The following is a 134363-nucleotide window of genomic DNA, read 5'->3' as shown; positions in this document are numbered from 1 at the left end:
GGAGTCCCCTGCAGGCGACCCGGGGCTGTCTCAGTGCAGCGTGGACAGACTCCTGAGGTCCGTGGAGTGCAAAGGAGCAAATCCGGCAGCCCGGCTTTGCCCTCGCCCTCTAAAAGCAGAGGTCAAATTGCCAAATTGCCTACCTGCTCCCACGCTTCTCGGAGTTTACTGCCTCAGGGTCTCTAAAGAAACGCTGTCGGGCAGGGATTCTGCACCGTTTGGGGGTCTTTTGACCTCTGTGAAAAGCTGGTGACAACTCAGGACCCTCTTCCCAGAATTACATACGTTTTCAAGTGCTCTCCTGGGGCATTCCCAGTGACCCGCCAGTTTGACCTCAGACTTCCCTTAAATGGCTTAAGTGAACTTTGTTTTCTACCTGACTATTAAAATTGTTCAAGTGACAAGGAACTTATTTGTCAACTTCCCCTCAAAGAAGTCTTATGAAACCGTTTTATAAACAATATGCTAGAAAACATAGAAAACTCAGGCCCAGGCTTCAGTGCATGTTCGGTTTTTTAGGGTATTTGCTTTCAGGCTGGCTCTCACCCTCTGGATGACACCGCCTATCCCTGCAAACTGATCCCCGAAGGCCAGGCAGGGACCCTAAGAACCTCAACCTTGAGACAATCAGCTGTGACATTCTGAGAGAACTCTCCTTCCTCACACCCTGGAAATGTAGAGCCTGTGATTTCTGCTCCCACTACTGTGGTCTTGTACATAATTCTACCCTTCAAAAATCTGGTCTGTTAGACACTGAAAATTTGGAGCCTTTAAAACTTGACAGCAAGTTAAGCAAGTGTGCACATACATACGGAAATTGACTTGGATGCAGGGCGCGGTGGCTCACGCTGGTAATCCTAGCACTTTGGGAGGCGGAGGCAAGGAGGATCACTTGAGGCCAAGAGTTGAAACCAGCCTGGGCAACATGGCAAGACCCTGTCTCTACAAAAATAAAAATAAAAAAATTAACTGGGTATGGTAGGGCCAGCCTGTGGTCCCAGCTACTCGGGAGGCTGAGGCAGGAGGATCACTTGAACCCAGGAGTTTGAGATTGCAGTGAGCTATGATGACGCCACTGCACTCCAGACGGGGCAACAGAGTGAAACTCTGTCTCAAAATGAAAAAAGAAAATTTATTTGGAGATGATTCTTTACCTCATTGAAAGATTCTCTATGGTCTGTCTTTAAATATAAATATTTAAATAGGATATAGGAATTAATATGACAAATTTCACTAAATAATAGCTCTTCAGAAATATATATCTTACAGGCTGTAGGACCCTGAACAAGTTACTTAATTTCCCATGCCTTAGTTTCCTTATCTGTAAATTGAGGATAATAGCAGTCAGTACCTCGTTGGCTTGTTAAGAGGATTAAATAAGTTAAGAGGGTAAAGTGCTTGAAACACTGCCTGGCACAGACAGCACACTATGTTAAGTAGCTGTTAAGTGAGTAAAGTGAGGTCAAAGCCAGCCTTAGGCAACACTCCACCCCCTCAGACCAGTGCCCCCTCCCCAGGTGGTTTTCAGGTGAATAGAGAACAAATTTTTCAGCTCCAGGGATGGGGCAGTGTATCTAACAGACATCTGGAGAATGCACTCTCTATAAACTTTCTTTGCAGAAGCAGTATGCGCAAAATGTTTGGATAGCAAGAGAGCGATGCTGGAAGGGAACAACACACCTGGAGCTGGGCTGGTAGCCCACACAGTACCTGCCAGCAGCCAACATCACAGGGAGCTCAGGGAGAGCCTTCCCTAGCTGCCCAGAGGAGGCCAAAGCTGCTGGCTTTGGGGTCCATCCACTGCGGTGCTTCTTTGAGCATCAGTATACTCTGTGAGCAGCACTCCAGCCTTCCTTATGGTCATCCCACTGACCACATGAGGACAAGTGCACCCCTTGGCAGCTGAGCCAATGCGTATTCTACACAATATGTGTGCCTCTGTGCTTTTGTCATGAGACACAATTCTTAACCCCTGAAAGTCATGCTGAAGACCCTGAAAACTCACAAAAATTCACAAGGTTGCATCTGCTAGAAATTGAAGCTAACTATAATTAACATACAATTTTGAGATGCTTATATTTAATGCTATTAAAATTACATCCCGCAGCAGGACATTGTGAAGGTGTTTTTAAGAAACCACCTACAGGCACTTAATTTGGACGTGCGTCATGTCCTGTATTCACAGGCCAAGCATGAGCCCTGTGGACACGCCATTTAAAAAGCAGCGTATGCAGCTTGCAAACATAAGGATTTCTGACCCGGAAGCTCATTACTGAAAGGAAGGGAAGGGGCAGGGAGAGCTTTGGTAAGGGAATGTTTAGTTAGTATTATGTTGGTAACAAGTAGGAAATATCAAATGTGACAAAGTAAAAAATAAAGAATGTAGATAAAGATACAGATGTGTCTCTCAGAGTTCCAGGCAGGGCATCAAAAGCAAACTGCCAGTTGAACCAGCGACCCCAAGAGGACTGCTTTCCATCTGTGCCCCTGCTTCATTCTTTTCTCACTTCAGATCTCCTTCTACATGGCTGTAGGATAAGCAGTGACAGCACCAGTCTCCAACCCAGATTCTTTTGTTTTTTTCTCTCTCTTTCTAGAAGACCACAATAAAAATGGAAACCAACCCGAATTCTTAAGGAAGGGATTCTGGTCTACCCAACTTTGGGCAGATGTTGGGCACTGAACCACCATCTAGACCCAGGAAGTGGGGCTGAGGAAAGCAGGGTCACATTGTACAACCATGGCTACTCCTAATGCAAGGTGCAGATGTCCAAGAGAGGAGGGGAGTCCCCAGAAACATGGACTAGATCAGCACCCCAGGAAGTGAAGGTGGAATTCAGGCTTCATTCAGGAATGGAGACAAGGGAGGATTTCTGTTTTGCCTCTGAAAGTACTCAAAATTGCCAATTTGATTTATTTTCATTGCTCTTAATGTGTCCTATTAGCACTGTGTGTGTGTGTGTGTGTGTGTGTGTGTGCCAACGTAATAAACTACTGAAATATTTCAGTACCTAAATATTCTATTTAGGAAATAGAATAATGGTAACTGCAATGAGAGGTAAAATTAAAGACTAATATAAATTCTATAAAGGTCAGGCACGGTGGCTCATGCCTGTAATCCTAGCACTCTGGGAAGCTGAGGTAGGAGGATCGTTTGAGTTCAAGACCAGCCTGAGCAAGAGCGAGACACCATCTCTACAAAAAAAAAAAAAAAGAAAGAAAGAAAAATTAGCCAGGAGCAGTGGTACATGCCTGTAGTCCCAACTACTCAGGCAGCTGAGATAGGAGGATTGCTTGAGCCCAGGAGTTTGAGGTTGCTGTGAGCTATGATGACGCCACTGCACTCTTCCTGGGGGGACAGAGCAAGACTCTGTCTCAAAAAAAATCTAATATAAACTCTGTTGCCCTATAGAGACATATAAGATTTCAGGAGTTTTGCAGGGCTTTGCCCTGAAGGAATATGTGAACGTGCTAGTCTCGCCTCAGGAGGGCACTCACAGATCCAGAGCGTTTGCATGGCAACGCTGTCTCAGACCTGTTGGCTTGCACCTGACGCCTCTGTAGGACAAGGCTTGGTATGAGGTCACGGGTTGAGAACTGATCAAAGAATGCCAGCCCGACAGACACCTACAGCTAGACACAATTGGCCTAAGGGACAGTTCCTGCTTCACTTCTGACTACTTATCTCAATCAACAAAAAACTAGATAAAGAAATATAGAGCTTCTACATTTCTGTTTAGCCTTTCTGCTAAGTGATAATTTTATCTTAGGACTTAGAAATTTATCTTAGAAAGATTTTGTAACCGTTTGCTCACATAGATAGAGTTAATTAAGGGATCTCTAGAAGCTTTTGGGGAGACTTTAAACCTAAATGAACTACCTGTTATTATGTAAATCTGTTACCACTGGCAACTGATCACTGCACCAATAAATACTGATGTGGGACTTCACTCAGGGCTTCACAGCTCACAAGAATGCTGGAGGACCCCCTGACTCCCCCATCTTTAAAAACTATACTTTTCTCTCTGTGTCTTCTTTTATTTCTATATTCTCTATTATCTGTTTCTATTATTTCCATATCCCTTGCAATGACCCCTGCCAAAGGGACCCAATTTTGTTGGGAGCATAGCTAACTCCCCGCAAAACTCATTAGTTTATCAGCCCAATGCTATAGTATGTTCAATGAGAAAGGGCCTCCTGTGAAAATAAATGTGAGAAGTGTTCTTGCTGGGAGAGGAGGCATTCTGAGATTTAGGAGAATCACCAGTTTATTATTATCTTCAAATTACATCATTGGCATTGCTTCTTTTTGGTTCTGTTGTTTCTACTTTGATCACATTGATGATGCTTTGAAATTCTTGTGAATAATTAGAGTGCAGTGCTTTGATATCTATACATGCAAGAATTTACAATAAAATATGGAAAATAAGCACATAAAAGGAAGTTATGACAAATTCTTGATATTTTTTTAAAATTTTTAAGAAATATCACAAATCTTCTGAATCATAAACATAAATTTTCTGAGGCGATATCAGTAATAAACTTCAACACAGGAATCTTCTGATACAATGCAAAAGTAACAGCAGGGAGCATCTTTTTATGTAATGCAAGAATCAGTATAAAGTTTGCATTTCTAAAACGAAAAACACTTTGATTACTTTAGCCAAAATTATGATTGGCTTATTTTTGCTATTGCCATAACTGTTGGATCAATATGGTGCTCAAAACTTGTATCATTAAAAGTTAACTATGCTATCTACGTATTCCAGAGGAATGGTAATAATGTTCTGTTAATGCTACTGGTTGAAATAAAGAATATTTACAAACACCACTGAAATAAAGTTCAAAGACCATCATGAGTCTATTTCCCACATAAAATATCTTAAATATTAAAATATTTTAAGAATATTTTATTGAAGAGACAATAAAGAAAATGAAAAATGTTTTCAATTGTATTAATTCAGCAAATATACATTAAACACCTTGAATATATCAGGCTCTCTGTTAGGGATATGGCAGTGGTTCTCAACCTGGGACAATTTTGTCCCCTAGGAGGCATTGAGCAATGTCTGGAGACTTTTGTTAGGGACAGGGTCTCTGTCGCCCAGGCTGGAGTGTAGTGGCATGATCATAGCTAACTGCAGCCTGGAACTCCTGGGCTCAGGTGATCCTCCTGTCTCAGCCTCCCAAGTAGCAAGGGCTATAGGCATGGGACACCATGCCCAGATAATTTCTTTATTTTATTTTTGTAGAGATGGGATCTTGCTATGTTGCCCGGGTTGGTCTCCAACTCCCAGATTTAAGCGATCCTCCCAAAGTGCTGGGATTACAGATATGAGCCACTGTACCCAGGCTGAAGACATTTTTATTATTTTCCTTTTCTGAAAAGCAGAACTATAGCTTAAAAAAGACATTTTTAAATTGTTACACTGGGGGCAGGTTGCTACTGGCATTTAGTGGGTAGAGACTAGGGATGCTGCTAAACATTCTGTACTGCACAGAATAATCCTCCACGATGAGGAATTTTCCAGCCCAATATGTCAATATTGTTGCTATTGAGAATTCTTGGACTGGAGGGTACAAGTATCTGAGATGAAGTCCTTGCCCTCTCTGGGATACTAGGGAGAGTGAGAGCATAAACTAATAATTCCAGTCTGCTAAATTCCATAGTCGAAGCAGGTACTGGGTACTACGGAAGAGCAGAATATGCAACTAACTTGGCTTAGGGTTGGAAAGTTTTCCAGAAGAAGATCACTTTGAAGAGGAATCTTGAAGGATGAATCAGAACTTGCCAGGTAAGGAAGGTGGGTGGAAAGAGTGGGTTCAAAAACATGGCGTATTTGGGAACCAGTGGGCAGTTGGGTTGGGATGGAATGTGGGAGATGGTGCTGGGAAGTTAAGTTGGGATCTTATCCCGGAAGGTGCCATAGGCCCTGCCAACCCTATTCTCAGCCCTTCTGATAAGGTCACTGTCCAAAAAGGTAATGGAAGGGAATCAAGAAATGGCTGGGTTCCACAAATCTGTTCACTGCACTCTTGTCCACACCTTACTTCCTCATCTGGGCTCTGCTAAGCATGTGTCTCAGAAGGTGAGACACATAGGGCGAGGTGTATGGGAAGGGGCACAGGGCTTCCCTGCCCTCTCCAGGTGGGCCACTCTTCAGGATCCCTTCACATGTTCCACTACCGGGAAGCTCCTCAAACATTTAAACAGGGCTGGGCTTGGTGGCTCACACCTGTAATCCTAGCACTCTGGGAGGCTGAGGCGGGGGATCGCTTGAGGTCAGGAGTTCAAGACCAGCCAGAGCAAGAGTGAGACCCTGTCTCTACTAAAACTAGAAAAAATAGCCGGGCGTGATGGCATGTGCCTGAAGTCCCAGCTACCTGGGAGGCTGAGGCGGTAGAATCGACTGAGCCCATGAGTTTGAGGTTGCAGTGAGCTACGATGACGCCACTGCGCTCTACCCGGGCGACCGAGCAAGACTGTCTCAAAAAAAAAAAAAAAAAAAAGAAAAGTTTAAATAGAATCAACTATATGGTTTAAAATGAATAGAGCATTTTTCAGTCATGATCAAGTTATTAGAACTTCAAAAAAGAGTAAGACCAATATAGAGGTATCATTGCAACCTAGCTTTGTGCTTCCTGGCATAAAACAAAGACCTACTGAAATGACAAAACCTCTGACCCAGGTTGGGTTCTCTGGAAACAGATGCTGTCCTGGAATTGGGGTACAAGATGATTATTAGAGATTAACACCAGGGAAAAAAAGCAGGGAGGATGGGAGCAGAATTGGACAGAAGAAGAACTGGGAGCAGGCTTGGCCAAGCCTGGGCCTCCCCAGCGGAAGGCTCTGGGACAAAACGTAAGAGTTGTCCCACATTGAGCCAAAATGTCCCTCCTCACTCAGCCACCTGATGGGGGCCGTGAGGCTGCTCTTTGCTGCTGAGGCCCTGAGGAGCGACCGCTGCAAGACCACTGTCCTTCCCCAACTGGGGCGGCAGGCGGCATCTGGGCAGCACGTCTCCAGGGTGACTACAGCTTTTGGGACAACTGCAAGTATATATTAAATTTGATTGTCAGTGCTCAAGAAACTTGGGTTTCCATAGGAAATATGCATGTGAAAACTTTACCGGATTTTTTACAGATGGTGTCAGTGTTGAATGCTAAGGAGAAAGTCTAGCATTTTGGCCAAATATTTAGAGACTTTTTGAACTTTTAGATTTGGTACTTAGTCGCTATGTTCAATTATCTCTCAAAGATGCAAGAAATTGTAAATCAAGTAAATTACTTTAAATCTTTCTTTGATAAATTTTATCTTCTTTTTTTTTTTTTTGAGACAGAGTCTCACTTTTTTGCCCAGGCTAGAGTGAGTGCCGTGGCGACAGCCTAGCTCACAGCAACCTCAAACTCCTGGGCTCAAGCGATCCTACTGCCTCAGCCTCCCGAGTAGCTGGGACTACAGGCATGCACCACCATGCCCAGCTAATTAAATTTTATATTCACTACCATATATCAAATAAACTGAAGGGAGAATGAAATAAAATATCTGAAAGCTGGGATTGAAATAATGACAATTGAATGATGACTTGGGCCTTGATAGTCAGCTGCTGTCCTAGAATGACAAAGCAGCCAAAAAATTCAATCACCCCTGATTTATAGAGTTCAATGAAAAGTGTAAAATGGGAAGTGGCTAAATAAATAATAAATTACAATTTTTTTAAGAGTTTGGATTTAGGGCCCAGACAGAGGAGAGGAAGAGTAGTGGGGCCCTGAATAAGCTTCCAAAATGATGCCCACACCAGTCATTCTGTTAAAAGAGGGGACTGATAGCTCCCGAGGCATTCCCCAGCTCTTGAGTAACATCAGTGCCTGCCAGCTGATTGCTGAGGCTGTAAGAGCTACCCTGGGTCCCCGTGGCATGGAAAAGCTTATTGTGGATGGCTGAGGCAAAGCAACAATTTCTAATGATGGGGCCACAATTCTGAAACTCCTCAATGTTGTCCATCCTGTACCAAGATGTTGAGGTGGGTGACGGCACCACCTCAGTGACCTTGCTGGCTGCGGAGTTTCTGAAGCAGGTGAAACCATACGTGGAGGAAGGTTTGCATCCCCAGATCATCATTCGAGCTCTCCGCACAGCCACCCAGCTGGCAGTTAACAAGATCAAAGAGATCGCTGTGACTGTGAAGAAGGCAGATAAAGTGGAGCAGAGGAAGCTGCTGGAAAGTGTGCCATGACTGCTCTGAGTTCCAAGCTTATCTCCCAGCAGAAAGCCTTCTTTGCTAAGATGGTGGTTGATGCAGTGACGATGCTCGATGATTTGCTGCAGCTTAAAATGATTGGAATCAAGAAGATATAGGGTGGTGCCCTAGAGGATTCTCAGCTGGTGGCTGGTGTTGCATTCAAGAAGACTTTCTCTTATGCTGGGTTTGAAATGCAACCCAAAAAGTACGATAATCCCATGATTGCCCTTTTAAATGTTGAGCTTGACTTGAAAGCTGAGAAAGACAATGCCGAGATCAGAATCCACACAGTTGAGGATTGTCAGGCAATTGTTGATGCTGAGTGGAACATTCTCTATGACAAGTTAGAGAGGATCCATCATCCTGGAGCCGAAGTCGTCTTGTCCAAATTCCCCATTGGAGATGTGGCCACCCAGTACTTTGCTGACCGGTACATGTTCTGTGCTGGCCGAGTACCTGCGGAGGATCTGAAGAGGACAACGATGGCCTGTGGAGGCTCAATCCAGACCAGTGTGAATGCTCTGTCAGCAGATGTGCTGGGTCGCTGCCAGGTGTTTGAAGAGACCCAGATTGGCGGCTAGAGGTACAATTTTTTCACTGGCTGCCCCAAGGTCAAGACATGCACCTTCATCCTCCGTGGTGGTGCTGAGCAGTTCATGCAGGAAACGGAGTAGTCCCTGCACGATGCCATCCTGATCGTCAGGAGGGCCATCAAGAAGGATTCGGTGGTGGCTGGTGGCAGAGTACCTGCGGGGTTACTCAAGGACTATTCCTGGAAAGCAGCAGCTGTTGATTGGGGCGTATGCCAAGGCCCTGGTGATTATCCCATGCCAGCTGTGTGGTAATGCTGGCTTTGATGCCACAAACATCCTCAACAAGCTGCCGGCTCAGCATGCCCAGGGGGGCACATGGTATGGGGTGGACATCAACAACGAGGACATTGCTGACAACTTCCAGGCCTTGGTGTGGGAGCCAGCTACGGTGCGGATCAATGCCCTGACAGCAGCCTTGCCGTGTCCGTAGATGAAACCATCAAGAACCCCCGCTCGACTGTGGATGCTCCCCCAGCAGCGGGCCGGGGCTGAGGTCGTGGCCATTCCCTTTGGGAGGCATCCCACCCATCACATGACTGGCTGGCTACAGGGTGCACTTAGTCTCCCTGGCTTGGCTAATTGGTGTTACAAGGAAAGGGTAGTAATTGGCCCATTCTATTCTCATTGGAGGTTATTTAAATAAAACTTAACACTTAGGAAAAAAAAAAGAGTTTGGATTTAATAAATGATATCATAATAGAAAAGTCAACACTTCCTTTACCTTTTTAAGAATATTGTCAGAGCTGATAGATGAATTCACCGTTTCTCACAGTGTGGACTAGGAGGACTCCTGAAGTTCTCCAAGACACTTTCAGGATTCTGTGAGGTCCAAACTGCTTTCGTAATGGCACTAAGATGTGGATTGCCTTTGCCACCGTGTGAAGATTTGCACTGATGATGTAAAACCTATAGTGGGTGAAACTTCTGGCACCTCAGCAGGAATCGGGCAGTGACACTGAACTGTGCCACTCACTACTGTATTCTTCACCACCACACGCTCACCATTAAAAAAAAAAAAAAGCCAGTTTCCCATAAGAATGTCCTTGGTGGAGCAGTAATAATGTATTAAATGTCAGCCCTCAGCTACATATTATTTAATGTCATGTGACAAACGGGAAGTCCCCATAAAACACTTCTGCATAGCGAAGTACAATGGTGTCTCCTGAAGCACTTGTGCAGCTGTGCAGGTTGTGGGCAGACTCAGCCACAGCTTGCATGGAGCCCCATTTCCACTTGAAAGGACAACTGACCAACTGGCTATTCAGCCTTCAGTATTGAAAGGCATTTTCTTGAATTTGAATGAAGTGAGTCTGTCATGTCAAGAAAAACAATACTGTCTATTGCTAAGGATAAAAATTGAGTTTTCAAACAAAAATTATAATTTTGGAGAACTGGTATTCATTACTGTGGGGTTGATAGCTTCCCAACACTTAAAGACATTTCTGATGAGATTTGGTTAACAAATGTGGTTTTTTAATATTGTACAGTATAATAAAATGTGTTAACATTTGGAAGATCTGCATACTCCAGTGAATCAATATTTTCCAGATGACCAATGCATGATGCACAAAACCATGTGTAGGTAAAAGACCCATTCAAAGTGCAGGATCCACCTATAGATTTGATAGAACATGAAAAGTTCATTGATATACTTCAGATTCTACATTGTAACCAACCTTTAGGAAACAACCACTTGTCAGATTTGTACATCATTGAAGAATAAGACTATTAAAACACTCCTTCCTTTTCCAACTACGTATCTGTGAGACCATATTTTCTTCATGTACTTCAACCGAAACGACATATCAAAACAGACTGAGCGCAAAACCAGAGATGAGAATCCAGCTGTCTTCTATTAGCCAGACACTGAAAAGATTTGCAAAAATGTAAAAACGACACTCGCCAATTTTTTTTTGTTTTGAAGAACATAGTTATTTTTCATAATGTCATTCATGTTACTATTACTGGGTTTATTATTCCTCTAAAATGAATTGTAAAATAAATATTTAAAACTATTACTCTGTTTTAATTTCTGATACAGTATCTGTCAGTAGACAGGGCCCACATAAACCAAAGCTCTTTGACGTTCTCAAAACTTGTTTATCACGTGGAGGGTTTCCAAGGCGACGCAGTTAGAGCGCCGCTTCCGCAGCGCGAGCTCGCAGGGGGGGTCCGTGCCACGCTGCGTCCTCGCCGGGCACCTTCGGCCTTTCCCTCCGCTCCCTGGGCCTCTGTGTCACCCACAGAAGCGGAGATGACGGCGCTCAGCCCCTGTGGGGCGCTCTGGCGGCACAGGAGACACGCACGTGGCAGTCAGCCCGGAGGTCACCGCGAAGAAGAGAGAAAGAGGCGGTTTTCCTGGGTCGCTTTAAAGACCCTCTCGAACGGCGTTACCTCGAGGCTGCCGGGCGGAGCGGGTCCCGTGGCCGCCGCTTCCTCGTCGGAGGAGCCTCTAACGTGAGGTTTTATTTCCCCGGTGTAACTGCCGACACTGGGCAACAGATTTCCCCTTTTCTCCTCACTGTGGGCGCCGCTGATCCCATGTCCGCACCGAGCGAGGGGAAGTGAACACCCTGTGCCGCCCGCGGGGCCCGGATCGCCGCCCGGGGCGGCCACGTGGCCCGAACGGCCGCCGCGCCCCAGGGAGGCGCTCACGGAGGCCGCGGAAGGAAGGAAGGAAGAAGCAACACCCGCCGGGAAGGAGAACGAGACCGAGCGAGCTCTCGGGGCAGAAACGGGCGGAGATCAGTGGGGCGGACGGGACGCCCGAGGGACTCTCCGGGGCCAGGCCGCGCGCGGCGTGGACAGGGACGGGCCCCGGGACAGGCCGAGCCCCGCGGTCCTCCCCGGGGCTCCGCCGTGGGCCACCGCCCTGGACACGCCGCGGCAGCTGGCGTGCGGAGCCGGCCTGGCAGGTCCGGAACCTGATTTCTCGAGCCCCGGGAGGTCGGGGTGCGAGGTCCCCTGTCAGGAGGAGTCCACGTTAGTCACCTTCCCAAAGGCCCCATGTATTCATCTACGAGGAAAATTTCGACTGCTAAAAAGTAAGCCAGAAAAAGCATTTGGCAAAGTCCCACACCCTTTCGTGATAAAGACTCAGCAAACTAGGAATAGAGGGAACTTCTCTCGACTTTGACACTTGCCCGAACCCGCAGAATGTGCAGCAGCAAGAGTGAACCCCGATGCACACGGTGGGCCTCAGGTGGTCAGGGTGTGTTGGTGCAGGTCCCCGCCTGTCGCCGCTCTGGCGGGGGTGCCGAGGGCGGGGCTGTGCGGCGTGAGCGGGGACTGCATGGGAACGGCAGCTTTAAAAAATAAAGTCTCTTTTTAAAAAAGCAACCCAGATTATGTTGTTCCTTTCCTAAAAACCCTACAAAAGCTTTGTGTCTGACCCAGAGAAAAAGCCAGAATCCGTATAATGACCTATGAGACCCTACAGTGTCTGGCCTCCTTTCTCTGCGATGACATATCCGGTCACGGCTCCAGCCACACTGCGCTCCACGCAGGCTGCTGTCTCAGGGCTCTGCCCTTGCTAGTCCTCCTTCTTGGGACGCTCCCACTCTATCTGATGGGTCACCCGCACTGCCTCAGGGCTTCACCCAGATGTCACCTCCTCAGTGAGGCTATCTCTGGTCACCGTTTCTAAAATTGTATCCCCCCCTGTATACTTCCTACCTCCCTTCCAGGTTTAGTTTTCTCCTTAGTACCTATCACTGGCTACTATCCTGTCTATTTGATTCGTTTTTCCTGTTTGTGGTCTGCTTCCTCCACTAGGGAAGGCACTCTCCTTCGAGAACAGGCACTTGGTCAGTTTTGTTCACTCCTAAATGCTTGTTGAGTGGATGAACTATCTGGTGGGCTAGCATGCTTGTGACAGCAGCTCGGCACACACCCTCAGCACTGCGAGGCCACCTGAAAGGCCAAGGCTTCTGGGGTACCGAGCGAGCCAGAATCAGAGCCCAGGGTGTCTGCTGATCACCTGTGGCAACGCAACTAAAATCTTAACCGATCCTTGCTCTCCCCAGACTGTCTCCTTGACTCTGCCTTTTCATCCCTCCAAGGTTCCCAGCCTCTCTCTGATTAGCACACTCTTTCTTAAGACATGCTCCACTTAAAGGTCTTGCTGATTTGGGAGTCGTATTATTTCTCCAAGACATCTCACATAACCTCTGCTGTGAGCTGCTTTGTGCTGATTTTGAACTTTGACTCTCAGTGTCAACCTTCCATCTGTGTGGCCCTCCCGGGAAACACCTGTCATCCGTGCCTCCATCGTGACGGTCCCAGTGCCTGACAGAGCGCCCAGCACCACTGCTCTGTGTTGAAGGAACGAATGAGATGTCACAAAACAAAGGCGCCCCACTTAATAAATTATCCTAGGAAAACTAGAGAGAAAACTTTCAAAGTAGGTTTTCATTTTTATACCTTAGGAAAAGCTAAATTTCAGATGGATTTAAAAACTAAATGTATACTTTGGGAGGTCAGGGTTGGAGGATCACTTTGAGGCCAAGAGTTTGAGACCAGCCTGGGCAACATAGCAAGACCCCATCTCAACAAAAAACTTAAAAATTAGCCAGACATGGTGGCACAAGCCTGTAGTTCTAGCTACTGGGGAGGCTGAGGTGGGAGGATGGCTTCAGCCCAGGAGTCCAAAGTTACAGTGAACTACGACTGCACCACCACACTCCAGCCTGGGTGACAGAGCAAGATTTTGTCTCAAAAAAAAAAAAAAAATGTAAAACAAGAAAGAGAGAGGAAAAAAACAACTTCTCGGCTCAGACAGGAAACCCAGAAGATAGAAAACAAAACAAAACGAAACAGAAAGACATGTTTGCAAATTAAAAATGTGTTGTGAAAGCCAAAAGGGAAATCTTAGATTTGGAAAAACAATATTTTATTTTCTTTTTTCTAGTTGAAAAATGTATTTAAAGAGGTAAACTACTAATTACAAGTGGAATTAACATCTGGAACCTTGAAGAAATAAATAAATTCATTATTTTAAAGAAGAGAATGAAGAATACTTTTGGGAATTACTATGTAGACTACTCAAGGCAAATCGTTTTCTTGAAACTGCTTACAGCATGTGGAAAATGTGTTTGTGTTTTAAAATCCTATTCAAAATGTCAAAAGCTTCTGTGATACTTCTTTAATGTGGCCCTGTTGCTCCAAAATGAAAATCTAGAGCCCTGAAAGTGGCATCCGAATAGACAGCATCAATTGCTCATGATTCCTCACTAATTTTTAATATTGCACTAATGCTTTAGAAAAACAATATTTTCAAGCCCAATGACAAAGTGTGTGTGTGAATGTGTATGTATGTGTGTGTACATGTATAAACTATATTTCTACAACGAGCTCTGACACATTGCCAAATATTCAAACAGGCAGATCACAAAAGAGTAAATCCAAATGGCTTGCAAATGTATGAAATGATACGCATACTCCTTACTTTCTAGGGAAAAGCACATGAAAGAAAAGTGAAATATCATTTCACTGCCATTAGATTGGTAAAAATTAAAGAGATAGAAATGGAGACTGGCAGCATTTTAGGAAGGTAATCTGGAAAAATCTATCACACTGAAAAAGTCATGTACTTGTAGACCTAGCATCCCACACCTGAGAGTCTATCCCAAGAACTAAAAGCACCAATACATACAGGATAAATGTAATGTAGCACAGATCACCGTGGCAGACACCCCCCCACGCACACGCATGCACACACAAGGCAACGATTAATGGCAACGATAGAGAACTGTTGAACACATTCTAGTGCCTCCACACCAGGAAATACCAGACAGTCATTGGAAAGGGTTAACTGGATTTGCTTCAGTTAACTTGAACGCATCTTACCAGGTAATAAGGGAGAATAACAAAATGCAGGAAAGTGTGTACCATATGATTCTATGTTTGTAAAACTCTGACATATCTGGAAAGGGTATTGTCTGCATATATGTTTATAAGCATCTGTTTACATGTGTCTCTATGTTTTTATTTTTCATTTAAAAAATTGTTTGTTTATTTTAGAGACAGAGTCTCACTCTGTCACCCAGGCTGGAGTACAGTGGCGTGATCACAGCTCACTGTAACCTCCAACCCTGGGCTCAAGTGATCCTCCTGCCTCAGCCTCCAAAGTAGCTGGGACTATGGGCACACGCCACCACGCCTCGCTATTCGTATGTCTCTGTATGATTGTATTTGCATGGGGAAAATCCATAATAGGTTGTTAACGTGTCTCTTGGTAGAGGAGGAAGAGGGAGGTGAGCAAAAATAGAAGAAAAATAAACAAAAAAGAGAGTATGAAAACACAACCCCAGCATGTATCCTATAAACCATTTACACTTTTTTTGAAAATCTACACAAATGTATACACAAATAAATTTTAAAATAGTAAAACCTACAGAAAAACCACCACAGGCACTCAGACACACTACCAGTTTCCCTCTCATTTGCTAAACTTGCAAGCAGATTGTGCAAAAAAAACTATGAGTCTCTATGCCAAGAATATATGGTCCCTTGTATTTTCAAAATGTTCTACAATGAGTTGCTATTGCTTTTGTTATAAGTAAAGATAATATTATAAATTTAAAAAATCAGGGAAGTTCCTGATGCCTCCCCGGCAGATGCTTGCCTGGCTCCGCTTTCTTACGAGATCTATTTTGTGTTCCCGAGGTCCGTCTTCCTCTCCTCGTCTCCACTGTCCCAACCCCCTCTCTGTTCTGTCTCCTAAACGTTCATGGATGACGACCAAGCTTCTCTGGTTTTTTACAAAAATTTCTGGTGTAAGAAACAGAGGACCAAGAAACAGACAAAGCATGTGGATGGGGCAAGTTAGCACTGACTCAGCGCAATTTTGGTTAACAAAGCTGTGGAGAATCGCTGTGGGTTCATGTGCAGCCCGCTGAAGGACCAGGCAGCAACACGAGGCAGGGGATCGCTTGAGGTCAGGAGTTCGGGACCAGCCTGAGCAAGAGCCAGACCCGGTTTCTACTAAAAATAGAATTAGCCGGGCATGGTGGCGCATGCCTGTAGTCCTAGCTACTCGGGAGGCTGAGGCAGGAGGATCGCTTGAGCCCAGGAGTTTGAGGTTGCTGTGAGCTAGGCTGACGGCATGTCACTCTAGGCCGGGTGACTCTGTCTCAAAAAATAAAAATAAATAAAATAAAACAGCAACAAAAATTAAACAATAACAAAAACCGGTACACCAACCCTGCATGATGGGAAAGCAACAGAAGGCCACCCCCCCACATTGCTGAGGATACCCCCAACCCAAAATAGATACAGGAAAGGCCCAAGTCCAAACGCAATGATCCTTGGGGGAGAATGTGAGAGTACAACAGTTCAGCCAAACCACCTGTCACGTCACCTGTGGCATATGCCATCCCCATGCCGTGCCAGGATCTCGTTCTGCTCTGGACAGATCGCCCTGGCCAGCGGGAGGCTCCAGCACTGTGTGACAGGCCTGGCTGGGTGCTGAGAGCACGTGATCCTCGAGACCAGAGTGTTTTGTCATTTCCTGGGGAAAGAGAAGAGGGAGTAGCTGCTACCACAGGGCCTCGTGACCAGGTAATCAGGAGATGAAATTTATTCCTTCAACAAACTGAGCCTTTACTATGTATGAGGTGCTTTTCTAGGCATGGGGCTGAAACAATAAACAGCAGGCACAAATCCTTGCCCTCACGGAGCTTCTCTTCCAGTGGGAGGAGACAGGTGCTAACAAGAGAGGGGTGAAAAGGATGAGGAGGGCAGGGAGCAAGGCCTGCGGGAGGAAAGGGTTCCAGGTAGACGGGCCGGCGGGTGCAAAGGCCCTGATGCCAGATGCAAGCAACTTGCTTCGAGGAGATACGGGGAGGACTGGAGAATTAGGGAGACCCTTCCAGAGAAGGTGACATCTGAGTTGGGCCTTTGAGAATGAGAAGGGTTTGGCGGAGAACAGCCAGGCAGGATGACAACGGCAGCAAACTCTCAGAGCTGTGAAGGGGCTGGTGTATTTGGGAAGTGACTGGTACACTGAGAGCAGGGTCTGAATTCAGCTCATTGGAAGAGGACCTGGGGAAGAAACAAAGCCGGGAGGACTCAGCCATCAGGGTGGGGATCTGTATCTCCTGATTCAGGGGCCAGTGATGCCACAAGACTCCAGGGGAACCAAGGGAACAAAACCACCACCCACTTCCCCCAATTAACTTTGACTGATTTTGTTTTGTTTTATTTTTGCATTTCCTCCTTCACAGAATGACTGATTTTCAAATCACCTTCTGACCATCCAATTTCCAGGAAGTTGCAATTCCTGAGTGCTGCTCCTCTTAGCCCCAGAGGTGAGGTGGCTGCTCACCCTAACACCAGCCCTTTGGGAGGGTCCCTGGGCCATATAATGCCCCGTCCAACCTCCCAGGAGAAGGTCAAAACTGTACCATGACATCCACTAAATGGATAAAGAGACCGACGATACCAAGTGTTGATGAGAATGTGGAGCAACTAGAACGCTCATGCTCTGCCACTGGGCGTGTAAATTGGTAGAAACACTTGGGAAATACTTTATTAGTATCTGTCAGTGTTGATGATATGCATTGTCTATGACCCCACAATTCCATTGCTAGGTATATACCAAACAGAAATGTAAACGTATGCTCACCAAAATCCATGTCCTAGAGTGTTCATAGCAGTGCTATTTGCAGTAGGTATAAACTTGGCTTTACCTAAATTCTTACCCACAGTGGACTGGTTCAGCAAATTGTGGTTTATACACACCACGTGATACTGAATAACAAGGAGAATGAGTGAAGGGCACCACGGGCAACCATGTGGATGACTCTCACATCCGTAACGCTGAGTAAAAGAAGCCAGGCACAAACCAGATGCAGCTAAATCTAGAAGTTGGGGTAGTTTACCCTTTGGGATGTCTGACTGGATGGGGGTGAGGGGTTCTGTGAGTGGGGAACTGAGTTTCCAGATATATACGAGTGACTCTAGCCTGCCCCATAAGAAGAGATCTGGCACTCACAGCCAGCCCCAGTGACCTGGGAGAGGCATCAAATATTTCAATGGGGCTCTTGGGTCCTCCAGCCCCAGGTGGGCCACCACAAGCAATGCCATGTGGGGCACAGATGAGCCATCCCTGATGGCCCTGCCCAAATTCCTGACCTACAGAATTGTGAACAAGTTTTAAAAAATGGTTCTTGTTTTAAATAACCAAGTTTTGCAATACAGAAATAGATTACTGAAACAATTTTCATCCTTGAGGACAGGGACCTAATCTTTCTTTTATTTGGGATGTTAAAAACATTTAATATAAACAGTGTAGGACACATTTAACATATGTGCTAACATATAAATACATTTTGACATTCTATTTTATTCTTTGAATGAATAAAAACATACCATAAAGCTTCCTACCAATTCATATAAGATGTAAGACAAGCTATTTATTCAATTAATTTGATAATTCCTAAATAATTGATTAACATTTTGAAATTGTTGGGTGATCGTTAGTCTAATGTGGCTCTCACTAGTTAAATGAGGGCTCTCGCTGAACGTTGATTTAATAATAGGGAGCTAGATCACCGTCTTTTTAGGACTTTTTTAAACTTAAAGTCATGAGATGACTAGTATTCTTAATACATAAACAATGTTTCAATATTAACAATATTGTTCATGGTTCTGAGTCTTCTCTTAATCTTTGTAATAATGTCAGAGATTTTTAAAAATACTCAACATCATTATCAAGAATATATAAAATAATTTATTGGAATGACCATCATTTAATTAGTTGGCATAATTTTATTAATTTTTGTTCATCTTCAATCCATAGGGCTTCCGTTTTGGACAAGCTTCAGAATATTTGTTTGTTTGAGACAGGGTCTCTCTCTGTTGCTTGGGCCAGAGTGCAGTGGGGTCCTCATAGCTCACTGCAGCCTCTAGCTCCTGGGCTGATGCAATCCTCCTGCCTCAGCCTCCAGAGTAGCTGGGATTACAGGTGCACATCATAACACCTGGCTAATTGTTTTATACTTTTAGTAGAGACAAAGTCTCGCTCTTGCGCAGGCTGGTCTCGAACTCCTGAGCTCAAGCAATCCTCCTGCCTCGGCCTCCCAGAGTGCTACGATTACAGGCATGAGCCACCGCGCCTATCCTGAAAACTCAAATGTTATCCTTGGCAATAAACAGTATTGTTTTTCTTGACATGACAGACTCACTTCATTCAAATTCAAGAAAATGCCTTTCAATACTGAAGGCTGAATAGCCAGTTGGTCAGTTGTCCTTTTAAGTGGAAATGGGGCTCCATGCAAGCGGTGGCTGAGTCTGCCCACAACCTGCACAGCTGCACAAGTGCTTTTCCAGGAGACGCCATCGTGCTTCGCTATGCAGAAGTGCTTTATGGGGACGTCCCATGTTGTCACATGACATTAAATAACATTGTACCTAAGGGTTGATATTTAATACATTATTACTGCTCCACCAAGGACATTCTTATGGGAAACTGGCTTTTTTTTTTTTTTAATGGTGAGCGTGTGGTGGTGAAGAATACAGTAGTGAGTGGCACAGTTCAGTGTCACTGCCCGATTTCTGCCGAGGTGCCAGAAGTTTCACCCACTATAGGTTTTACATCATCAGTGCAAATAAATCTTCACACGGTGGCAAAGGCAATCCACATCTCAGTGCCATTACGAAAGCAGTTTGGCCTTGCAGACCTCCAGAAAGCATCTCAGGGACACGGGCACCAGGGCATGATGCCTTGTGAACTGCTGGACCAGTACAAGACAAGGACATCTCAGTGTCAGCCTCTTTCTATTTAGTAGAAGTGAATAGGGCGTCTGTCAGGCTCTAAGGCATAGGAAGGCTTAGTTCAGAGCCTGGGCAGATGGGCCCAGGAAAGCCATTAGCTGGGCCTGGTTCATTTACAGCAAACATTTTTCTTCCCCCAGCATCTCCTGGGTCATGCTCCCTGGGGTCAAACCCAGGCCTTTCCTGGGAAGCTCAGTGACATCTGGTGGGAGCAGACATGCCCAGAACTGCTCTCAAGGATGCCAGACTGGACACCGTGTGAGGACAGCTCAGGGGGAATCAGCTAGACTGGACATTGAGGAAGGCTCTGGGAGGAGGGAGTGGAGGAGAAAGAGAGCCAGTCTGCGAGGATGTCTTTAGGCAGAGTGCAGGGCAGCACATTTTAAATTGCGGGCATTGCTTGAGCAAAGGCACCCGCTCTGAGATCCGAAGCCCACTGAGGAAGGAGTGGGAGCCGTGTAGTTTAAGGTCTGGGAGGCTAGGTCAGTCAGGGCCACAGATGCTAACTACAGAATTTGGACTTCATTCAGCAGACAATGGGGGGTTCATTAGACATACAGGAGATCCTATATCTAAGGCAAATCCCTATTTTCCTAATGAAAAAAATTTTTAAATTAAAGTATCAGAGTATTTAAACTTCTAATAATATCAATGAAAGAGTCAGATGTCTAGTTATAATATGTAATTTATTACTTTAGTTACACATGCATATTTAAAATAACATTATATATTACACATTAATACAAAATATTGTTTTTTTCCCATTCTCATATTTCAAGTAACAATTTTATTCACTCTCTACATGCATCAGTGTCTTCCCGATGTCTGGCACCAGTTTCTTGAAGTGTATTTCCTTCCCCTGTGTGTAAGTTGTCTGTGACACAGCACTTTTCAAATACATGTCTGACAGACACCTTCACTGGGAAGTTTGACCCCACGTTAACAAGTCACCATGGTAAAACCATCTTCTCCCACCCCCAATTTATCATGTAGGTGAATGTTTGTAATCCTCACAACAAAACAACTTACTTAGGCTTTTGAAATCGCTCTTTGAAAGGCGGATTTCCAAAACCTAATTCTCGTAACCGCGAGGGAGCATGTTCCTGGAAGGGTGACGACGTTTCTTCCCTCCCCACTTTAACCCGCTCCAGTGGGCGGAGTCTCTAACCATACAAAACTTGCATCGTTTGGGGTTGCTGTGGGCTACGACCCGTGAGGAGAAACCAGAGGTAGTGCAGTGGCAGGAGATGACAAAATTTGGGTATGGGTGTGACTGAGGAGCGAAATACCATTCTTGGGAACAGAACAGGCCAGAGGGTTGCAGGCCGAGTTGTTGGGCTGATCATCATCACGAACAGTGACGTTTCCTGGGGTGGGAATCACAGAGTGCAGACAGTCGCAGACTTGGAGAAATAGCCAGGAGCAGAGGCTGACGGACAGCAGAGGACAGTCTCCCAGGTGTCAAGGGTGAATGAGGACAAGGAGCAAGGCCATGGAAGCAGCACTGGCCAGGAGAGGGCGCTCGGGGACCACGGTGATGGGGGAGGGGAGTCAGGAGTCTGGACTGCAAGGAGGGCAGGCAGCATGTTCGTCCTGGGTACTGCCGCATCCCCAGCAACTAGAACGGGTACGGAACAGGCCCTCAGGAAGTATATGCCCGATGAAGAAACAAAGAGGAGGGTGGAGAAGATGAAGACAGTGAGGTACCAGCGTCCTATGGGAGGAACTTGAAAAAGAGGTCAGCAGGGGAAGCTGCACCAAGGACTTGGGGATAAACTGAAAGGAAATGGACCAGACAGGATTTGTGCAAAAGGGCCCACCAGGACCTTGGGTGCGATTCCAACAGTCTCATCCCTGGAGGACTATGTCTGGGTCACTGTCCCCAGCAAAGGCGCTGGGGCTGAGGAGCTGATGACTGAGGTGCTGTGACTGGTCTGTAGCCTCTTCTAAGCCTCTCCCAGTAAGAGAGTCACCTTGATGGCCTCACACCTGCCAGGCTCCCAGGGACTGAGAAAGTGGGGTGGTGCTTGAGTGTTCTCGGCTTTGAATGAACATCTGAATACTAATAAAGGATTTATGTGGTTGTTTGAGTCATGAGTAATAGGTTTCAAATTACATTTTTGTGTAGCATGGGCATTCCCAATAAATGGGAATGAAAATACTCATTTCCCAATTCACAGGAAAGATTTTAAGGCAGTGATTTTCAAAAGTGGTCTCCAGAGCAGCAGCATCTGGAAATTCGTTAAAATGCAAATTCTTGGGCTCCACTCAGACCTATTAAATGAGAAATTCGGGAGGTTAGGCCCAAAGACCTATGTTTTCCTAAGTCCTCCAGGGGATCCCGATGGATCTGAAAGCTGAAGGATCACTGCTTTAAGGTCATGGATGAGACATTTTCAGTTTTAAAGCCACAACTCTCTAAGTCTTTCTGAAGCCTCTGATATCTGCAGTATTTGCCTGCAGTGAGTATCATTAGCAGCAAACGGGAGAAGGAAGCGCAGACGACTGTTTGAGGTACAGCAGAGCAGTGGGCAAGAGGGCAGCCTTCCCTGGCCATGAGGCCCTAGAAACATTCCTTTACTTCTTAAGCCTCAGTCTCTTCATTTATAAGAGAAAAAATAAGTACTTATAAAATTATCATAAGGATCAAGTGGAATAGTGCCTGGCACATGGTAAGTTTACCAATGTAAACTGGTCATTGGTATCATTAAAGTAGAGCTCAGAAGGAGCTGATCACTTTGTGGAATTAGCTCAATAGCTAGCTAGATTTTTCCAAGGTCATGATCTTATATCACATGCATGTATTATAATTCTACACTAGTCTTCTTGTTTCTAAGAATTCCCGTGTCCCAAAGCTCTGCAGAGGGGCTGAGACTGGTCTTGTAACCTCTTCTATGCCGTACCCTGTTCAAAGAGACTTGCCCTGATGGCCTCAGATACCACGATGCTGGCACCTTGTTGTCAACTGGGTGCTCAACACCTAAGTGCTCAACTTCTAGTCTTGCAGCAAGTAAATGGAATGACACAACAACTTGGGGAAGGGCGACCCCTCTTCAGGCTTCCCTCAAGCTGCAGCTCTCTCTGTAGGTCCAGCAGGAGTCTGATGACTTCTAGTAGGACTTTGGGGGGCAAGGGAATTAAATCATGGGCTTTTAAAGGCCATCTTGAGTCAAATATGCCAGGACACGTTTCAGATGCTATTCCAACCTCCACCTCCTCCTCAGCAGAATGCAAGCTGCAAGGGGCCTGGAAATTTGTCTTACTCTTTCCTGTGTCCCCCTGCATTGTAAACAGTGACTGGCACGAACAGGTGAACATTTACTAAACCAAAAGTGCTGTAATTAGAAGGAACAAATGCTGTTCTTTGCCAAAATGAGAAGAACTGAGGTCTGGGTGGAGCCTGTGGGCTTCGGCAAGCACGTGGGGCTGGGCCTACTACCCAGAGCCGTGCTTTGTCAGGCCCAAGCTGCGCGGTCTGTGGGATTCCTACCGTGGCGCGGGAGAGGCCACTCACTTCCCGAAGTCTGAATGAGTCCAAAGGCACATTCGAGGCAGGGGACTCGGATATCTCACGCTGGGGGAACTGCCACAGTTGTCACAGTCCTCATCTCTCATTTGCTCCTTGGCAAATCCCAGCTCCCTTCAAGCTGCAATTAAACCCCTTTCTAGGCTCCCAGTCCACAGGCAGACTGGATGCAATCCCACAGGTGTCCCGGTGGTGCTCGGGTGCGGGTGCACTGGGCACGGGTTTAATATGTCCAGGTGAGTTCTGACACTCTAAATGTGCCAGAGCAGATGGTGTGAAAGGGGCAGACCGAGGAACACTTGTTTACATAGAATTACTAAAGCACAAATACTCACTCCCCTGTGTGCCAGGCGAGCAGACGGGCAGAACTGCCCCCGCGACACGAATGCCCTTGGGGCCTTTGCTCACACTGTTCCTTCAGTGCCCTCGCAGCCACCTCTGGCTGCACAGAATCCACAGTACCCCCCCTACTCTGCGCCATTCCCAATCCTGCCCCAGCAGAGGGGTTTCCTCAGTGCCCAGTGTTCACCTGTAAGGGGACTCCCATAGGCTAACTATGAGCGTGGACCACCCAAGTTGTACCCTTGAAGGGTTTTTTTTTTTTTTTTTTTGAGACAGATCTCGCTCTGTTGCCCGGGCTAGAGTGCCGTGGCGTCAGCCTAGCTCACAGCAACCTCAAACTCCCGGGCTCAAGCAATCCTCCTGCCTCAGCCTCCCGAGTAGCTGGGACTACAGGCATGCACCACCATGCCCGGCTAATTTTTTCTATATATATTTTTAGTTGTCCAGATAATTTACTTCTACTTTTAGTAGAGACGGGGTCTCGCTCAGACTGGTCTCCAACTCCTGACCTTGAGTGATCCACCCGCCTCGGCCTCCCAAAGTGCTAGGATTACAGGCGTGAGCCACCGCGCCCGGCCCCTTGAAGGGTTTTACTCCTCACTTTATGGCTCCAGCCAAAGTCCAGAGACCTTGCCTACTACATATAAGTGGTCAGTATTTACAAATTTTGTAAAAATTATCCCTCCTACCCATTTTAAGCTTGTCTCAGTTACTCATTGGCTAAAATGCCTTCCATTTCTGGTTTATTATAATTGCTAAAAGTGGGGATTGTAACTTATTCTTTGGAAGGATGGTGGTTAGCATGAAAAGGTCCTGGCCCTGAGTAACTCTGAGGCGTTAGATAAAAACAAACAGGTGTCTTTTAGCTCCATGAGGTTAGGATTCCATTTGGAGAGAATACACAAGAGGGCCAAGGAAGGTTTACTAAAGAAAAATTCTCCAGAACTCAGCAGTACTTTGCAGACATGGTGAGCACACATGCTTATTAGGAATTAGAGTACTACTAATACTCTCTGGCAGTATTTTAGTCAAGGTTGCATGTAATACTTTTGGTTGCATGTAATACTCACTTCAGACTGATTTTTAAAAATCAAAATTCATTCTAAGGATACCTGAGAGATCAATGAAGCCCAAAGCAAGGATGCAAGACTGGACCCAGAAACCAGGGAAGCCCTCAGGGTTATCAGCAAGGCAGCTGCTCCTTCAGGCCCACACGCCTCTGCTTGGCCTTGCAGTGCTGTCTCCTGACTGTGTAAGTATGCCCTCTAAGCCACCACCACAGATGGGGACTCATATCTCTCCTTCCCCGTGCAAAATTCTTAAGATAAAGATTTATCTTAGGCCTGTCTGGATCAGGAGTTCAACCCTGGTCCAATCAACTGGTATGTGGGGAAGGGGGAGGGGAGACAGAGAGAAAAAAGGTCATTGTGAGCAGACATGGCCCTCACACCTGTAGGAGTGAGGGGAGAGGTGTCACTGTGAGTCAGGTAGGTACCCAGTGTCACTGGAGAAAGGTCAGGTGCTTATTATCTCTTAGGACTTGACCAAAACTGCAAATTAGTTTGTAATTTTCTACAATCCAGAATGACCTTCCCTTCCAAATTCCTATGAGTAGTCAAAGTTCCAGTACTGTAAACTATTTATATAAAGTTTTCAATAAAGCTCTACTGAATATTGAAACCCAAGTAGAGGAAGTTACAAAAAGTTGCTATTTTATTGCTCTTCACTGGACTGGGTTGACATCTACTTTTTACTTTCATCAAATCTTACAGGAATGATAGAGACATATGCTATTCCAAAAGGAATCACTTTCTCACTAACACCTTTGCTTTTTAAACAATTTGTGTTGATGTCAACAACATAATAAAGAGAAAAGGTGTTCAACTGATTCCTTAAACCTATAAAAACCCTGCCAGGGAATATTTTGTGGGTACATTGCATAGAGCTTGGAACACTGTGGGTGCTCAATGTTAGATGAATCCAATTCCAATTTTAAAGTAAATACAAGGATCTGTTTTAGATCAAATATTAAATCTGGCTAATAATTTCAGGCCACACTGCTTCTGTGTCTCATAGCAGGTGGGGGAGAAAAAACGAGCTGAGACTCAAACTTGCTATTCTTTTCTTTACAAGAGGTTTATAATTATTGGCATCTCTAGCTCAGAAGCACAAAATTTATACAAAGAAATGATTAGAAATTATCTTAATTGAAAGCATTAGTTTAAATAGCCTATAGTCTTACAGAAATTGTCATTGCAAAACATGCAGAGGCAGCAAGAGTCACCCAAAACCACATTTTATTCTATAACTTTTATATTGCTTTTCTGTTATTTAAAGATTGAAACAATGTGAAATGGATGGAAATATTTTGTTAAAAGAACAGAATCAATCAATCACAGCATATACACCTAATAAAAACCTCGGGTCTACACCACACATTCCAAACACAAGGCTAAGTCCAGCAGTGGCTTATGTTCGGGGTTTTTGTAAAGCAAATGGAAACATTTGGAAGGATCAATATATTTCAACAAAAGAGCCATAAATGCCCTGAAAGCAGAAAGTTGACACAACTTTAAATATAATTCATATATATATTTTTAAATCAAACACAATTAAATAGAATATGGTTTAAGTACATGAATACTTCAGCTTTAGAAGAATAAGAGGTGGTACATAGTACCAAAAACTTATACACAGCCTTTTTGCTTCTGTTGATGAAACAGCGTGCCTACAATCAAATATTGCAATGGAATAAATTTCTATTCATTCAAGACTTTCTCAAGGACAAAGGTGATTAATAATTCTATATTTTTATATATATATATAGCTTTTTTTTTGCAAAGTCTGAGCAAAAGCAGTAACACCTAAGAGAACTTCCTTTCCTCTCAAATAGTCACGTGCGTCGAGGAAACATTAGCACCACGTGGCCAGTGGAGTGTGCTTGCCAACTGGGCATCCCTGCTGACAGCCGTGTGGTCCCCACGCAGCAGAAGTGCAGTGAGTGAGTCTCTTACTGCCCTAAAGACAAGAAAGAAGGCCACCCACTGCACACTTCCCAGGTCACAGCAAAGGACAGGGGGAGGCAGTCAAACAAAGTTGAGAGCTTCTCTCCCCCCACCCACCCTGCCCACTTCATTAAAAACAAAACAAAACAAAACAGCACAATCTGGGAAGAACCATCTTGTTCAAGAGAAAAACTGGAGTGATCGTTATTTCTTTCTTTCCATGTATATTCTAAAGGGAAAGTTAAGTAACCGGAGCACAGAATTCCAGGGAGCAAATTCTAATGCTCAAAAGTAAACTAGATTCACCTTTTTGTTAGCAGGGAGAGACTAGTTTTAAATATACTGCATCTCAGGAACAATTAAAATGCAAAAAGTGTACACTGCCATCAAAGGAAGGACAATGTCACTGAGACTTGACCCATGACCTGTCAGCTTCCTTCCCAAATTAATGCCTCTGTGAAGGAAGACTGCACAATGAACTGTCACCCTGTTCTATTGAAAAACAAGCTGCTAGCACCACACTGCCATTCGGAGCTTCCTGGCTGTCAGTGGTGCCGCCTCACCTGTTTGTTTTGGGAGGAAAAGCAAAGCACCTAAGCACCTGCTCTGTGATGCCGTCAGGGACGCATGACCACTGCAAGAATGTGCATCAGCATCAGCTCTACGCTAATATGCCTCCCACAGGACGTGGTCCCCGTCTATTCCAGTGGGCTAAAACGCTCTCATGAATGGGTTATTGCCATTGGAGAACTAATAATTTTCTAATAATGTAAACAATACCACTTTGTATCTTCATGGCAGTCACTGTGTGAACATCATGTGCGTCAATCATGTCTACACATAACTCTGCACTATGGTGGAAGTCTAGGATTGTCTCTCATTTTTTCTTGGAAACAACAGTGATATATCAGTGAAAAGAAATACAGTGCTCTATTTTCATTGGCTGTGTTGAAGAATCCAACCAAGGGGAAAAGTTCTCTTATGTTTCAAAAGTAGATTTCCTTTATCTCATGTCGAGTCATAGCTGAAAAAGAGAAAAGAAAAAGAAAATGCTAAGTACACTTCTGTAACGGTGATCTACTGTCATAATAGATTAAGGAAGAAGTCAAACAACAGTTCGTAAGTGTTTACTATATACCAGAGCTTACAACAGCCAGAGCTGACTACAATCGCATGAGGTAAAACAGTATATTTTTCTCATTTACATATGAGTGAACAGAGGCCTAAAGAGGTTAAGTAACTTACCCAAAGGTCACATAACAAGGACTGGCATCCAGACTTGCTTTCCATTTTGCCAAAATCTTTACATTTTGGCAATAGATATCAGAATACAAAATATATACATTTTTTAAGAGACAGGGTCTGCCTTGTCGCCCAGGCTGAAGTACAGTGGTCCAATCATAGCTCACTGCAGCCTGAAACTCCTGGGCTCAAGCGATCCTCCTGCCTCAGCCTCCCTAGTAGCTGGGCCTGCAGGCACGTGCTGCCACATCAGGCTAATTTTAAAAATTTCTTTGTAGAGATGGGATCTCGCTATTTTGCCCATACTGGTCTTGAACTCCTGTCCTCAAGTGATCTTCCCGCCTTAGCCTCCCAAAAATGCTAGGAGTATGGGCATGAGCCACTGGGCCCAGACTATTCCCACTTTTTGACAGTAATTCTACTTCTAGGGATTAACCCTACAGCATATTCATAAGAGAGAGTAAATACATATATGCAGACATTCATTAAAATATTGTTCCTAACAGGGCAAAACCTGAAACATCCTAAATCATCATCCATAGGGGATTCACTAAGTGGTGACTGAGGCTGGACTTGATGGCTCATGCCTGTATTCCCAGCGCTCTGAGAGGCTAGGAGTTTAAGACCAGCCTGGGCAACATAGCAAGATCCTGTCTCTACAGAAAATAAAAAAGTCGCTGGGCGTGGCAGCCTGCACCTGTAGTCCCAGCTACTTGGGAGGCTGAGGCAGGAGGATCACTTAAGCCCAGGAATTGGAGGTTGCAGTGAGCTGTGATCATGCCACTGCACTCTGGCCTGGGTGATAGAAAGGGACCCTGTTTTAAAAAACATATATGACAATAGAGCCATAATGTGGAATATCCTGTAGTCTTTACGAAGAAAAACTGATCTGCTAGACTCCCAAGGCCAAGCTCCTGAGGCTGAGTCCTTCCTTGACTCACAGCACCTGGGAGGAACCAAACATCAGAGAAGATAGCATCCCTGCTATTTGGGGGATGGGACATTTGTACATGAAGCAATTCAGTAATGACATGAGTTAGTTTATGTTGAATGTCCAAGTACATTCCATAGGCAAACACAGAGTTGGAAGGTTCAAAGCAGAGAGGCATCAACACAGGATAAAGAGAATGAGTATTCCTTTGTGGGTCTAGGACTTCTCACATTCATAAAATCATGGAATGAGAATTACAAGGGGATATTTTGAGGTTTTCTTGTCCAATCTCTCTGACCTACTGATGAGGATATGAAGGACTGGAGAAGGAAAATCACTTAAAAAAGGTCACACATGTTGCCTAAAAATGGACTTAGCTAGTTCTGCTAGTAGAGTGCTTTTTCCACACCAATACACTGATTCCTGAGGGACTGGCAGGACAGACACCCCAACAAAGAAGCAGAAGGCCTAGCAAGCTCAAAAAACAAAATATAGCAAAATATATCTGTACATTCTAAGAACAAAAAACACATGCTAATAAAATTTGAACATACAATTCAAAAGGAAAAGTCTGAATTTTAAGCATCTATTTTCTAAAATGGTTTTTAAAGAACTTTTTCTTATTGTCAAACATTTGATCATCAACATGATAATGAGGAAATCACAAAAATAACTATCTTGGGCCGGGCACGGTGGCTCACGCCTGTAATCCTAGCCCTCTGGGAGGCCGAGGCGGGTGGATCGCTTGAGGTCAGGAGTTGGAGACCAGCCTGAGCGAGACCCTGTTTCTACTAAAAATAGAAAGAAATTATATGGACAACTAAAAATATATACAGAAAAAATTAGCCGGGCATGGTGGCGCATGCCTGTAGTCCCAGCTACTGGGGAGGCTGAGGCAGTAGGATCGCTTGAGCCCAGGAGTCTGAGGTTGCTGTGAGCTAGGCTGACGCCATGGCACTCACTCTAGCCCGGGCAACAAAGTGAGACTCTGTCTCAAAAAAAATAAAAAAGTAAAAAAAAAAATAACTATCTTGCACTTTATACACCTTTAGTTGTTCTTTGCTATTCTAGGTTTGACTGAGCCAGAAGATAAATATAGACAAAAATTATCACCCTTGCACAGAAAAGAGGATAGAGTCTGCAAGAGTGAACAGCGCTTTGATATGAATCAGCTCAGTGAAAAGTTCACAATTAAACCAGGCTCTGGGAATGACGGTTCTCAGAGTAAAAAGTTGGCCAGAAAGTTAGAAAAGGTGATGATGGACCTAAGCCAAGTTTAGCCCTCCTAACTACTGAGGGTTACACAGGATGCCATCTGATTTTTCTCTGTCATATTTCTCTCTGATTCCTAAGTGCTGCTTGATATAAATGACAGAGGAGGAGGAGGTGAATGCCTTCACAGATATGAGCAGAAATTCTCCTATCAGATTAAGTCTCCATGAATGAAGTTAGAGAAAGTAAAGCTGCTGAAGAAACTGGGAATGTCTGGCTTGTGGAAAAGACTGAGTGGGGGACTAAGTGGCTGCCTTCAACTTTCTAAAGGTTATTGTGCGTCTCTCATGGGCAAGACTAGAACCAGCTGGTGAAGCCACAGAGAAAGAGAGCTTTGGGGAAGTCAGAATTTCCTAACCATTATAGCTGTCTGACCTCCAGGAAAAGATGGTGAATTAATTACACCCATTTAATTCACTCCTTCGGCAGCACTTTTTTTTTTTTTTAACATAAACTCATTGAATGGGAAAAAGAGAGAGGTGGCAACAACAAAATTTTGGAATCTGGAGGCAAATGGATCAGTGGTAAATGACTGAGACCTAAAAATCTCAATCCTAAGACTAAAGTGGAGAAAGCTGAGCAGCAACCCGGTTTATGCTGAAGAATCCCTTGAAGACTGGGGAATCAGTGGCACTGGTACCTCTGGTAAAAGGAATGGAGGTGGGGCAAACACAACGACTTGTTGAAAACTTGCTTTAGAAGTAGTCAGATCTACAGTGATTGTTCTGCAACTAATCAGTCAGGTACCTGGTCCTGTCTGAAACCCAGACCCAGAAGAGAAATTGGAGCTCTCTTCTCTGAGCAGAATAAAAGTGTCTCTAAGCTAAGGGACATAACTAGGCATGACCGAGGGCAAGGATGCTGTACTGCAACAGCGGATTAAGGAGGGTTGAATATAAGGAATACTGAGCCCCCTCTAGCTTTGTCCTACTTGGCTCCTGGAAAACTCACTGCCTGCCCTTTATCTTCTAGGCAGGAGACTGGTTGAGTTTTCTCTGGGGAATATGATTAGGCCAAGAAGAAAGAACTTAAAAAAAAAAAATTCTGACATCAGATTCGCCAAGGAAATGCCTGGCTTGTTTATGTTTAAATTTATAAGAAATTGTCAAACTATTTTTCAAAGTGGCTGTATGATTTTGCATTCTCATCAGCTATGTATTAAGAGTTCAAACTGCTCCACATCCTTGCCAACACATGGTAGTATCAGTCCTTTTAATTTTAGCTGTTCTTTTGGGTACGTAGTGGAATATCACTGTGACTTTAATTTGCATTTCCCTAATAACTAATGATGCTGGGCATCTCTGCATACAAATATCTGTATGTCTTCTTTGGTATAGTGTCTGCTCATCTCTTTTGGTCATAAAAAAAAATCAGATTGTCAGTCTTACTGACTTCAACAGTTCTTTGGATATTCTGGATACAACTCTTTTATGAGATGTTTTGTAAATACTTTCTCTCCATCTGTAACTTGCCTTTTCATTTTCTTAACTGTGTCTTTGGAAGGGCCGAAGTTTTCACTTTTGAAGTTCAATTGATCAATTTTCCTTTTATGGCTCAGGCTTTGTGTGATCTAAGAAATCTTTACCTAAGCCAAAAATCCCCCAAATTTTCTCCTATGAGTTTTATAGTCTGAGTTCTTACATTTAAGTCTATGATCCATTTTGAGTTAATTCTGTATATGGTGTAAGGGCCACGGTTCATTTTTTCCCCATATGTAGAACCAGTTGTTCTAGTACCATAAATTGAAAAAAGATGGTTTTTTTCCCTATTGAATTATCTTGGCACATGTCAGAAATCAATTGCCTACATGTATGTGGGTCTACTTCCACAATCTCCATTTGTTCTAACAATCTGTATGTTTACCCTTATGCTAATTCCACACTGCCTTGACCATGTGGCTTTACGGTCAATGTGAAGCCAGGCAGAGTTTATTAGTCTTCCAATTTTGTGCCTCCCCCTCCCCCCGCCGAACAATAGAGTTCATTTACATTTCCCAAGAAATTTTAGATCATCTTTTCAGTTTCTACAAAATCAGCTGCTTGAATTTTGATTACAATCATACTAAATCGATCAACTTGGGGAGAAATGGCATTTTAACCACACTGAGTCTTTTCATTCACAAACAGGATTTATTTTTGCTTTTATTTCAATATTCTCTAAATCTGCTCAGTTGTTTTGTAGTTTACATTGTACAGATCTTGCACAGATTTGGTTAAATATATTTTTAAGTACTTTAAGTTTCTGGATGCTAGTGTAAAAATTGTTTTTTAATTTTTTTAGAGATAGGGTCTGGCACTGTCACCCAGGCTGGAGTGCAGTGGCGCGATCACAGCTCACTGCAACCTTGAATTTCTGGGCTTAAGTGATCCTCCTGCTTCAGCCTCCTAGGTAACTGGGACTATAGTGTGAGCCACCATGCCCAGCTAATTTTTTTTTTTTTTCTTTTTTTTCATTTTTGTAGAGATGGGGTCTTGCTTATGTTGACCAGGCTGGTCTCAAACTCCTGGCCTCAACCCTGTCTTCGCCTACCAAAGTGCTAGGATTATAAGCGTAAGCCACCAAGCCAAGATGTACTGTTTTTTAAAATTTCCAATTAACAACTGTTAATTGCTAGTACACAGAAATGCAATTCATTTTTTAAAAAATTAACCTTGCATCCTGTAACATTGCTAAACCTATCAGTTCTAATAGCTTTTTGGTATACTCCCCAAGATACTGCCATCCAGTAGAACTTTCTGCCATGAAGGAAATGTTCTGCATCTGCATATATCGCTAATTGCTACAACATAGGATTTTCACATAAATGATCATGTTTTCTGCCAAAAAAAAAAAAAGTAACATTTTACTCCTTCCTTTACAATCTATATGCCTTTTGTACCCCTTGCCTCATTTGTACTAGCTAGGACCTCCATGACAAGTGTTTTAGAGTGGACATCCTTGCCTTGTTCCCACTTAGGAGGAAGCATTGTCTTTGCTCATTAAACATGGTATTTTGTGTCTCTTTTTTTTTTTTTGGAGACAGACTCTTGCTCTGTCACCCTGGAAGAGTACGGTGGTGTCATCATAGCTCACTGCAACCTCAAACTCCTGGGCTCAAGTGATCCTCTTGCCTGATCCTCCCAAGTGGCTGGTCCTACAGGTGTGTGCCTTGATGCCCGGCTAATTTTTGTATTTTTTTAGTACAGATGGGGTCTTGCTATGTTGCTCAGGCTGGTCTCAAACTCCTGACCTCAAGTGATCCTCCCATACTGGCCTCCCAAAGTGCTGGGATTACACACCTGAGTTGGTTTAAATCTATCATCTTGCTATTTGTCTTCTACTTATTCCATTTGTTCTTTCTTCCTTTTTTCTTCTTTTCTTGCATCTTGTGAATTCAGTATTTTTTATGGTTTGATTTTTCTCTCTCACTATTGGCTTGTTAGCTATTCCTGTTTTTAGTATTTGCTCTTAAGGTTTACAATGTACACCTTTAACTTATCACACTATACCTTCAAATAACATTATACCACTTCACACTTAGTGTAAGAACCTTACAACACTTTACTTCCACTTCTCCCTTCCTGTCCTTTGTGTCATTATTGTCATACATTTAACTTCTATGTCTGTTATGTAATGCACAACACATTGGTATTACTTTGCTTTAAATAATTATCTCTAATATATATTTAAAAACGAGAAAAGAATCATTTACATTTACTCATCTATTTACCACTTATTTTTTATAGATGAAATTTCCACCTGTATTATTCCCTCCTTGCTGAAGAAAACTTGAAGATTTAATTGTAGATCCGCTGGTAATGAATTCTCTAAACTTTTGTTTGACTGATAAAAGCCTTCATTTTAACTTCATTTTTACAAGGTATTTTCACTTTTGGGTTGAGTGTTTCTTTTTGGGTACTTTAAAAAGCGTTGGCTCAGCTCTCTTCTGGCCTGCCTAGATTCTAACGAGAAGATTTATCACTCTTATTTTTGTAGGTAATACATCTCTTTCTCTGGCTATTTATAAAAAATTTTTCTCTTTATTACTGGCTTTCAGCAACTTGAATTATGATGTGTCTTGGTGTGTTTATGTTTATTTTGCTTGTGGTCTGGTGAGCCTTCTGGATAAATGGGTTTATAGTTTTCATCAAACTTGGAAAATTTTTGATCATTATTTCATGCATTTTTCTGCATAATTTTTTTCTGCATAATTTTGTCCAGAACTGAAATTATATATGTTAGATGGTTTGGTAATACTCCATAGTTCATAGAGGATCTGTTCTTTTCCCCCCAGTATTTTTTGTTTGTGCTTCATTTTGGATAGTTTCTGCTGTTTTTCACTGATCTTTTCTTCCATGGTTTATAATCAGCTATTAATCCCATACAATGTATTTTTCATTTCATTTCTTTCTTTTTTTAAAATTTATTTTTATTTATTTATTTATTTCTTTTTCCAGAAGTTCTCCACACACACACGTATTTTTCATTCTGGTATTTTTTATTCCAAGGAATCCCATTTGGGTTAAACTATCTTCTATTTCTCTCATTATATTCATGTTTTCCTTGACATTCTTGAATACACTATTAATATTTAAAACAATCATTTTATGGTCTTTGCTAAATTCACCATCTTTCTCACTTCTGGGTCTGCTTCTAGAGATTGAGTTTTCCCCTGGTTACGGGTCAAGTTTTTTTGCTTCCTTGCATGGTTGGTAATTTTTGATTGGATGTCAGACATCGTAACTATACCGTGGAGTGCTGAATTTTGTTGTGTTCCTTATGTTCCTTTAAAGAGGGTTAGCTTTTGTTTTGGCATGTGCTTGTTACTTACAGAGAGAGCAGTTTGATCCTTTCAAAACTTGCTTTTAAACTTGGTTTAGGTGCTTTACTCTAGGACTAATTTAGCTCCAGAAGTAAGGCATAATCTTTGTGAGGACATTATCCAATGCCTGTGTATTACAAAGTCTGTCCACTCTGGCCAGATCCTTCTGGTCACAAACTTTCCTACCTCCATGTTCCAGGTATTCTGCCTACGAATTTCTGGGGGTTCTTTCTCTAGACATGTGCATTTTCAGCTCACATATATACAGATCAGTACTTGGCCAAGGACTCGAGGGGATCTCTCTAAATATCCCTGCCCCTCTGTTTCTGGGCAGCTCCCTCTTTTCTGGTACCTTGTCCTATAACTTCTAGTCATAAGTCTTTCCAAACTTTGGGCTGTGTTTGGTTTCCCCTTCTCTACACTTTGGAAACTACTTTTAGGCAGTAAGCTAGGGATCACCTCAGTGTTACTCTTCTTTCAAGATTATGGTTATTTCATTTAGTTTGTCAGTTTTCTAGTTGCTTATGATGAAAAGGCAATCCCACAGCAGTTAATCTTTCAAAGGGAGACACAGAAGTCCCTTATATCCTTTTTTATTTCTATATACCTGGAAAATAATACTTTTCAGTTTTACACAAACTAGTTTAGAACACAAGTCATCCTTACCTTTGTAGATTTCTCTAATGGTTGATCATACTGTGCCTGCTGCATAACATCACTGACTATCATTTTAGCAATCTTCCAAGCTAGCTCTTCTTGGGCCTAAAGGAAGTAATTTAAACTGTTGATAATGGTTATTCATTAGAAGGATCAAGATGCATACATAATTAGTGCTCTAAATACAACTGTATGTGCATATCATTTCTATTTATTTGGATAAAGAAGTACATTCCCATTCATGAAAGAATCTGGGCCACACTGTGGCTATGCTATATAAACATGTCATTCACTGTCTTCCAGAGTCAGCTACTGGGTACCCAACATGACTACTTTTATGTTAGGTGGTCAAAATAAAACATTTTCCTTTTTCAACCCCCACCTCTCAATGCAGTTAACTATTAAAAAAAAAAAAAAAAAAAGCAAGCATCTACTTTTTTTTTCTTTTCTTTTATCTTTTTCAGCCATCATCTACTTCTAAAAGTAAAACTGACAGTGGGGAACGAAACATTTGTGCTTCTGTTCTGCACTGATTACTGAAGCCTGCTGGTTGATGAAGGAAACCTGAATGCATAGATATCCTTCAGTGGCCATAGTCTCTGGACTGAAGATACCTTCACTGCCATCACCAGACAATTGTTAGATGCTAAGAAGGACCCACATTTTATTGTTACATCATGGATAAGGGAGCACTGCTGTGCCATACTGCTTAAACATGGGAACTAAAGAAAGAGGAAACTTAAAACCTTACTTAGACAAGGGTGGCAATTATAAACAGAAATCTCTTTATACTAAAAGTAGAATTTACCTCATCAGTATTTCCTTGCACCCATTTCTTCATAGCTTGTGAGAACATAGATCCTAGTAAACAAAGCCAAAATTGAATGTGTATTTCATGCATAATTTTACATTTAAAAGTGCTCTTTTTTAAAAGCTGTTACTTCCAGACATAGATATTCTTTTCTTGTGTGATCCCATACAAAATATTAAGGAATATTACCACAAATAAAAGCTGATGATATTGCTTCCATAACAGAGTATTTAATTTGCAAACATCATGGTTTGAAAAACTGTTTTAGAGTTCTGGATTTTTCTTCTATTCTCACTTGATGAAAGAAACAATTACCTAGTGTTAGATTTGTGGCAAGGATTAAAAACAAAACAAAACCCTAACTAAGATGGTGGTCTTGGTAAGACTCTAGCAATCCACTGGAAAACATCAACCCACTTGTTATGTTTTCAAACCTTCTGGACCAGCTTCCATTTGAAAGGGTTTCTAGTACAGATTATGCTGCTACAAGCTGGATCTCTGGTCTGTAGGGATCAACTGGGTGAGAGCAGAGTTTTTGTAAATAGCCATACTCTTAAGCTAGGTGCAGTGGCGCATGCCTGTAGTCCCAGCTATTCAGGAGGCTGAGGTAGGAGGATTGTTTGAGGTCAGGAGTTTCTGAATTTAGCCTAGGCAACATAGCGAGACCCTGTCTCAAAAAAAAAGTGGTCATACTCTACCCAAGCCATAGTACACCTCAACTTCCCAGGACATAAAAGCCTACATCTGTAACCACACGCTGAGAAGTTACCAAGGAAGTAGGCTAGCCTCTATTTCTATGAATGAAATACATAGCTTATCCTTTTATTTAATAATTTGAATAGGCTCACTTCCTAACTTTGCCTTAAACCAAGTGCATTATTGTCAGGACATTATTTCTTAAGGCAAGGTCCTGATTAACAACTGGGATAGGACTATGCATAGCATTCATGAAAAATATAAAATCTTGATTCATTTTCCTCAATAGAGTTAACAGAGGTAATAATGTAGTCATGAAAAAGAAACAGACTATAGGCCGGGCGCAGTGGCTCACACCTGTAATCCTAGAACTCTGAGAGGCCAAGGCGGGAGGATTGCTTGAGCTCAGGAGTTCGAGACCAGCCTGAGAAAGAGTGAGACCCCCCGTCTCTACTAAAAATAGAAAAAATTAGCCGGGCATGGTGGCACATGCCTGCAGTCCCAGCTACTTGGGAGGCTGAGGCAGTAGGATTGCTTGAGCCCAGGAGTTTGAGGTTGCTGTGAGCTAGGCTGATGCCACTGCACTCTAGTCCAGGCAACAGAGCGAGACTTTGTCTCCAAAAAAAAAAGGAAAAAAAGAAAAAAAAAAAGGAAACAGTATAAATTAGTATGCAAATATATGAACAATATAATTTCAGACAGTGAATAAGAAAATAAAGAAGTAGTAGTGGCACAGATGCTTTTAGATCATGTGGGCTGGGCAGGTCTCTCTGAATAGATAACAGTGAGATAAGGAGGAGGAGACAGTCATTGCACCAAAGCCATGGCAGGGGAAACAGCAACTGTAGAGGCCCTAAGAGGGAAGAAACCTCAGAAAAAGAATAAAAGAATAGGGATAGTCCAACTAGAGCTTGGTCTGTGAAACGAAGAGTGGTTCAAGGTAAGGTCATGGCAAAGGGGCTAGATTTTATTCCACTGCAATAGGAAGACATGGAGAAGGGATGGGGTGGATGATTAAGCAGTAAAGTGTACACAGGATAAGAATATTCAAACAGTAAAGGAAAAGGGTATAATGAAAAGTAAAAGGTACCTCCTCCTTCTTATCCTTAAAGTAACTGCTGTTGAATTTTGGGGTATTCTTTCAGGCAGTATTTTAATGTATACACCAATAAAAGAGAGCCTTTAAAAACACCATACACAACATCATCTATGATATATTCTAACCAAAAGTGTGTAACATGAATCATCAAGACTTTCGGTCTAACTCCAGTTTACAAGATATGCAGGGCAGAGAGGAATAAGCTAAATTAAGTAACACAACCTGGAAAATCTAGAAGGTTGAGCATTATGTAATGCTTAACAAGTGAGGGTCATGCTTGAGTAAAACAGACTAAAATGACACCCTCTTGTTTGTATCCTTGGCATTTAGCATTGTGCCTAGCACATATGAATCAAATGCTTTCTGGAGGGAATGAATTCAATCTCTGGGCTCCTACACTAACAAAAAATACTTGTCTTGAAGAGAAGTCTAGACAACTAAAGGAAGCGCCAGCATGTACGGATATGTTCAACCAAATTGTAGAAATTCCTATTCATTACTTTATATAGGCATGTCTCAATTAAATTAATAATGTAATTATTATTAAATAAATTATTAATTAATTAATTATTAATTATTTATTATTAAATAAATTATTATCAAATAAATTAATAAAGTAACTTGATGGACAGGCTTGCCGGCAGAGATACAATCCTGTCACTTCTACCTTCAAATATAAGCCAAATCGAACTGTTCTACTACCAGCTTAACCCACAACCACCATCATCCCTTACTTAGACTATGGCAAGAATGTTGTTTCCCTGCTTCTCCTCTTGACCCTCTACATTCTATTTTCCAAACAGCTGCCAGGGCAATCCCTTGAAAACATAAGTCACATCACATCACTCCCCTGCTCCAACTTCCAGTGTGTCCTCAACACTTTCAATTCCTTGCCACGGTCTCTGGGCATCTCCCAGCTTACTCACCTTCCACTATCACTCATCCCTTTGCTCGCTCCACTCCAGCCACACTGGGCTTTCTGCCCCTCGATCATGCTGAGCCCTCTGGCTTCAGGTCTCTATCCTGTTCCTTCCGCCAAGAACACTCTTCCTCCAGGTATCACCCAGGCTCACCCTTGCACTGCGCTCAGGTCTGTACTCAAAATGCTACCTCCTCAGTGACGCCTTTCCTGACAAGCACCTCTAAAACAGAACTCCCCACTACTCTTGCAGCACCCTCCCCTACATATATAAACACAAGTATACACATCGTATTTGCTTATCTGTCTACTGTCTCCTCCATTATAATGTTAAGTTCCATGAGAACAGGAACTTTGTTTTCTTCCCAGCATCTAGAATAGATGCATATAGTAGGCACGCCATTATTGTTTAGAATGAATAAATGAAGGAACAACATGAAGAGACTGAATGAATAGATTTAGTACAGATAGTGGTTTGGGAAAGTTTCTTGCATATCTTTACTCATAATACACCTGCAAACACCTAACACTTATGACTATACCTAACACCTATCTGTAGCACTTCTTCATAAGCTACCAAACGTACAAGACCAGATTTTTAAAAAAACCAAACAGCTCAGAGATTTAGTTAATACTGGAGAGGAGACCCCATTATCCGCATTGACAGAAGCTACCTAATGACACTGTATACAGTCAGCCCTTCCTGGCAAATCCCTCACAGAGCTCATCTGGCACTTCCTCTGTCCCAACACCGCCACTGACCCCTCTTCCCAGTATTCCTCTTTTGCCCAAAATAAGACACATAACTACTAGACTGTAAGTTTCTTGATGGCAAGATCTGTATCTTCTAACCTGCCGAGTGAATACAAGTATGCAGAGAGGCACGCAAAAATTATTTACTGAATGAACTGTGTAGACTTCCCTTTAGTCTTTACATTCTTCCCAACTGTGCACCTGAGACTTCTCTGGCAAAACAGGAAAGAAAATCAATTATTTGGATAAACAAGGTCATCTAGGTAACAGACCCTTTTTGAGTCTAAATCACTTCAACAATTGCTACATTTTTTGCTTACTCTATCAATGTATATCTGACCAAAAAGTAGATCTTTAATCAAAATAAAGTGGTACAATTTATTACCCAAACAATAGTTGCATTAAAAAATAAGATAAGTATAATAAGAATGTAGTCCTATTAAATCAACAGAAAGATTGACAATAGCTCTTAATTTTAAACACACTTACCAAAATGGAGGGCTTTCTTCCTACAAAAGTCAATATATTTTATTCAAGATATTACTGTCAATCCAACCATACCGAAAAGGTCTAGGTATCATCTGATTGGATTTGCATTTACTTCCAAAATTTTCCTGTGTAAATCAATTGTTTGGAAGCCGAAATTGGTCACAAAAAATTTCTTGTATTTTAACAAGCTGTCTAGGAGATTTAAAGATTAAATATAAGAAAAAAAAAAAGGTTTCTGTGTCTCATTCTTGGACTTGCCCAAACCAGTCTTCTGCTGATTAAACAAAGTAATAAGCATTTGAATTTCAATCTATTAATATTTTCCACATATATTTCACTTTCAGCAACTTTGAGGAAATTTAGTAACATAAAGGACCTCAAGATAAACCTCCAGTCCAACCTGGATTGGGCATTTTGTCATTAAATAAAAAGATAACAAATATTTTTTCATATTGATGTGTCTTCTGTAGTGGTGAGGCAAGTTCAATGACTTCTGATTTAGAGGAAGAGATTTTATAGAGCTACAATTACAGGAAGGCTGTATTGTACTCACTCATGACTATAAACACAGGCCAAAAGGTATAGTGGTTAGCTGACAAAATGAACAGTCTGAACCTTAAATGGTCCTTTACTACAGTTGATGAATAATGTGAGTAAAGACTTAATATGGAATATAAAAACACCACAAACCTTTTGATTTCTTTACATCAGGTTCAGGCTCAGATTCTCGGATGAATTGCCCCAAGTCACTGACTCTTCCAAATGTCATCTTCCTAAATAAGAATGAAAAGAAGAATATAATTTCTAACAACCAGTTTTAAATTTAGAAGAAAAAATAATCAGTTTTAAGCATCTCTAAACCTAGAAAGCTAGAAACACAATTTATAGCTATCCCATGTTATTCAAAGTGGGGCTTATTTGAAATGAAACCTTCTTCCACAGAAAGCAAACTAATCTTTAATTCAAAGCAATTCCATTCAAAATCCCCAAAAAGTTTATGAAACATGGTGAGTTAATAGGTAATTCAAAATTTTAAAATTCACACAGAAAGGGCAAAAAAACAGCCATGATAATTTTATAAAAGAAGAAACAAAAAGGCAGAACTTGTTTTAATAATGATCAAAATATATCATAAACCTATAGTTTTATATATATACAAATACACACACACCCTAGTAACATAAAGGAAAGCTAAAAGGGAGAAAATACAGTGAGATGTCTTTTACTTTTAAGTTATCTTATTCTTAAGATATTAAGATATTTTACCAAGGATTAATATCCAAAAACAAACAGAACTCCAGTAAGTCACTAATAAATCACCCAGCAGAAAAATGGGAAAAGGAGATGAATAGACAATCCATGAATAAAAAAAATAACAATAACCAAAAAACATTCTAAGAAGCTCAATTTTATTGGCAATAATCCAAGATTGGAAAAAAAATGAAAAGTTTGATTTTTTTTTTTTTTTTTTTGAGAAAGGGTCTCACACTATCATTCAGGCTGGACTACAGTGGCCTGATCATAGCTCACTGCAGCATCAAATTCCTGGGCTCAAGTGATCCTCCTGCCTCAGCCTCCCTAGTAGCTGGGACTACACACTCATGACACCATGCCTGGCTAATTTTTAAATTTTCTGTAGAGATGGGGTCTCACTATGTTGCCCAAGCTGGTCTTGAACTCCTTGCCTCAAGTGATCCTCCTCCCTCGGCCTTCCAAAGTGCTGGGATTACAGGCATGAGCCACTAGGCCTGGCCCATAAATTTGGTATTATTCAGTGTTGACAAGGATGTAGGGAAAATTAGCATCCTTATTAATGACTAGCAAGAACGTAAAATGATACAGATACCTTTTAAAGTAAATTGGTAAGATCTATCAAAATTAAATCTGCTTCTTGGTATAAGAAAGCATATAGGGCGGGCATGGTGGCTCACACCTGTAATCCTAGCACTCTGGGAGGCCGAGATGGGAGGACTGCTTGAGGCCAGGAGTTCAAAAACAACCTAAGCAAGAGCAAGACCTTGTCTCCATAAAAAAAAAAAAGAGAGAGAGAAAGAGAAGAAAAATCAGGCATGGTGTCATGTCAAGCCCAGGAGTGTGAGGTTGCAGAGAGCTATAATGATGCTGCTGCACTCTAGCCTACGTGACAGAGCAAGACCAGGTGTCTCAAAAAAAAAAAAAAAAAAAAAAAAAAAAGAAAGCATATAGAAGGAAGTCCTTTGCAATACTGTGTGTAACAGGGAAAAACTGCAAATAACTCAAACACTCATCAATATCAAGATGGCTAAACAGTAACACAACACACTATGGAATACTTTGCTATATTTATGAGTTATAATTAATATTCTATATGAATACTACAGCATAGTTAAAATGAGATGTTTGTATAGACAACTTACTATGAATGAAAGCACAAGATATAGAATAGGGTATAATATCAGTTATAGAAAAACAAACAACGAAAAATGCATAACGTAACAATGATTACCCTGAAGAGAAAGGGGAGAAAATATGCATTGGTATATATATGCTCAAAAAGAACATTAAACTTATCTGTAAATTTAATTTTTATAAGAATAATGTATTTGCAATTAAAAGTTAAAAGAAAAAAATTTGTGGCATCTATAGATTATTTAATTTCAGGTAAAATAGATCTTATTTTACAGATATCCTTCCTAATAAGTTCCCATTTCATATATGGGTGCCAATACACCAACTGATACAAATTTATTTGCCTTGTGAAAAATTTTGGGAAGATGCCAAAACCATAAAACTAAAACAAACACTGAAAACCATCTTTAAAGACAATGAAGAAAAATCACTTCTCTTTTCTGACCAATTCTATAAATTAAAAAAAATATACATTTACTTTGTACAAAAAAATTCTATAGAAGTTTAACATCATCTCACAACTGATAGACTTTCTCATGTAAGGTTTTAAATAAATGAACCACTCCTTAAGAATAAATATCACCTTTTAGGCTTATTGTCTACCATTTTCTAAAAGAAGAATAAAGATTACCATAAAGCTGATATGGCTTAAGTGTGCTTTCCAAAGACACCATGGTCAAACCACCTTTCATTTCCTTCCAAGGACTTTCCCCTTTTTCATGGTACTGCCAGGAATGGGATAGGGGACGGGGTGGGGTAATCAAGCCTTTGCACAGGTTTATGTGCTAATAACCAAGGCATCTTTAGGGAAGCAGAAGTGATTTTATGATTTGATCTGTGGTGAATTTCAGTAAGTAGCATATCCTATTTATCACTGTCTTTTTGGTACAGGCTAAAATGAACAACCAAGTTAATTCTTAACTACAAAAGAATAATTTTATTCCATTTTCCAAGTATTAGTTATGCAGCCCACAATAAATGATGTTGGTATCTTTTTACTTTATTTTTAAGATTAAGACTTTGAAATAGCTAACAGGTGAATCAAATGAAATGTGCAAGAGACAGCCTAAAACATAACAATACTACTGATCAATCTTATATACGGTGGTGGAATAATGATGGTAATGAAATTCATGGAGTGCTTACAGGTATCAGGTCATGTTTTAAATGCTTTGTGTGTATTATCTCATCTAATTACCTCAATAACCTAATGAAGTAGTAATATTCTCACAGATGAAAAAACTGAGACACCAAGAAGTTAAGCAGCTTGCCATAAATGGTGGAGCCAAAATTACAACTCAAAAAGTCACTCCAGAGCCTTCACTATTAACCACCGCTTTATACTGCACACTATTAATAAGTCAAAGTGCTGGGCATTTAAGAATAGATTAGAAAAAATATAAAATTTAGTTAAAAATTTAAAAAGATGCAAAATTGTTTACACTTGTAAAAATTCTAGACATGAGCTAAGCTTACCCTGCGTATGTCCGTTGATATAAAGATTCTGGATCCAAACTTGCAGCATCCACAATTATCGCTTCATCAAAATTTTTCAATATTTTAATACTGGCTTTTTTCACACTGGACTACAGAAAGAATTATAAAATTAGTAGCATATGATTCAGGAAACAAATCAGTCCTGGGTTTGGAATACGATAGATTTGGACAAAATTCTTTTCGGTGTTTGAAATATATGTAATTTTCACTCAACTCTATTACTACTGAGATGCTTAACAGAAATGATTCTGAAATGTAACTTCAAACTATAACCACAAGAGGAAAGCACAATATTAAAATGTATGACATAGGCATTTGAATGCCAAATATGTTCTCTTAATGACCCAAGTTCCAACAAATGCTCTGTCCTCACAGGCATTATTTCCCCAGTGTGCAAAACTCTCATCCATCCACATGTATCTTGTCTAAAAAATGTAAAGTCCAACTTTTAGAGGGTAAATATGAATGTTTTTGATTCTCAATGAGACAGTGGGACAGTAAAGAAGCTAAAGAAATCTTTCTAAAATGACTAGCTAGCTGAGTAGAGTAAGTTCCCCTCCGTGTATTCCCCAACCCCAAGAAAAGCAAGTCAGAAATGGTACTTTTATGAAATATATAGCCATGAATTTCAGAAATTCCATTTCTAAAAATTCAATTACAGACAGACTCACACTTACGTAAAATGCTTATATACAAGATTATTCACTGCAGCATTTTTTAAAATAGCAAAAGACAGGAACAAGCTTAATGTCCACAACTATGGGATAGGTTAAATATTAATAAATAAAATACGTGAACAGATACTTATAGAACACACTACAGACATACAGATCAATGGAATAGAATTGAGAATCCATAAACACACCCTTCACATTTATGGTCAATTTATTTTTTGATGGAGTTAAAGTATTATCTTATGAGTACAGATACAAAATCCTGAACAAAATACTAATAAACTGAATCCAGCAGCATACAGAAAGGATTATATACCATGACCAAAATCTGAAAATCAATTAACACATTTTATCAACAGAATAAAACCCAAAACCCACATGATCATCTTGACACAGAAAGAACATCTGACAAAATCCAATACTGTTTTGTGATTAAAAAAAACACACTAAAAAAATTATGATTAGTAGAGAATTTCTTCAACCTGATAAAGAGCATTTATTAAAAACCCACACCTAACATCATATTAAATGATGAAAACTGAAAGCTTTCCCTGTGAGATCAGGAGTAAGACAAAAATGTCTACTTTTGCCACTTCTATTCAACCTTGTACTGGAAGTTCTAGCCACAGTAATTAGGCAAGAAAAGGAAATAAAAGGCATCCAAAGTGGACAGGAAGAAACAAAATTATCTCTTTTTGCAGATGACATGATCTTATAAATATAAGAAAACCTTAAAGAATCTACAAGAAAACTATTAGGGCTAACAAACAACTTTAGCAAAGTTGAAAGTACAATATCAACATATAAAAATTAGCCAAAACAATCTTGAAAATATGAAAAGTTGGAGGACATATACTTCCTGATTACAAACTTATTACAAAACTATAGTAATCAAAACAATGTGGTACTGGCATTAGGACAGACATACAGATCATTGAAATAGAATTCAGAGTCCAGAAATAAATCCATACATCTATGGTCAATTGAATTTTGAGAAGGGTACCAAGACCATTCAATGGTGAAAGAATAGTTTTTTTCCACAAATAGTGCTGGGACAACTGGACATGCACATGCAAAATAATGAAGTTGGGCCTCTACCTCACACAACATACACAACATATAAAACTAACTCAAACTGGATCAAAGACCAAAAACTCTTAGAAGAAAACACAGGGATCTGTAAATTTTCATGACCTTAGATTTTGCAAGGGTTCTTAGACATGACACCAAAAGTGCATGCAACAAAAGTAAAACAGATAAACTGGACTTCATAAAAATTAAAAACCTTTGTGCTTCAAAGGACATTCTTAAGAAAGTGAAAGGCAACCTATACAACTGGAGAAAATATTTGCAAATCATATTACTAATTAGGCTCTACTACTCAGAAAAAATGAACAAAAAACCTCTTACAACTCAACAACAAAAAGACAAACAACTCAATTTTTTAAAATGGGCAAAGGATTTAAGTAGACATTTCTCCAAAAAAGTTATACAAAGAGTCAACAAGCAAATGCAAAGACACTCAGTATTATTAGTCATCAGGGAAATACAAACCAAAACTATAAGGAGATACTACTTCATACCCATTAGGATGGCTATACTCACAAATATAGACAATAACAAGCATTGGCAAAGATGTACAGAAACCAGAACGCTTGTACACTGATGGTGAGAATGTAAACGGTATAGATGCTACAGAAAACAGTACAGCAATTTCTTGAACATTTAAACATAGAATTAACCTATAACCCACCATTTCCATTTCTAGGTATATACCCAAAAGAACTGAAAACAGGTATTCAAAAGCTTGTACACAAATGTTCATAGCAGCACTATTTGCAATAGTCAAAAGGTAGCAACAACTCAAAAAATGAACAAAATGTGGTATGGAATATTATTCATCCAAAAAAAGAACTGAAATATTGATTCATGCTACAACATGGATGAACCACAAAAACATCAAACATTATGCTAAGGGTAAGAGGCCAGACACAAAAAAGTCACATATTGTATGTTTCCATCAATATGAAACATCTAGAACAGGCAAATCCATGAAGAGAAAAGCAGGTTAGTGGTTGTGAGGAGGATCTAGGGAAAGGGAGGGATGTGGGGAGTGACTGCTTAGTGGGCACGCGGTTTCTCTTTGGGGTAACGAAAAAGTCTGGAACTAGACAGTGGTGATGGGTGCACAACACTGTGGATATACTAAATGCCACTGAATTGTACAATTTAAAATGATTATATTCATGTTAAGTGAATTTTACCTCAATACAAAAATTAATTGCATTTCTACATTCTTGCAATGAGCAATTTGAATATGAAATTAAGAAAACAATTCCATTTATAACAGCATCAAAAAACACTTAGAAATAAGAATAAAAACAAATTTAAAAATACTTAGGAATAAATTTAAGAAATACAAAAACATACTCTGAAAACTACAAAACATTGTTGAAAGAAATTAAATATGAATAAATGTAGATACCCCATGTTCATGGATCAGAAGACTTAATATTGTTAAGCTGGTAATACTCCTTAAAATGAACTATAGAGTCAACAACAACATTCCTATCAGAATCCCAGTAGGCTTCTTTGTAGAAATTAACAATTGATCCTAAAATGCAAATGGAACGTAAGAGACCCTGAATAGGAAAAACCATCTGGAAAAAGAATTAAGTTGGAAGACTCTCACTTTCTGATTTCGAAACTTACTACAAAGCAACAGTAATCAAGAGAGTATGGTACTGGCATAGGGATACACATAAAGATCAATGGAATAGAACTGAAAATCTAGAAATACTGCCTTACATTGATCCTTCAACAAGCCATTCAATGGGGAAACAATAATCTTTTCAGCAAATGGTGCTAGAACTGGATATATACACGCAAAAGAATGAAGTTGGATACCCACCTCACACTATACATAAAAATTAATTCAAAATAGATCATAAACCTAAATGTGCAAGACAAAATTATAAAAACACATAGAAGAAGATATAGGGATATATCTTAATGACTGGGAATTTGCCAATGGTTTCTTAGATGGGACATCACAAGCACAAGCAACAAAAGAAAAAAATAGAAGAATTAGACTTCATCAAAATGAAAAACTTTTGTGTTTCAAAGGACATTATCAGTTGTAAAAAGACAATTTGCAGAATGGAGAAATATTTGCAAATCATATGCTTCATAAGGGACATGTATCTAAAATATATAAAGAACTCCTGCAACTCAATAATAAAAAGCCAAACAACCCAATTTAAAAATGGGCAAATGATTTGAATAGACATTTCTCCAAAGATAGAAAAAAGACCAATAAGCACATGAAATGTGCTCAATATCATTAGTCATCAGGGAAATCAAACAAAAACTACAATGAGATAGAACTGGGACGGCTACAATCAAAAAGATAGATAATAACTTCTGGTGAGATGTGGAGAAATTATAAACCTCATACACTGCTGGTGGGATTACAAAATAGGGCAGCCACTTTGGAAAACAGTCTGGCAGCTTTTTAAAAAGTCAAACATAACTATTACTTGACCGAGCAATTCTACTCCTGGGTATACAGAACAAGAGAAATGAAAACATTACACAAAAAACCTGTACACAAATGTTCACAGCAGCATCATTCATTCATTTTAGCAGAAGGGAGGGAACAACTCAAATGCCCATAAACAAAATGTGGTATCACTACAATGGGATTATTTGGCCATAAAGAAGAATAAAGTTCTGACACTTGGTAATTGTGCATAAACCTTGAAAACATGATGCTAACTGAAAGACGTCAGTCATAACAGACCACATATTATATGGTTCTATTTATGTGAAATGTCCAGCACAGACACATCTATTGTTTCCATAGAAACAAAAAAACAGATTACTGGTTGCCTAGAGCTAGACGAGTGGGGGATTTGGAGTTAAAGTAAATGAAGTTTCTTTTTTGGAGTGAAAACATGTTCCAAAAAAGAATACATAATATGATTTCATTTATAAAATGACAAGAACAGGTAGTGCTTATCTATGCCATCAAAAGTCAGGATAGTAGCTACCCTGTCCGGGAAGAAAGACAGTGACAGGAAGGGGGCTCAGGAGGGCTCTGCCATGCTGATAATGTGCTGGATGCTGGTTGTATGGCTTAGTTTGTTTGTGAAAATCTTTTTTTTTTTTTTAATGTTGAGACAAGGTCTTGCTCTGTCGCCTGGTGTTTGTGAAAATTCTTAAAGGTGTATATAGTTATGATATGTTCGGTTTTCTGTATGCATAGTATACTTTACTAAAAAGTATAAAAATATATTTTGCGGTTAGCATCTAGACCTTTTCAGCACCTAAATAAAAACAAGACGTTGTAGGCTATATCAAAAAATAAAATGGTGACCATATGCAGCAGGTCACCTCCTATGTAAACTTAACAGTAAGAAAACGTCCTGAGGAGAGCTTTAGTGATGGCAATACTGTAGTACTATCTTATAAACTAGAAAAACTTATCCAAGGTTCAGTATCAAAAAATTCAAAGGGTAATTTATTTATTTGTCAATAGTGATGACAAAATTATAATGCTATATTATTAAGTTTTTGGTGAAGAACACTAGATGGGAAATATTTCTGGTCCCACTACTTAACTGTGTGACTTTAACAAAATCAATTAATTTCTTAATGCCTCCTCCTCAGATCTCTTGTCTTGGGGATATCCCATTTCATGTGATTTTGAGGTGAAATCAGGTAATATTTAATATATGAAGTACTCCAAAAAAACCAAAAAAGGTTAAGGAAATGTAAAATGTGGCACTCTAGCTCAAAATGAAATCAAAAGGCTTTCAGTGAAATATAGTATTAAGAAACCTAACAGTTTACTCAATTCTATAAAAAAGCATTTTAAATTTAATAATTAAAATTTCTCAAATAATTACACAAAGAGCTTTTCAGAGGCTATAAATGTATTTTGTATATTTGATTATTAAAAGAAACAGCCAGTGGCAAGCAGAATAATGCTCTGAATGAAACAGTATAATACTTTGCAGTACAGTGTATTGTTAATTATCACAAATACCAAGATTGGAATATACAGCACGTAGGCTAATTTAATTTCTCTTTTGTTCCTACAACTTAAAATTTAAAGGAGGACCTATTACTGGTATTTGAAGGAAAGGATCTGTACATCTTTCTTTCAAACAGCAGATGCAAATTAGTCAATACCTGAGAAGCAGAGCTGTCAGAACCGCCTGCGTGAGACTCGTCAGGAGGGCCAACGGCGCCATGAGCAGCCAGTGGAACATTCCCTCCCAGAAACTCATCTCCTCGAACTGAATGGATGAGATCATTCAAATATTTATAATAAAGATTGCTGGACAAAAAGCCAGGCAAAAAGACCTGAAAGAGAGGGAAAGCTTTAAAGTTGAAGTCAAATAAAACTAAAACTTTATTTTAAACAAACAAATTTTACCTATAATTCTACCAGTTAACACAAACGTTTTTGCTTCTCCTTGTTACACTCCCAATACTGTCCCTTCTTACAGTTTACACTGTAACTAAAATTACAAGGTATACAATTCTGTTGGATTTTTCCCCCAAAACACTTGTCATGAAACTATTACATAGACTTGATATTAATACTTCCTAGTGAGCAGAAAATACTCCATAGACCAGATATAATTTGAAATTTGATATAGATTTTTCTGGTTGGTGATAAATATTATATTAAAGTCTTTGTGCCAGGAGTGGTGGTGCATCCCCGTAGTCCCAGCTACTCGGGAGATCGCTTAAGCCCAGGAATTGGAGGTTGCAGTGAGATGATAATGCCACTGCACTCTAGCCTGGGCAACAGAGAGAGACCTTGTCTCAAACAAAACAAAACAAACAAACAAACAAAAAAGTCTTCGTGTATATATACTGATTTTTACTTTTGAACTGACTTCCTTAAAAAAATTAGCAGGAGTGTGATTGCTGAGTTAAATTCTAACTTTGCTGTATATGGCCAGTTTATCCTTCAAAGGGATTACTAGCAATTTGTATCACGAGCAACATATCAAGGTATTCCAGATAGGCTTTCCAATATTGGGTTGTGTTTTTTCAAATCACTGTTAAATAAATGCCTATGGCACATAGATTTTTTTTTTGCATTTAATAATTATTGATGTTGAATAACTTTCCCTATATTTAATTTACATTTCCTATTACAAACTTTTCCTTCACAGCACTTAGCACAATTGTAAATATTTATGTCTATATTTAACATGTGCTTTCTTTATAGACTAAGCTCCAGGAGGCCAGAAACCACATTCCTTTTGTTTACCACTGTAACGCCAATACCTAACACAGAAATACCCAAAGTTTTTTTTGAAAGAATGATTCCTGTTTATTTTCCACTTAACTAACAGGGTCTTGATAGTGTTCCTAAAATTAGTTTAAGTTCCTTACATACATACATTAAGTAAAAACTATTTTTTCATTGTTGTTTTCTCTGTATTTTAATTTTCCTTATTGCCCAGAAAGTTTTCATTCTTTATGATAAAGATCTGAACTTTTCCTTTAAAATCAGAAACATCTGAATTTTAATCATGAAAAATTTGTGTCCCTGGGTAATAGCTGATACTTTATTCTGTTTAATACTAGCTTTTCAATTATTTGATTTTTATATGTAACTCTTCAATATTCCTAAAATTCAGTTTTTATGTATGGTATTATATAAGAGTGCTTAATTGAGCTTTCCCACCTGTATAAACATGTAATATATAAGCCACAGAACCTCATGGGCTTATTCTGGGCTCTGCAATTCCTGGTAAAGTCTACTCTAGCTCATTAGAAGAATAAGTCATTTGTAAATTTTAATACTTTATTAGTAAGTTATTAGTGATAACCTTGTAAGTGATCACCATACACAAAACTAGTGTTCCAACCACGTTGATGGATACTGGTGAAATATTTGGATTATTCCTGAGCTAACTTTTCCATGTACTGCTATCTAATTATCAAAAAAAGATGTACTACTAATACTACTACTACTACTACTAGCAGCTAACATTTTTTAATGCTTACTATGTGTCAGGTACTATGCAGATGAGCATTTTATATATATTAGTTACTTAACTTTTTTTTTTTTTTTTTTAGACAGAGTCTCACTTTGTTGCCCGGGCTAGAGTGCCGTGGCGTCAGCCTAGCTCACAGCAACCTCAAACTGCTGGGCTTAAGCGATCCTACTGCCTCAGCCTCCCAAGTAGCTGGGACTACAGGCATGCGCCACCATGCCCGGCTAATTTCTTCTATATATATTTTTAGTTGGCCAGATAATTTCTTTCTATTTTTAGTAGAGACAGGGTCTTGCTCTTGCTCAGGCTAGTCTTGAACTCCTGACCTCGAGTGATCACCCGCCTCGGCCTCCCGGAGCGCTAGGATTACAGGCGTGAGCCACAGCGCCCAGCCAGTTACTTAACTTTAATCCTCAAAATAACTTTGAGGTAAGTAACCATATTATCCCCATTTTACAGATGAGGAAAATGGCTTCAGAGAATTTCAGTAACTGCCCAAAGTCACTCAGCCTATAAAGGTTAAGATTAATACAGTCATGTATCACTTAACAATGGAGATACATACTAAGAAATGCATAGTTAAGTGATTTTGTCGTTATGTTATGCGAACATTAGAGTGTACTTACACAAACCTAGATAGTACAGCTTACTATACTCCTAGGCTACAAACTTGTACAGCACATTACTGAATACTGGAAGCAACTGAAACACAATGGTATCTGTGTAAACGTATCTAAGCCTAGAAAAGGCACAGTAAAAATACAGTATAAAAGATAAAAAATGGTCCAGGCACAGCGGCTCACGCCTGTAATCCCAGCACTTTGGGAGGCTGAGGCAGGAGGATTGCTTGAGCCCAGGAGTTCGAGATCAGTCTGAGCAACCTAGAGACTCTGTCTCTACAAAAAAATTAAAAAAAAACTAGCTGGGCCTAGTGGCACGCGCCTGTAGTCCTAGCTACTTGGGAGGCTGAGGCAGGAGGATCACCTGAGCCCAGGAGGTTTGAGGTTGCAGTGAGCTATGATCATGCCACTACATTCCAGCCTGGGCAAAGAATGAGATCCTGCCTCCAAATAAATAAATAATAAAAAGATTAAAAAATGGTATACCTATATTGAGCACTTACCATGAATGGGGCTCGCAGGACTGGGAGTTGGTCTGGGTGAGCCAGTGAGTGAGTGAGGAGGGAATGGGAAGGCCCAGGACATTACTGTAGATATTATAAACCCTGTACACTGAGGCTACACCAGACTTATTAAAAAAAATTTTTCTTTCCTCAATAATAAATTAACCTTAGCTTACTATAAATTTTTACTTTGTAAGCTTTTTTTTTAGCTTTTAGACTCTTCTATCATAACACTTAGCTTAAAAAACACAAACACATTGTATAGCTATACAAAAATATTCTTTCTTTATATCCTTATTTTTATAAATAAGCTTTTCTTCTAATTTTTTTTTTTATTTTTTATTAAAAACTAAGACACAACACATATATTAGCCTATGCCTACACAGGGTCAGGGTCACCAATATCACTGTCTTCCACCTCCACATCTTGTCCCACTGGAAAGTCTTCAAGGGGCAATAACATGCAGGGAGCTGCCATCTCCTAGGATAACTATGCCTCTTCTGGAATATCTCCTGAAGAACGTGCCCAAGGCTGTTTTACATAACTTTTTTTTTTTTTGAGACAGACTCTCACTCTGTTGTCCCAGCTAGAGTGCAGTGGGGTCATCAGAGATCACCACAATCTCAAATTCCTGGGCTCAAGTGGTCCTCCTACCTCAGCTTCCCAACCAGCTGGGACTACAAGTGTGCACCACCACACCCAGATAATTTTTCTATTTTTTGTAGAGACGGGGTCTCACTCTTGCTCAGGCTGGTCTCAAACTTCTGACCCCAAGTGATCTTCCTGCCTCTTAACTTGTTATTTTAATACGTAGAAGGAACACTCTAAAATAACAATTAAAAGCATAGGATAGTAAATACTAGGCCACCACTATACAATATATACATGTAACAGAATTTAAGTTGTCCCCCATAAATCTACTAAAATAAAATAAAATAAATAATACTAGCCAATAGCAATCTTTCACCTCCATCATAATCTTACGGGACCACTGACACACATGCAGTCTGTCACTGATGGAAACTGTACATACTCAGTCAGACTTAAAGCCTCTGCTTTTCACCACTATGCCACATTGCTTCAATTTCCAGTGTTCTGTTATATTTGGGTTTTCCCATGTTATATTTTCTGAGATCCATGAGTAAAATTTCTTATGGTTTGATACTTTTGAAGTTCCTAGTTACCTTCTCCATGGTCGTCCAGGCCTGACGTAATGGAGTTGTGAAACAGTTAGGGAGAGGCCCCCCTTCCCTGCAGATATTGGATTCAATTTCTAATCGTACAACATCATCAAATCCAAGAGGATGTGTGGCTTGGAGGGAGAAGTACCTGTGGTAGAAAGATATCCAAAGTAAAACCAAACTCCATAGCAAGTATAAGCAACTTTAGGCACCTACACCAGAGAATCTTACACGGGGCTACTTGATTTAGCCTGCAGACCTACACCATGGAGATGGGTAATGATAGCCCTGCTCTCACCTTTATTTATGCCCCTCTCCCCAAAAGTATCTGGGTTAACTTGCTACCTCCCTATCTGCCTGCCAGCCATCCTTAGTTCTTGCCCAGTCAGCTCTGCTGTTGTTTAAGAGCTGTGAGGGTCAGGCTACAGTTGAGGCAAAGAAACTAATCAATCACACATATTTAATGGGCACCTATTCTCTGGTCAGGACTTAGTAGAAAGAAATGGATTTAGAAGAAAATAAGATATGGTCATTTCCCCTGAAGAGAGAGCAGAAAAGAGCTATGCATAGGAGACAATGAGAACATAGCCCTTAACTATGAGGCACACGCAATAAACACATAGGAACTCAGAACAAAATGGCACAGAGGGTGAAATGGATGCATTTGATGTATTTAGATAGAATAGGACTTGCTGATGATTTGGTGTGGAAAGAAAATGGAGCAATTAATATTGATTTCTAATTTGATAGGATACATTATAGCTAGTGTTTTGGTAAGCTGATCATGAAGTAGATGCAAAAAAGCATTAAAAGTGGAGAAAATTTTTATATGCTTTCTTCCAAGCACTCTAGTGGCTTCTATCTCCTGTCTGTGACCAAAATACGGAAAGGCTGATGGTGCGATGCGTGATTGTGATGATGCATTTATAAGATACAAAAACAAACAAGCAGGGATTTGTAAAGTCAAATTTGGCACAACGAGCTTGGCAAAAACAACAATATCAGTGAGATATCATACAGAAATCTTTATTTAAAAATGGCTCCCAGCCGGGCGAGGTAACTCACGCTTGTAATCCTAACACTTGGGAGGCCGAGGCGGGTGGATCGTTTGAGCTCAGGAGTTCGAGACCAACCTGAGCAAGAGCGAGACCCTGTCTCTACTAAAAATAGAAAGAAATTATATGGACAACTAAATATATATAGAAAAAATTAGCCGGGCATGGTGGCGCATGCCTGTAGTCCCAGCTACTCGGGAGGCTGAGGCAGTAGGATCGCTTGAGCCCAGGAGTTTGAGGTTGCTGTGAGCTAGGCTGATGCCACGGCACTCACTCTAGCCTGGGCAACAGAGCAAGACTCTGTCTCAAAAAAAAAAAAAAATGGCTCCCAATGTGAAAATGGGATCTGGTGGGAAAACAGGGTCTCTGCTCTGTGTGGTTACTGAGCTCCAGCCAAGGCCCCACTTAGAGCCATTATTTTGTTCCAGCATAAAGAAAACTCTCCTTTTTAAAATCAGCATTTTCATAACAAAAAGTGAGTATCCCACGTTGTAATGAGTAAGTTGGTAAATACTCCATGATGTAAATTTTCAGACACCGCACACCAAATTTTTAAATGTATACTCTTGATGTTTCACCATCCATATAACAATGTTTCTTATATAATATCTTCCACAAATATATGATACAAAACATTAAAAAATTGCATTCCAGTCCAAATTCTGCCACTAACTTGTCCTGTGACTTTGAGAAAATCACTACCTCTCTATGCCTTAGTTTCCTTATCTACAAAATGGGGAAATCAGACTAGAACCCTAATCTGGCTATTCATCAGAATTATCTGCCATGTCTTCTAAAAATAAAAATTCCTGGGTCATACCTCAAACCGCTGGATCAGAATCTCTTAAAAGAGAAGAACTGGAAATCTATTTTTAACAAGCTTGCAGGTGATTCTTTTGCAGACAGCCTGGCATGCACCTGCAGATCAATGTTTGGGAACCACTGGCCTAGATGCTCTGGCTCTCTTCCAACCCTAACATCCCATGGATTTTTATCCACTCTCAAGTTACTCCCTTAGCACTTGCTTGTGGATACAAATAACAAATTACTTTTCTTTACAGAGTATGAAACGTTGAATGAAAAGAACACGACGTGTTATAGAGCTGGCTACAGTCTTATCACTTGACTGAACAGATATTTTCAATTTTTCAAACGTCTCATTTTCAGTAAAAACTAATGAAAGACTGTAATTCATTTAGTAATGTAGCCAAGCAGACTGGCACCAGAAAATATGATACATCCACACATAGATATTCAAGGCCCTTTACAATCTATTCCAATTAGTTTCGGCTTCCTCTTTTTCCGCCTACCGCTTTGATTATCCAAACTCTACTTTCTTGAAATTACCTCATTCCCCCAAGTTCCATCAATTTGCTTGTGCCAGTGTCTTTGCCTAGAAGGTTCTTTCCTGCCTTCTCTGGCCAGCAAAATTCAATTCATTCTTCACGATCCAAATCAAATCTCTTTTCTGGGAAGCCCTCCCTGAACACCACCATTGTCAACCCGCTTGCCACACACACACCACCCCTTTCCCCAGCAAACACTTTTGTTCTAAAAACACCCAAAGTTTACAGACACCATGTGAAGAGCAGCTGCTATGCTGCTCCTTGTGAGCTCCCTGACAGCAGGGGCAGAGTTTATCCATCTTAATTTCCATAGTACATATCAAATCCTCAATAAATACCTGCTGAGTGCCGAATGCATCTATCATAAAAACTCACTTGTCATATAAAATCATGGCATCGTTCTGTGCCTCCTGGCCATCATATTGGCCCTTTTTGGCAGCAAGCTGAGACTGGAAGTTATCTGCTGCCAACCAGAATTGCAAAATATTCACTGCATCCTCTTTTTCCATGTACTAGGAAAGAAAAATACAAAAGGGAAAATAAGACTTCAAACAGATTTCTCTCACAATCTCTAATCTATAAGCTCCAAGTATTAAAATACAGGACACAAGCAAAAAGCAAAACGAGATCTACTTCTTCAATTAACACCATTCCGCAGCTTATAATCATTTAATGTTGAGAAGTTTTTAAACATTCTTTTAAAGGAAAAAAAAAAAAAACCCACAATTGACCAAAAAAACCACCATACAGTTGGACGCAAACTTCAGTGAGCTGAAGTAAAAATCACACTACACTGGATTAGTGGTTCCTCGCTGGCAAACATACAAGAATAAGCTAACCACACCAGATCTTTTAAACTGATCATTCTCACCATTCCATGAGAACAAACTGACCTAAACAAACTGTTGATTTAAACTTACAGCAAAGAAAGGGAGTGAAAAAACCAATCAACTGTATTCTTGTGAAGAAGCAGATTCAAGTGTCCAAGTTATTGCTCTGTGAGACTGGGAATCTTCTTTATCTCTGCTGAGTAGTCATTTGCTTTGTGACCAAAGAATTTCATTTTCTGAAGCCTAACAAATAGCATTATACTAAACTGTATGCTTCAAAGAGATTAATGTACTCCTTGTTTGTTGCAAATCCTTCACTGGGCAATCCTATCAAGCAGCTAAATTAAAAATGATGAGAACAGGAAAAAATTTACTATTTTCTCTCCTCAAGTCTGGACTGAAAATATTTGTGCACTGGAATCAAGTATCAAATCCTGCAGTTTTAAAATAGCTCCAAACAATTAAAAGCATGCATTCTCTCACGAGCAGTAGTTTAATTATGTTTTTCAAAATGAATTATTTTACATTGAATTTTGATGTTCTCTTTAATATGCCATTAAAGTATTCTTGCCATTAGAAATAACTTAAAACAATAGTAAATCTTTTTAGAAATGATTCGTCTCTTCTGTGTTACTTCCTGTAGACAGGGCCCCAGCATTTACAGTTTAGAGGCTGGAATGCTCTAGTAAGAGTGGGAAAGGAAATTCAGACTTTACCTCAGAGAAATAAAAGAGGGCTGACTCACAGAAGAGAATGTCAGCCAGGTAAACAGTTCCACTGGTCAGCACTTCAATCTGGTATTTACAGAAATGGTGACTTCGCAGAAACTCACTAAAGTGCCTGCACATGGACAAAAAGGGAACATTTGAGGGAACGACCATGGAAAGAGCTTAAGTGGGAAAAATACACTCTTTCCATACTGTCTGTATTGTATCTTAAAGGCCTAAGTCAACACTACCTTACTTCCCAGGGTGTTTTTTTCTGATTCCTTTACATGTATGTAATCTCTCCCACCTCTTAGTGACTTTGTAGCTCTTCTCTGACATTTAATATATGCTACCTCATATTACAGTAACTGAAGAACATGCCCTATTTCTTTTATCAGCCTGTAACTTCCTTGAAGGTAGGTCCTACACCTGTACCTTGCACAGAGTACCCTTTCAATAAAAGTTAAATGAAAGAGCGAATACTTAGTTTTTTTTTAAGGGCATGCAACAGTAATTAACCTAAAAAAACTCTGGAATCAGTTTCAACAAATAGATGTGGATTTAGTTATATAGCATCCATTAAGCTTAAAGCATGAACTAACAAATTGGGATATCCATCTGAAGACATGCATTATTTAAATAAATCAATTAATTCTAATAGTCACAATCACTACAGTGTCAATCACCCCCAAATGATTTCACAACTAAAAACAAATTCTTTTAACTTAGGAAATATTAATAATATTAAAAATGAAAATACTTTTATTTTGAGTAAGGGTTCACATAATTCATATTTAAAAGAAACTTTTAACCAAGACAGTCCTAGAGTACGCTTGTATGATCTTATAAATATTCAAAATACTTAAATCCTCAAAGATACTTTGTTTTTAGTTGAGTGAAGCCCATTCCTAACACAGAACTCAAATTCCCAAGAATGCGAAATATGAACATATGAAACTAACTTACTCTTGCTCCATTGCACTAAAGACTATGGACTGTGCCAAAACAAAGCAGTTGGGATCTACTTGTCCATCTTCTCCACAAATCTTTGCTGTAAAAGGAATAGTGAATAATTAAGTTTTTGCTAAATTCAATTATACACATTTGTGAATCCAACTAGGAGATAACAGGAAAGGCATATAAATTAGAAGGTTTTAAACAGAACTAAAAGAAAATACAGGCAACAGCTGATCTTGAGGTAAAAAGGCTTTTGAAGCATATATGCAAAAGCAGAAATTAAGAGCTAACAATGTAAAATTAATTTCTATACATTAAAAGCATCCCCAGAACAAAATTAAAAGGCAAACAGAAAAAAAAATTGCAGCAGGTATGATAGTTAAAAGATTACTATCCTTAAAATATCAAGAGTTCTTACAAACTAATAAGAAATGTCCCAAAAGAAAAATGAGCAATGACATGACAATCCACAACAGAAGAAACATAAAATGGCCAATATGAAAAGATAAATATGTTCACTAGTAATCAAATAAAATAGATTAGAATAATGAGGTACCCGTTTGTCTAGAAAATTTAAACAGAGTTGTTTTAACAATACATATGTTTAACTGTTTTATAATACACAGGCTTGAGCAAGGGCACAGGAAAACGGACACATAAATTATACCTATTTTCCTGGAGAGCAATTTGAATTTCTAGCATAGCTTTAAAAATAAGCATCCCCTTTCAATCAGCAATTCTATTTCTAGGATTGTAACTTAAAGAATTATGAATTTGTGAAAAGATTTATCTATAAAAAAGTATTATCAAAATATTGGTAGAAATTTTAAAACATGAAATAATTAAGATGACCAGTGTACACTGGGTTGCCAAATCCATTCAATTCCTAGTCTCCATCTTACTTAACCTATCAGCATCACTTAATTTTGATCACTCCCTCCTAGAAACATTTTTCTCACTTGGCTTCCAGGAAAAACTACTCTCTTGATATACAGTTGACTTAAGAAGGCCCAGTTAGTGCCTGTTACTTCTAAATCATCTTTTCTAGTTCCTCCTAATCTGCCAGACCATTAGGCATGACCCAGGACTCAGTCCTTATACCTCTTATCTTCCCTCATTACATTCACTCCTATGGTAATGTTATCCAATCTCATGATTCTAAATCCATATATATGTGATGATTTCCAAATATGCATCTCTAACCTGGACCTCTGTCATGAAATCCTAATGCAGGTGTCCACCTGCCTACTGACATTCACCATTTGGATGTCTAAAACCAAACCCCTGATTTTTCCCATAAGCCATTACTACCACAGTCTTTCTCATCTTATAAATGACAACTCCACTATTCTAGGTATTCAATTTTTTTAAAAAATGGAGTCATACTTGATTCCTTTTTTTCCTCTCATACCATCAGCAAATTCTGTCAGCTGTCCCTTCAAAGTATTTTTAAAATTCCATCACTTTAAGAATTTGTGGAAGATAGAGGCAGCAGCGGAAGCATAGTTTCAGGATCATTCTGAACCCCCACATAAAAACAGAGTAATTAGACAGCAATATCAAAAACCCCAAGGATAACATTTACAACAAAACTGGGCAGGTTGGATACACAGAAATAGCTAAAATAAAGGTTCCTTTAGGCAAAACTCACTGGAAGTATAACTATATTAAAATATTCCAATAGCAAGAAGGGACAAATAATTAGGGCAGGATTCAAGAAGAATGAGGCTCAAAGAGGAAAAGTGACTTTCCTAAAGCCGTATTAACATTCCAAAATGCGTAATAATAAGACACTGGGATAGAAACTTTCTCAGATCCCTTGATAATAAATGTTATCAACTTGATCCTTCAGATTTGTTTCCTTCATGGGATTATATCATTAATTTGATTAAGTTTAAGTAGAGGAAAAACAGAACTGCAGTGACATTTCATTTTTAAATGTGTTATTTGGCTCAAAACTCCTTCCTCCTTTTTTTCCTTACCCCAGACAGTTTGGTTATCAATTGGTACAAACAAACTCTCAAAGGAATCACTAGCCAATTCCTCAAATAGCCAAATTCTAATCAGAACACCCCAGCTGTATTACTAGGAAAAGTTGGTCTAGGGAAGTCTGCAAGATGATAGCAGCAAATTCCCACATAAAAGTAAAGCAACTATATAGAAAAACCAAAATCCCATGAAAACATCTGTTAACAAAGCTAGGTAAAATGGTGTCCCCACAAACCCCAAATACAAGCAGACAGGGACAGCCCATCAACAGCCACAAGACCTATGTGTTATAGGTGTCTGTGCAGGATAAAGAAAAGGAAAATGTGGGCAGCATCTGATGGACCCCAAAATAGCCAACAGGTGTTCACTGGAAAGTATTGTGGCCCAACTGAAGAACACAGCTAGGATGAAAATGGGTCTTGCTGTCTACAGTAATGAGTGAATATAAAGTATCTACAGTAAGGACTGAAGCAGCCCCATGCTGGGATAAATTGGCTAGGAGGGGAATAACATGCTTTATTTCAAAAATCACAAATACTAAATTTTTGATGAATAAAACTACAAAACTTAATACTAGGACTTGTGAGAATACAGGAAATATGTGTTGAATGAATGAAGCACTTTTATCTGTGACTACAGATCCACCTAAGGTCTTCCTGATGAAACATAGTGAAAGCTTTCACACTTACTTCTTGCTATGAGCTATAGAGAAATACATTTATTAGTATACACATACTATATATAAAATGAAAACAATTTCCTGAAATGATGTTTGTCCTTATCATCCTGAAACACTCTGATTTTTCTGTTCTAGTCTTTTTTTCTGGCAGGGAGGTGAGGACATAAGAGAAGGCTGGTCCCAAACTACAGCATGAAAAACACTGCCAATATAGCCCAGAAAAGATGCAGGGGTCTAATTTCAAATCCTGACTCTGCCATGTCTGAGTTGTGTTACCTTGGACAAAGGTGCTTCAGTTTCCTCAATTACAAAGTAGTAACTGTATTTACCCTACAAACTTCTTTAAAAGATTAAATGAGTTTCCCCCCTACCAGCAGAGGATTGAGTTCAAATATTAAATGAGTTTTTCCATGGAAAGTGCTTAGCATATTGTCTAGGACATAGTGAGAGTTCAATAAATATGTGCTATTTATTGTTCTTGCTATTGTTGTTATTCAGGTCAAAGTCAAAGAATTTGGGTCCAACATATAAGAGAGAACCTTTTTAAGTGAGCTACAATTAGATTTAAGAAAGTACTCTGAGGCCGGCCGCAGTGGCTCACGCCTGTAATCCTACCACTCTGAGAGGCCGAAGCAGGCGGATCCTTTCAGCTCAGGAGTTTGCGTCTCTACTAAAAATAGAAAGAAATTAGCTGGACAACTAAAAATATAGAAAAAAAAATTAGCCGGGCATGGTGGCACATGCCTGTAGTCCCAGCTACTCGGGAGGCTGAGGCAGGAGCATTGCTTGAGCCCAGGAGTTTGAGGTTGCTGTGGGCTAGCTGAGGCCGCGGCACTCTAGCCTGGGCAACAGAGTAAGACTCTGTCTCAAAAAAAAAAAAAAAAGCATAAGAAAGTACTCTGAAAACAGACTAGGAAAGGAACTGCTATATTCCATGTTCATAACAAATTATCTTAATCAATAACCAGAAATAGTTTTTTTGGTGATAGCTTCAAGTACTGCTTACCTATGATGTCATTTCTCATTGCTTCTGTAATTGGTATTGGTTTAGCAGCATCTGGAGATATATATTTGGTAAAAGTATTCACTGCATCTTGTTCTATACCTGCAAGGGAAAAAGGGGACAACTTCAAAAATCAAAAAGCTACTTGTCCTACAGTAATGGACTATATTCATGAATAGCAGAGTTTTGTTTGCTGTGAGCTCTTATTATAAAATAAGCTTCCATCACTAAGTGGCTTCTTCATTGGATGGCGGAACAGAAGAGTTATATTGTAAATTCTCCCCTGAATTCCCTTTATGAGCTAACAAGCTCCTTAATATTGTCATTAAATATGAAATGTCTGATTTCAAATCAGAAGTGCAGTTTATTATATCTCAAACAAGAAGCAGTACAATTAATCAAAGTATGCACCTAAACCAGCGACACAGTTTTGCGATCTTAACAGTAGCTTGTTTATGCCAGCAGTGAAGAAGCCTGGAGAGCACATGGTGATGAAATCATGAAAGGAGTTTTCCACAGCTTGTTGAGAATCGAGTACTTTTCCTTGCAAGAAGTGGTCCAAAGCCTGGAAGAATTGGTAGTCAGTTGGTGCAAGGTCTCGAGAATATGGTAGGTGACAGTTTCCAAGTCCAGCTTCTGTAGTTTGAACCACAGTGTTTGTGTGACAGTTGAGTCTTGTCTTGCGAGAGGACTGGCCTGTCTCTATTGACCAATTTTGGCTGCTTGATCGCAAGCATCCTCATCATTTATTTCATCCAACTGGTTGCAGCACACATCTGCTGTTTCGAGTAACCAGGTTTCATTAAGCTGTAGTGGATAATACCGGTGCTGGACCACCACACAGACACCATGAGCTTTTTGTGATCAATATTTGGTTTTGGACTGTGTTTTCAGCACTTCAACTTTATCCAACCATTGTGCCAAACGCTTGTAATTGTCAAAAAGAATCCCTTTTCATCACACATAACAAGATGGCATAGAAATGGTTCACCTTCATGTCATGACAGCAAAGAAAGGCAAGCTTCAAGACGATTTCTGATTCTGGTTTAATTCGTGTGGTACCCATCTATCCAGCTTCTTTACCTTGCTGATTTGTTTCCAATGGTCCAATATTGTTGGAATAGTGACGTCAAACCTTGTTGCTAATTCACACATAGGTTGAGATGGATTCGCTTCTACTACAGCTTTTACCTCATCATTATTTACCTTGGTCTCAGGTCACACACATGGTTCATTTTCAAGATTAAAATCACCAGAATAGCACTTCTCAAACCATTGCTGTCCTGTGCATTCATTAGCCACGTCCTTCCAGAACACTCTATTGATATTTCAAGCTGTCTGCACTGCATTGGTTCCACGATGGAACTCATCTTCAAAAATAACATGAATTTTTGACTTATCCATGGTTTTACAAAAATTGCTCGAAAAAAGATATGAAAGATAATCACAAGCCAAACCATGTGTTTGAAAGACTAAGGATGCACCTTCACAATAAAAATAAAGCAAGAAGTGTCAAAGTGAAATGTCAGAGATATCAGCTGTCAAACTTAGTATTTAAGGAAATCAGATGTTTTATACTTAATTACCTAATAGCAATTATTTATGTATGTTCTCTTTCCACGTCTCTTCTCCAAAGTCCCACATTAAAGGATTTGTACAGTAATATAACAGCAGGAATATAAAAACTATTTATAAATCTACATTTAAAATATTTTACAAAATTATTTCACATACATGATGAATACATTCATTTGACCTTCAACAACCCTAGAAGGTCAAAACCCTGAATCTCAAACCTTTTAGTCTTGGGACTTCTTTGAAATCTTAAAAATTATTGAGGATTCTAAAGAGCTTCTGTTTATATCTGGTTGTATCCATGGATATTAAGGTATTAGAAATTAAAAATGATAAGAAATTATTGATTCAGTTAAAATTAATAATATGAAATCTTTAGATGTTAACATAAACATTTTAAATAAAAAATACCTACTTTTCAAAATGAAAAAATTAGTGAGAAGAGGACATTGTTTTATATTTTTGCAATTCTCTGACATTTGTCTTGATAGCAACCATTGGATTCTAATATTTGCTTTGATGTTCAATCATATGCTATGCTGTTTTGGTTGAAGTATGTATTAAGAAAATATGGCCTCACAGACATGTAGCTGGGAAAAGGAGTATTTTAATAGCTTTTTGAGATATTTGTGGAAATATTCTTCTTTGATACTACACCAAAACTAGACAAGTAGTAGTTTCTTAAAGGTTAGAATGTAGAATCTAAAACCATATAAATGAACTTTTCATATTGTTACATTAAAATTCACTAATCTATCTCCCATGTTTAATGGAGCTTTTACTCATGAATGACTTCATAACATCATATATTTTCCACTATTCTGAAAAATATTGGTACCCTGACTTATGCAGATCTTCCTACATTGATATATTGCATCAAAAAAATGTGAAAACAAAACACCGCCATTAATACCACCAACAATCTTAACAGAACACTCTTTAAAGCTGTCAATGTGCATGATAGTGGAGAAAAGTTTTCCAAAAGTCTAATTTTTCACTAGAAAATCTTGAGTTTTATCACTGGGCAACAAATATTGTCAGCAATTTTCCTTGAAGTGACAGGCTCATTTCATTCATTTCCAAACAAATGTCTGCCACATATCCAAGTGTGCATGACAATAGTTTGTGGATTAGTTATTCTTTTTAGCCGAAATGGTGTTACTAAAAAAGCAGCCTATTGAGCTCAATATCAACTGCACCCATGCTTTTCTTTGAGACAACTACTTCAGTATGCAGAAGTGCTTTATGCATAATTCCCACTTCATCACACTTATTAAGACATGTACTCAAAAGTTTAGCTTTAATAAAATTAATTATTGTTCCAAAGACATCCTTAAGGAAAACTGGCATTTATCTTTACTAGGAATATGTGGCAGCAAAGAATATAATGACCACTAGTATAATTTGGTCCAATGCCAGAAGGTTTTCCTCACCACTGCTTTGCACTATCATTACAAATGTCAACAAGTGAACACCTAAGTGCACATATAGGAATAACATTCGTCAGGCATTGGGCAGATGGGAGAGGGGAGGAGGGGATGGGTATATACATACATAATTAGTACGATGCGCACCATCTGGGAGATGGACAAGCTTGAAGCTCTGACTCGGGGGGTCGGGGGGGCAAGGGCAACATATGTAACCTAAACATTTGTACCCTCATAATATGCAGAAACAAAAAAAAATAACAAGTGAAAAAGACAGCACCTTCGTATTATCATGAAACAGTTTTGACCTCATGGACTCTCTTGAAAAAGTCTAAGGGAATCACATTTCGAGAACCCCCGGGTTAACAGAATAGATTATTACTCCCATTTTTATAGAAAACAAAATTTATGTACAAAAAAGTAAAATACCTTGAGTCAAGAAAGTGTGCCTGTGGGGAGTAAAAGTATAGAGTTTCTGTATGTGATTGAAGTTAAGTTGTTACAAGTTTAACAGAAACTGTTATGTTTTATGTAAGTAGCATGGTAACCACAAAGAAAACACCTAGAAGATACACAAAAGAAAATGAGAAAGGAATCAAAACATATCACTATCAAAAAAAATCAACAAAACACAAAGGAAGCCAGCAAAAGAGAAAAAGAGACAAAAGAGCTACAAGACAGAGAAAACAATTAACAAAATGACAATAAGTCCTACCTATCAATCACTACATCAAATGTAACTGGATTAAACTCCCCAATCAAAACACAGAATAGCTGAATGGATTAAAAAAAAACAAGATCCTACTATATGCTGTCTACAAGAGACCTAAATCCTTTAAGATTTAAGGATATACATAGGCTGAAAGTGATGTGATGAAAAAAGATATTCCGTGCAAATAGTAACCAAAAGAGAGCCATACATATATCAGGCAAAACTGACTTTAACTCAAAAACTATCATGAGACAAAAAAGGACATTATATAGTGATAAAAAGTCAATCCACCAGGAAGATATAACAATTATATATGCGCCCAACATCAGAGCACCTAAATATATGAAGCAAACATTGACAGAACTGATAGAAGGAATAGACAGCAGTACAATAATAGTAGGAAACCTCAACACCCCACTTTCAATGATGGATAGAACAGACAGACAGAAAATCACTAAGGGAATAGAGAACAAACAGCATTATAGACCAAATAGACCTAACCGGCATATACAGAACATTTCTCCCAATGGCAGCAAAACATACATATTTCTAAAGCATGTATAGAATAGTCTCCAGGATAGATCACATGTTATGTCAAAAAACAAGCCTTAACAAATTTAAGGAAACTGAAATCACAGGAAGCATCTTTTCCAACCATAATGGACCAAAATTATTTAATAGAAATCAAAAGCAGAAGGAAAGCTGGAAAATTCAAAGTATACGAAAATTAAACAACATACTTTTGAACAACCAATAAGTCAAAGAATAAATCAAAAGAAAAATCAAGCTGGTCTGAGTGCAGTGATGATTACAAAAGGGAAATCAGAAAATATATTGAGACAATGAAAATACAACATACCAAAACTTACGGGATGCAGCAAAAACAATACTAAAAGTGAAGTTTATAGTAATAAACACCTATATTAAAAAAGTAGAAAGATCTCACATAAAAAACCTAACTTCATACCTCAAGGAATTCGGGAAAAAAAAAAAAAAACTAGCCTTAATTTACCAGAAGGAAGGAAATAATAAAAATTAGAGCAGAAATGAACAATGAGAATATAATACAATAGAAAAATCAATGAAACTAAGTTGTTTTTTGAAAAGATCAACAAACCTTTAGCTAGACTAAGAAAAAAAAGAAAAGATTCAAATAAATAAAATCAGAAATGAAAAAGGAGACATTGCAACTGATGTCACAGAAATAAAAAGGATCATAAGAGATTACTATGAACATTATGTACCAATAAATTAGATAACCTAGGAGAAATGAATAAATTACTAGAAACATAAAACCTATCAAGACTGAATCATTAAGAAATGGAGAATCTGTAGAGATCTATAACTAGAAAGGAGATTGAATCAGTAATCAAAACCTCCCCCAACAAAGCAAAGCCCAGGATCAGATGGCTTACCTGTGAATTCTACCAAGCACTTAAGGAATTAATGCTAAGGGTTTTTTTTCAAACTCTTCCAAAAAACTGAAGAGGAGGAAACACTTCCATATTCATTTTATGAGGCCAGAATTACCCTGATACCAAAGCCAGACAAACACATTACAAGAAAACTACAGGCTAATATCCTTGATAAATAGAGACACAAAAATCCTCAACAAAATACTTCAGCAGCACAGAAAAAGGATCATACACCAAGACCAAGTGGGATTTATCCCTGGGGTGCAAAACACACAAAAATTGTTTAATGTGACAACCATATTAACAGAAAGATGGATAAAAATCACATAACCATCTCATTGGATGTCGAAAAAGCATTTGACAAAATTCAACACCCCTTCATAATAAAAATTCTCAACAAACTAGGTAGAGAAGGAAATTACCACAATGTACTAAAGGCCATATATAAAAAGGCCACAGCTAACATCATACTCAATGGTAAAAAACTGAAAGTTTTTCTTCTAAGGATCAGGAACAAGGGAAGGATGCTCACTCTCACCACTGATATTCAACATAGTACTATAAATCCTAGCCAGGGAAATCAGACAAGAGAACAAAAACATAAAAGGCATCCAAATTGGGAAGGAAGAGGTGAAATTATCTCTGTTAGCAGAGATGATCTTATATGTAGAAAATCCTAAAGACTACATTAAAAAAAAAACCTGTTAGAACTAATAAATTCTATAAAGTTGCATGACATAAAATCAACACAGAGAAATCAGTTGTGTTTTTATACACTAATAATGAACTACCTGAAAAGGAAATTACAAAAACAATTCCATTTACAATAGCATCAAAAAGAATAAAATATTTAAGAATAAATTTAACCAAGGAGGTCAAAGACTTGGACACTGAAAACTACAAAACATCAATGAAAGAAATTTTAAAAGACAGAAACAAATGGAAAGACATCTGTATTCATGGATTGGAAACTTAATATTTTTAAAATGTCCATACTACCCAAAGTTATCTTCACATTCAATGCAATCCCTATCAAAATCCTAACGGCAGTTTTTACATAAATAAAAAAACAATCCTAAAGTTCCCATGGCACCACAAAGGACTCTGGACAGCCAATCTTGAGAAAAAACAACAAAGCTAGAGGCATCATGTGTCCTGATTTCAAAATATACCACCAAGCTACAGTAATTAAAACAGTATGGTACTGATCTAAAGATAGACAAATAGACCAATGGATTAGAATAAAGAGCCCAGAAATGAACCCATGCATATACTGTTAACTGATCCAAGAATACATAACGGAGAAAGGATAGCATCTTCAACAAACAGTACTGGAAAATCTGAAACTCCAAATGCAAAAGAATGATCCTGGACCTGTACCTTATACCAGACAAAAAAATCAACCCAGAATGGTTTAAAGACTTAAATGTAAGAGCTGAAACTATAAAACTCCTAGGAAAAAAACATAGGGGAAAAATTTCATGACATTGGTGTTGGCAACTATTTCTTGAATATGACATTCAAAGTACAGGCAACAAAAGCAAAAATAGGTAGGATTACATCAAACTAAAGGCTTCTGCAGAGCAAAGGAAACAATCAACAGAGTGAAAAGGCAACCTACAGAATGGTAGAAAATATCTGAAAAACCTATATCTATAAAGGATTAATATCCAAAATATATAAGGAAATCCTACCACTAAATAGCAAAAAACCCAAATAACCCAATAAAAACCAGGCAAAGGACTTGAGTAGACATTTCTTGAAAGAGCATATACAAATGTCATTTTTGAGAAGATGTATACAAAAAGATGCTTAACATTAGTAATTATCAGTCAAACACAAATCAAAACCACAAAGAGATATGATCTCTCACTTGTTAGGAAAGACATCAAAAAAATAAAAGATAAAAAGTGCTGGTAAAGATGTGAAAAGAAATTGGAGCCCTTGTACACTGTGATGAGAATGCAAAACGGTGAAGTCACTACAGAAAACATTATGGAGTTTCCCCCTAAAATTAAAAATAGAACTATCATATGACCCATCAATTCCACTTCTGGATATTTATGCAAAAGCACTGAAATCAGGATCTTGAAGAGATATTTATACATCTATATTCATTTCTGCATTATTCACAATAACTAAGATATGGAAACAACCTAAATTTCCATTGATGGATGAATGGATGAATAAAGTATAGTTTATGCATATATGATGGACTATTATTCAGCCATAAAAAAGAAGGAAATCCTGCCACATACAACATGGATGAATCTTGAGGACATTATGCTAAGTGAAATAAGCCAGGACAAACAGGACAAATGTTGCATGATTCCATTTATGTGAAGTATTTAAAATAGTCAAACACAGAAACAGAATATAATGATGGCTGCCAGAAGACGGGGAAAGGGAGAAATGAGGAGTTGTTACTAACAGGTATAAAATTTCACTTATAAAAGGTTAAGTACTAGACATCTGCTGTACCACACTGGGCTTCTATTTAACAATACTGTACTGTACACTTAAAAATTGTTAAGAGAGTGGATCTCATGTATCTATTCTTACCACAACCAACCAACCAGCCAATCAATCAATCAATCAATAAGAATTCAAAGGAGGGATTGGGGAAATGTTGTTCAAAGGATATAAAATTTCAACCAGTCAGGAGAAATAAGTTCAGGAAATCTACTGTACAATATAGTGACTATAGTTAAAAACAAGGTGTTGTATACTTGAAAACTGCTAAGAGAGATTTTAAATGTTCTCACCACAAAAATATATGTATATGTAAGGTAACAGATATGTTAATTAGCTTGGTTTAGCCATTACAATGTACATGTATCAAAACACCATGTTGTGTACATATACACAATTTTTATTTGTCAATTAAAAAATTATTCTTATGTTATTTAAAAAGAAAAAATTTATAAAGAAAAAGAAAAGAAAAGTACCAGAGTCAGGACTAAAGATCAGGTCTGGGTTTGCAGCTAGTATTATCTCCAGGATACAAATTTATTTATTTATTTATTTTTTTATTTCAGCTCATCATGGGGGTACATAAGTTCAGGTCATATACATTGTCCATGTCCCGCCCATCCCCCCCGAGTCAGAGTCCCAGGCGTGTCCGTTCTCATTCTCCAGACAGTGCGCCTGGCACTCATCATATAGTCATACCTCCATCCCCTCCCCCCCCCACCTCCCCGGGTCTGCACCTTCAAGCATGACCATTCCCCAGAGGGTGTGCAACGCACTCGTCGCGTAGGCATACACCCATCCCCTCCCCCACCCCCATCCCAGTCTGATATCCAATTGGTATCCTTCCCTGATGTACATTTAGGTGATGATCAGGGAAACCAGTTTTCTGGTGAGTACATGTGATACTTGTTTTTCCATTCTTTGGATACTTCACTTAATATAATGGGTTCCAGCTCTCTCCAGGAGAACCAAAGAGATGTCGTATCACCGTTATTTCTTATAGTTGAGTAGTACTCCATGGTATACATATACCACAGTTTACTAATCCATTCGTGGATTGATGGGCACTTGGGTTGTTTCCACATCTTTGCGATTGTGAATTGTGCTGCTATAAACATTCGGGTACAGGTGTCTTTGTTAAAGAATGACTTTTGTTCTTCTGGGTATATGCCCAATAATGGGATTGCTGGATCAAATGGTAGGTCTACTTGAATCTGTTTAAGGTATCTCCATAATGCTTTCCACAGGGGTTGCACTAGTTTGCATTCCCACCAGCAGTGTATGAGTGTTCCTGTCTCTCCGCATCCATGCCAATATGTGTTGTTTTGGGATTTTTTGATAAAGGCCATTCTCACCGGAGTTAAGTGGTATCTCATTGTGGTTTTGATTTGCATTTCCCTGATGATTAGGGATATTGAGCATTTTTTGATACGTTTTTTGGCCATTTATGAAAAGAAATGCTTTTGGGAAGGAAAGTTCTGCTTGTTTGTGAATTAATCCTCTCTATAACCAGGGCCTTGATGAAAGATATCACTTGTGAAGATTTTGGGGGATTGTTTTCACCAGATCTTTAATAATCCAAGCCAATAATTCCATTCTTTTAGCAAACATTTATTGTATGGCTATTATGAGCAATTTACCAAGCAAAACAGACATTCGCTTGGCAGAAAACGTCTGTCAAAAAGCTTTAAAATCAGAACTTGGGTTGTTCCCAAATACTTGCTCTTCCATTCATCAAAAACAGCTGCCAATCCCACATGTGCAAAGTAAGAATTTGTATATATATTAATGCATATTTATTTTCTGAGGGATTAAAATCACTCAAAGAAGTTTTGAGACTCTTAAATAAAACATTCAATGTATTTCATTTCAGAAACCTAGACTAGGCCATGCTCTTCTTCTGGATACAGAAAACTCAATTTTCCTTTGTTTGATTCAAGGATAAAAGGATATTAATGCATTTTTAAACATTTTTATAAACAAATTTTAAAAATTTTAACTCAATAAATAGGCTAGATAAATGCTCTGGTCCAATTTCTAAACAAAAGAACAAAGAACAGAGAAATTGCTTAAAATGTCCTGTTTTCTTTTCTTTTTTTTTTTTTTAACTGCATGACTTCTCTGTCCAAAATACCCTGTCTTGTTTTTTTAAAATGTACTTTTTAGGAACCTGAGAGGCCACATAACTGGAAAAAAGAACTTTCCTTCAAGCATTTGAGTAGTGTTTAAATACTAAGTTACTCAATTTAGTATTTCAATAAGAAGTTTTAAAATTTTTAAATGACCTTGTCTTTTTTTTTTTTTTCAGACAGAGTCTCACTCTGTTGCCCGGGCTAGAGTGCCGTGGCGTCAGCCTAGCTCACAGCAACCTCAAACTCCTGGGCTTAAGCAATCCTTCTGCCTCAGCCTCCCAAGTAGCTGGGACTACAGGCACACACCACCATGCCCGGCTAATTTCTTTCTATATATATAATTTTAGCTGTCCAGATCATTTCTTTCTATTTTTAGTAGAGATGGGGTCTTGCTCTTGCTCAGGCTGGTGACCTTGTCTTTTAACTCAAAATGAATCCCTAACCACACCAAACCTCAAAACACAAAATACCAACTCATTCCATAAGATAAAAATGTATCTAGAACTTTGCCAATACTTTCATACAACTAGGGTACAACAGCATTTTCATTAAAAGGGATATATTTTAAATTGCTAATTTTAAGGACAAAGCCGTGATAAGATAGTTTTAGAGTACATAAAAAATTAAAGTATAAAAGGTAAAGTTTAAATAAAAAAAGAAATTCTTCAGAATACAAACTTCATGCAACGGACAAAAATTTTCCCAAATATCCAGTCTGTGACTATTCCATTTATTACTGCATCCTTGGTGTCCTGACATATAATAAGTGCTTAACAAATATTTGTTGAAGGAATGAACTTACTATAAATACTTGTTGAAAAAATGAATTTACCAAATATATTACCATTTTTTTCTATTATTTTAAATTGTTAGCAACATCTTCATGAAAAAATCGAGGTCAGAAATTCTCCTTAGGCAGAAGGAAGATGTCTGATGACACAGACAGCTTAAAACAGAGAAGATAATCAAAGGAAGTGGGGCTCCATCACAAGGAACATGATGGACAGGCCTAACCCTAAAAGACCATTAGGCAGCCAGCCAGCTATGAAGAAGCATGTGTACTAGAAAATGAAAAATTAGTAAATTTATCAAAGTCAGCTCAGAGGAAATTATTTTGTTTACCTCCATCTCTTTGCATAAAGCAAGATCCTGAAACTAAACCTAGTATCTGTTTATATGCCAGTACAAAACATCAGTATATCCTAAAGAGGTTACTCAAAAGAAGTTAAACACTGCTTTTGAGTTCTTCATATTGACTTTTAGCTATAAAGTTATAAAGGGATTTGTAATGGTCTACTACTTTTGTAACTGAAAGGAGTAACAAGGACATCTTCAGAAAATCCTAGGCTACCTAAGAGTGACACATGCAAATACAAAAGGAAGGTTTGTTCAAGAAAGAGACTTTCTATTCTTTATGAAAAATGGGAGCTAGAACCATAGGGAGAAGAGAAAGTAGGAATTTCTAGGCTCTAGACAAGTTTCATATACAAATATAAGAAGTCTTAACATAAGAGTACCTTCTGTAGTTCAAGAGGTTTTTATACAATGAAAGTAATTAATGATAGAAACCACCATAGGCAGGTGTTAAACCATTATCTTCCTCATGGACTTGCTATTTAAGGGGAAAATAGCAAATTTAAATATAAAACATTATCCTTTGATTTGATTTGAAATACTAATGAGTAAGTCCAGATGACATAAGTGCACTCTATCCTATCTCTCCCACAGAGTACAACTAAAAACAATGGACAAACTTATCCAAAGACCTGGAAACATAATGGTAGTAGGCAGACTCAGAAAGGTAACCAGAACTCGCAGTGACACTATATGGTCACAAGTTTCTCACTGTTTCTCCAGCACCCCCTGGCCTGGACTCAAAAGCTCAAACTGTACACCAGATGCACAAAAGAAAAAAAAAAAAGCTCCAAGAGAGCTCTCTATTTCTGGTCTGAGGAACAGGAAAGGGGGCACCTATAGATCCGAGAGAATAGGGGAAATCCCCTGGGCTTTTTTTTTTAAATCCTTTCTCTCCCTCCTAGGCCCCCAGGCAGTATCAGAGCAGCAGTGGTTGCAATGGCAGCAGCCAAGGTAGGCTCCAAAAGCTTAATCAGTCTTATTCGCTGTCAGAGAATCCTATTCTCTGCAGTCCCAGGAGGAAGGGGAGAATCTCTTTTACTTTTTCCTCTGTCCTCTTACTTGTTGGCCACAGAGGCTGACATAGCTGTGGGAAGTGTGCTGAAGTATGGGGAAAGCCCCAGCCTTCTATCCAGACAACAGGAAAGGCTGGGGATATCATCCTTAGGAGCCAGAAAGTGTCAAGGAAGTCACGGAAAGGAGAGTTCATGAAAACGTATAAAGTTGCATGTGTACTCCTGGGGTCACCCTTGAGTTGGGTATGCACAGACCTGCCTCTAAGAGCATGCCGGCCAGGTCCCAGACTGGACACTGGCAGGCACATGTGCAGGTAAGATCAAAAACTGAACTGACACTAGAACCACAGGCTATAGAATGCTGGTTGGAACTTGTGGTCTGAACCTAACGAGGTCAACCACTTATTAAAGCAAAAACTTCAACATTTTCTGTAGGATTTAAGCAAGATTTAGAGTCAGGTAAGTCAAATTGTCCAGGATACAATCTAAAATTAATTATTATACAAAGAACCAGACAATCCCATTAACTCACAAGGGAAAAGATAATCAGGAGGACACAAATTCTGGAATTACAAAACAAAGATTTTTTTTAAAAGTAGCTATTAAAATCATTCTCTAAGAAGTAAGGTCAAATACTCTTGAAACAAATGGAAAGATAGATTTACCAGAAAAATAAAAGACACAGAAAAGTAACAAATGGAAATCTTAGAATTAAAAAACATAACAACCAAAATTTAAAATTCACTGCAAAGACTCAATAACAAAATGGAGATGACAGAGGAAAAAAATCAGTGAATTTAAAGACAAAAATTTTCAAAGCTGAACAACAGAAGAGATTAAAAAAACTAAATAACGCCTCAGACCTCCTGAACAATAACAAAGCTCTAACACATTTGGGTCCTAGAAGAAGAGGAGAAAACGTACAGCGCCAAAAACAACTTGAAGAATCAATGGCTGAAAAATCCCCAAATCTAACAAAAAACCAAACTTACAGAATCAAGAAGTTCAGTGAACTTCAAACAGGAAGAAATCCAGGTCCAGACACCATAACCAAACTGCTAAAAACTAAAGACAGAAAATATAACTTGAAAGCAGCTAAAGAAAAACAATGTGTTAAATATGAGATAATAATGATTCCGAGACTGCACATTAATCACCAGAAACCACGCAGGCCAGAAGCAGTGAAACATTTCAAAAGTGGTAAAAGAAAAAAAACCATCAAACCAGTGTTCTCTACCAAGTGAAAATTCCTTCAAGAATAAAAGCAAAATAAAGAGACTCTCCAATGAAGGTTAAATGAGAGAATTCTTTGACAGCAGACCTTCTCTAAGAAAATTTTTTTTTCTTATTTTTTTTTGTTATTATGATATATTTATTTTCTTCTGGTAGTGGCATGGATGAATCTAAGAAAATTCTTGAGACACAAGTGAAATGATCCCAGAAATGATAACAAAACTTTAGGAATGAAGGAACAGCAATATATACAGCAAACATTTGGGTAAATATAATAGATAATTTTTCTCAAGTTCTTTAAATTATATATGACAGTTGAAAGCAAAAATTGTAATATTATCTAATGGGGTTTTCAATGTAAGTAGATGACAACTACAATACATAAGTGGAAAGTAAAGGAATCTATATGGTAGTACATTTTCTACATTCTACTCAAAGTGATAAAATGTTAATGTTAAGTACACTGTGAAAAGTATGTATATTGTAATCCTGAGAGAAGGCACTAAAATTCCTATATAAAGAGATACAATCAAGAACCCAACAGATAAATTCTAAAAAAAATTCAAACAATCCAAAAGAAAGCAGAAATGGGGAAGTCAAGGAGTGGGAAACAGAGAGAACAAACAAAAAAAATAATAAAGTGGTAGACCCAAATGCAAACATATTAATAATTACATTTAAACATAATATAATCACATAGCAATAATTATTTTTAATGTAAAAAATTACATTAAAATTTATATTGAAATAATTATATCTACCAACAAAAGAGAGATTGTCAGAATGAACAAAAATAACATGACCCAACTATATGCTGCCTACAAGAACCCCCCCTTTTTATATATGTGTGTGTCTCTCTAGATATATATGTATATTTATTTAATTAATTTATTTTTTAAGAGACAGGATCTCACTCTGTTGCCCAGGCTGGAGTAAAGTCGCACAATCATAGCTCACTGCAGCCTGGAACTCCTGGGCTCAAGACATCCTCCCGCCTCAGCCTCCCAAGTAGCTGGGACTACAGGCACAAACTACTGAGCCAAGCTAAGAAACTCCCTTTAAATAAAATTATAAAGGTAGGTCAAAAGTAAAGGAAATAAAAAAGATATGCTATGTAATCACTAGTCAAATAAAACCTAGTGAGTATCTATATTAATCAGATAATAGATATTCCTGACTTCAGAACAAGGAAACTTACCATAAAGAAGGACTAGGCCGGGCGCGGTGGCTCATGCCTGTAATCCTAGCACTCTGGGAGGCCGAGGCGGGCGGATTGTTTGAGCTCAGGAGTTCGAGACCAGCCTGAGCAACAGCGAGACCCCATCTCTACTAAACATAGAAAGAAATTATACAGACAGCTAAAAATATATATAGAAAAATTAGCCGGGCATGGTGGCGCATGCCTGTAGTCCCAGCTACTTGGGAGGCTGAGGCAGGAGGATTGCCTGAGCCCAGGAGTCTGAGGTTGCTGTGAGCAAGGCTGATGCCACGGCACTCTAGCCCGGGCAACAGAGTAAGACTCTGTCTCAAAAAAAAAAAAAAAAAAGACTTCTACATAATGATAAAAGAGGCAATTCACCAAGAAGATATGATTCTAAACCTAACAATAAAGCCTCAAAATACATGAAGCAAAAATGGATAGAGCTCAAAGTAGAATTGGAAAAACTCACAATTATAGTTGAAAACTTCAACACTCTTCCCTCAGTAATGGAGTAATATGATTGCATATAAAATATCAGCAAGGATGTAGAAAAAGTGAACACCATCAACCAATTGAATCTAATTGACATTTATACAAAACTGTCCAACAACTGCAGACTGAACATGAGGTACTGACCAAGATAGATCATATCCTAGGTAATTTTAAAAAATTAACAAATTTAAAACAATTGAAATAATTCAAAATATGTTCTCTGACCATAACATAACCGAGAAATCAATAGTAGAAAGATAACAAGAAAAAAAAATCTCCACTTAGAAACTATCTTGAATTTCAATATTCAAAGATAAAACTAAGTATTTCCAAATAAACCATGAGCAAAAGAATAAGACTCAAGGGAAATTAGAACATCTCATTTTTGCTCAATTGGAAATATCAGAAGTTGTGGAAATGTTGCTAAAGCAGTGGTTAGGAGGAAATTTACAGCATTAAATGCTTATCTTAGCAAAGAACGGTCTGAAATCAGTTATCTAAGTTTCTACCTGAAGAGACAAGAAAAAAAAAAAAAAGTAAAATAAACCCAAAGCAAGGAGGAGAAAAGAAAGAAGAGCAGAAAATCAATGAAATTAAAAATAGAAAACAGAGAAAAATCAAACCAAAAGCTGGTTCTTTTGATAAACTCCTACTAATTTTAACAAAAATACATAATTACCAACACCAGGAATAAAAGAGGGATACCACTACAAACAAGAATAAAAGATAATAAGGGACTGCTATAAATAATTACATGCCCATAAATTTGGGGATGTATTATTATTTCCTTGAAAGCCACAAACTACACTAAAAAATCACTCAAAAAGAAATAGATAACTTAAATAGTCCTGTATCTATTAAAGAAACTGAATTCACAGTATAAAATATTCTGAAAAAGAAAACTCCAGGTCCAGATGGCATCACTTGCACATTCTACCAAACATTTAAAGAAATGACACCAATTCCACACAATCTCTTCCAGAAAATGGAAGAAGAAAAACTTTCCAACTCAATTTTATGAGGCCAGCATTACATTGATACCAAAATCAGACAAAGGCAGTACAAGAAATGGAAAAATGCTCAACAAAACATTAGGAAATTAAGTCCAGCAACATTTAAAAAGAATAATACACCACAACCAAGTGGAGCTTATCCTAAGTATGTAACACTGATTCAATATTCAAAAATCAATCAATGCAATCCATTATATTAACAGACAAAAGAAGGAAAGCCACACGGTCATATCAAATGACTACAGAAAACAATCTCAGAAAATTCAACATCCATTCATGATTCAAAACAACAATTTTTAGCACACTAGCAAGAGAAGGAAATCAACTTTGTAAGATGCATTCATTAATACAAAAAAAACTATAGCTAACCTCATACTTAATGGTAAAAGATTGAATACTTTCCCTCTAAGATCAGAAACAAGAATATCCATTCTCACCACTCCTAATCAACATGGTACTGGAAGTCCTAGTGGTGGAATAAGGCAAGAAAAAGAAAAAACAAAGACTAGAAAGAAAGAAATAGAACTGTCCCCTTTCCTATTCACAGATAACATTATTATCCACATAGAAAATCTCAAGCAATCTACAAAAAAGCTCTTAAAAATAAATAAGTTTAGTAAGGTCACAGAATACAAGGTCAACATATAAAAATCACATGTGGGTATGGTAGCTCACGCCTTAATCCCAGCTACTTGGTAAGCTGAGGCAGGAGGATCACTTGAGCCCCTGAGTTTGAAGTTGCAGTGAGCTGCAATGACACCACTGCACTTTAGCCTAGGGTGACAGAGCAAAACAATGAATCATTAAAAAAAAAAAAAAATATATATATATATATATCAACCATATTTTATACACAAGCCATGGAAAAACTAGAAACAAAATTTTAAAGACAATACCATTCACAACAGCACCAAAAAGAAAAAAGGAGAAATACTCAGATATAAATCTAACAAAACATATGAAGGATCTGTATGCTGAAAACCATACAATGCTGATGAAAGAAATTAAAGACCTATGAAACGGAGAGATATACATCATACATGGATTCTAAGACTCAATATATTAATAATTAGGATATAAATGTTTTCCAAACTAACTTACAGATTGAATGCAACTCCAATAAAAATTCAGGCAGGGTTTTTTGTAGATGTGGACAAAATTATTCTAAAACTTATTGGGGGGAGGACTAAAACTAGAACACCCCAAACAAAATCGAAAAAAAAAAAAAACTTGGAAGACTCATACTATCCAGTTTTAACACTTACTAGAATATAAGGCTATAGTAATCAAAAGAATGGTATTAATGAAGGAATACACACATCAACAGAAGAGAACAAAGAGTCCAGAAATAGGCAAATATGGCTAAGGTGCAAAAGCAATTCAGTGAAGGTAGTCTTTTCAATAAATGGTATTAGAACAACTGGATATCCATATGTAAAAGTAAACAACAAAAAACAAAACCAAAAACTTGACCTAACTCTCAAACTTTGTAACTCAAAAAAGATCATATATCTATTAATAAATGTAAAGTATAAAACCATAATACTTTAGAAGAAAACATATAAGAAAACCTTCATAACCTTTCATGAGGCAAAGAGCTCTTATATATGACTCTGAAAACACAATTCATAAAAGAAAAGGTTGGATTTAATAAAAAAAATTGGACTTAATTAAAAAAAAAGACACTGATAAAAAGTCAAGTATAAACTGGGAGCAAACATTTACAAATTACATAGCCAAAAAAGGTTACATTTAGAATATATGAATGTCAAAATTCAACAATAAGAAAACAGACCACCCAATAAATTATGGGAGATAAATGTGAACAATTCATCAAAGTAAATATACAGATAATACACACATGAAAAAACACTCAACATCATTAAGCCATTTAGGGAAAATGTAAAGGCAGTACATTCTAAAACCACAATGAAATACCACTACACATCTATTAGAATGGCTAAAAAACAAACCCCAAAGAAAGAAAAACTGAGTATACCAAGTGCTAGTGAGAAAATGAAGCCACTAGAACTCTGATAGATTGCTGGCAGGAATGCAAAATGGTGTACTCTACAAAAGACTAGCAATGTTTTATATAATTATGTACACATTTACCATATAATCCAGCAAAGACGCTACTAGGTATTTACCCTAGAGAAATAAAAACTTATGTCCACACAAAAACCTGCACAGAAATGTTTACAGCAGCTTTATTTATCATCATGAACAACTCAGAACAATCCAAATATCCTCCAATAGGTGAATGGCTAGTACACACACACAAGGGAATACTACTTAGCAAGAAAAAGGAATGAACAATAGATAACAATGGATAGATTTTTTATCAATAGATAAAATCAACAGCATGGACGAACTTCAAAGCTATAGTGCAGAGTGAAAGAAGATAGTCTCAAAGGTTACATATTGTATAAATTCACTTACATGTCACTCTAAAAAAGACAAAACTGTGGAGATGGAGACTAGATCAGTGGTTGCCAAGTGATGGGATAGAGGAGGGTTTGACTACAAAGGTGATAGTAATAACTGTTCTTTATCCTCAATGTGGTAACAATTACAGGAATCTGTGTATGTGTTAAAACTCACACAAGCATACATTTTATAAAGGTCAAACTTAACTATTTATACATTTTAAATATATTAATGAAAGAGGAAAATAACCAGTACTCTTTTAATCACTCCACTGCTATTTCTATTTTTTATTAAAATAAATTATCACCAAAGCAAAGACAGTTTCCAAAGACAATAAAGTGTATCACAATTAAAGAAACAGACTTTGGACTTCCATTTCCGGAAATAGCCCACACTAAATGTTCAAAGAAACTCTTCCTAATACTGAATTCCCTAAAAATGCTTTTTCACAGTATATTGGAGCTTGTTGGCCAGGCACAATGGCTCATGCCTGTAATCCCAGCACTATGGGAGGCCGAGGCTGGAGGATTGCTTGAGGCTAGGAGTTGGAGATCAGCCTAGGTCACAGAGTGAGAACCCACCTCTACAAAAAATTTAAAAATTAGCTGGTCGTGGTGGCGCATGCCTGTAGTCCTAGCAACTCAGGAGGCTGAGGCAAGAGGAATGCCTGAGCCCAGGAGTTTAAGGCTGTAGTAAGCCGTGATTATGCCACTGCACTCCAGCCTGGGCAACACAGTAAGACCCTGTCTCAAAAAAAAAAAAAAAAAAATTTTAATTAAAAAAAAAAAAGTATATCAGAGCTTGTAGTAAAGTAAGGAAAACAATGGGAGGCAGAAACAAGTACAGGCAGTTCCCTTATATGAAACATTTGGGGTCAGCAGTATTTTGGAATTCAGAATCTTGGAGGTTTTTACAGAGATAACACCCTAAGTTTAACACATAGCATATTAATACCCCGGCAGCATCTGGGACAATACCACATAATTAAACACAATCATATTTCTACAGTGAGTACAATCCTGTACTCATACAGGTTTAGTATCAGTACCCAAGGCAAATATTTCATTTTAAATGGTGCCAGGTGGGTAGTGAAGCAGGCCCAAGGATATGGCAAAAGCAAATGCAAATATTCCTGAAATAACTTAAACAGAGTACCTACTGAATCCCACAGATAAAAGTCCAAGAAACATGTTGACAGCCAAAAATCACTTAAAATCACAAGCCACCAAGAGTGTGAATCTGAAGAAACAAAGAAATGCTGAATCAGATCCACAAAAACTATAGACAGCAGAATTATCAAACAATGTATATACATTCAATAAATTTAAAGAAATAAAAGATGGGATGAAGGGTGAAAGGAACAAGAAACTATGAAAAATGATCAAGCAAATTTGGAGAAAAAAACAATTTTTAGAAATGAAAGATTCAATAACTGTGTTTTTGAGCCGGGGTCTCTCTACGTTGCCCAGGATGGTCTTGAACTCCTGGGCTCAAGTGATCCTCCCACCTCAGCCTCCCAAGTAGCTGGGACTACAGGCTCGTGCCACCATGCCTGGCTTACAATGTTAAGATTAAAATAACATGCTAAAAATTGATCCAGTAGCAGATGAGACCCATTTTTAGAGAGAATCAATGAATTAAAGGTCTAAAGAAATCACCTGGCCCTTTGAGATTCAAAGTACAGACAAGATGAAAGAGAAGAAGCAAAACATGGATGCTATTTAAAATTCCAGAAGGTGATAATTAAGAAATAAGAATATGTAAATTGCTAAAGTAATAGAAAAGACATGCTGTTGTCAAAATGCTTGGGTTTTAATTCTAGCTTCACACTTACTGTACAACCTCAGACAAGTTACTTATTTAACCTTTCTAAGCCATGGCTTTCTCATGGTAAAATGGGATAGATAATAGCACCTCTATGTCACAGAGGTGTTGTAACTATTAAATCAAACCCAAACATGCACTTAGAACAGAACTCAGTAAGTGTCACCTACTAGCAATTTAAAAAACAACAGAAAAATTTATCTGCAAAGTGCAGTAAAATAGCAATAAAATTAAGACTGAGACAGGGAGGAAATAAGGCTATCTAGATAATGGTTTGATTTCAAAATCTGTGGAAGGCAAAGGTGAGACAATTGATCCTTCTTCATTTGTTAATTCTGCATACACATTTCTTAGAAGATCCCATCCCACTAGGTATTTTTCCTGCTCCTTTTTCATGCACTGATCTGACTCCACTCCACTCTCCAAATCTACCCAAATTCACAGGCAGGTAGAGAAAAGAAACTATTCCAATCCTTTTATTCCTCATCTTAAATTCTGCTTTGTGAATTAAAAAAAAAAAGAGAGAGAGAAACACACAAGAAAATCACATACTTACTTTTCATTAGTTTTCCTGATAATTCCTTTAGTGGAGAAGCGGGGTTATTTCTACTGGCTACTATAAATCTGGAGGAGGATTCTTGGGTTTCCATGGAAACTTGATGAGTTCCTGCTCTGGCCATTTCAAGATGGAGAGAATGGGCACTGTCACATTCCTGGGAAAGCAGCAAGTGATTCTGAGTGTTGTTAGTTCTATTATTCCGGTCAATTCCTTCTGATTGAGTCATAAGCAATTGGGCTGAGCTAGAATCCTCCAATCTCTTATCAAGAGACTCGGTTACAAAAGAGGCTGTAGTTTCGTGCTTTTTAGATGGAGAGACAGGCTCAGCCAGTGAGCTCTGCTTCACTGTGTTCAGACTGTGTGCTCTTATTCGTGACCAAGTTGTAGAGTGAAAACTTTCGGCCTCTAACCAAAATTTAACCAAATGCTCCATTCTCCGAAGTTCCATGAATTGAATGAAATAAGGGAGGACAACAGTATCATGCAAGACTTGTTCAAGGGTCTTTGAAAGACTTGATTTGGTCTCTTGAGTCTGGTAGTCCAGACAAGATCTGCCTAAAAGACAGAGCAAAAGAATTCATTCAGTAACAAATAATTTCAATTGACAGACTAGCTAATCACCTTTAGAAACACCAGTACCAGAAGTCTTGAATAAAGTTTACTTCCTATTAATTAAAATGAATATAAAACTAGAAATACTATGGTTTTGGTTTCTAAACAAAGTAAAGAAATAACTGTTCAAAACTTATCTGAATTATTAAAAAGTTCTTTGATAACTCAATTAATACTTATATCTTTTTTTATTTCAAAATATTAAGGAGGTACAAATGTTTTTGTTACATGGCTACCTTTTAGAATGCTTAAGTCGGGGCTTTTAGTGTACCCATCACCCAAATAGTGTTCACCGTACCCAACAGGTAGATGTACCTCTTTCAATACAAATTCATGCCATGTAAATTCTTAAGAAAAAAAAATTTTATGATACTAGTCTCAAAGAAAGAAAAAGAGCCAATAAAAATATGAAAAATAATCAACCTCATTAAAAATCCCAGAAAAGCAAATGAATACAAGATATTTTTGCCTGTCAAATTGGAAGACAGTTTTTCAAAAAATAACAACAAGCACTAACAAGCGAAAAGGGAAACAGGCAACAACACTTCATCCACTTGTGATAAGAGTGCAAACTGGCAAAACCTTTTTGGAGGAGCACTCAGGAACAAACAGCAAAGCCTTAACAAACTGCATGATTTTCAATCCAGTAACTCCACTTGCAGGCACTTATGCTGAGGAAAAATCGTCGATGTTTGGATTAAACTACAAAGATGTTATGACCTCTCAGCATTATTAATAAAAAAGAGCAGCATTGGGAATTTATCTTAAAAAATGAAATTAAGCTTAATTAAAAAATTTATACTTTATATTTAACTAAATTTAGGTTACAATTATAACCACAAGCTAAGTATTACATAAACAAAAAATTATATAAACAAAAAAAATTAAAAAAACCTTTCGGCATTAACAGTAGGATCTTAGAGAGGGTCATTTTTATAAAACCAACTGAGGCTTTCATCAATTTTTCAAAAGGGTTTTTCTTAATCCTTTGATATTTAGATCATTTTCTTTTGAAGCACTTCATGTGTCATCATTCTTGCTGACCATCTTATTGTCAATGTCAACTAGGCCATCATCAACATCACTTCATGAACTTGATGAAATCCTGACCTTTTGCAAAAATCACAATTTCTTCTAATTAAACTCTTTGACGTAATGGTAGATTCACATGCAGTTGTAAGAAATAACACAGAGAGATCTCATGGACCCTTTGGTTCCCCCCACGGTAACATCTTACAAAACTATATAGTGTAGTATCACTCCAAGATATTGACAATGAAACAATTCACCAGTCTTACTCAGATTTCCCCAGTTTCACCTGTACTTATTTGTGTGTCTGTTTTTAGCTCTATGCAATTATATCATGTGTAGAATTCATGTATCTGCTGCCAAGATACAGAACCATTTCAACACCACAGGATCCCTCATGTTGTCCCTCTGTAACCACACCCACCTACCCCTCTCATCTTCCTGTCCCTAATGTCTGGCAAACACTTATCTGTTCCTTTTTCTAATTTTGTCATTTCAAGAATGCTATACAAATGGAATCATACTGTATGTAACCTTTTGGGATTGGCTTTTGTCTCTCAGCATAATTCCCTTGAGATTCATCCAAATGGTTGAATGTATCAATAGTTTGTTCCTTTTTATGGCTGAGTAATATTCCATGGCATGGATGTACCAATTCATTTACCTGTCGAAGGACATCCAATGTTTCACTATTAAGCTGCCATGAACATTTGTGTACAGGTTTCTATGTGAACATAAAGTCTTCATTTCTCTGGGATAAATGTCTAAGAGTTCAACTGCTGGGTCACATGGTAATTCTATGTTTAGCTTTATAAGAAACTGCCAAACTGTTTTCCAGAGTGGCTATACCATTTTACATTCCCACCAGTAACGTCTGAGTGATCCAGTAAAACCTACAATTTTATTTTGGGACCTATTTGCACTTTTTCCCTATATGCATTTTGTTTGCGGTACATTGCTAAGTATGACCCACAAAGACAATAACACCCTGGCTTTGAATATATACAAATACTAAGCGGAGAAAGATAGCAAAAGAGGAATTAATTTTATTAGAAGTCAATTCATCCATGGATTTTTTTCTCAATTTTTGACAACATGATATGCAATTTTTATAAGTGCAGAAATCTGGGTAACAAATACTCAAAAGAGGGAAGTTATTTTAACATAATGGATCTTACCATATATACTGCTATGTGACTTGCTTTTTTCACTTTAACATTCACTTTAACAAATGTCTTAGACATTTTGCCATGTCTTTAGATTTTTAAATGGTTATGCTGTATTCTAGAGTATGAGTACACAATTTGACTATTTCTCTATTAACAGATATTGATATGTTCCTAATTTTTTGCTATCACAAATACTATAATGAATAGCCTTATACATACTTATATGTACAATTTTGTGCATACAGGTGAATCTTTCTGAGGGATAGGTCTTAGAAAGAGAAGTTTTGCCTAAATGGCATGCATATTTCATATTTTGATAAATACTTACAAACTGCTTTCCAAAAAGTCTTCACCAATTTGTATTATCACTAAGTGGGAGTGGCCATTTCCCTGCATTTTCATTCACATTCAAATCATCAAACTTTAAATATATGCTAATATGTTAGGGGACCATTAACTCATTATTTTAATTTGCACTTCCCTCAGTAATAGTGAAGTGAGATATCATTTTCATATATTTATGTTTAGTGATCAAATGTATTTTTTCTGCTGGAAATTGCTCATTTTGCTACTTGGCATGCTTTACATATTTATAGTGATACAATATAGCAGCATTCATTATACTTGTGGCTGTTATTTCAGTTTAAATACATTTTTCAAAGCCCCTTCCACTTACATAGCTCAGTATCCTATGACAGAAGTTTCCATATTGTATTGTACTCAAATCCTTTCTCTTATTAAAAGTTAACAAAATGTGATAGTTACTTACCCAGGTCACCAAAATGAGCAGCCTCCATGTGGCTTGGCTGCTTCTTAAGTGTTGCCGTCCTGCTACTTGAAAAGGAGTCCATATTGGCAGAAATGGCATTGATTGCAACATGACTTGGTCCTGCAGCCTCCAGTAAGGCATGATTTTTAGTGTTCTTTTGTGGGGAATGTACAGGTATCGAAGCTGTAATTTTTCAAAAAGTTGTTAAGAATTAAACATAATTTGATAGTATAAAACTCTCACAAGAGGGCTTTCAGAGAAATTTAAAAATTAAATTTTGTAACACCTCTCTTAAGTCAGCATAAAAATACTTAATAAAAAATACTTAAGAGGAAAAGTAACTTAAGTGGTAGAAAACTGGAAAGAAACACCTAATATTATTTATAACTCAAAATTGCCTTAATTGTTCTTAATTATATTTTATATGATTACATAAAATACAATTAATTCCTTTGTACAAGGGTTCCCCCCTTAACTTCTCGTTAGAATTAGCAATTTATTTTTACCACTTATTCCCGATATTCTATTTTCCGTTGGTCTCCACAGTACCACACTCTCCTAATTTCTTTTATCTGCTCATCCTTTTCATTCTTTCATTTTTATTTTTTTAAAAAGCAGCCATGTTGAGAATGATCTTTTTTTTTTTTAATTTTTTTTTTTTTAAGAGATAGAGTCTTGCCATGTTGACGAGGTTGGTCTCAAACTCTTGGCCTCAAGTGATCCTCCCCACCTTAGCCTCCCGAGTCCCTAAAATTAAAGGTACAAACCACCGTACCTGGCTCCCCTCTCATTCTTTTAGTACACATTTATTATAAATGCCCACTGCATCATACGTGGTCTTCCTTGACTCCTCTTCTTCCTGAGGCTGTCTTTCTTCTTTTATTCTATCTGCTAGAAAGCACATTTATTCTCAAACCTCCAATTATTACTAGAGCAATACTTTTCAAACCTTTGTTTTCCAGCTGTAACCTCCTTTTCTTCCTCCCACAAATAAACTTAACAAAATACAGACTCTGATATATCTGCAAAATAGATAAAACCTGAGTAACCCTGGCTAATTCAAGAGAAACGTCTTACTCATACCCTCAGTGTGGACCCTCTTGGCAACAGCTCCTAGGGCACACCTCTGCAGAACAGATGAAAAATGCCTGACCTGTATCTCAGACCTGCCCTGTGACCTGGGCTTCGGTCTTGTATCTCTAATTATTAATTATTCCCACTTTGGCTTTACCTTCTCAAGTCCAATTTGCCTAAACGTCAAACTTATAACATCATCTTCTAAACTAATTCTCCTTCTCAATTTCCCTGTCTCTGTTCAATCCCCCAGTCTCCAAAGCTCAAAATCTTGGTCCCTGCTTTTTCACTGTATCTGTTTACTCGCCAAGATCTGTTGACTTTTCCTTCAAGATGTTTAAACGTTTACTTACCTGTGTATTTTCAACACCACACCCTTAGTACAGGTCTTTCTGTGTTACAACAAAAGAACTTCTAGGGTCTCCAATCTACAAAACACTTCCAGATTAACCTTTCATAAACACCACACTTACAGCACCAATATTCTGCTCAAAAGCCTATAGTGCTCCCTGTATTCTGTCTCAACTCTCTTTTCTGGTCTTCATAGCCCTCTATAACCTCTTCTCAATCTTTCTGAAAAACTTTCTCTTTTCTTATCTGATGGTCCCTCTGCCCAACATATACTCAAAGAAATAAGAAGCTGTTTTGGTAGGGAAAAAAGAAAAAGAATCTTTCATTCAAATCCTTCTTATTCTTTACCTTTTATACAGGGCAAGTCCAATTTCATGAAATCTTTCCTAAACTTCAGAAATCATTGGTTGATTTCAAATTCCTCTGAATTCCCTGCAATACTTCACTTAATTTGACTAATTCAACGTATTGAGAGCCTACTATGTTAAAACTAGTTAACAGTAACTACCAATGGAGTACCTACTATTAATATATACTATGCACTATACTAGTTTCTCTGTGCACTTTTTTTTTTTTTGGACATTATTTAGTTCTCACAACAATCCTGAAAGACCATATTTTCCTCATTTTAGAGATGAGGACACAAGTGAAAAAAAGTTAACTGCTTTGCCCTAGGTCAATGAGTTAGTAAAGACCCATTTCAATAAAGAAGGGTTTTAACCTAGGTCTACTAGACTCTAAATCACTTTCTTACCTTTGGTTGAAAACTCAGACCCTAGAATTACTATGTGTACAAGACAAAATATGGAAGTAAAAGACTCAAAAGCACCTCACACCCAACATGCCAAAATTGAACATATTTCCCAGTTTGATTCTGTTGAGCGAGCCAGAAAGTAGGTATAAACCTTAAATATCTCTCTCCTTCATACCTCATATTTAATCAATAATGAAGTTCTATCCATTTCGCCTCCTAATTTTTCTTTTTCAAACCCACCCAGATCTCTTTATTTCCATCACTAGCAGTCTAGCCCAAGCCATCTATGGAATTACTTGATTAATGATCCTCTCCACTACCAATGTGTACGTTCAATTAGGGCAGGATTCAAGTATTTTTTGTTCACTGTTATAGTCACAGTTTTGTCTAATGCCTAGAACAGAAGAGGTACTCCATAAATGACAGCTATTATTATTTTGATTTATTTGCTACTGTTTTGTGTTTAAGTTTGTCTTTCTAACCAGACTGCAAACTTCTTGAGGGCCTACTTCTATACTGCTGCTGTACTATCCTGAGGTTAAGTCAACAAATGCTAAGCAGAGATTGTGTACCCTCATAAAGAGTACAAGCATGGAATTTTTTGGCCTGGTAGTGATTTACAAATTAGCTAGGCCTATCCCATCATTCTATAAAAGAAGAATCTGAAGAAAGTTAAATGACTTCTCAAGGTCATACTGCTAGTGGCAAAGTTTAAAGTGGAAGACTGCTGTTCTGACTACCTAGAACATCAGATTTCCTTCTTTCTTCCACAATCAGATCTAGTCTTCAAAGGCTTCTGCTTGCCAAGGGCTTTAAGCCCTTAATGCCGGCCAACACAGTTTCAACTAATGTGCAATCCAACTGGCTTTAAGTTATCAGAAGTAAGAAGACAGCGGCTGTAAGTTACCTACTTTTCCCCTAATTTTACAAATCTCATAAATTATAGTCTCCCTCTATCAAATTGAGCATACAGAATCAATGCTAGCAATATAACATACATACATTTGAAATAAAAATTTAAATAAGACCAGATCTACTGGGAGGTCCAAACTCCTCTCTTCTTGCCAATCCCTTAAACCTCTTGGATGAGTAAAACATACTAGCAAACAGGCCCAGGTAACCCATCTCCTTTGAAACTGATCATTACCAGACTATATAAAAACTTACTGTTCAAATACCAGCCAGAACCCAAATTTTGTGCTTTTTAAATATATTCAAAAAATTTGAATTTGGGATTCAAGTATTACTAATCTAAATGAACAATATAAAGTTAACTTACAGAACCAGTTTCTCTGAGAGGCCACCATTGCTAGCTTCTTCAGCATGACTAGTCTATATTGACTTGCTATCCATCAAACAATTGGAGGCCATTTGGGTGGTGATATGGTTCAACACAGAATAGGTAACCCATCTCCTTTGAAACTAATCAGTACCAGACTATCCAATCCAAGAGAGAACAGAAAATTTCAGGCAAAACAAAGTATAAGAAAAACTTGGTATACACCATGTTTATAATAAGGACAAAAACTGTGACAAAATTATAGATGTAACTGTTGAGGTAGAAATGGTAGACTAGGAATAGAATTCTTTTCGTGGTCAATGACATTGATAGCTGTGCCTAGTTACAGAGTAATAAATGAAGAGCTTTGGTGTTAGACAAGGTGATCTTTTAGGATTTCTTCTATCTCCTTGCCCCAAGACAGGACAAAATGGAATTTTTGGCAGTAGAGTTACTAGGCATTATCATCACATGAAGTGGTTTTTCTACTTTGAAAGCTGCATTCCTCTAATTGTGAAATATTGTTGTTAGAGGAACATTAAATATATAAAGTACTTATAGAATTGAGCATATTTTCTAGGTTTAACAGTTTTATATTTTTATGAGTTTTTAAAAATATGTTTCACTTCTGTATTTTGCTCAGGAAAAAATATTTATTAAAACTTCAGTTTATCAGGCACTGAAGATATGAGGATGAGTAAAATCTAATGTCTGCACTCAAGAGGGTTATATAAATCTTGATGGTAATTTTTACATGCCATCTTATACAAATCTCTGGATGGTTTAGACTTAGCATTAAAAGGAAATGTTTAATTGGGGGAAATTGAAACCCCTCCCCCAAAAGCCTTGAACTTCCTTCCTGAAAATATATCTGTTTATGCTGCCATAAAAAAAGCACATTTGGTCTTGGATGTGATTTTTTTTGTGAAAGTGCAAATGGGACCATACCTTAGAAGTTGGACATAATCTTCTAATTTTGGTAAACATCAAATTATTTTTAAATATTTGTGATTGAAGGTTTATAGGAAAAAGATTAGACAGTTTACTCTGTTTTTTCCAGAGGACAGAAGTAAAACTCCTCAGCTGAAGAAACAGACATATTTTAGGTCAGTGTAAGAGTGGGAGATGGTACATCTTCCACTTCCCCAAAAATAGAAATCACTGTATGTACTGGTTATATGCTCAGAATAAAAAGAAAGGGGGAAAAAATTAAAGCAAAAAATATCAAAGGGTAGAAGCAAAAAAAATCAAAAGTATTAAGACTATTTCTTAAAAATATATTTAAACTTTTGATGGATATCATTCTTGATTGTTGCATGTTTTTGTCATACACAAATTTTTATATAACTGTCCTTTTTGAAGCATATCATGAACATTTTTCTATGTTAATAAATTTACATCTTCAATTTTATAAAAAAAATCTAAATAAGCAGTAATCTACAGATTTTATGTAAATACTTATGAAATGATTATTGAAACAATTTCCATTATGATTTTCCCATTCCAATCTCTGTACATTGGACATAATGAAATCAGTCAAAAATTCAGCAGAGATTACCATCTAAGGAAAGCATGTTCTAACCATGTCAATAAGGACAATGTATTGATCCTAACAAAGCACTCTAAATAAATTGTAAATTAAGGTTATTCATTCAAAGTAATAAAGAAACAAAAATTGTAATCACTCATACTTCTGGATAAAGGACAGAAAACCAAGCCTTGTAAGTGGCAGTGCTTCCCCGCAGCTGACAGGCTGCTCAGCTGAGTATTCTTCATTGTCTGCCTTATTAAACAGAGTCAAATAATTGCTTTTAGGGAACAATCCAATGTGTGATTAATAAGGGCACTGGTTCACTGTAATCACTGGGACAGCCAACTCACGCTAGGCTCAGTGAAAGCCTATTATGTGCCATGTATTAAAGGACATACAGGTTAAAAAGAGAAGTCACAATAAAAAATCATTATAAAATAAGGCAGAAATGATTAATACCAAAAGAGAGACGATAACAGGGTTAAAGAGCTTGTAAATGCAAAGCACATCACTTTTATTTTATATTTTTATTTATTTTTTTTGAGACAGAGTCTCACTCTGTTGCCCAGGCAAGTGCTGTGGCGTCAGCCTAGCTCACAACAACCTCAAACTCCTGGGCTCAAGCAATCCTCCTGCCTCAGCCTCCCGAGTAGCTGAAACTACAGGTGCGCACCACCACACCCGGTTAATTTTTTCTATTTTTAGCAGAGTCAGGGGCTCGCTCTTGCTCAGGCTGGTCTCTAACTCCTGACTTCAAGCTATCCTCCCGCCTTCCAGAGTGCTAGGATTTCAGGCATGAGCCACCTCGCCCCACCTCATATAACTTTTTAATACAGTAGAATGCCACTGAACTCACCTTTAATGGGCTTGACATCTGAGGTCTTCTCTTGTTCTTTGCCTTTCACTAGAAGATAAAAGAGCATCACGACCAAATTTTGCAGCCAAAGAGATCCATTCTATATTTCGTAAAAATCAGACAAGCTTTTTTTTTCCTTTTTTTGGAGATAAGGTCTGGCACTGTCACCCAGTCTAGAGTACAGTGGCATTATCATAGTTCACTGTAGCCTCCAACTCCTGGGTTCAAGTGAAGCAAACCTCTCATCTCAGCCTCCTGAGTAGCTAGGACTACAGGCCTGTGCCACCATGCCTGGCTAATTTTTTGAAGATATGAAATCTTGCTGTGTTGCCCAGGTTGGTCTCAAACTCCTGGCCTCAAGTGATCCTCCCATCTTGGTCTCCCAAAGTGCTGGTATTACAGGTGTGAACCATCAGCGGCCAGACAAGCTTTATTCTAACTGATTCAAAGTTCTAGAACAAAACAGACTAACTACCTTGGAGGGGGACAGGGCAGGGCAGTTGTCAGGGAAGGTTTCTCTTAGCAAGTGACCTTTGCACAGCATCCAGTCAAAAATGTTGAGTGGACATGGAGAGACAACATGGTCACAAAACCGGGGTTCAAATTCTAGCTCTGCCACTTATAAGCCATCTGATCTTGGACAAGTTACTTTACTTCTCTGGGTCTTAATTTATAAAATTAGATCAATAATCAAAATTACTTTAGAGGTTTGCTAAAGAAAAAATAAATACTTCTAAAGGGCTTAGAAGAGTAACTAGCACAGTAAATTTAGGATAAATGTAAACCAATATTATTACCATGTATCACCCACTGTATTGGCTACTGGAAGCATAGTGAAGAAAGAGTTCTTAGGCTGTGTATCATATCTTACTTCTTACTCTTCTCATAGCCTCAAATACAAATATTCTAAACTCACAAACATTCTACACTTCTAACATTCAAGGTTTAACAACTTGTCTCTAAAACAAACATACAATGGCTCCTTTATCATATAAAACAGTGAAAATCCTACTGCAGATAAGCTAACAATATAACATCCAAGAAAGGACAAGAGACTCCTGGAATTGATAAATGAATTCAGTAGTCTCAGGATACAAAATTAATGCACATAAATCAGTGGCATTCATATACGCCAATAACAGTCAAGCCAAAAATCAAATCAAAGACACAACACCTTTCACAATAGCATCAAAGAAAATTAAATATTTAGGAATATATTTAACAAAGGAGGTGAGAGACATATATAGGGAGAACTGCGAAACACTGAGAAAAGAAGTTGTAGAAGATCTAAACAGATGGAAATCCCTACCATGCTCATAGATTGGTAGAATCAACATTGTTAAAATGTCCATACTACCTAAAGTGATCTACAGAATTGATGCAATCCCTATCAAAATACTACCATCATTCTTTACAGATTTAGAAAAAATAATTCTATACTTTATATGGAACCAGAGAAGACCTCATATAGCCAAAGCAATCTTAAGCAAAAAGAACAAATTGGGAGGCATCAGTCTGCCAGACTTCAAACTTTACTACAAGGCTATAGTAACCAAAACAGCATGGTACTGGCACAAGAACAGAGATATAGACCTTTGGAATAGGATGGAGATCCCAGATATAAAACTATCCTCATATTGTCATCTAATCTTCAACAGACAAAAACTTACATTGGGGAAAAGAATCTCTATTCAATAAGTGGTGCTGTCAAAACTGGATATCCACATGTAGAAGACATGAGACTAGATCCCCACCTCTCACCTCTCACAAAAATCAACTCACGATGGATAACAGATTTATATTTTTTAAATTTAAATTTATAATAGTTCTTTTTTTATTTATAAAAAAGAGATGGGGTCTCGCTCTTGCTCAGGCTGGTCTCAAACTCCTGACCTCAAGCGAACCTCCCACCTCGGGCTCCCAGAGTGCTAGGATTACAGGCGTGAGCCACTGCACCCAGCCTGGATAACAGACTTAAACCTAAGGTGTGAAATCTTAAGAATTCTGGAAGAAAACGTCAGGAAGACTCTTTCAGACATCAGCCTAGGCAAAGAATTTATGAAGAAGACCATCAAAGCAATCACAGCAACAACAAAAATAAACAAATGGGACCTGATCAAATTAGAAAGCTTCCGCAAAGCCAAGGAAAACTATTATAGTGAATAGACAACCTACAGAATGGGAGAAAATATTTGCTTTCTACATATCTGATAAAGGGCTGATAACAAGAAACTATACAGAACTTAAGAAAATTAACAAGAAAAAAATCAAACAACCCCATCAATAAATAGGCAAAAGACATGAACAGAAACTTCAAAAGAAGACAGACTAATGGCTAGCAAACATATAAAAAAGTGCTCAACATCTCTAATTATGGAAATGCAAATCAAAACTATAATGGGATATCACCTAACTCCAGTGAGAATGGCCCTTATCAAAAAGTCCTGAAACAAATACTGGTGTGGATATGGAAAGATTGGAACACTCTTATACTGCTGGTGGGACTGCAAATTAGTACAACCCCTGCAGAAAGTAATTTGGAGATACCTCAAAGAGCTAAAAATAGAAATACCATTTGATCCAGCAATCCCACTACTAGGCATCTATCCAAAGGAAAAAAAGACATCCTATAATAAAGACATCTGCACTCGAATGTTTACAGCAGCACAATTCACAACTGCAAAGATGTGGAAACCACCCAAGTGCCCGTCTATACATGAGTGGATTAATAAAATGTGGTATATCATGAAATACTACTCAACTACAAAAAACTATGGTCATCTAGCACCTCTTATATTATCCTGGATAGAGACTGAGCCCATCCTTCGAAGTGAGGTATGACAAGGATGGAAAAACATGGCACCACATGTACTTGCCATCAAATTGGTACTAACTGACCAACACTAAGGCGCTCACATGGTAGTAATACTCATTGGGTGCCAGTCAGGGGGCAGGTGCGGGGGGAGGTAAACCCACAACTAAAGGAAGCAGAAAGCACTGTATGGGGGGAGGGACATGCTTGTAGCCCTGGCTTGGGTGGGGCAAACGCATTACATGTAACCAAAATGTTTGTGCCCCCATAATGTCCTGAATAAATTAAAAAAAAAAAAAAGGAAGGCGCTTGGCAGCTTAAGCCAAGTGTGAACTCTATTACAGGATCTGACAGAAGACTATTTTTAACCTTCTTTACTTTTCTTGTATTTTTTTCAACATTAAACTTTTTTTAATCTTACCATAGAAAATCAAGATTTGAAATCAAATCAATTAAATTTTTCTTATCAAAATAAGAAATGCCAAAATGTGCCCATCTCTCTACTTTTGCTCTTTTAAACATTAAAAATTGAAAAGGCTAGGTTGAGCGTGGTGGCTTGTAACTGTCGACACCCCAGCACTTTGGGAGGCCAAGGCAGGAGGATGACTTGAGACTAGGAGTTTGAGACCAGCCTGAGCAACACAGCCTGAGACTCAGTCTCTACAAAAAATACAAAAATTAGCCAGGTGTGGTGGCCCATGCCTGTAGTCCTAGCTACTCAGGAGGCTGAAGCAGGAGGATCCTCGAGCCTAGGAGTTGGAGGTTGCAGTGAGTTATGGTAACACCACTGCACTCCAGCCTGGGCAACAGAGCGAGGCCCTGTCTCAAAACAAACAAAAAGTTGGAAGGTTAGTAGCAGGAAATAACTAGCTCTCAACTATTTGAGTTCCCTGTATATGCCAGACACTCTCCTGGCTCACAAAAGACAACTATCTTGCTTTTAAGAAGTTTATATTGAAGTGTGTGGAGACTAATACAGAAATAATTAAGATCATTGCAGGTAGGATCACCGCTGTCTGGAAGATAAAATTTTAAAATGTGGTAGGGTGAAGTATTTTACAGACAGTTTAAGGTTCCTTTGCAGTCCTCTCAGCAGCATCTGCCAACCAGCATCTCTCACTTGAAACACTCACTTGTCATGGCTTCCCTGATGCCCCATCTCCTGGCTTTCTAGCCACTCCTCAGTTTATTCCCTTGCTGACCTCTCCTCCTTTGCCCACTGGAAATTTCTAAGGGAAAGGGTGGGTCCCTCTCTTTTCTCTGCATATACATACGTATATCCTGGCTGATCTTACCCATTCTTAAGGCTTTCAATACCATAGATGTGCTGTAACTCCTAAATTTACACTTCCATTCTAAATCTTTTTTGATCTCAAATTCATATAGCTAACCACCTACTGCCATCTTCCGTAATTCCACTTGTCCAAAATGCAATGTATCATCTTTTCCCAAACCTGTTCCAGCCTCAGTCTTCTTCTTCTCTCATCAATGACATCATCACCTTTTACTCAGGTCAAAAATCTGAAAGTCATCCTTAACATGATCTCTCCCTTACCTCCCATGCCCAAATCATTTCTATGACCAAGTGATTCTACCACCAAAATATACCTCCATAGTTCCACTTTTGCCACCCTCACAGCATTCTCCTACTATCAATCATATCTCCTATGTAATACTTCAAACATAAAATGGCATGCAACATGACTATCAAATATTAGCATTTTGCTTTATTTCCTCCCGCCTCCCAGTATTAATATTGCACATATAGTTTAAGGTTCCTATGAATCACCATCTGACCCCATTGATCTTCCCCCCTTCCCAGAGATAAATATTATCCAAAATTAGAGGTTTTCTGCCATAAATGTTTTTAGACATTCACTACATATGAATATATATTAAAAATATGGGATTACTCTGCACATTTAAAAAAATTACATAAACAGTATTCTATACACATGTACTGATGTAGTCCTAGTTCATTCATGAAGCTCTAGCTTATGTATTCTAGCTACTTAATTTTTATAAATACACATTTACCCATTTTCCTGTTAATGCACATTTACTTTATTTCCTAATTTTCATTTATAAACATTGATGCGATGAACATTCTAGTATATGTCTTCCTATGCACATAAACAAAAATTTCTCTAGGATAAATCCCTAGAAATGAAATTTTGAGGTAACAAATTATGTGCATTTTTAATGACAGTGACTGTACCAATTTATACTCCTATAGCCATGCTTCATATTCTTGTCCTTGGTATTTCTAATTTTTGCCAACTTATTAGTTTTGAAATGGTATTTGATGTTTTAAATTCATTTCCTGTTTCCTTTGAAGTCATACATCCTTTCTTGCTTACAGGCCATTTAGGTTTCCTCTTTTGTGAACTGCCTCTTTGTCTTTTATTTATTACTTATAGAAATTCCATACACGTTCTAGATGCTAATCCTTTGTGTTGCAAGTATCTTAACTATATTTTATGGTATGGAAGTTTTTAATTTTAATGTAGTCAAATTTCTATTATATGGATTGTATATTCCTTTATCTTACTTTTTAAAATATCCTTTTCTACCCCAAGATCAGATTTTCCCCACCTTGTGTTCTTCTGTATGATTCCAAGTTTTGCTTTTTCATATTTTGGGCTCTTACCTACCTGAAACGTATTTCAATATATCAGGGACTGGCAAACTACAGCCTACTGGGACAAATCCAGCCCAATACCAGTTTTTGTCAATAGTTTTATTACAGCACAGCCCTGTCCATTTATTTACATACTGTCTATGGCAACAAGGATAGAGGATAGTATGACAGATGGACCATATAGCCTGCATAAAATATTTACTATCTGGCCCTTTACAGAAAAAATTAGCTAAGCCCTGATATATATGAGAGGAGGTAGGAAATTAACTTTTTTTTGGCCAAATCAACATCATATGCTGATTAGTCTATCCTTTCCCAACTGACTAGGAACTCTTTTTATATACTAAGTTCACATACATACCTGGGTCTGTTTTTGCACATTTGTTTTGGAAATATACCATAGCTGTCAAGAATGGAAGGGAAACCAAATGAAAGACTACAGCAAAATAATGCTGCTTACCTGATCTTCATAAAACCAGCTCCTTCTTGACATTTAACCTGAGATTTGAAAGTCATCTCCTCAGAGGACTTCCTTAACCACCCAATCTAAACAGCGACGACTGCCTAGACCAGGGTGTTAATTGTCAGGGATGGTAAGAAGTGGTTGGATTTGGGTATGTTCTGGGGTAGACTTAACAGATTTGCTGATGGATCAGATACAGAGTAGGAGAGAGAGAAAGATTCAAGGATGTACTAAAGTTTTAGCTCGAGTGATTAAAAGGCCAAAAGTGCCATTTATTGGGAAGAGAAAAGATGATGAACAGGTTTAGAAGGGCTAAATCTGGAACAAAATTTTACATATTGTAAGTTAAAGGTACCTATTAGAGATATAAAGTGGACTAACAGTTGGATATACCAGTTAGGATTCAGGGGTGAGGATCCAAGCTAGAGATGTAAATTTGGGAGTTATCAACATATAGATGATACTTAAACCTAGTATTTAAAGTCTGGATGGGATCCTTAATAGGATCATCTCCAGCTTCTACTCCTGCATCTAGAATAATCTTTTTAAAACATAAAATGAAATCACTCCTGAAGGAGTGATCCTTTTAAAATTTTTAAATATTCCTCCGCACTTGAAATAAAATCTAACCAAGGCTTATAAAACTCTCAATCACCTAATGTTTGCCTACTTCTACACCTCAGTCACAGTAGCCTTCTTTCCTTTCTTGAAGGGCACCAAGCTCTTTCTTGCCTCATGGCCTTTGAACATATTGTCCCCTATGCTTACAGTGCTCTTCCCTGGCCTCTCTAAAGTTACCTCCTACTGATCCTTCAACTAAGTTTCAAGGTTACCTGCTGAAGCCTTTCTCTAACACCCAACCAAAAAGCTTTCTCCTCTTAATCTCTTTCATAACTTCACTCAATTCTTAAATACATACCAAATACACACACGCGCGCGTGTGCGCGCGCGCACACACACAGATTTGTTTGCCTGTTTGTCCATCTACCCCAGCAGACAGTAAGCTCCATGGGTGCAGACTGTCTTGCTCACGACTCAATCATGAGGATCTAGCACAGTGCCTGACTACAGACACTCAAAAGTATTTGTTAAATAAATAGAAATGGCCTCTTGTGCAACATGCAATTTGCCTCATTATTCTTTTTTTAATAAATCTTTTGCACTTCTATGCTTCATCAGTCTTAGAATGTTTTTCCTCCTTAAAAAAAAAAAGACCAACCACTTCAAAACTGTCAAACAAACTAGAGAGCTATTAATTACACCCTTACCTTACCAATAAGCTTCCTCCTACTATCTTGCTGGTTCCACTCATTCTGCACTGTTTCATTCACTAATCACCTAGCATCAGTTACCCAAACCCTGTACCTACTGAAGAGGAATTCTTTAAAGAGGTGAATGCGCCCTTTAGGAATCATCTAATTCTCAGTAGAGAGAGGAGAGAAACGTGGGTAAACTGGCCTGTCCCAGGGTACTATTAGTAGGAAAGCTGTCATGTGAACCCAAGACCCTGATTTCATTTAGTGCTTTTTCCAAAATCAGTTCTGTCTGGTAACTTTTATCTGAAGCAACAAGAATTGATAGAAAAACCACTATCATACAAAGACCCACACTTGTTCACTTTGGAAATGTATTTTTAATGAAGTACAACAACCTTACCCAGGATCAAAATCAGGCTGCCTCTACTTAAAAACTGGGCGGCTATTACAACTGAAAATCAGAAATGTAAGTAGTTCGTTCATAAAGTTAGGGTTTCAGTAGTTAGTAAGCTCGCTAAGTCATCAAAAAAAGTAGTCTTCCTCACTGAGGAACTTTAGCAATAAGTAATTTTATTTCAGGAACAGGAGTAACGCCTTCTCCCCTAAAAAAAAAATCAGAGGAAACTGGAAAAATAGCCCTGGCTGAAGGAAACGATTTTTTCAGGTGTTGCTGTTAGACATAAAACCCTTAATATTCGGAAAATTCAGAAACTTCCGTAATAAGGTATTAAAGGGATTTCCTTGATCTTGATCCACAGTGCGCAAGAAAACCCAAAAACCTCAAAACCCTCTTAAAGCTGTTCTTAAGCAAACAACATTAACTTGTATGGGTTTCAGTAAACACTTTTGGACCAGCGTGACAATTCCCCTCTGACCTCGCGCGAGGAGACCACCTTCTCCCTCCGTGCAGAGTCCCGGAGACGAGCAGCGCACTCAGGGGCGTCTGCGCGGAGGCCAAAGGGCTCACCGAGGGCCTCGCCCCCGCCCAGGAGGAAGGACGCCCTTGCAGGCCCACCTGCCCCACCGCCGCCCCTGAGGCCCGGCCTGACTCCCCGCCGGCGCCCCCTCAGCTACCTTTCCGCCGGAAGAAGGACATGGCGGGGCCCGGGTCGGGGCGGAGGGTGCGGGGGGACTGTCGCGGGGAGGGCCCGGCTCCCCTCATTCAGCAACTGGCCCGGACTTCCGGGTCCGCAGGGACCGCCGCACTAGCCCGAAAAGAGACCTTTCTTCCGGGAGTGGGTCCCACCGCCTCCTCGGGATGCCCAGGCAGCTCCTGCCGCCATATTATCAACAAGCCACCCGCCCGGAGTTCCGGTCCTTCCCCGCGCGAGGCTTCACGGGAGGCCCAGCCGCCGGCCCCGCCCCCTCCCGTGGGTGCAGGGGCGCGCACCCGCGCCGCCCACGTGACCCTCCGCGCGTGCGGCCTGCGGCCCTGGCCGTGGCCTGGGGTGCTCGGAGCTGGGCGCCGTTCCCGCGGCGGCTCTGTGGCGCCTGGCGCCGACCCTCGGCGGGGTGCTGCGGCCTCAGTCTCCGCGAAGCGAAACACGGAGCGGGAGCTGCCCTTGGGCTGGGCTTGCGCGGCGCCTCAGGCCCGGGGCGCCCTCGGACGTGCCCCGTTTCTCCGCTTGAGCGCTATTAAAAGGCGCCGGCCGACCCGGACAGTCACTCTGTGCCCCGCGGAGCAGAGTGCTTGGTGCGCGGGTCCGAGGCGAACCCGAGCTCTGACCGGGCGTGGGAGGCGCGGCCTGCTTGTGGCGGCTGCAGGGCGCCCTCAGGCGTAGTGACCTCGGGAGTGAGAAAGAGAAAGTGGGTTTTTTCGGATCCCCGTAAACGGCGCATTTGTAAGGGACAGCAGCATGTTAAAAGAAGCCTCGCCGGTGTTTACGAGGCAAACTCCACTGAATCATCCTTGTTCACGTGCCGTTTTCCTGTGACTCTTCCGACCTCCCCCGACCCCTAAAGCGAAATGAATCTGGGTTCCGTATCTTTGGAGCTCGTTACACTTCCTAGCCGCGGCTGCGAGCGGGGAGCCGGAAGGTAATACAGCGACACAATAAATGTTCGCGGGGGGGTTTAGCCGACGTAATCTGTCATGTGATGGACGGGGAAACTGAGGTCCAGAAGAGGCAACTTGCCCAAGATTGTTCAGGGTGTCTGCGTTTAAGACTGTCCCTAGAACCCAGGGGCTTTTCGTCGCGCTCTTAGAGCAGATTAGTAGATTGGTCTATTTCGCTTCGGGGCACGTTTGCAAGTGCATGAACGTTTATTGAAGCTGACATTTATTGAAAACTTACTATGCCCCAGTCCTGTGCTAAACCCTCCAGATTAGTAGTAGTCCTCAGAGTCGGTCTTGGTGTAGGGAAAACTAGGCACCTGCCCAAGGTCACAAATTAGCTAGGCGTAAAGTCTGGATTCCAAGGTCAAACCTTTCCCCAGGTAAGGAAAGAGTGTTCGGGGAGCCAGGCGGGAGCGGGAGAGTGGCCGTGGTTCCGGGCGCCCCAAGGAGCTGCTGCTGATTGGGCGTCGGTCCGAAAGCTGTCCCCTGGCCACCCGCAGGCTCGGATGCCCCTGGAAACGAGTCTGCGCTCCGAGGGGAACCGCACTGCGCAGTCTGCAGCCAATAAAACCACGGATCATGCCCCCCACCCTCCCAAAGGGAGAATGGCTGAAGTCAAGAACTTCAGCCTGGGTGCGGTTTATAGTCTAAGGGGATAAATGGCTATCCAGCAGGGGTCCCAGCACAGGGCGTCTACGCTCTTACGTAGAACTCACAGTGCCCTTCTCTCCTTCCCTTCCAGTCCGGTTCTTTGCAGGGGCTGTTCTGTGTTTGTTGACTGTTTAGTTGGTTGGGGCAGGAGGGACATGGGGCAAATTCTTCCTTATTCTCTCCAATTAAACGTAGAATAGGCGTAGAAGCAGTTTTCTTCCCCAACTTCCAGGCAAGCTTCTCCTACCAGAAATTCTGGAGTTGCCTTATTTCCCTGGACAGCTAAATACTTTCCCGTCATAATAATGGCCATCATTATTTATGAAGTACTGATTATGTGCCCTCCAAGCAGCACTAAGTGCTTTGTAATCACGATCTCACTTAATTCTGCAACTGTGCCCTCCCACCCCAAAAAGAGACCCTGTGAGCTGGCTGCCATCATTACACGCAATTTACAGTTGTGGCCCTGAGGCTCAGAGTAACTTACCCAGGATCACAAGGCTAGTTAAGTCACTTCTAATCTGACTTCAAAGCCACTTTCTCCTATCTTTCCCTCCACCTCCTGCTAATGCCCATTTGTCCAGTGTTCCAGAACGGGCTGTCTGTTGGGCAGATATCGGGATGAGTGAGATCTAGCTGGGCGGATTCTCCAGGTGGCTTCTGACTCGTCACCATTACAGTATTCATGTGCTGAGGGAAGCTTCATGTTAAGAGTATTGTCATTTAATCTTTTGAAATTTGATGAGCTACATATGAATAAAGTTAAAATAAAACAAGAATATAAAAATAAAGAAGAATATTCTATTAGCTTGAATACCCAGTTGTGGCAAACTGATACTCAGCGTTGTATTTCTAAATTAACTTGTTAGAGTCACTTTAATTTACATGTAAAATAAAATAGAGTTTTACCAGAAGGAGTTTCTTTAATTATGCTCCTAAATTTAAGGGAATCCTCACAGCCTTTTTATACCAGTTGGATTACTTACAACAAATCAGTGAAGTAAAATCAGTAAGTTAATTATCAGGAAGCCAGTGAATAAAATTAATCTCCTGTGACAAACACTGCCTACAAATTAGTGAACAGTATTCTACAGCAAACATCGTAACAAAGGTAGTTTTCTGTATCAAACATTGATAACATCAAAAAAACTATTCAAACAAATCTTTTGATATTATAGGAAAGCTCTTTGTTCCTTTTTAGTAAGCAGATATAAACAAACTCAGATTTATGACATCAAGATTGAGACTACTGTGCATATTGATATAACTTAAAATTCTCATCTACTGTCTAAACAGAGACTAATTCTTAACCCAGTGTTTTATGTTACAAAAGCGTTTGCATCGATGTCTTTGTGAAATTTATTGCTGAAAAACTTGTGGCCTCTGATTTTAGTTCTAATCAAATCAATTGCCTCTGTAGTCTCTAATCATGCCAGATGGATGGGATTTTATTGCACATTATGCCCATTAAAGGAACTCAAAACAAGCAGTCAGGATATTATAATAATGTTAATAATAATCTTAAATTTGCATAGCAGAGACTTCCATTTCTGATAACAGTCAAGTAGGTAATGTGGAGTAGTCACATGCTAAGGAAAACCAAAAAAAGATGAAGAAAATATGAAACGACATTGGGGCAATAAGAAGATAATGAAGAATTACTGGGTGAAAATAGAGAGGAAAATGTAATCTGGTTAAGTCCTATATCTGGAGCCTCTTGCTCTGGAAGGTTTTGATGTTTATGAAAAAAACACTGAGAAGCTGAGTTGAGTGATGCTGTTGATAACATCACAGACTAGACACAAAAGTGGAAGCCAGGGGCCTATTTTGGGTCAGGGTTCTAAAAAACTAGGCCAGAAGTAAACTTGCCTTTTTAGGGGTTGCAACCCAGCTTCAAGTCATCTGAGTGATCTAGGAAATCTTAATCCAAAACAGTAAATTTGGAAAATCCTGACTACTGGTGCCCGTAGGTGCCTGGTAGAAGCAAATGAAAATCTATAGGAATAAGATAACATCACCCAAGTTGTCAAATTACTTCAACAATTTTTCAAATACAATGTCTGGCATACAGTCACAGATATCCAGGCACATGAGATAAGACATAGGAACAAAAGCCAAGAGAAATGACAAGCAACAGAAACACTCACATGGGGCCTACACATAGTGGAATTATCAGACATAGTTTTTTTTTTTTTTTTTGAGGTAGAGTCCCACTCTGTTGCCCAGGCTAGAGTGCCATAGCATCAGCCTAGCTCACAGCAACCTCAAACTCCTGGGCTCAAGCGATCCTCCTGCCTCAGCCTCCCGAGTAGCTGGGACTACAGGCGTATGCCACTATGTCTGGCTAATTTTTTCTCTATTTTTAGTTGCCTGGCTAATTTCTTTCTATTTTTAGTAGAGACGCTCTTCCTCAGGCTGGTCTCAAACTCCTGACCTCAGGCCTCCTGCCTTGGCCTCACAAAGTGCTAGGATTACAGGCGTGAGCCACCGCGCCTGGCCCAGACACAGATTTCAATGTAACTGTTCTTGCTATATTCAAGGAGATAAAAAAACAAGATAGAAAGTTTGAATAGAGAACTGGAAATTGTAAAAACTGACAGAGTAGATGTGAAAAAGAAGCAACTAAAAATTCTGCAACTGAAAAACAAACTAAAAACTAAATGGATCTGTAAATGCCAGTCATGGTGGCTCACTCCTATAATCCTAGCACTCTGGGAGGCCGGGGTGGGAGGATCACTTGAGCTCAGGAGTTTGAGACCAGCCTGAATAAGAGCAAGACCCTGTCTCTACTAAAAATAGAAAAATTAGCCAGGCATGGTGCACCTGTAGTCCCAGCTACTTGGGAGGCTGAGACAAGAGGATCACTTGAGCCCAGGAGTTTGAGGTTGCAGTGAACTAAGATGATGCCACTGCACTCTACCCTGGGTGACACAGACTATGTCTCAAAAAAATAAAATAGAATAACAATAAAAACTCTAAAAGAAAAAAGTAAATGGATCTCTAAGAAAGGTTATATCTAAAGAGAGAATTTGTGAAATGGTAAACAGGTCAGAGGAAAATACCCAGAATGAAGCATGCAGTGAGGGTAAGAGACTTAAGAGAATATAATGAGAAGGTTTACCGTATGTTTAATCAGAGTACAGAAGGGGAGAAAGAATTTAGCATAGAAAATATTTGAAAAACTAATGGCTGACAATTTTCCTGAAGTGATAGCACAAACCAATCTACCAATTCAAGAATCACTATGAACTGCAAACAAAATAAATAAAAAGAAATCTACTCATAGATTATTAATAACAAATATTCAGGAAATGAAAAAAAAATTTGAGACAGGGTCTCACTCTGTCACCCAGGCTGGGGTGCCATGGCACAATCATAGCTCACTCTAACCTCCAATTCCTGGGCTCAAGCGATCCTCCAACCTTAGCCTTCTGAGTAGTGAGGACTACAGGTGCACACCAGCACTCCCAGCTAATTTTTAAATTTTTTGAAGAATAGGGTCTCGCCATGTTGCCCAGGCTGGTCTCAAACTTCTGGCCTCAAGCAATCCTCCCACCTCAGCCTTGCAAAGTTCTGAGATTAGGCATTAGCTACTGCTCCTGGCCAAAAAAATTATTAAAAATTGCTGGGGATAAAGGAAAGATTACCTTCAAAGCAATGGCACCTAGACAGGCAGTTGATTTTTTTCAACAGTTGCAATGGAAGCCAGAAGACTGTTATTAAAACTTCAATGTGCCTTAAAAAGTAACTATCAACCTGGAATCCTAACCCATCAAAAATATATTTCAAGAATGACACAAAATAAGACATTTTCAGACATAAAGAGAGAAAAATTGTCACCAGCGGATCTCACTAAAGGATATTCTAAAGGATTTACTTCAGGCAGAAGAAAAGTGACCTAAGATAGAAAGTCTGAGCTGCAAGGCATTATAAAGAAAAAGGAAACTAGTAAGTAAGTGGATAAATGTGAATGAGCTGCTTACTGTGTAAGCAGTAATAATAAAGTTGGGAAAGTTAACCAACTGCAAAGTTGGGGGGCACAGTCTACATAAGAGCACCCTTACTTTGGACACCAGTTGCAAGTTCAGGGATCCCCAAGATGACCCTTAGTTTTGATAATTTGCAGCAAGTGCTCACAAAACTCACTGAAAGGTGTTTTATTCACAGTTATGATTTATTACAGCTAAAGGATACAGATTCGAATTAGCCAAGGGAAGAAATGCATAGGGTAGAGTCCAGAAAAGTACAAATGAGAACTTCCAGTTGCCCTCCCCCCATGAAGTCAGGACAGGGTTGGTTTCCCAGCATGAAGTATTGGCAACCAGGGAAGCTAACCCATGCATTGGTGTCCAAAGTCTTTACTGGGGTTGCATTCTGTAAGCATGGTTGATGGCGTAAGTGGCTGATCCCAGTCTCCAACCCCTTAGGAGGTCCCTGTGATGCCATATGACCCAAAGCCCCCAAGCCAAATCACATTGTTGCTATCTGGCTGGCCCAAGGCCCCCAGTCAAAACAAAATTACTCCTATCAGGAATGACATTCCAAGGGTCTAAAGAGACCACCTCCCAGAAGCGGAGGGCAAAAGCCAGACCTTTCTTTGGGCAAGGTTAAATCCTTTTCTATACAAACATATGCCGGCTTTAAAAATTTCACCAGTGTGACAGCCCCTGACTTTTTGTAGGGTTTATATTCCACTCTCTGGCATGTATGTATCTTGCCTGCTATCTAGGACACTTGCCATGTCATGCTTACTGAGTGTGTTTGGCATGGTGTCATCAATATAGTCCCAGTGTGATGTTCTGTGGAATGTGCACACAATCAAGGATTCTTTAGACCAGCACTGTCCAGTATATCAGTGGCTCCACCAAACATAACTCATCAGTACTTGAAGCGTGGCTAATCAAATTAAGATGTGCTGTAAGTGTAAAATACATACTTTCAATTTCTGTGCTCTCTAACCTGACCACTTCCTGCAAACACTGACCGTATCTTTGGTTTTTCTTTAGCAGCTGGGGTGCACCTGGCCTGTGCACGGAGCAGGCTGGAAGTGCCAGAGAGGTAACAACCACAGGTCAGATTCCAAAGACTTGGTATAAAAAGAGAATGTAAAATATCACATTAATATTTTCATATTCATTACAATGTCTATGACATTATCCCAGTTCCTACTTTGAGGCTGAGGAAATAGCCACAAGGTGGATCTGAAGACTCATCGGGCTTCCTGTGGGCTGGGCCTTGAGTCAGGGCTCCGTAAGACTTCATTCTAAGCACAGGAGCACGTGCTGTTTGGGGTCCTCTGGTTACAATCATCCCTATCTCAGATCCTGTATTGCACAGTCCTTGGAAATTCTGGGAATTCTCCTTTCCCTGGTGCTCAGTTATCCTGAAAAATGACCTCAGGTCTTTCCCACCATTCCCAACCCCCCAGGCTGTGGCCTGGTACCATCTGTGGCCTGTTAGGAACTAGCAGCACATCACTGCCTGAGCTCTGCCTCCCCTCCTCGCCCTCTTGTCTGAGGAAAATTTGTCTTCCATGAAACTGAGGAACTGGGCCACACAGCAGGAGGCAAGTGAGTATGCACAGCTGCTCCCCCTCAATTGCCATCTGCCCCCGCCTCCCGCCACCCTCCCTGCTGACCCCTGTCCTCAGTCCATGGAAAATTGTCTTCCATGAAACTGGTCCCTGGTGCCAAAAAGGTTGGGGACCACTGCTCTACATACTTACAGGTGTTGCAAGGACCTTCCTTACAGGGTGTCTGGCTTCCTTTTCCTGTGAAGTGACTGAAGTGACCTGGGAACTTGGGAGGGAATGTGATTTTTCACTGTGACAGCTGACATTAGCCTTTTGTTCACAAGATCTTGTTTTTTTTATTATTATTATTAACAAATCAAGCACGCACTAGTCTGCTGTTCGTCTCTCTCCCCACTAGGAACACGGTGATCCGTGAGTCATCTCTCCAGGTCCCTGCCAGTCAAGGCACCCTGAGGGTCACCACGCCAGCTTTGCTTCCCAAACAGTAAGTACATTTACCTTCCTCCGATACTTAAATGTGGTCACCTGGCCTTTGTCATCTCCACTGGTAGTGACCTCCCGCTGTCCACACTGGCCAACAGAGGATTACAGCATTCGGCCACTCAGAGATGCCAGTGCCCCAGTGAAGGCATTGTCTCCTGATCGCTCCTCAGGTCTTACACGGTAAATCAATTCCAACAGTCCTACCCCCTTGAGCCTTCTGACCTCTACTGTGTCAAGAGTAGGTCTGGCAATATGTTCCTCATGTACTCTAGGCCAAGTTCAATCCCAGCAGTCTGTTAGGACCAGCTCTGGGTTCTCTTGCACTGGATCATCAGTTATGGGTGAACACCTTCACGTGGGAAAAATCTTCTCCTACCCAGGCTTCTATTCCACCCACCCCCAGCCCAACAGCTTCAAAATTGACTCTCACATATGATCCCCCAGGTTTCTCCCACACACAGTAGTCAGGGCCAGGGGGTCCTTTGGCAGGTGTGATATTTTCTCCCGCAGCAGAGACTGACTGCCTTGCTTAGGCTGTGCGGAGACCTGACTTTGGTCTTTACCTAGAAAAGCCGAGAGTGGAGGGATCGATCTTCAGTAGAACAAATAGCATCTTGCAAGACACCTGTCTGAGGGGTCATGTGCAGCCTCCTCTGGGGAGAGCAGGGGCTCCAGTTGCCTGAACGTTCAATTTCTTGGCCTTATCCACTCACATGTCCCCACTTCACATCTCCAAGTTCTGCTCTTATCCATTAGGGTGCTGACTTTGACTAGAAGGCAGGTTACGACTATGCATATCGTTTCTTTTTCAGCTCTACCGTTCTTACAGTTAGATCCTGGGCCTGAGGTTGAGCAAAGTCTGTCCTACAACTGCTTCTTAAAAGCTGCCAAAGGAGCCCTGCGGCTTTCACAATGTCACTGGAACTGGCAGTTGGCTACTCTAAGCCTATTGTCTTCTTTTTTCAACCAGAAGCTGGACTACTCCACAGTGCTTAATACTGGCATTGCCTCCTGTCTTAGTCTGTTTGGGCTGCTATCATAAAATGGCATAGACTGGGTGGCTTATAAACAGTGGAAATTTGTTCCTCACAGTTCTGGAGGCTTAGGAGTCCAATATCAGGGTGCCAGCAGATTCAGTGTCTGGGTTGCCACCTAGTTCATAGGTGGCACCTTCTCACCGTGAGATCACATGATAGAAGAGAGGAGGGTCTCTCCAGGGCCTCCTTTATAAGGGCACTAGTCCCATTCCTGAGGGCAGAGCCCTCATGACCTAGTCACCTCCCACAGGCCCTCTCCCCTGATACCATCATCTTGGGCATCTGGATTTCTACATACTAATTTGGGGGAAGTGAGCTCAAACATTCAGACCATAGAGCCTCCATAAAACGTAAGTGCCACAGCTGCTCCTGTCCCCACACAGCATCTCAGTTAATCACAGTGAGCCTGATTAATTGTGATGCTGCTGCTTGCAAGAGGTTATTTGTTCCTCCACTCAGCACCTGCAGTAGTGTTCTTCTTGTGGCCATGCTGATTGCTATGGTCTAAATGTCTGTGTCGCCCCAAAATTCATGAATCCCTCCTGAAGTGGGATTAATACCCATATAAAAGAGGCCTAAGAGAGTCCCCTTGCTACTCCCACCATGAAAGGACACAGCTACAAGGCACTATCTATGAACCAGAAAGTAGACCCTCTCCAGACACCAAATCTGCTGGTGCCTCCATCTCAGACTTCCCAGCCTCCGGAACCCAGTTTTTGGTATTCAGTTATAGCAGCCCGAATGCACTGAGACCCTGGTGAATGATTTAACTTCCAAATCCCAATCCTCTTTAAGGGCCTCCTGGTGGTTAGCCTCAGCTCCCTAGAAAGCGAAGCCAGAGGGCTCACGGCAGAGCTGTGTTAAGGAGCACAGTGCCAGGGGGTGGGAAGGAGAGTTGGGGAGCAAAGGAGAGAAGGAGGGAGAGCCAGTGCAAGGCTATGTAATTGAGCTGGCTGCCACTAAGTGTGCAGAATGTCGGGATCTGTGGGTCCATGCCCCAAGAACCTGTGTAAACTGGGAAGTGTTTATCTGCCAGCTACCATCTCCCATTGATCAACGATTTACCTCACTAGACGTTAACCCTCCGGCACTTCAGGGCTGCACATACATCCTTCATGTCATTATTGGTGTGGAATCCCAGAGCAGGAGAGACATGCACAGTAGGGGCAGGAGGTGAAGTGCAGTCCAGTCACCTCCCTGACTGCACGAAGCAATCCAGAGCCCATGCAGAGCTGGATTCAGAGCCAGATGAGACCGTGAGATGAGAGGGTTTGGAACAGTCGGCAAACACCACCTGCTCCACCTCTTAGAGCCCAAAGGGTTCATTGCCGTATCTTAGATGTGCTGCTGGGAGCGAGAGCTGTAAAGACACTGAATAAATGTAATGACTTCGTGGTTGTGTTGTTGTTGTTGTTTCGTACTCACAAGAGGGGCAGTTGAGTCATATCTGATCCATCAGGACTAGCTGAGCCTCCAGAGTCAACTACCTCACCACGTTTGCAGCCCTTACATGGCGCTTTATCTAGGATGTCTCAAATATATTTCATCAGAGAACCCTAGAATCAGTGATTGTCAAAGCTAGCCGGGATCTTAGCAATGGCCTCACATAACTTGCACTCTACAGGCCAGAAAGCTGAAACCTCTCGCAGTATAATAATAACAATGACAACCACCACAGCAATAATATTAGCCATTATTTTTGAGCACCTGCTAGACACACTTTTTAAAAACACTTTATCCCCATGATAGCTGTCATTTTGCAGATGAAAAACAGTGCCTCATATAGGCTCTGATTCAATCAGTCTGGCTGATCCTGAGGGGCAGCAAGGTTAAAAATCTAGAGCCTGAAGTTTAACTTAAAATTGTTATTTTCCGCCTATAAGGAGATGTGTCTGAAGCTTCATAATCAATCCTCTTGTCCCCCTCTTTTAATTGCCTCGATACTTGCAATGATCTTAAATGAATTTGGATGACATTTTGTATTATGTAGCGTTCACTGGGGGCAAAGCCTATGGGCAGAGAGGTCTAACAGCACACTGTTATGGTTGGGTCAGCCTAAGCCACCAAGGACAAACCTGCAGTCCAACAGTCCGGCTGTGCCTCTGTGCAGTGACAGGGACTGCACGCCTGAGCAACCATGGGGATGACTCACCCAACAAAAGACAGCACGGAGCTATTCTAGGGCAGTGTGCAGGGTAGGTGACATTTAAATGAAGCAGTGCTCTGCTCGGCATACAGCAAACCAGGCTGTGTATCGAGGGTCACGTCAGGTGTGGGCTATGGTAAGGACCCAGAGTTTGGTTTCTTTGGAAACAATATAGTTAATATAGTTGGGGGCTCTATTTACATTTCAGAAAGCAAGAATGGATATTGGGGGCAACCAAGAGATTCTGCCACAGTGGCAGAGCCCAGACTTTTTTTAAAAAATGTTTTCAATTTTTATTATGGGTATATAATAGCTGTATATGACAGAACCCAGATTTGGAATGGATCTGTCTGACTGCAAAACTGGTGCTCCCAACCTGGACCAGTCATTTAATTTCACCTGTACAATGAGAAACATTTTTATTGCTGTAGTGAGTCTGTGGTATGTATGTATTTACAGTGTATCACCACATGAAAAAAACAAAAAACAAACTTGTCCACTTAGGGTGGATTTTCTACAAGTATATTCTGCCTACTTGTTCTTCAGTTTATTTTCTTTTTTCTTTTTGTTTTGAGACAGAGTCTCACTCTGTTGCCCGGGCTAGAGTGCCGAGGCATCAGCCTAGCTCACAGCAACCTCAAACTCCTGGGCTCAAGCAATCCTCCTGCCTCAGCCTCCTGAGTAGCTGGGACTACAGGCATGTGCCACCATGCCTGGCTAATTTTTTCTATATATGTTTAGCTTTCAGGCTAATTTCTTTCTATTTTTAGTAGAGACGGGGTCTTGCTCTTGCTCAGGCTGGTTTCCAACTCCTGACCTCGAGCTATCCTCCTACCTCAGCCTCCCAGAGTGCTGGGATTACAGGTGTGAGCCACCACGCCCGGCCATTTTTTTTCCTCACCCCCTTAAAAGAGCATCTTTTTTTAAAGAGAATAATTTCACAATTCATTTAATGACAACTTGCAGCCATATAATTTCCCTACTTTGGTAATGCCTTTAGACAAAAGTCTGCAAATTAGCACTGATTATTTGCAAAAGTTATTACATTAGCTATACTATCATTTTTCTTAAGTTTGACCAAAGATAACCTAGAACCACAGCCATTATACAGTCACACAAACGATCATGTAATAAATCAGACCTGGTTTATCACCAGCATTTGTAAAACCAAACCTAGGGAAAGAGCTACGTCTGGGGACACATGCATGGTTTTAATACAGCGAATATTCAGCCTGTCTTGTTCCTCAATTTGTTATCAGCTAGCAAGGAAAGTTTAAGGAAAAATTTGGAAGACAAATTTAAATAGGAAAACTTCTTTTATTGTTTATATAAAGTCAGTATTCAGAAGATAAGAAGTACAAATGTGTATTTGTGTCTCTGGTGGCCTGGAAGCCAGTCCCAGCTCAGTAAATTGCCCCAGGACTCTGAGCAAAGTCCTTTTCCCTCTCTGCGTCTCATTTTTGCTTCCACAACACAAGAAGGCTGAGTTAACTGACTTCAGAGGGTCCTTCTATTTCTTTGGGTCTGTGGGTTTCCTTCAAAATCTCAAGTCTGTGAGCGGGCCCCTACAACTTTCATCACTCTTTCTAAAGTTTCCTTCTCTGATCCCTGTTCAGTTCATAAAAATGTGGAGGATCCCACTGCTGTGGCCATAGGTTGCTGCTTCTAACTCAACACAGTCCCAATGTTGAAAAACCCTGGTGGCCCTTTCTGTATCTGTGAAAATACTGTGAGAATATGTAGAGGCTGTTACTCTTTTTTAAAAAAAAATTATGGTAAAATATATATAACATAAAATTTGTGATCTTAATTATTTTTAAGTGTACAATTTGGTGGTGTTAAGCACATTTACAACATTGTGGAACCATCACCACCATCGGTCCCCAGAACATTTTCATCTTCCCAAACAGAAACCCTGTACCCAAGGAACGATAAGAGGGGAACTCCCCAATCCTCTCTTCCTAATCCCTGACAACCACCATTCTACTTTATATCTCTAGGAATTTGACTACCCTAGGTACTGCACATAAGTGGAATCATACAGTATTTGTCCTTTTCTGACTGGCTTATTTCACTTAACGTAATAATGTCCTTAAGGTACATCCATGTTGTAGCAGGTGTCAGAACTTCCTTCCTTTTTTAAGGCTGAATAATATTCCATTGTACATGTATACCCCATTTGGTATATCCATTCATCTGTGGATGGACACTTGTGTTGATTCTGTGTTTTGGCTGTTGTGAATAATGCTGCTCTCACCATGGGTGTACAGATATCTCTTCAAGATCCTGCTTTCAATTCTTTTGGGTATATACCTAGGAATGTAGTTCCTGGATCATATGATAATTCTCTGTTTAACTTTTTGAGGAACTGCCAAATTGATCTCCACAGAGGCTGCACCAGTGTACATTTCCACTAAAATGTACAAGACTTCCAATTTTTCCGCATCCTCACCAACACTCATTATTTTCAATCTTTAAAAAAATAATAGTCATCCTAATGACTGTTAGAAGTTGTATCACATTGTAATTTTAAATTGCTTTTTCCTCATAGTTGGTGATCTCAAACATCTTTTCATGCACTTATTGGCCATTTGTAATCTTCTTTGGAGCAATGTCTATTCAAGTCCTTTGCCGAGGCTTTTTTTTTTTTTTTATAGCGGTGGGGTCTCACTCTTGCTCAGGTTGGTTTTGAACTCCTGACCTCAAGGGATTCTCCCAAGGATTATAGGCGTGAGCCACCTCGGCTCGAGGCTACTCCTCTTAAGGGCTGATTCTGTACTTTCTCCAGGGCTGTTGTATTTGTCAGTATAGACTAGGTTATGCTGTAGTAACAAACAACTCTAATATCTCAGTCAGTTAAGACAACAGAGTTTATTTCTCACTCATTGTACAAGTCCAACAAAGGTTCACGGGGACTCTGCTTATTGTGGTATTCAAGGACACAGGCTGACAGTGACTTCACTGTCACACGCGCTGCTACTGCCACCACCTCAGTGGGAAGGGCACATATCAAAGCACACACTAGGTCTCATTCTGTTCAAAGAGTGGTAGCCAGGGAAGAAGCCAGAGACCCCAGTGAAGGGGAACGTGCCCACATTCTGCTGACCAAAGCATGTCATATGGCTTTCGTAACTTCAAAGGCGAAATTTCAATGGAGCAGGGAAATGTTATCCTACCTTGAGCCTAAACAAGGAGAAACAGTATATTTGCAAACAGCGCTCGCCACATCTACCTACATGCTCCCTCAGTCAGCTCCTCCCCAGCCCCATCTGGGGTCAGGCTGGAGTTGGGACCCTCATCTCCTGCAGAGCCATGTTAATCCTCAGGGAATCTCTGGCTTCTTCCCTGGCTGCCACTCTTTGATGTTTATTGCATAAATTAATCTCCCCTTCTTTTATAGTTACCACTGAATTTTTTTTATCATTTCTCCCAGATATTTCACTAATTTTGATATATTTCAGGTGAGGGAGATTCTGCACCTTGCTTCAGTATTCACCTAGCTCTCTTTTCTTGCTCAAGTTTAAGAGAAACTCTGCAAAGACAAGAGCTTTGTGTAACGTTCTATCAAGTCCTGACCAAGAAACCCATTTAAAAGAAACAAACAGTTAACAATCATTAAATTTTTTTTTGTTTCAATTGTCACTTTATTGCAAGATGGCAGAATTATTTACAAATATAAAGCATAAGTTGGTAATCTTCAGTCAGGCAGCAAATTTTAACAAAAGAAAACCTGTTATTCAAAAGTGATCATGTAATAACCCAAAATGCAAAATAAGAAGGATGAGAAACATCTGACTGGCCAATAGATTTAGTTCTTTCACTATATAAAACTCAAACTTTTAGTTTTTAGGAAAGGTAAACTGTAACTTCAGTAGACAGCAATATGGAAAGATTTTGCCACACAGACTAGTCTCCCTCTGCAGCTCAATTGGGATGGGAAAGATACATTTACAGAGCTGGCTGTGCTTTGGCCTTCTTGCAAGCAGGTTTAGATCTGCAATGCACTTGGCAATTGTCTCCTTTTCCTGCTGTACAGAGATCTCTGCACCACATGCTTCTCCACCCAGTTTATCATGTGCTCTTGTTCCTTTCAACGCATCATATTCTGCACAGAGATATGATAGTCCAGGCAATTCTTTACCTCCTTCTGTGTTCTATGTAGCTGTTCCCGGTAAGTAACCATCAAGGCCATAGGACTGTTATTCCACTGGACATCAAAAAGGTAATGGCGCTTCCGGATCAGTGCCTGCTGTGACTTCTCCATATCAGTCACATCCTGGATTTGTTTGCTGGAAGCTTGTTTCACCTCTTCTAGTTGGGAAATTTTTTGCTCATTGAGTTTATCAGCAAATTCTCCGATAGAGGCACATTTTTTAATTACATAGACAAGTAACCCTACTATTGATATGGTACAGAAGGTCTCTGGGGCAATCACATATATTTCTTTGGATAGAGAATACAAGATAAGCCCAGTTCCAAGTACATAGGGTCCTGTCACACCAGTTTTAGGATAAAGAAACTGGAAGACTTCCTCAGGGATCAGCCCAAGACTAACTTTTCCTCCTTATTCAGGAAGAGGTAGTAGAGGGAGGGGCAAGACTTGGCTGTCGTGTGTGAAAGATCCTTGTTGCCTGCAATACCCCTGGACCTAGGAGGGCTGAGCTCTTCAGGCAGGGGGTACTCAGGACAGCATGGTGAGCGAAGGTCCAGCCAGCTCTCTCAGCGTCCCTGTGACCCAAACCAGAGAACCTGTCAGGGACAGGAGCAAGATGGCCACTCAACAATCATTAAATGTTTACTGTGTTATCAGGCACTGAACTTAGCCTTTACATTCACTATCTCATTTAATTGTCACCCCACCCCCATGAGGCAAGTCCCATTATTATACCCATTTTATACCCAGGGAAACTGAGGCTGGAATACAAAGCTGCCTGCCTGGTAAACCATATAGCCTGCCAACAGAGCCCGTCCAACTCTAGAGCCTGTCCACAGCTCTGGAAGAAGTAGAGGGGACTTCCAGGGCTCTACTGGATACCAAGGGTGATTTGGTTTGGCCTGACCGACAATCTGCTCCAGATTCTACTCCATTTTCTCACACTATGTGTCTTTGTGTGGGCTTATATTTCATTGTGAAGTGAAAAGTGTAGTTCATAAAATCAAAGCATTGTCAGAGTTGTAGGTTACTAAGTTATGAAATGTGTGATTTCCTTAAGTACTAAGTTTGACAGTTGCTGTCTCTGACATTTCACTTTGACGCTTCTTTTTTTTTTTTTTTTTTTGAGACAGTCTCACTCTGTTGCCCAGGGCTAAAGTGCCGTGGTGTCAGCCTAGCTCACAGCAACCTCAAACTCCTGGGCTCAAGCAATCCTACTGCCTCAGCCTCTTGAGTAGCTGGGACTACAGACATGCCACCATGCCCAGCTAATTTTTTTTCTCTATATATTTTTAGCTGTCCAGATAATTTCTTTCTATTTTTAGTAGAGATGGGGTCTCACTCTTGCTCAGTCTGGTCTCGAACTCCTGACCTTGAGCAATCCTCCTGCCTCGGCCTCCCAGAGTGCTAGGATTACAGGTGTGAGCCACCACGCCCAGCCTAAACAGCACCACGTGGTGATACTTCTTTTTTTATGTTTATTGTGAAGGTACATTCTCATTTTTTCAAAATTTTTTAGAGCAATTTTTGTGAAACCATGGATAAGTCAAAAATTTGTGTTATTCTTGAAGATGAGTTCTGTCATGGAACTAGTGCAGTGCAGACAGCTTGAAATATCAACGGAAGTGTTTGGGAGGGATGTGGCGAATGAACACACAGTACGTCGACGGTTTGAGAAATTACGTTCTGGTGATTTTAATCTTGAAAATGAGCCACTTGGATGACCTGAGACCAAGGTAAATAATGAAGAGCTGGAAGCTGTAGTGGAAGCGAATCCATCTCAACCTACACTTCAATTAGCAGCAAGGTTTGACATTACTATTCCAACAATATTGGACCATTGGAAACAAATCCGTAAGGTAAAGAAGCTGGATAGATGAGTACCATATGCACTAAACCAGAATCAGAAATTGTCTTGAAGCTTGCCTTTCTTTGCTGTCATGACATAAAGGTGAACCATTTCTACACTGTACTGCTATGTGTGATGAAAAATGGATTCTTTTTGACAATTTCAAGAGTTTGGCACAATGGTTGGATAAAGATGAAGTGCCAAAACATAGTTCAAAACCAAATATTCATCAAAAAGAGCTAATGGTGTCTGTTTGGTGGTCAAACACTGGTATTATCCACTACACTTTCATGAAACCTGGTCAGTTGATGACAGCAGATGTCTACTGCAACCAACTGGGTGAAATGATGAAAATGCTTGCCATTAAGCAGCTGAGATTGGTCAATAGAGACAGGCCAATCATCTTGCAAGACAACACTTGGCCACATGTTGCACAAACAATGCTGTTCAAACTACAGACTTGGAAACTCTCTGTCATCCACTGTATTCACCAGATCTTGCACCAATTGACTACCACTTCTTCCAAGCTTTGGACCACTTCTTGCAAGGAAAAATACTCAATTCTCAACAAGCTGTGGAAAACACCTTTTGAGATTTCATGGCCACTTGCTCTCCAACCTTTTTTGCTGCTGGCACAAGCAAGCTAATCATTAAGATAGCAAAACTATGTTGCTAGTTTAGGCGCATACTTTGGTTAATTGTACTGTTTCTTGTTTGAGATATAACAAACTAAACTTTTGATTCGAAATCGGATATTTCATATTTAATGACCTATACACACACACACACACACACACACACACACAAAGAAAAGAAAAGAAAAATGTAATTCAGAAATATTTTGTAAATAAATACTCATTGAATCTGTTTTTGAATTAAATTCATATTTAAAATTGAATTGAATGTGTATTCTGAGCTTTTAGTTAATTCTTTTTTTTTTTTTTATTTGTTTGAGACAGTCTCTTGCTCTGTTGCCTGGGATAGAGTCAGTGGTGGGATCATAGCTCACTGCAGCTTCAAACTCCTGGGCTCAAGCAATCCTCCTGCCTCAGCTTCCCAAGTAGCTGGACCTCCAGGCACATGCCACCACATCTGGCTAATTTTTCTATTTTTTGTAGAGATGCAGACTCTCTCTTGCTCAGGCTGGTCTTGAAATCCTGACCTGGAGCGATCCTCCCGCCTCAGCCTCCCAGAGTGCTAGGATTACAGGGTGAGCCACTGCGCTCAGCCAGTTAATTCCTTTAGTTAAAACAGAAGTTTCAATCCAAGACTAAACTTTAGGGTGGACTTCAGTGGTCCCAGGATCCCTGGAAATGTATTGTTTGGCATGTGCATTTCTTAGAAAAAACATCGATTGTTTTATCGCATTTTAAAATGGGTCCATCACCCAAAGGTTTATTAATTCGTATCGTAAAATATCTAATAGTTCTTTTCAAAACTCCAAGGAATTTTGCTTTATTTGGTTAAAAGCAACCTCCAGTTTGAGGCTCTGAAATTTCTGGGCACAGAGTTCAGCGCTAGATAAATCCTCTAGGTGGCAGCAACTGCCCCCCTAGAAACCTATTCTGAGCAGGGCGGTGGCCCCCGCATCCCAGCTGCTCCAGAGGCACGGTCGGTGGCTGGAGCCTGGGAGTTTGGGCTGCTGTGACGCCACCGCATTTCAGCCTGGGCACCATTGCAAGACCCTGCCTCTTAAGATAATAAAAAAACCCTTTTCTGCGAGCCTGGCCTTTGGTCGTTGAATTTTCTTTTCGTTCCTTTCTTCATTCCTCCCTCCCTCCCTCACCTCTTTTATTAATTTATTTATTTTTAGACAGGGTCTCTTTCTGTCACTTATTTTAAAAAAATATTTAGAAATCAGCTCTGGCTCTCTTAAGTATAAAAGGCATTTTTTGGAATGACATGGGACTAGAATCATGAGGAAGCGTTTGTCGTAGTCTGTTCTCTGTTACCTATAGCAGAATACCTGAAACTGGGTCATTTATAAAGAAAAGGCATTTGTTTCTTACAGTTACAGAGGATGTGAAGTTCAAAGTTGGGAGCTGCATCAGGTGAGAACCTCCTTGTTGGTGGGGACTTTCCAGGGTCCCTAAGCAGCGCAGGGCGTCACGTGGCGAGGGGCCTGACTGTGCTAGCTCAGGCCTCAGTTTCTCCTCGTAAAGCCACTAATGCTACTCCCACGATAGCCTATTAATCCGTTAATGCATGAATGGATTAATCCATTCACGAGGGCAGAGCCCTCATGACCCGGTCACAGCTTGAAGCCCCCATCTCTCAACACTGCTACATTGGGGATTAAGTTTCAGCCTAGTTTTGGAGGGGACAGACATTCAAACCGCAACGGGTCCAAAGGCAGGCTCAGCAAACGGACAGAAGCAAGGAAGCCGCGAGGGACACGAGGTAGGAAGAGCAACCCCCATCACCTTTCAGCATGAAAGGTCTGGCGACAGCCCCGCAGTCACTGGACGCCTCCGCGGCTGCAGTGGAATGAACGGTAATTTGAGTGGGCTCTCGCCTCTGCATGCTGTGTTCCTGACTTCCAGGTGGATTAATCCTTTGTTGGAAACTAAGTCACATTCCAGATCCCAGATGACGAAGTGTGAAGGGAGAGAGGGTCTCCCAGACGCCGCTCCCGGGAGGAGGGAATCCTTCGCGGGGACCGGCACAAAGAGCGCCGCGTCCGGCCCGCGGGCAGGCTTCGCGGGGTGGGTCAGGGCAGGTCGCCAGCCACCTGCTCCGGGCAGGTACGCACAGTCCTTGCCACCGGCTTCTGTGCTATTAGTGTTTTTATTACCGCTCATTGCTTCTTGATTTCTTCTCTTGGACTAGTCGTGAAGACTAGACATTCTTGGTTTGACTTTTAGTAAGAGTGCTTCTACTGTTTCACCCTGGAGTGTTATGTTTACTGAAGGTTTCTGGGAGCTAGATTATCTATTTGGTTTAAGAATTTTTCTTGTATTTCTAACCTCACTAAGAGTTTTTGAAAAGAGAAATTGATACTGTATTTTATCAAATGCTTTTGGGGTACAAAGTTTTCCTCTCAATGTGTTAGAACAGAGAATGACCTTGACAAATTTTCTAATACTGAACCAGTCTTGAATTTGTGAGATTGATTCATTTATTCAACAAATATTTATTGGGTGTCTACTATGTCCAAGTAGAGTTCTCAGCACTGGGGATGAAAAAAAAGAGAATCAAAAAAGAACGGCAATGAATAAAACAGAATAAAGTGCTTCATCTGTGGTCATACCACTCTAAACACATTTGGTCTTGGAAGCTAAGCTGGGTCAGCTCAGTTAGAACTTGGATGGGACAACTAAAATGCTGATCTTCAGAGAGCATACATTCTAGTTGCGGGCAGACTAACAGAGAGTAATAAGTGTTATGGAGAAAAATAAGACTTGGAAAGGGGATAAGAAGAAGGGTGCATGTATGTGTGTGTGTGTGTGTGTGTGTGTGTGTGTTTGTGTGTGTGTGTGTGAGAGAGAGAGATCCCATCTATATAAAAAAAAGAGAAAAATTAGCCCGGCGAGGTGGTGCGTGCTTTTATTCCCAGCTACCCTGGAGGCTGAGGAAGGAGAATGGCTTGAGCCCAAGAGTTTGAGGTTGTAGTGAGCTAAGATGATGCCACTGCACTCTAGCCTAGGTGACAGAGAGACCCTGTCTCAAAACAAACAAACAAAACAAAACAAAAAAAACCCATAGTGGGCAGAAAGTGACATTTAAGAAAGGGCCTAAAGGAAGTGGAGGAGAGAGCTATAGACTGCCTGGAAAAGCATTCCAGATAGAGGGAACAGTAAGTCAAAGGTTCCGTAGCAGAAACAAAATCCAAGATGTTCAAGGAACAGAGAGGACAGCTGTATGGCTGGAGTGGAGCAAGCAGGGAAAGGATGTGGGAGATGATAATGGACAGGCAGGTGATGGAGGCCCTGGGAAAGACTCTGGCTTTTAGTCTGAGTGAAATTGAAATGGGGGAATCCATGCAGAGTTTCAAGCAGAGCAGGGACATGATCTGACTTATGCTTTGAAAGGATCCTTCCAACTCCTCTGTAAAGACTATGCCTAAGGGCAGCAAAGCCAAAATCAAAGGGATCAGTGAGGGGGCTGCTGCCATGATCCAGGTGAGAGGAGAGGATGGCTTGGCCTGGTGGTAATGAGGGCAATGTTAAGAGTTCATTGGATTCGGAATAGATTTAAAAGTTAGGCAGATGGGATTTGTAGCAAGACTGGATACGTCGTGTAAAAGAGAAGAGTTAAGAATGACTTCAAAGTTTTTGCCTTCAGGATAGATTTGACATTAACTAAGGTGGGGAAGATCACAGGAAAAGCAAGTATAAGGAGAAAAGCAGGAGTTTGCTTCTGAGCACATTGCACTTGAAATGCTAATTATTGTGGTTGGCTATATGAGGATAGAGTTCAGAGGGGAACTCCCAGCAAGAGATTAAAAATGTGCGAGTCATCAGTATACAGATGGCGTTGAAAGCCATGACACAGGATGAACTCATGAAGGGACTGAGTATAGACAGAGAGGCACACTAAGGACTGTGCTCTGGGGCTTTCCAAGGTCAAGAGGTCAGGAGGATGAGGAAAAACCAGCAAGGGACACTAAGCAGGTATAGCCAGAAGTAGCAGGAAAATCAGAGTGTTCTGAGAGAGGTATTAATATTTTTAAGAGAAGGGAGTGATCAGCTAGGTCAAACGTTGCTGAAAGATCGAGGAACATTAAGAACTGAACATCCAGCATCAGATGTGGCAGTGGGGAGGTCATTGGTGACCTTGAAGGGGCAGTTTCATGGAGCAACTGGGACAAGAGTCCATGGGGGGGGGGCTCACCAGAGAATAAGAGGAGAGAAACTGAGTCAGCATGTAGAGAAAACCCTTGGAGACATTTTTCAGGGAATGGAAAGAAACAAATGGGAGAGTAGCTGGAGGGAGGGGTGAGGTGAAGAGAGTGTTTATCAGATGGGAGAGATACCACCAAATTCTATATTGCTGGGAAAGACCCAGGGAACCGGGAGGAACTGATGGCGCAGGAGCATGGGGAGGAGCTGCTGGAGACGTCCCTGAGAAGTTAACAGGCAGCGGACCCGGAGCTCTGGGGGAGGACTGGCTTTCTCGGGGCGGCTGGGCCCTCCATCCATCCCGGGAGAGAGACCGAGTCTGGACCCAGACGGGGGGAGGCAGGCTTGCCGCCAGCGGGTGGCGGTTTGCTCTCCACTGCTCCTGGCCTCCTGGCGAGGCAGGCAGCTGAGGGAAACGACGCGGCAGGGGGTGTTGAGGTTTGAGGAAAGAGAAAAGTGTGAATCAATTTTCTGGAGAGATATTAAGAGAGAGAAAGAGAGAAAGTGGTCAACATGATCGTGAACGTGCAGCGCGAGAAGGCCCTGCGCTGGGCGGCGCGGCTCTGCCGTCTGTCCGGCTTTTCACAGAGCCGAGATTTTGTTTTACTGACCAGGTCAAACATTGTTTTTTTCCACACTTACTGCCTGCTTTTACCTTTATCAATTATTTCTTTAAAGTCTTCTAACTTCTGGAGGTGAACACTTTATCATCAGGGCTTTTTATTTCTGTCTTGGTTTCAACTAGGTGACAAATTCTTGTGTGAGTCGCCCTTTGTCAACATGCCACAGCGTTTCGTCTATAATTTTCATGTTGAAATTGCTATCTAGAGAGGTCATAATTTTGATATTTATTTCCTCTTTCCTCCCTGACTAAAGTACTTTATATTGTTAAGTTGTGATTAATTTCTAATATTATTTTATTGCAATCAGCAAGTGTGTTCTGTGTGATCATTATCTTTTTTTTTTTTTTCAGAGATGGGAGTCTTCCTGTGTTTCCCAGGCTGGCCTTGAACTCCTGGGCTCAGGCGACCTTCCTGTCTCAGCCTCCTGAGTAGCTGGGAGTATGGGCCATCACCTGGCTTGGGGTTTTCTTTTCTTTCTTTCTTTCTTTGTTTTTTTTTGTTTTGTTTTGTTTTGTTTTTGAGAGTTTTGTGGATTTTTTTCTTTGTGGCCTAGTATACATTTTTTTTATTTTTTAATTTTTTAAAAAAGTCTAGTCAAGTGAAGTGGTAGGAGTGGAGAAGGAACAAAGAAATCTGTTAACTGGTTGTGATCAATTAGCTATAAACACCACTGCACTCAGACAAGCCCTAATATTAACAAATGAGTATAGCACTGTGAACTGATCCTCTAAACACATAGCAATGAGATGTAAAAGGAACAAAATTTAGTTCTATAACTAGACTCAAAGACATCAAATAATATCTCCATGGACTAGAGGTGGGGCAGAAACCCAAGTGGGGAGCTGGCCTGAAGACATATCACTGCTGGACTCGGGCCTGGAATCAGGTAGGGAGGGCTGGGAGTTCAACCCCGTGGGTGACAGGAGCTAAGCCTGCCCATAAGACACAGGCATAGAGACTGAGGAAGGAGTTCTGGCTCCTGAAATGAGGATAAGGAAAGCTGTGCCAATCCCTGCCTGGGGCTAAGGCTCAGGCTTTCAGGGAGGTGGGAGGTGGGAGGTGGGAGGACTCAGGAACTGGGCCAAGTTTTGTGACAGGATCTGCAATATCTGTAATATAGCTAAGGGCGGGAGCCCTGAGCTACCCCTTCTAGTACCTGTTCTGGACTGCAGGGGTCCCAGAGGCCCAGCGGGGGGAACTGTAACATTGCTAGACTGGGGGTGGGTAGGGGAAACAAGGCCATCCAGTTGAAATAAGTCTGCAAATAAAAACTCCAGACTTGAAAATCCAAAGATGAGCACACCATAGGTAGAGTCACCTGCTCTCCCAGAGATAATCCCAGTGTACAGTGCTAGTCCTGGCATCATGTTACTACCACCCTCTTTCATTCTCACAGTATCCGGGTTTGGATGATCAATGATATGGTCACCTAACATAGGTGAAATCAAAATAATAGAACAATCTGAAAAAAGATTGAAATAGACTTCTGGTTTAGATGTAGTGACCTTAGAAATTACTCAAGAGTAAGAAGGAACATGAGAAACACAAACATAAGCACCATCTTTATTAAAACTCTTAAGAGACAGGTGAAACCATAAACCAGGTGGAAGGCTGACACAGGCACTTGAAAGCAAACAGGAGAAAGTGGGAGCTCTCAAGCCGAGCTGGCCAAGTTCACCGAGCTGCAGACCTTGATGTGCAAAATCCTTCCTTGCAGCAATGGGAGTAGGATGCTTATGAACCTTTGAAGAACACTGAAAGAATGTATTAGAACAAATGTTTAAAGATTTCACTTAAGAAAAACTACCAGATAAAAAGAAGAATTGAATCCATAGAGTCAATCTATTATGTCCCAGGAAATATTGGCTCAGAGTGATAATTCCAAAATGTATTACAGTGAAGTTTCTGGATTTCATAGACAAAGAAATAATTCTTGGAGCAGCAAGTCAATAATCACTTACAAGGAAAAATAAATCACGCTGGCTTTAGCCTTTATTACAGCAACATTCAATTCTAGAAGACAATGAAGAAATAGCTATATATTTTTCAAGAAATAAAGTATTACTCAAGAATTTTATACTCAGTCAAACTGATTTTTAGGATAAAGGCAACACATATTTTTGAACATGAAAAACTCAAAGAATATAATTTCCATAAATTCTTGAAGAAACTACTAAAGCAGGATCTTAGCTTACCACAAAATGAGTACAGGTGGGAGCCTATGGCCAAATAATTAGTAGTATTTCTGAATCTGTTTAACTGTAGGATTAGGACCAAAACAAATGTGGGGATTGTGGTTACAGAGCAGAATGTATGAGTTTATAAACCTAGTAATGTGCAATGGTATAATTAACAAGAATTGGGAAGAGGGGAAAGAAAGGAAGAGGGGTATTGAAGCACATGATGTCCCATTCTGTTACAGCCAGGGATCAAAACATCTCCTTCAAAGCTGACTAAAACATCTCATTTGAAGTTGACTAAAAATCAAGTAATAGAGGTATGTATAAATGTAAGTTAATGAAAAAAAAGCAAACACTAATAAAAGATAAAATTATTTACATTCCGTGAGAAGAAAAGGGGGTAAAGAAAAAAGAAGAAAAGTACTATGTACTATAATTAAAAATATACTATAATTTAAAAAGTACTGTAATTATTCAGAATAGGGAGTCAACTGAAACAATTTGAAAAAGTAGAGAACTAAGAGTATTGTATAAGGATATGGTTATAAGGACAGCCACTTGAATAAAAATACAAACCTTCCAAATTATCAGAAGAAACACAAAACACAGCAAGCAAACACAAAGTATGTAATAAAAGAGTAAAGAAAAGAATGAAAAAGGCTATGAAAACATAGTATAATATAACTGTCCCATGAATAGGGCTAAACTCACCTACTGTGAGGAAAAGAATTTTTAGATTGAATCACAAAGTAAAACTTCTGACCTGTAATTCAAGGAATTTACCTAAAACAAAAGCTTCAGAAAAGACAAAAATATAAAAGAGCAAAGGTGTATTGAGCTAATGCAAACAAAATTCAGCAGCCTTGTCATAATATCAGACAAAGTCTAATTTAGGGCAAAGATCTGAAACATTAAATGAGACAAGGATGGTCATTTTGGACAAATTCCAAAATATTAGAGAGATGAATATTTATGCACATAACATGACATTATCATTTAAAAAGCAGGACTCCAGAGAAATAAGGAGAAATAAAAACACAATAGTAGTAAAAGATTTTAATTTACTTTTTGCAGATTACATCAGGTCAAAATACATCTAAAGATACAGAATTGTTAAGTTATATCTCATTGATAATATAACAAAATCTGTAGGCTTAACACAGAGAGTACACATTCCCCTCAAAAAACATTCATGAAAGTTGACCCTACTTTTGGTCACAAAGAAAAACTCAAATATTTCAAAAGTGAAAAATGGTATAGACAGCATGCATCTCTGATCACAGTGAAATAAAAGTAAAAGTTAATAATAAAATCGGGAACAAAAGATCCTACCACCTGGGAATTTTATGTGTGCATGTAGCTAATGCCATAGGCATGTTGAGGTTCCTTGAGGGGGTAGAGAAGTCTAGAGCAGTAGTTCTCAAACTCGAGGGTACTTCAGAATCACTGGAAGGGCCTGCGAAAATGCAGATTGCTGGGCCCCGCCTTCAGTCTCACAACAGTACAAACCGCATAGCCTCAGTGGGACTGAGAACTTGCATTTTATCAAGCTCCCAGGTGAGGCTGAAGCTGCTGGTCCGGATGCCACCCTTTAGAAACCTCTGGCCTAGAGTGCGGAGAGGTGGCCCAGGTCTCCACCGGGCGCTCCAACATCGACTACCCGCGGCGGGGGATGAGTCCCTGAGGGGGCGGGCGAGAGCCGTGAGGCAGAAAGGACCATCGGCTGCAGGCGGAGGGCGCAGCGGCCGCGGCCCGGGACTACATCTCCCAGGGCGCACCGCGCCGGCTCGCGCTCGCCCCCTGCAGGCGGCTGGCGGGAGGCACCGGTGGGATCGCGGGACCTCTCGCCGCGCATCCGTGAGCGCCGGGAGCCGCGGCGGCTGCGGGCTGCGGCGGCGCCACAAGAGCGGAACCGGGCCGGTGAGTACGAGCCGCGCTGGCCTCCCGCTCCTCCGCGCCTCAGCCGCGCCGTCTTCCCCAGTCGGGCGCGCGGGCGCGGGGGCCGTGAGTCCGGGCGCGGGGGCACACGACTGCCCCTCTGGAAGACGCGCTGCGGTCATCGCTGCGGTGTCCCCAGTGCCCCTCGGGGTCCTGCTACCGGCCCGGGACGGCTGTCCTGCCCTGTCCTGCCCAGCCCAGGAGCGCGGGACCGGTGCCGCAGGTGGCAGAGGCAGGTGGCCGCCCGCTCCACTCCGGGCCCCGGGGGTTGTCGCAGGAACCTGGGACTGAGGGCCAGGTGGCTCCGGACAACTGCGGCCCTGGGAGGCGACCTCAGCCTCACCGTGGAGGGACAGGTGTGTGGGCATGCCCGGCCCGGGCTCCTGGGGCCCGAGGAGTCTCCCGCACCCTCCCTGGTGCTCCCCTGGGGGTGCCGTGTGGTGTCGGGGACCGAGAAGCCGTTGGCCATCCTCGGCGTCCACGGGGCTCGGGCCCCTCCTGCCCTGGGTGGCTGCGCACGGCCGGGTCAGCGCGGAGCCACAGCGCAGCGCACCTGCTGAGCCCGGGCGGACGCTGGGGGTGCTGGGGGCCCGGGGATGCGGAGCCTGTCGTGAGCGCAGCCCTGACCACCTCCTTTCCCAGATGTCGTTGAAATACAATGAGTTTTATGTGCTTTTTTTTTTTTTTAAAGCAAGTTTGACTCTGAATATCTTATTTTTATTTTGTGGGCTTTCCATTTGCCGGCACGTAAGTTTATATAATAAGCGTGTACAGTTTGAACAAATGTTACTGCGAAGGTGCTCGTCCTTGCCCTCTATCGGAAGAATTACGTGGGACTGGTTGACACGCTTATCCATTAGTAAATGCAGTAGCTGGAGGAGACAGATAAAGTGTTTTTGAGTAGAGGCACAACTCGACCCTTCAGAACAATTTTTGGTTTCGGAAGATTTTGTTATCCAGTTTCAAACACTGTGTTATTTCGACATTTAAGGTGGAGGAGGGAGGGGCAAAAGCTTGTCAATCCTAATACCTTACTCTACAGAAAATAGCTTTGCATGATTAACTCTCAAAACAAGCAAGTTTAATGTGGTAGCCCGCACTAAATCTGAAGCGGAGACCCCGTACTAAACTCTGTATTAATTTTAATAGTTTTCAAGTTGATTTGTTTGGCTATTCCAGGTAAAAAATCCTATTGTCTGTTAAGAAACAACAGATGTCTCTTTCTAATGTTAGTACTTCTTATTCCTAGTCTTCCATTGGTTACCCCTATTCGGTGTTGACTACTAAGGTTAAATAGGACATCTTTGTCTTGGGCGTGGCTTTAGGGGAATGTTCTATCTTATCTACACTAAGTATACTCTATCATATTAAATAAGTTTCCATTTATGCCTAATTACTAAGAGTTTAAAAAGTCAGAAGTGGGTATTGACTTTTTTCCCCAAATGCTTTTGTATAGCATGTATTGATATGACCATGCAGGTTTCCTTCTTAAAATTGTTAACATAAGTGATTATGTTGCTAGATTTTCTTTCTCTAAAGTCCTGGACTAATTTAAAATGCACTTTTGGGTTGTTTGATAGAATCAATAAGCTAACATTTTATTTAGGGTATTGGTATCTGTATTTATAAGTGAGATTGGTATATAGAGTCCCCCTCCCTCATTTTTGTCTGAGTTCATAATTAGGATTATGCTGTGCTCACTGATTAAATTGGGAAAATTTCTATCATTTTCTATGCTCTGGAACACAAGAATTATCTGTTCCTTGAAGTTTGACAGAACTTAACTCCAGACCGCATGGGCTGTGCTGGGTTTTTTGAGGAAGTTGGTATCAGCATTCAACTAACTACCTTTTCATTTTTTTTTCCATGATTGTTGATTTTTCTCAGGTTTTCTATTTCTTTAAAGTCAATTTAATATTTTCTATTTTCCTGGAAAATCACTAACATTATTGAAATTTAATGTATATTAGCATAATGTATTAATATTCTGTTGTGAAAAACTTTTTACATATCTGTGGTATGGTCTCTTTCTAAGATAGTACTTATTTTTGGTGCTTTTTCTGTCTTTTTATTGGTCAGACTTGCTTAATGATTGCTTATTCTATTAATCTTTTCAAAGAATGAGCTTTTGGATTTATTAATTCTGTTTTTTCTATATTATTAATTTCTGTTAATCTTTCTATTTAATTTGAGTTTATTTTGTTCAAGTTCTAGCCTTTTGAACTGAAAGCTTGACTCATTTATTTAATCAACCAGTCCTCTTCTGAACAATGCAAGGACTTCCTAATTCTTTCATCCCAGTTACTTCCCATTTGTCCTTAGCTGTATTTTTACTTTAACATTTCAAATTAGACATTATTGCTGTTATTGTTATTATCTTCTAGGTCAGTATTTATTAGATTTATCTACCTGATTACTATTTCCTTCACTCTCTATTCCTTCTTGTATCACAGATACTCTTCTTTGGAACATTTTCCTTCCTCCTCAAGTGCATTCTTTTTTTTTTTTTTTTTTTTTTGAGACAGAGTCTCTGTTGCCCGGGCTAGAGTGAGTGCTGTGGCGTCAGCCTAGCTCGCAGCAACCTCAAACTGCTGGGCTTAAGCGATCCTACTGCTTCAGCCTCCCGAGTAGCTGGGACTACAGGCATGCGCCACCATGCCCAGCTAATTTTTTTTCTATATATATTTTTAGTTGGCCAGATAATTTGTTTCTATTTTAAGTAGAGACAGGGTCTCTCTCTTGCTCAGGCTGGTCTCAAACTCCTGAGCTCAAACGATCCACCCGCCTCGGCCTCCCAGAGTGCTAGGATTACAGGCGTGAGCCACCGCGCCCAGCCCCATTTACCATTTTTAAGTGTGTGGTCCACTAGTGTTAAGTGTACTCACTTTGTTGTACAATCAGTCTCCAGAACCTTTTCATCCTGCAGAATTGAATCTCTGTACCTATTACCCTTTCTCCCCCAGCCCTTGGCAACCACCGTTCTACTTTCCCTATGAATTTGCCTGTTTTAGGTACCTCATATTAGTACCTAATATAGTACCTCATATAATATTTGTCTTTATGTGACTGGCTTATTTCGTTTAGCATAATATCCTCAAGGTTCAGCCATGTTGTAGCATGTGTCAGAATTTTCTTCCTTTTTACTGCTGAATACTATTCTATTGTATGTATACACCACAGTTTGCTTATTCATTCTAATGTAAAAAGTCAGTTGTGTTGATTCCACATTTTAGCTATTGTGAATAGTGCTGCTATGACCACCGGGGTACAACTATCGCTTTAAGACCCTACTTTCAATTCTTTTGGGTATATACCAAGAGATAGAATTGCTAGATCATATGATAATTCTATTTTTAATTTTTTGAGAACAAATCATGCTGTTTTCCATAGCAGCTGCACCATTTTCTGTTCCCACCAGCAATGCATGAGGGTTCCAGTTTCTCCAAATCCTTGTCAACACTTGTTATTTTCTGACTTTTTTGATAGTAGCTGTCTGTATAGGTGTGAAATCTTTTGTCTTTTAATGGGCAACTTTAACCCATTTATGTTTGTTTTTATTGCTGATATCTTGGGGTTATTTCTGCCATCTTATTTTATGTTTTCTGTTTCTTATGCTTATTTCCTTCTAGTCTCCATTCATTTCCCACTTTTTGATGGATTGACTGAGTTTTTGTTCTGTGCTATCCCTCTCAAGACATGGAAGTAACAGATTTTATTCCTACTCTGCTTGTGGTAGGTATCCATAAATTTTTTGGCAACTTCTTGTTGAGGTATAACACACATGCATAAAGGTACACAAATTATAAGTATATAGCTCAATGAATTTTAATAAACAGAACACACATAACTAGCAACCAGAACAAGAAACCACCTTTCCTACACTCCAGAATCTGCCTTATGCCATTCACCACCAAGGATAACCACTATTCTGATTTCCAACACCGTAGGTTAGTTTTGCCTGTTTTTGTACTTTATATAGTATATAGCTTTTCATATCTGGCTTCTCTTCACCAGCATTACATTTGTGAGATTTGTCTATATTCTTGAGTGTAGTTGTGGTTCATTCATTCTCATTGCTCTGGTGTGTATATATCCATAGTGTAGATATACTTCCTACCTTGATTGGCATTTAGGTTATTTGCAGTTTTGGACTGTTATGAATAGTGCTGTATGAACATTCTAGTACATGTCTTTTGTTGAATGAGTGTATGTATTTCTGTTGAGTATATATCTAGGACTGAAATTGCTTGGTCATAGAGTGTGTATATGCTCAGTTTCAGTATTAATAGATCCTGCCAAATGGTTTCAACAGTGGTTACACCTGTTTACCCCATAAGTGTGTGTGGTTGCTCCACATCCTTGCCAACTCTTGGCAATTTCTGTTTTCCATTTTATTCATTCTGGTGAATGAACATTGTGGTTTTAATTTGGATTTTCCTGATGATAAATGAAATTGAGCTCCTTTGATACCTTTAATTTTTCACACATATCTAAACATTTTTTTCTCTTGTTGTTTAAAGATAATCTGATTATATGAACTCCCCAGGAGTAAAGCAAAAAAGAACCTTAACATGATTTTAATTCTGTCTCATGTTAAGATCACATGAAATTTTGGGATTTTATACATTATGCATAAACAATTATTTAGATAAACTGTGAATTTTACAGATTATTTGCTCATCATTGATGCTTTTATCTCATTTGTTTTGCTTGAGTGAGTCCTTAAGTACTTGTTTTGTTTTGTTTTTAGGGTTTCTGTAGGTGATAAACTTTCTGAGCCCTTGCACGTTTAAAAAATATTTTTTATTTTGCTTTTCCATGGCTGGGTATAGGACTCTAGGTTACAAACTTCTGAATTTTGAAGATAGCGTTTTATTATCTGCTGGCATCCAGTGTGGTTGATGAGAAAGAAGTCTATGCAGTCTGATTCCTGTTTCTTTGTGGTTAACCTTTTTATTTTCTCTGAATTTTTTCTCCTTGGTGTTCTAAAATTTCATCCCTATTTGTTTAGGGGTGGATCTTTTCTGTTCTTCCTGCTCAGCACTTGGCGGTCCCTTTCACTCTGAAGATTAATACACATTTCTTTGGTGCTGGGGGAGTTTCCAGTATTTCCTTCCCTCCATTTTTTCTGTTTTCTGCTTCTGGAATTACTCTTAACCGTGAATTAGAATTTTTTTATTTATCTTTCATGTTTTTTGAAATAAACTTTTTTTTTTCTCTCAAATGTTGTCTCTTTATCTTTATGCGCTGCATTCTGGGATGTTCCTTGGCTTGATTTTCCAGTTCACTAATCTAGTGTTTAGATTTGTCTGGTCAACTCTTTGGCCCATCTCTTCAGTTTTTTAATGTTGATAATGTTGATTATCATATTTTCAACTTTCAAAGTCTCTGATTTTTAAATTTAAATTTTCGAAATAGGTAAGATAATCAGTGCTCAAAACCCATACTGTATTAAAAAGATGTAACTGAAAGGTCTCCTCACCATCCCCATCCCCGATCCACCCAGTTCTTTCTCCCCCACAAGCCAGTAACCATTGTCATTAGTTGCTTATGTATCCACCCAAAGTTTCTTCACGCAGACATAAATGTGAATCATGTTCTTCATTCCTCCTTATTTGGACAAATAGTAGTATTATTCTATGTCTGCCCTTCACCTTGCCTTTTTATTTCATAGTATATCACAGAGATCTTCACTTATCAGTTAGCAGCTTGCTTTTCATAGATATAAGTCCTCTTAAACCTTTCCACAGATGTCTAATAATTTCTTCTATGAGCTCAAGTAACCTCTTTCCTTGAGTATATGTTCTCCTGTTGATTTGCTGTCCCCATTTTGTGATGTTGAATAAAAACTTGGTGATTCTTAGTTTGCGTGCTTATTGCTGAGTTTGAGAATTCCTGTTTTCCTGCCTGTCCTATTTGCCGTAGCCCACCCATCATGATTATCGAAGGGTTGTGATGTGCTGCTGAGTGGAATGGGGGGGGATTTGTTGTGGGCTGCTCAGGCTATGTGGGGACAAGTCCAACAGTCCTAGCCATTCTGACTGCAATTCCTAAGTTAATCACCTTGTCAGATTTGATCCCTGACCTTCTTTATATCTGTTGATTTGGAGCCGGAACCTCTTACCACTTTCCAGTGCATGACAGCCTCCTCCCAAGCTTGTGCTGGGCTGTGGTTTGCTCAGGTAATCTGGCTCTAAGTACTTTTTACCTTCCATGAATTTCTTAGACATGTTTTCTAGGTTTCTTATTGATTTAGTATTTAAAAAATAATATTTCTGCCATTCTATACAATTTTAAGCCACTTAGAAGGCAGAACTATGTGTTTAGTTCATCATCTTGGTCCAATCTCCAATACTATCTTTTATCTTGAATTTATTTCCATGTTGGGGTTCCCCAAGACCACCCTCAGATGTGGTGATTCTCTAAGAGGACTCACAGGACTCTGCGTTTTGTTGTACTCATGGCTATAATTTATTACAGTGAGAGGATACAAAGCAAAATCGGCCGAGCGAAAAGGTTCATGGGGCCAAGTTCAGAGGACACCAGGCCCAAGCTTCCAAGAGTTACACAAGATATGTTTAACTCCCCCTAGTAAGGAGTTGAGGCAACACAAGTGAAATGCTTTCTACCAGGGAAACTCACTAGAGACCCAGCACCCAGGGTGTTTTACTGGGGCTGGTCACAGAGGCACTCTGTCTGGCACAGACCACATTCCAGACTCCTGGAAGGAGAGCAGGTGTTCAGCATAAACCAGTGCTTGCACAAATAATTTAGGCACAGTGAGCCCCTCTTTACAGCTAGGATGGTGGGAACTCTCCTGAATTTTAAGATCTCAGATGCCAGCCAAGGGTCAGCCTTGCCTTTAAGGGTCTTTTTAAGAATAGCAGTCTCATGCCTGCTATGTTAACTCTTTTCTGCAAAATTCCTTCATATGTTCCTCAGAAAAAGATGGACACTGTCCCTGGAAATGAGTTCTCCCAGCCAGATTATCAAATGTTTTTTGCCCTTTCTGAGGAGAGAGCAGCATTTGTG

The 134363-nt window shown here is 39.8% G+C and overlaps 1 protein-coding gene, 1 long non-coding RNA gene, 1 other non-coding gene and 2 pseudogenes across 9 annotated transcripts; 2 read left to right on the top strand and 3 right to left on the bottom strand.

Moving 5' to 3' along the window:
* The first annotated feature begins 7741 nt into the window (after nt 1–7741).
* LOC123620201 lies at nt 7742–9397 on the top strand (annotated as a pseudogene). The gene has a single exon (XR_006728785.1). The product of XR_006728785.1 is annotated as a T-complex protein 1 subunit eta-like (transcript).
* A 16366-nt stretch (nt 9398–25763) lies between these two features.
* AKAP10 (A-kinase anchoring protein 10) lies at nt 25764–101180 on the bottom strand. 3 transcript variants are annotated; one of them, XM_045569448.1, is made up of 15 exons: nt 100916–101180; nt 92670–92717; nt 86825–87007; nt 83243–83800; nt 62614–62712; nt 58949–59033; nt 57992–58115; nt 56821–56957; nt 54048–54192; nt 49911–50084; nt 44020–44129; nt 40846–40928; nt 36197–36249; nt 35398–35493; nt 25764–27509 (listed from the first exon to the last, which is right to left on the bottom strand). In XM_045569448.1, exons 1-15 carry the CDS (start codon nt 101001–101003, stop codon nt 27504–27506), a joined length of 1989 nt encoding a protein of 662 aa, XP_045425404.1. In that variant the 5' UTR covers nt 101004–101180; the 3' UTR covers nt 25764–27503. The 3 variants fall into 3 exon arrangements, with proteins under 3 accessions (XP_045425404.1, XP_045425405.1, XP_045425406.1); XM_045569449.1 differs by lacking the exons at nt 92670–92717; nt 100916–101180 and adding exons at nt 87600–87715; nt 88252–88265; XM_045569450.1 differs by lacking the exons at nt 35398–35493; nt 36197–36249 and having other exon boundaries at nt 100916–101163.
* A 107-nt stretch (nt 101181–101287) lies between these two features.
* LOC123650571 lies at nt 101288–110996 on the top strand. Of its 4 annotated transcripts, XR_006739416.1 has the most exons (4): nt 101288–101878; nt 107555–107619; nt 108479–108565; nt 109377–110996. It is a non-coding gene; the product is annotated as an uncharacterized LOC123650571 (long non-coding RNA). The 4 variants fall into 4 exon arrangements; XR_006739415.1 differs by lacking the exons at nt 101288–101878; nt 107555–107619 and adding an exon at nt 108093–108118; XR_006739414.1 differs by lacking the exons at nt 101288–101878; nt 107555–107619 and having other exon boundaries at nt 108063–108565.
* Nucleotides 110997–112891: 1895 nt separating this feature from the next.
* LOC123621385 lies at nt 112892–113013 on the bottom strand. The gene has a single exon (XR_006729113.1). It is a non-coding gene; the product is annotated as a small nucleolar RNA SNORA72 (small nucleolar RNA).
* Nucleotides 113014–115586: 2573 nt separating this feature from the next.
* Nucleotides 115587–120020, bottom strand: LOC123620200 (annotated as a pseudogene).
* Between the last annotated feature and the right edge of the window lie 14343 nt (nt 120021–134363).

Source organism: Lemur catta, chromosome 15 (assembly GCF_020740605.2).
Source record: "Lemur catta isolate mLemCat1 chromosome 15, mLemCat1.pri, whole genome shotgun sequence".
NCBI classification, from domain to species: Eukaryota; Metazoa; Chordata; class Mammalia; order Primates; family Lemuridae; genus Lemur; species Lemur catta.
The sequence above is the reverse complement of the archived record's forward strand: the minus strand, read 5'-3'. Positions and strand labels throughout refer to the sequence as shown.

Coding starts and splice junctions, on each gene's coding strand:
- AKAP10 (XM_045569448.1), bottom strand. CDS start 101,003: ATGAGGGGAGCCGGGCCCTCCCCGCGACAGTCCCCCCGCACCCTCCGC. Junction 59,034..62,613: donor AATGAGAAATGACATCATAG/GTAAGCAGTACT, acceptor TTCCTTTTACAG/CAAAGATTTGTGGAGAAGAT. Junction 56,958..57,991: donor CCCTCTTTTATTTCTCTGAG/GTAAAGTCTGAA, acceptor TTTCTTTCCTAG/TACATGGAAAAAGAGGATGC.